General features: G+C 32.3%; 5 protein-coding genes and 2 long non-coding RNA genes across 8 annotated transcripts in view; 6 read left to right on the plus strand and 1 right to left on the minus strand.

Annotated features, from left to right (window-relative positions):
- LOC132740810 (uncharacterized) overlaps positions 1-954 on the plus strand; it is a 1,157-nt gene extending 203 nt beyond the window's left edge. Inside the window, exon 2 of the long non-coding RNA XR_009627209.1 lies at positions 433-954. This is a non-coding gene — a long non-coding RNA (uncharacterized LOC132740810). The remainder of the gene's footprint in view (positions 1-432) is intronic.
- A 12,748-nt stretch (positions 955-13,702) lies between these two features.
- Positions 13,703-66,104, plus strand: LOC132740811 (uncharacterized). Its single transcript, XM_060728813.1, has 21 exons — positions 13,703-14,971; positions 15,448-15,553; positions 16,173-16,270; positions 24,537-24,808; positions 26,155-26,301; positions 28,135-28,222; positions 28,581-28,645; positions 29,003-29,039; positions 29,362-29,465; positions 29,824-29,949; positions 30,562-30,710; positions 32,201-32,336; positions 32,896-33,024; positions 33,299-33,401; positions 42,370-42,446; positions 42,869-43,003; positions 44,388-44,516; positions 44,968-45,113; positions 51,467-51,602; positions 53,211-53,360; positions 66,070-66,104. Exons 1-20 carry the CDS (start codon positions 13,753-13,755, stop codon positions 53,280-53,282), a joined length of 3,474 nt encoding a protein of 1,157 aa, XP_060584796.1. The 5' UTR covers positions 13,703-13,752; the 3' UTR covers positions 53,283-53,360; positions 66,070-66,104.
- Positions 53,385-64,451, plus strand: LOC132740808 (uncharacterized). Its single transcript, XM_060728811.1, has 2 exons — positions 53,385-55,862; positions 56,266-64,451. Exon 2 carries the CDS (start codon positions 57,411-57,413, stop codon positions 64,449-64,451), a length of 7,041 nt encoding a protein of 2,346 aa, XP_060584794.1. The 5' UTR covers positions 53,385-55,862; positions 56,266-57,410.
- Positions 66,105-68,875: 2,771 nt separating the features above from the next.
- On the minus strand, positions 68,876-82,673 carry LOC132740812 (receptor-type tyrosine-protein phosphatase T-like). Of its 2 annotated transcripts, none has more exons than XM_060728815.1 (11): positions 82,502-82,673; positions 82,230-82,358; positions 80,390-80,477; positions 79,871-79,935; positions 78,708-78,744; positions 78,379-78,482; positions 72,602-72,727; positions 71,732-71,880; positions 71,337-71,472; positions 70,646-70,771; positions 68,876-70,164 (listed from the first exon to the last, which is right to left on the minus strand). In XM_060728815.1, the coding sequence occupies exons 1-10, from the start codon at positions 82,520-82,522 to the stop codon at positions 70,646-70,648; spliced, it is 981 nt and encodes a 326-aa protein (XP_060584798.1). In that variant the 5' UTR covers positions 82,523-82,673; the 3' UTR covers positions 68,876-70,164. The 2 variants fall into 2 exon arrangements, with proteins under 2 accessions (XP_060584798.1, XP_060584797.1); XM_060728814.1 differs by having other exon boundaries at positions 68,877-70,170; positions 82,502-82,671.
- Positions 82,674-85,623: 2,950 nt separating this feature from the next.
- LOC132740813 (uncharacterized) lies at positions 85,624-87,590 on the plus strand. Its single transcript, XR_009627210.1, has 3 exons — positions 85,624-85,841; positions 86,921-87,025; positions 87,403-87,590. It is a non-coding gene; the product is annotated as an uncharacterized LOC132740813 (long non-coding RNA).
- A 303-nt stretch (positions 87,591-87,893) lies between these two features.
- Positions 87,894-94,069, plus strand: LOC132740809 (tyrosine-protein phosphatase non-receptor type 20-like). The gene is made up of 8 exons (XM_060728812.1): positions 87,894-88,366; positions 89,029-89,137; positions 89,435-89,634; positions 91,563-91,801; positions 92,662-92,817; positions 93,340-93,427; positions 93,773-93,841; positions 94,062-94,069. Exons 1-8 carry the CDS (start codon positions 88,234-88,236, stop codon positions 94,067-94,069), a joined length of 1,002 nt encoding a protein of 333 aa, XP_060584795.1. The 5' UTR covers positions 87,894-88,233.
- On the plus strand, positions 93,973-108,044 carry LOC132740814 (tyrosine-protein phosphatase 69D-like). Its single transcript, XM_060728817.1, has 13 exons — positions 93,973-94,098; positions 94,589-94,692; positions 95,756-95,881; positions 97,889-98,037; positions 98,408-98,543; positions 99,011-99,139; positions 99,530-99,632; positions 99,779-99,855; positions 100,348-100,482; positions 100,838-100,966; positions 101,270-101,430; positions 101,870-102,005; positions 106,520-108,044. Exons 2-13 carry the CDS (start codon positions 94,606-94,608, stop codon positions 106,601-106,603), a joined length of 1,452 nt encoding a protein of 483 aa, XP_060584800.1. The 5' UTR covers positions 93,973-94,098; positions 94,589-94,605; the 3' UTR covers positions 106,604-108,044.
- The last annotated feature ends 36,135 nt before the right edge of the window (positions 108,045-144,179 follow it).

A 144,179-nucleotide genomic window follows, 5' to 3' on the forward strand; every position in this document is an offset into this window, starting at 1 on the left:
CTGAAACACTTTTTAAGTTTGTTTTTAAAGTTATAGAAAAACAGTTAGAAAGTTAGATTATGTCGGTTCAATTATGTTTTTAGGTTTTCCATCTATTTTTTTACTGTTTGTTACGTCACCCATGTTACTTTCCTTCTTCGCCATCAACAAAAGTATGACATCACTATTTTTTCATGTTAATATGAACATTGTAACAGCCTCATTCTGCTGTGGTATTTATTCATCTTTGTTACATACTAATCATTCCGTTTCTAATATTCTTTGACTAAAAGTGAAATTACATTACATAAATTTACTATGGAATTAAGAAAGTATAATTGTACTAGTTAGCTTTATACAGAAAAAACATGCAAATAATTACATATTTCCATCTTGCCAATTTTATCATTTTCTTAAAATATCATTTTATCTTTTTACTATTTCATGTACCAGGTAATACCGGCACTAGATAAACAAAATATGTCTACAGAAGAAGCAGGCAATCCGTACCCCCGTTATAACAACAATGAGGTCTAATAACAACATATAATAGTGTTTGCATTGAAACAACATCAGCAACAACAACAACAACATCAGCAGCGATACCACACGATGGAATGAATATAAAATCACAAGAATATACTTGTCTGGAGTGTTGTACTGGATTAGGTTATATCATCACGATATATCATAAGTTGAAGCTATATATTTACTTGTCTGTTTACTAAAATAATGTATTCACTGAATCAGATATTATTTGAAGTCACTGAAATTTGAGATACTTACGAGTCTTGTACAAAATGTTAGAAATAAATGACTTTGAAATAGACTCATCAAGGCGCGAAGTTGTTCACAAATTAAAAAACTATAGAGACAATTATAACAGGTTGTTAATCTGTTATTTCAGATGAAAATTTGTCTATTTAAAAGTTATCGCATTTCTGTATTATATAATATATCATGATTTTAATAATATTTTGTATAATGTTTGTTATAATATTTGTATGATATGATGTGCATTTGAGATACACTGTGTTTGTTGAAAGAGCATCGTCGGATACCCACGATTGATAAACATGTTACATAACATGCATGCAAGATGAGTACATTTTCTTAGTTCCATAGGATAGATTTGATATTCACAAAATATAAACATTTATATGGACTAAAAACAGTAGTATTTCTAGCAAAGAAATCAAATGCACGTAAAAAGCTGACATCAATTTTGCAAAGAGAGGCACCCGAGTTCTTTCTCCACCAGTAAAGATGGAGAGTCGCCATAATGACGTACACTGTTTTTGTGCGACGCCACCGCCCCACACCCACCCAAAAAAACGAAAATCAAATTAAATGAGACATGCTTTTAAATTTATCATTTCTTACAGGATGGAATGTCATTAACTGTATTTGATTTCTCATAGGAACATTATGTGTACAACAAGAAATTTAACAAACAAACCCATACTTTACTCTTAAATTTATGCAATGTTGGTATATTTTACTTTCGCACACCGTTGCTGCCGATACACACAAAAAAATGTTTGTTTCGTTTTTTAGCCATTCCGAGACTCATCACGTGACCGTTATTTATACACTTAACAAATCTTATAAGTGTGCATGCATAAATGGTCTCATAGGTGTATCAATATTTGCCCGATCATGCTGAAATTTTCAAAAAATACAGAAAAGAGACAGGCTATTATTTTTATTTGTTTTCTTTTTTCATTTAAGATAAGGTTTAAGATGCATTTCTAAAAAATGTGAGAGCGTGTCGAAAGTCGATGTTGCAAAATAATGTTCTTAAACCTTGTGTGCTACTCTGCCTTGGAGCGTCGTCGCATCAATGTAGCATACCGTTGGAGATAATTTTGTGGTCGGCGAGGAATGTTATAAACACTGCCAGTTACTCTGTTATGAAGATAAGCCTTCTTAAGGTAGTACACCCCTAATGGGCACTATAAGGAACTGTAAAATTGACAACATAGGACAGTTATATGCCTTAAATGTCACCTGTATGCAAAATTAAAAAAAAAATACCGTATGGTTTATGAGTTATGGACACATTTTTCTAAACTAAAACTTTGGCATTAGAAGGGCCTTTTTTTAGAAATGAGGAAACTTAATAATCTATAATATCACCATTATGAAAAATGTTTTCCTATTGCTCATTGTTAAGAAACAAATAATGACATTTAGGTAACAAATTAAACAAGCAAAATGATTGTTTTTAAACGAAATGTTTTTAATATGTATAAAAATGTAACCCTACCCCACCCACTTTTAACACTTATTTGACCATTTCCATGTGTAAAAAGCCTTTTTTAAAATATCCCTAAAATTTTCCACAATGAGGGGCTGTTTTCAAAGTTTGCCTAAATTTTCTTAAATGTATATTGGTTGGTCTTGCAAAATATAAAATACTTTTACCGTGTAGTTTTTATTTTATTAAACTTTGAAAATATCTGGTATCATATTTTCTATTAAATTTGGCATTATTTAGTAAATAAATACCTACAAAAATTATATAATTAAAATGAAACACTTTTTTCTTCCATTAGGGATCTGAGAGATTAATAAAAAATGTTAAAAAGAAAAAAAAGAAAGAAAAAAAAGTTGCCCCTTTGTGGGGTTTGAACCCACGCCCCTCAGTTTCAATACACTTTACAGTGATTCTAGCCTATTTAAATACTCTTCAAAGTGGAGATAGTGCATTAGGGGTGTACTACCTTAAGCCTTGGTATTACATTGCGGTGACCACCATGCGTTGCGCAACCTCCAAATGGTATAAACATGTAATAAGTAAAACAAATATGCAATTACGTTCGTCTTTGGAAGGAACTGAATTTAAATGATTTTCAGCTTTTACAGTGCAATGGAGTTTAAATAATTATATAAACAAATTATTTTTACCAGTCTGTGATTGGTGTACTCCAGCGTAGACCAATCCTAGGGCTATGCCACGCTGTTTAATTGATAATCTACCCATATGTTATGTTTTTCTGATATGTGGATCTCTGTTGTATTCGAGAATATCATGTGCAATTTTCTTTCACGCATTCACACAATTTTTTCGTGCATTGTGTGAATTTTGTACGTTCACGGTTGAACGCGCCGCATAATTAAATTTGACAAGTTTGAGCACGGGAAAAGTGTGGAAATGCAGCCAATAGTCAGAACCTAAAATTTTGTAAAGAAATTTTGATGAACAAAAACGTTATAAGGACATAAAAGGTGCACACTTATAAGATTTGTTTAGTGTAGACCGGACATTTAGATTTGCAAACTAAAGGGCGTTTAAACGCTTTTCCCACGACATTGGAGAAAATATATATTTCAACGAATTGCCAAGCCAAAGAACACATATCAATGTATCACTGATTCTGTTTAAAATGTCCCTTTCACGCGGGTAAAAAAAAGATCGGTTCGTGAAACTTTACTTTTTTTTTGTGACATTCGACCATACCTCAGTGGAGCATCTTTATTAAGGGTAGCATTTATTAAGTAGAGTGGTCTTTACTTGGGTTGTCTTTGACACGGTTTTCACTTTTTATACCGATTACTAGTAAATTATGCTGAACAATAAAAATACTTATTACATGTTATTACTTTATGGGACATAAAATGCTAATTACAAAAAAAAATTTAAATAGACAAAATTTACTAAAATTTTAATAAAAATATAAATATTTTGCGTGACTTATGCAGTGACGACCTTTTTTTTGCATATTGTGACTTTTATTTTGTTATTAACGTGAAAGTGTTGTTTGCATTATGTGAATAACTTTTCTTGTTCATTTTAAAATATTTAACCTTTAATTTACATTGCATTTTCAAAATTTGCATGAAAACTAACATGAGTCCGGAGGTATGCTGCTTTAACATATTTTTCTTTGACCTAATTTTCGCGAACAGAAATGTACTTAACTAGTGAAACTTGATTTAATATACTTGTCTAAAACCTTCATGTAACATTAACAACAAGTATTTTTTTCAACTAACTTATTGCCAATATTAGAACTACGGCCCTTTTGAACGGAACAAAGACTTTTCGGTATGTGTTTTTAAATTTCTTGTCAACAATCTTACTTATTTTCATTTTACTGCTCGTTTGTGTAAAGTCCTTTATCATAACCCCTCGGGCAAGAATACGAATGTCAGCCATTGTTAAACACTTTAGAGCTTTACGCTTTATTAACTATATATGTGCGAAAATTCAATAGCATAATTACTCAATTTCTTGGTAACTAATGTGATAATCTATATAGGGAATTCCAAAATAGTTATAAATCAGAGCGGGCGCTGTGGTGCAATGGTAACACTGTCTGACAACAAATCAAGGGGTTACGAGTTCGATCCCCCACTACTTCACTAAAATTACAAACACTCTTTCGTACTCTGACTCACATGACACTACTCACACACTGACATGACAAAAATAGGACACTACTCACACACTGACCTGACACACACAGGACACTACTCACAGACGGCCATGACGCACACAGGACACTACTCACAGACTGACCCGACAAACACAGGACACTACCCACAGACTGCCCTGACATACACAGGACACTACTCACACACCAACCTGACAAACACTGGACGCAGCTCACAGACTGACTTGACACACACACACACACACACAGGACACTACCCACAGACTGACCTGACACACACAGGACACTACTCACACATTAACAAACACTGGACACAACTCACAAGACTGACCTGACATACACAGGACACTACTCACAGACTGACCCGACATTTACACAGGACACTACTCACAGACTGACCTGACATACACAGGACACTACTCACAGACTGACCCGACACACACAAGACACTACTCACTGACATGACACGAACAGCACAATACTGTCACACTGACCTGACTTACATACTTACCTGAATTACAGGACACTATTCACTTACTGATCTGTTACACAACACACTACTGACACACACACACACACACACACACACACACACACACACACACACACACACAAGACACAACTCACGACTTAACTGACACACATAACACTACTCACCTGATTTTTATTATATTTACGAATACACGTCTCATATAATTCTGTTTAGAATGTCATATGTACTTATACCAGTATTATGCATTTTGAATATGTTGTATATATTGTTAAAAGCTTAGTATCTGACAGACATGCGGTCAAATGAAATAATTCAAAAGGAATTAATTTTTTCGTAGGCATTTGTTATTTAATGTAATTTCATATAAATTGCCGTATCTTATGTTCAAATTAATAATATAAACACTAATAACCTAAAATCGGTTACCGGGCGTCTATAGAGTGCTTAAATATAATGTGAAATGTATGTCGGTCAAAAGCTATACATAGCTTATGTTTTTGTGATATGTTTACATATAAATAAATTGATTTGATACTAATATACATGTAACTACAACTACATTGCATCTTCTTACTTCACCTCGAAGCGTGCTGGTCGCTGGCAAATGGATTCGGCAAAATATTTTAAGACTTGGATTGGCAAAAAAAAATATGCCAGCACTTGAACTTGAAGAGTCGTTTTCCATTCTTTTCCAAACTCTTACAACATTAAAATTTTAGGTTGCTAGGCCGCCAAGCCGCCAACTTCACAAAAAAGATGAAATAAAAAGTTTCTTCAAAGTGATTTTTTCTGTTTATATATCCTTTAAATGACAAGAATTGTCTTTTAAACTTCATTAATTGCCGTTTTATTGTTAAAAAAAACATTTCTAAAAGCTTCAAAAGTCCTCCAAAAATGATTTTTTTCCTTTTTATATACCTTTTAAATATCATAAAGACCCGTTTTTATCATATTTATAACATTTCTATACTGTTAAATTTCCGGCAGCGACCCGCGCTAGAGAAAAAAAAATTTAAATGTGATTTTGTTTCTTTTATATAACTGTTAAATGATAAGATATGTCTTTAAAAGTTAATTAAGAGTCGTTTATCAATTCTTTTCCAAACTTTCACAACTTTTACAACTTTACAACATTTTACAACATTAAAACTTTAGGCCACTTGGCTGCCAACTTCACAAATATCATAAAATAAAAAAGTTTTCTCAAAGAGTTTTTTCTTTTTATATGTCCTTTAAACAACAAGAATTGTCTTAAGAACTTCATTAAAATCCCTTTTCATTGTTTATATAACATTTCGGTAACATTAAAATGTTAGGCCGCTGGGCCGCCAGGCCGCCAACTTCACAAAGTGATTTTTTTCTTCTTATATACCTTTGAAATATCAAGAATAGTCTTAAGAGTTTCAATAAGTGCCGTTTTTATTGTTTGTATAAATTTCTCCCGGCTTTCAGGCCCATGGAAAACAAACATTTATGAATGTGATTTTTTACCCTCTTACATATAACTTTAAGATGATAAGATATGTCTTTAAAACTTAATTAAGAGTCGTTTTAATTTCTTTGACATTAAAAATATAAGGCTGTTAGACCGCCGGGTTGCAAGGGCGCCAACTTTACAAAAATGATTTAATAAAAAAAATTATCAAAATGATTTTTTCTGTTTATATATCCTTTAAATAACTTAAAGTAACAAGGATTGTCTTTAGAGCATCATTAATTGCCGTTTTTATTCTTTTTATAAGATAACTACAAATTAAAATTTTAGGCCGCCAGGCCGCCAAATTCACCAAGCCAGGCCGCCAACTTTACACCGCCAGGCACCTGGGCCGCCAACTTCACACCGCCAGGCCGCTGGGCCGCTAGGCCGCCAACTTCACACATCTTTTAAAATTCAGTTTTAAAGTCTGAAAAAGTCTTTGAGCAACTTAAAACTTTAAAAAGTAATTTCTGTCATAATTTAGCAAGCGCCGAGCATTCGTTTCTTTATGTTTTAAATGGTTTGTAACCTATTGTTAATTGTGTCAAGAAAATCGCCTTTCAGAGAAAAACAATATTTTCACACTCCAAATTGATATGCACGGCAATGTCAGTGATATACAGAGAGTGAGACAGTGAGTGATACGCTTTTTCTTGCATTGATAAAGCCGTTATTTTATTTGTGTAAATGAGACTTTATTTTCATTAAATACGAACATATTACAAATAAAACAAGTATATAGTGTCGCGGTGCGGTTTGTAATAATGATATTTTCAATAATGCACTGGTTGTACAAATAACGAGTAAAAATGTTGATTTTTATGATTACATTTGTTATTTCACTTGTCATCTAAAAATCAATATTTTCACTCGTGGCAGCAGTAGCAACGAGTGAAAATATTGATTTTTATGATCAAAAATGTAATCACAAGGTGGCGGCATCGCCGAGTGGTTAACGCGTCGGACTAGTTATCTAAGGATTGCTGACCGCGTGGGTTCAAACCCTGTCCGGGGCAAGCCGTTGTTTCCTTTAGCAAGCAACTTTACATTCATTGCTTAGTGCTGGTTGGTTCCAGGAACGGATTCGAGAGTGTTTCAATAAGCTAATAGCTTCCAACACAATCGAACTAAAATAAATTTGTATAAACCAAATCACAATCCATCTTCAACTGAGTTGAACAAATATCCTCTATATCTTAAGCTATGTTGTCCTTTCTTAATGTACAGCTTCACTTATAATTTACATACTTCTTAGTAGTTATCGCAAAATGGATATTTATAAACAATACACATATAATGTTATGGACAAAATATGTTATGAAAGTACATTGTAATTATAAGATAATACCACTCAATTGTTATTCAGTATGTATACAGTTATATTCATTTTCCTACTATTTTTCGACGTGGGCTTACTGGATTTAAACAAAATTTATAGGAACCATCAGAAGGTATTTTTGCTTGATCAATTTTGTTGGAGGTTTTTTTTTATCATAAGTAAGGAAAATAAATTATCTTCATCAATATATATGTTCATCCATCCATCATCCGTACAGTGTCCGGCCTACACTGTATTATAACATTTATCATTATCAATTTTTAGACTGCTCGAAAACAAACATGGTCACGTGAGAATTCAAATTAGTACAAATTAATTATACAGCTCATTACAACAAGGTATTTTTTCAAAATTAACTAAAATGTTACTTACTTTAAAAATCAATGACCGAGATAAGATGATAGTTATTGTCATTGTAACAAATCTGTAGCTTGATACATTTGGCAGACCTTTAAGTAAAACCATAAATTGCTGAGATTTATATTATAGAGATGGCTAAATGATGTATTTTCTTCCTTAGCAAAACATGTTTTACTAAATATGGATAATTCATTTAAATTAACATGTATACCGAAACGAACTAGACTTATATGAAGAGGTGTTTCAAGTTGTTATTGTATGACTGTTTTTACCAAGAACAGCTCAATCACATATGTATATAACACATTGTTCTGTAAATTCTGCCTCCTAATTCATTTCCCTTAAACACTTAAGACACTTTAGTCAACTTATATAAAAAAAGATGTTACAATGTCACGCCTTTCTCTAACAAAGAATGGCATATGTAATGTATAGAGCAGTCTTGTGTCAACAGTCTTATATGAACGCAGATGAAACAGAAAAAAATCAAATTTTACAGAAAAAAGTTCTTATCATGACAGATGAGAAGCTGACTTCATAAAAACATGAATTATGACAATATATTAAAAAGTAAAAGAAAGAAAAAAACACAACAAAACATAAGAAAAAAGACAAAAAAAATGATCGGTCTGACATTATAATACAATTGTGTGCACGTTATACATGTAATACACCCCTGATGAAGGCATACTACGCCAAAAGTACTAGGGTATTTATACTTTAACACTGTATAAACGTTTATTTTCTCCAAATTTATTGTTATTCTGTCTACGTTCTTGTATGCTTCTTGGGATCCAGTGTATGTAAATATTTTCACAAACCTATCAATTTCTTCTTTTCAATTATCTTTTTGATCTAAAATCCTTTCTTCCCGTAGTCTACTACGAATTTACCTGTTCATTCTATGATCTAATTAATTTACAGATAATAGTATCAATTATGGACTCGCAGTCGCTCGATAAAAGACTTAAAAATCAATGATCAATCTCACAAAATTGGAACATCATAGTACATTCATACAGCAATGCTTGGATATATAGGTCTCCTTATCCATTTAAAGTCCTATGTGCCGGGAACAACTTCTAAACGATTTTGTAACAGATGGAACTCTATATTAGATACTGTTTCCTTGCAATTATTGACTCTTCTTTATGGCAGTATAATACATCGTGGATTAGCATAAGCAGTATATCCAGTGAATTACGTAGTACCACCAATATTATCCAACATTTGAAACTTAAACAACAGATTTTTGGCACCAAACTCACTGCCAAGCGAAACAAGAAACTTAAGACTTCCACTGTCCGGAGCAGTAACACAAAGCCCAAGCATCATTTTGACATAAATTATCAGCCCAAGGCGCCCGCTTACGACGGAACAGGCAATCTAAATATGAACTGTCTACAAATACCGATTCTACAGTTACATCTGCAGTTGTCAACTTGTCAAGTACCCCTTTAACAGATACACAAGACTTTGAAGATGTCCTGTATCCTATGTTTCAACTGGAAAGTACATGGAAACCACCACGTTCCTTTAGAAACTTTGATTCAAAACGTTAACATTGTAACCGATATAAATTTATTTCAGCCCAAATCTTCATTATACAATAATCTATCAAGACCACAAAACCAGCTCGTAATAACCTAAAAAGAAAAGAACTGATATTGTTATTAAACCTGCCGAAAAAGGCTCAGCTGTAGTTATCTTGGACAGAAACCACTATATTTCAAAAGCCAAATGTCAGCTCAAAGACACCTAAGCCTAAAGCTGATAGATTTTACCTTCTTTCTAAAACACACAAAGAAGGAATCCCAGGCCGCCTCATTGTATCTGCCAACGGTCACCCAACTGGACGCATCTCAGAATTTGTCGACCAACATCTTCGGCCATTTGTACGCACTTTGCCTTTTCTTTTGCAGGACACCATTGATTATCTAAGAAAATTTGAATCTCAGAAAGATTTAACTGACCAAACTCTTTTGGTGTCTATGGATGCATAATACACTAACATCCCTCACGAAGATGGCATTGCCGTGTGCAAAGAAGCATGGGATTCTCGTATAATAAAGAACCCTCCTACAGAAACACTGATCGAACTTCCTGTGCTTATTCTGAAAAGCAACAACTTTGTTTTCTGTGACAAACATTTCCTACATATACACGACACGGCTATGGGGACCAAAATGGCGCCATCTTACGCCAACGTGTTTATGATCAAATTAGAAGGACAACTGCTAGCTGCAGTACCTCCAAAACCATTCAGTTGGTTACGCTTTATAGATGACATTGACATGCAATGATGTCACGTGGAAGAAGCTTTACAAGATTTCCTTCACAGGGCTAATGCTTTTCACAAACCTATAAATTACACCACTGAGGTATCAAACGAACAACAAGTTTTTCTCGACACAGTGTCTCATATTAAAGACAATCATATAATTAATGATTTGTATTCAAACCCCACCGATAAACACCAATACCTTCTTCAAAGCAGCTGCAACCCTCGACACTGTTGTAAGAACATACCCTATAGTTTGGCTTTGAGAATCAAACGAATCTGCTCAGATCCCAACACATTCTATATCAGAGCAAAAGACCTTCGGAAGCGAGGATACAAGGCAGATAACATTGCAAATGCGATCTCAAATGGAAGGAACTACTAGAGTACAAACATTACTTTTAAAATTTAGTGGTTCTTCACAAAATAAAATTCCATTTGTGCTCACATATCACCCGGATTTACCAAACAATAGAGCCATCATTGACAAACATTGGCCAATTATTGAGTCTTCACAGAAACTTAACAAGATGATCCCAACTAAACCAACCATTGCATAGGAGACCTAAATGCCTCAGAGACATACTTGTCTGAGCCCAACTGAGACCAATAATGACAGATAAAGAAGGTTAGTCTAGACCATGTGGTTCACCAAGATGCCAAACCTGTGCTGTCATGCACCTTACATTCTCCACAAAAATAGGGGCCAAAACAACTCTCAAAGACATAATGATTTGTAAAACGGCAAACTTTATTTACCATATTTCTTACAAAGTGTGCAACAACCAATATGTCGGTGAAACTTAACTTCCATTAAATAAACGAATGAACTTACACCGCTCTGATTGGAAAACACGAAAATTTAACAGATCCCAATTTTCACCTTGAGGGACACAGTTTTAAAGACGTGTCGCTCTGTTGTATTGAACATAGCACAAAATGGTCAGATGTAACACGGAAATCACGCGAGACATACTTGATTCGCCGGCTGAATACGCTAGAGCCATCAGGAATCAATAAAGGAGACTAATTTTAACACGAATTCTCGCCCATTTTTGACAAACTGTTTTAAACCTTCCTTTAGTAATCAGGCGATGTCGGGGAGGGCTCTTTTTCCCTGTGCCTGAGAGCATCCCTATTACTTTTACCCTGTCGAAAATTTACACTTCATATAATCATATAATATTCCACTGATTGTAAATTGCATTTTCTTATATTATACTTTTAGTATAAAAAAACACAAAACGCCCTTATATGTGTACTGTGCGTTTAGGATAATTATTTAGTGACGCGGTGGTCAAGTCCACTTTAACGGTGTAAAACAGTTATCATATTGTGTTTAATATCTTAAGTCAAGCAGGCTTGTCATATAAATTAAAATATCGACAAATTTACCAACTGTCGGCGTAACGCAGTAGGTAAAGTTGTGTGGTAAATCTTTAGTTACATATCAATGCAAGACAGCCAGGTTCGGTCCCAAATTTTTTGTGTAATTATCAATCGATTAAGAATTTCTTTTTTTCTTGTAAAGATTATTAGCGCTGTGTTATTCTTTTTTAATTTCTCATTTCAATTTTGTTTTTAAATGTTGCTATATCTAGCAAGTTGGTGCAACCTGATACGGAATGCATACATGTACATAAATTGTTTCAACTATAGTTAAGTTGGCACGAAAAACGTATGCACTGCAAAAGTACTACTAATATATATTACACACTACACAGAATAAAAATTATTATTTCCGGTATATATAAATTATTCGAAATGATAACAAAACTGCCTTTATATTCCAATTGATTTGCATCTCATGTCAAAATAAAAATAGAAAAAGGAAAAAAGGTTTGACAACTTGTGTGGCTCGAACTCATGATACAATTTAATTTGTATGGCATCCTAGTGACTTAACCAACTTTGCCATCGAGACTTTTCAAATTCTATTTCTGATTTTGAATCATATTCAATTCTAAATACCCTGTTTTACCTATTCAGACAAAGATTGTTAACTTTTGTGTACACAAAAAATGCAACGTCACTCTCACATTATCATAGCGGCACAGTAGTTTAATTTTTCATTTTTTTATGTTAATAAATATATAACCGAGTTTATGCCATATTGTCCGCAGGCTATATTTTCTTTTGTAAAGTATAACACAATGATCATTCAATAACGGTCTATTCATAATCGATGTAGTTTTATCACCTTTCTAGCGACTGTGTTTCAGTTTTGATACTATACAGTACACACACATAGAGATTTCGTGCTCTATTGTTTGCACATTATACATGTAATACACCCCTGATGAAGACATAATACGCCGAAAGTAAGTACTTGGGTATTTATACTTTAGCGCACTGTATGATTGTTTATTTTTCTCCAGTTTCTCTCTATATATATAGAAGAGAGAGAGAGAGAGAGAGAGTAATATATATATATATATATATATATATATATATATATATATATAATATATACGACACGAAAATGTAACTATTAACAAAGAAAGGTTTAAGAAACAAAGAATGAAAGTTGAAGATTTATCTGTTATTTTGCAATGTCACAAAAATACAATGGTTATTTTTAACTACATGTGGTAGCTACTTAAAGGTCACTTTCGTGGGAAAAGGAGGAACATAAAACAAGACCTTATTAAGAATTACATTGTGTTAGCTCTATGCAGGACATTAAAAACAATAGAGAAATTATCAACGGATAATATAAATGTACTAAATAACAAAGAACTTATCATTTTTTACATGTGCTAATAAATTGATTGCCATACTTTCAACTGAAATTAATGTTAGACGTGAAAGTTATTCTGTAATATACAATTTCTATTGCAGTAAATAACGTAGCTCTTCAAAGGTATAACAAAACATGAGGATAATTATTGTTTTGTCAGTTCTGTTTGGTAGTTGTAAGTATTTTTGTTTTCTAGTATTGAAACAATGCAATTATATAAAATTGTTACATGTAAGTTCCTCCGTAGTGCTTAAGGTAGTTGGCTCGTTAGGACGATGAAGACTTTTGACTATTTCATTTCAGGAATCTTACGGTACGTCGATGGTTTTACTCATGTATCCTCTTGAATGTGTCTAAAAAGTAAATCAGTTTTTCTTTCAATCAGTTAAACTAGAAACTCACAACATGACCATTACTGTGTTGATGTGACTAACAATCCAACCGAAAATAAATAAATAAATAGATAAATAAATAAATAAATAAATAAATAAATAAATAAATAAATAAATAAACAAATAAATAAATAAAATGTACTTTTGCATTATATTAAAATGTTATTACTGGTTTTACCATGAATTTGGTTACATATTCATATTATACGTTTAATCTAATCTGTATGAACTTTAGTCAGTCATCATTGGTCAAAAGAATGCTCGGCTGGAGAGAATTGTGAACAGAAGTGCATGGCAAACTGCCGCAATTGTTCAAGAGATAATGTTTGTGAACAATGTGAACCTGGATATTTTCTCCATAACCATAAATGTTACAAATGTCAATCAAGTTGCATAAGTTGTTCATCTATTTATAAATGCGATATCTGTAGAGATGGATTTTACAATGGCCATTGGTACGATGATAAACGATATCAATTACAGACCAATTGTAGTTTATCTTGTAAAACAACATGTTCATCATGTACATCATACAAAACTTGTATTACCTGTACAAATCGTGATAATCTATGTAATTGCAAAACTCAAAATGGATATAAGAGACAGTGTGCCTCTTGTCAGAGTGGCAATTATGGCAATTATTGCCAGTCGAGCTGTTCAGTTGGTTGTAAAAATCACACCTGTGATTTCAATACCGGCACGTGTGAATGTACCTTCAATTTTCAAGGTGATTATTGTGATCGCTGTATAGAGGGTAAATATGGATCAAAATGTGATACAACTTGTCCACATATATGTAAGGAAAACACTTGTGAACGCAATGGGAGTTGTAAAAAATGTAAGGATGGATTTAGGGGAGAGAACTGCCAAAAGAAGTGTGAAAGATGTAAGCCGAGAACAGCATGTGGTAGATACAATGGCAATTGCGATGAATGTATAGAGAGATATTATTCTACCAACTGTGATAGGCAATGTTCAAAGAATTGCAAGTCTTGTTTTAGGAATAACGCACACCATTGCATGTCCTGTCAATCTGGGAGATATGGGAAAATACTCGGTCATAATGGACAAGAGTACATTTCGTGTCATCAAGAATGCCCAGATCATTGCTTGAACAAAACTTGTACATTTGATTCCGGTGAATGTGACAGAGGCTGCGTGAAGGGACACTGGGGTGTAAAGTGTAACAATAAATGTTCTGATGACTGCACAGATGGCGAATGCTTCCAGAACAACGGAACGTGTTCTTCTAGAAATGAATGTGATACCAATCGTTTTGGTAAAAAATGCGAAAACGTTTGTCATCGTAATTGTATGGCAAATGAAAATGGTAACAGTTGTAATTTTTTAAACGGACAATGCATTAGTGATTGTTTACCAGGTTATTTTGGCGACTTTTGTGACCTAAACTGTAGCGACAATTGTCTTAATATGTCGTGTAACAAAGATGGTGGTTTTTGTTTGTATGGTTGTATAGCTGAATATAAAGGAGACAAGTGTGATTTACAAGGTCAGTTTTGAATAAATGCAATTACTGTAAGTAAATATGAATCGAGTTTTATTAACAAAACTATATTTCTTCTAATGAACGCAAAACTTATCAATAATTGTGAGTTATCATGTAGACACCAATGCTGGCGTTACTTAAATGTCAATACAGATGGCACCCAATCATTAGGAACACAATCAGTTTTTAACATTTTGAACAAGTTTACTATTTCAATACTTTTGGCAATATTCTTCCTAATTATTTAATGTAATGTAATGATTAGATGATTGATGACGATGATGATGGTGGTGGTGGTGTGTTTTAACACGACTATCAAGACATTTATATTAAAACGTGACACAAAATCCTTGTCCAAATCACGAGTCCTATAATGACGTTAAAGTTCTCCTCAAGCAAAATGAAAAAAGTATTTTATCATTTTAATATTTACTCATTAATTCTAATACGATATCACAAGTTTTATCATCAATTTGTAGAGTCGATACAACATGAAATTTGGAGTACCAATATCGTGATAATCATTGCTACAACCGCTGCTGCTGCATCCGCAGTTATAATAATTGTTACCGTTCTTGTAAGAAGGTAAGTAATAATGATGATATATATATCAATGAAAAAATACGAATAAATATAAATAAAAGTAAAATAAAGCTAAATACTAGAAATGATAAAATAATTAATTAGGAAACAAAACAATAATCTGCCAAAACATCATTCATTTTTTGGATTTACAGGTGAACATATGATGAAGGTAAAAATAAACATCAATTAATGTTAAAAACTATCGAATATGCTTGCAAAACATACTACATTAAGACTTGTATAAAGCAAATTTATCACACACCCGTGCCGATTTTGCGACTCCGTAAATATGGTATTGCACGGCCGTGCATATATTTTGACGTGACGTCATTAGCGTTATACAAAAATAGTGTAAAGAGCGCTAAATGTTAGCGTTATACTATAGGCGCGTCAATGAAAAATGACTCTTATTTCACTTTAAACGGTCTTTATTTTGGGTATGTGATAAATAGAATATTAAATTCGTGTAAGTTCATTACTAAATTTATTGCACTCGTTGAATAAAATAATATTATGCTCGCCAGAGGCTCGCATAATATAATTTTATTCAACTCGTGCAATAAATTCAGCATTGAACTTACACTCATCCAATATCCTCTATATATTTTTTCTAAAATAGATGTAAGATACAAAGAGATAAACGCAAGATGAAGAAGAACGCTGACGAGGAGACAGCTTCAGTATGCAATCAACAGACTACAAACCATCCTGATAATGGTAAACCTAGTAAAACCTTTGTCAAATTGTTATGTAATATGAGTAACTTTATGGTAGCATACGGAATATTATAGTAGCGTACGGAATATTATAGTAGCATACAAAATATTATAGTAGCATACGAAATATTGTAGAAGCAGACGAAATTTTATAGTAGCAGACGGAATATTATAGTAACATATGGAATATTATAGTAGCATACGGAATATTATAATAGCGTACGGAATATTATAGTAGCATACAAAATATTACAGTAACATACGGAATATTATAGTAGCATACGTAATATTATAATAGCGTACGGAATATTATAGTAGCATACAAAATATTATAGTAACATACGGAATATTATAGTAACATACGGAATATTATAGTAGCAGACGGAATATTACAGAAGCAGCCGAGATATTATAGTAGCAGCCGAGATATTATAGTAGCAGACGGAATATTGTAGTAGCATACGTAATATTATAGAAGCATACGGAATATTATAGTAGCAGCCGAGATATTATAGTAGCAGCCGAGATATTATAGTAGCAGACGGAATATTGTAGTAGCATACGTAATATTATAGTAGCAGACGGAATATTATAGTAGCATACGTAATATTATAGTAGCATACGGAATATTATAGTAGCAGACGAAATATTATAGTAGCAGACGGAATATTATAGTAGCAGATAGAATATTATAGTAGCATACGTAATATTATAGTAGCAGACGGAATATTATAGTAGCAGACAGAATATTATAGTAGCATACGTAATATTATAGTAGCAGACGGAATATTATAGTAGCGTACGTAATATTATATTAGCATACGTAATATCATAGTAGCATACGTAATATAATAGTAGCATACGGTATATAATAGTAGCAGACGGAATATTATAGTAGCATACGGAATATTATAGTAGCATACGTAATAATATAGTAGCAGACGGACTATTATAGTAGCATAAGTAATATAACAGTAGCATACGGAATATTATAGTAGCAGACGGAATATTATAGTAGCAGACGGAATATTATAATTGCAGACGAAATATTATAGTAGCAGACGGAATATAATAGTAGCAGACGGAATATTATAGTAGAATACGTAATATTATAGTAGCATACGGAATATTATAGTAGCAGGGGAAATGTTATAGTAGCAAACGGAATATTATAGTAGCAGACGAAATATTATAGTAGCAGACGGAACATTATAGTAGCATACGTAATATTATATAAGCATACGGAATATTATAGTAGCATAAGAAATATTATTGTAGCTTAAGGAATATTATAGTAGCATACGAAATATTATAGTAGCAGACGAAATATTATAGTAGCAGACGGAATATTATAGTAGCATACGTAATATTATATAAGCATACGGAATATTATAGTAGCATAAGAAATATTATTGTAGCTTAAGGAATATTATAGTAGCATACGAAATATTATAGTAGCAGACGGAATATTATAGTAGCATTCAGTACATTTTAGTGGGGCATACGGAATATTATAGTAGCATACAGTACATTATAGTAGCATACGGAAATATTATATTAGCGTAAGGAATATTATAGAAGCAGACGGAATATTACAGTAGCATACAGTACATTATAGTAGAAATACGGAATGTTATAGTAGCATTCAGTACATTTATAGAATCATACGGAAATATTATATTAGCATAAGGAATATTTATAGTAACAGAAGGAATATTATACTAGCATACGAAATATTATATTAGCATACGGAATGTTATAGTAGCAGACGAAATATTTTAGGAGCATACGGAATATTATAGTGCCACAATAACATTATAGTAGCATACGGAATATTAAATTAGTATACGGTATGTTATAGTAGCAGACGGAATATTTTATTAGCATAAGAAATATTATAGTAGCATACTTAATATTATTAGTAACATACAGAATATGATAGTAGAAGACAGAAATTTATAGTAGCAAACGGGATATTATAGTAGCAGACTGAATATTTCAGTACCAGATGGAATATTATAGAAAGATACAAAATATTATAGTAGCATACGTAATATTATAATCACATACGGAATATTATAGTAGCAAACGGAAATATTATAGTAGCCAGATGGAATGTCATAGAAAGATATAAAATATTATAGTCGCATACGGAATATTATAGTTGCAGATGGAATATTATAGTAGCATAAAGAATATCATAGTAGCAAACGGAATATTATAGTAGCATACGAAATATTATAGTAACATATGGAATATTATAGTAGCAGACGGAATATTATAGTAACATATGGAATATTATAGTAGCAGACGGAATATTATAGTAGCAGACGAGATATTATAGTAGCAGACGGAATATTATAGTAGCATACGGAATATTATAGTAGGAGACGGAATATCAAAGTAGCAAACGGAATATTATAGTAGCATACGGAATATTATAGTAGCAGACGAGATATTATAGTAGCAAACGGAATATTATAGTAGGAGACGGAATATCAAAGTAGCAAACGGAATATTATAGTAGCATACGGAATATTATAGTAGGAGACGGAATATCAAATTAGCAAACGGAATATTATAGTAGCATACGGAATATTATAGTAGCAGACGAGATATTATAGTAGCAGACGGAATATTATAGTAGCATACGGAATATTATAGTAGGAGACGGAATATCAAAGTAGCAAACGGAATATTATAGTAGCATACGGAATATTATAGTAGCAGACGAGATATTATAGTAGCAGACGAGATATTATAGTAGCAGACGGAATATTATAGTAACATATGGAATATTATAGTAACAGACGGAATATTATAGTAGCAGACGAGATATTATAGTAGCAGACGGAATATTATAGTAGCATACGGAATATTATAGTAGGAGACGGAATATCAAAGTAGCAAACGGAATATTATAGTAGCATACGGAATATTATAGTAGCAGACGAGATATTATAGTAGCAGACGGAATATTATAGTAGCATACGAAATATTATAGTAACAGATGGAATATTATAGGAGCAGACGGAATATTTTCGTAGCATACGGAATCCCAGAGTTGCATACATAATATAATAGTAACATACGGAATGTTATAATAGCATTAGTAATATTATAGTAGCATACGTAATATTATATAAGCATACGGAATATTATAGTAGCAGACAAAATATTATAGTAGCTGACGTAATATTATAGTAGCAGACAAAATATTATAGTAGCTGACGGAATATTATAGTAGTAGCAGACAAAATATTATAGTAGCAGACGAAATATTATAGTAACATACGGAATATTATAGTAGGAGTCGGAATATTATAGTAATTGACGGGAATATTTATAGTAGCAGACAAAAATATTATATTAGCATACGGAATATTATAGCTGCATACGGAAATTATATAGTAGCATGCGAAATATTATAGTAGTAGACGAAATATTATAGTAGAGGAAGTATCCTATAGTAGAATACGTAATATTATAGTAGCATACGTAATATTATAAAAATCAGAGGGAATATTATAGTTATATGACGAAATATATTACAGTAGCATGCGAAATATATTATATTAGCAGACGAATATTATAGTAGTAAAGAATCCTATAGAAGAATATAGAATATGATAGTAGCAGACGGAATCTTATATAGTAGCAGACGGAATATTTATATTAGCGGACGGAATATTATAGTAGCATACGTAATGTAATAATAAACATGCGAAATATTATAGTAGCAGACGAATATTCAAAGTAGAATGCGGAATCCTATAGTAGCTTACGGAATATGATAGTAGCAGACGAAATCTTATAGTACCGGAACATTTAATTATAGTAGCAGACGGAATTTTACAGTAGCAGAAAGGAATATTATTAGTAACATACGTTAATATTATAGTAGCAATACGGTAATACTATATAGTAGCAGAAGAAATATTATAGTAACACACGTAATATTATAGTAGCAGGCGGAATATTTTTGTAGCATATGAAATATTATAATAGTATACGGAATGTTATAGTAGCAGACGGAATATTATAGTAGCATACGTAATATTATAGTAGCAGACGGAATATTATAGTTGCAGACGAAATATTATAGTAGCAGACTGAATATAATAGTAGCAGACGGAATATTATAGTAGAATACGTAACATTATAGTAGCATACGGAATATTATAGTAGCAGACGAAATATTATAGTAGCAGGGGAAATGTTATAGTAGCAGACGAAATATTATATTAGCAGACGAAATATTATAGTAGCAGACGGAATATTATAGTAGCATACGTAATATTATATAAGCATACGGAATATTATAGTAGCATAAGAAATATTATTGTAGCTTAAGGAATATTATAGTAGCATACGAAATATTATAGTAGCAGACGGAATATTATAGTAGCATTCAGTACATTTTAGTGGCATACGGAATATTATAGTAGCATACAGTACATTATAGTAGCATACGGAATATTATATTAGCGTAAGGAATATTATAGAAGCAGACGGAATATTACAGTAGCATACAGTACATTATAGTAGAATACGGAATATTATAGTAGCACACAGTACATTATAGAATCATACGGAATATTATATTAGCATAAGGAATATTATAGTAACAGAAGGAATATTATACTAGCATACGAAATATTATATTAGCATACGGAATGTTATAGTAGCAGACGAAATATTTTAGGAGCATACGGAATATTATAGTGCACAATACATTATAGTAGCATACGGAATATTAAATTAGTATACGGAATGTTATAGTAGCAGACGGAATATTTTAGTAGCATAAGAAATATTATAGTAGCATACTTAATATTATAGTAACATACAGAATATGATAGTAGAAGACAGAATATTATAGTAGCAAACGGGATATTATAGTAGCAGACTGAATATTTCAGTACCAGATGGAATATTATAGAAAGATCCAAAATATTATAGTAGCATACGTAATATTATAGTACATACGGAATATTATAGTAGCAAACGGAATATTATAGTAGCAGATGGAATGTCATAGAAAGATATAAAATATTATAGTCGCATACGGAATATTATAGTTGCAGATGGAATATTATAGTAGCATAAAGAATATCATAGTAGCAAACGGAATATTATAGTAGCATACGGAATATTATAGTAACATATGGAATATTATAGTAGCAAACGGAATATTATAGTAGCAGACGATATATTATAGTAGCAGACCGAATATCATAGTAGCATACGGAAAATTATAGTAGGACACGGAATATCAAAGTAGCAAACGGAATATTATAGTAGCATACGAAATATTATAGTAACAGATGGAATATTATAGGAGCAGACGGAATATTTTCGTAGCATACGGAATCCTAGAGTTGCATACATAATATAATAGTAACATACGACCTGTTATAATAGCATTAGTAATATTATAGTAGCATACGTAATATTATATAAGCATACGGAATATTATAGTAGCAGACAAAATATTATAGTAGCTGACGTAATATAATAGTAGCAGACAAAATATTATAGTAGCTGACGGAATATTATAGTAGCAGACAAAATATTATAGTAGCAGACGAAATATTATAGTAACATACGGAATATTATAGTAGGAGTCGGAATATTATAGTAGTTGACGGAATATTATAGTAGCAGACGAAATATTATATTAGCATACGGAATATTATAGCTGCATACGGAAATTTATAGTAGCATGCGAAATATTATAGTAGCAGACGAAATATTATAGTAGAGGAAGTAATCCTATAGTAGAATACGTAATATTATAGTAGCATACGTAATATTATAAAATCAGAAGGAATATTATAGTTATAGACGAAATATTACAGTAGCATGCGAAATATTATATTAGCAGACGAATATTATAGTAGTAAACGGAATCCTATAGAAGCATACGGAATATGATAGTAGCAGACGGAATCTTATATAGTAGCAGACGGAATATTATATTAGCAGACGGAATATTATAGTAGCATACGTAATGTAATAATAACATGCGAAATATTATAGTAGCAGACGAATATTAAAGTAGAATGCGGAATCCTATAGTAGCTTACGGAATATGATAGTAGCAGACGAAATCTTATAGTACCGAACATTAATTATAGTAGCAGACGGAATTTTACAGTAGCAGAAGGAATATTATAGTAACATACGTAATATTATAGTAGCATACGGAATACTATAGTAGCAGAAGGAATATTATAGTAACACACGTAATATTATAGTAGCAGGCGGAATATTTTTGTAGCATATGAAATATTATAATAGTATACGGAATGTTATAGTAGCAGACGGAATATAATAGTAGGATACGGAATATTATAGTAGCATGCGAAACATTATAGTGGCAGACGGATATTATTGTAGTATATGGAATCCTATAATAGCATTCGGAATATTAAAGTAGCTGACAGAATATTATAGTAGGAGACGGAATTTTATAGTAGCAGACGGAATATTATAGTAGCATACGGAATATTATAGTAGCAGACGAAATATTATAGTAGCAGACGGAATATTATAGTAGCAGACGGAATATTATAGTAGCAGACGAGATATTATAGTAGCAGACGGAATATTATAGTAACAGATGGAATATTATAGTAGCAGACGAGATATTATAGTAGCAGACGAAATATTATAGTAGCAGACAAAATATTATAGTAGCATACGGAATATTATAGTAGCAGACGGAATATTATAGTAGCATACGGAATATTATAGTAGGAGACGGAATATTCTAGTTATAGACTAAAAATTATAGTAACATACGGAATATTATAGTAGCATACGGGATATTGTAGTAGCAGACGAAATATTATAGTAGCAGACGGAATATTATAGGAGCAGACGTAATATTATAGTAGCAGACGGAATTTTATAGTAGCATACGGAATATTATAGTAGCATACGGAATATTATAGTAGCAGACGATATATTATAGTAGCAGACGATATATTATAGTAACATACGGAATATTATAGTATCATACAGAATATTATAGTAGCAGACGGAATATTATAGTAGCAGACGTAATATTATAGTAGCAGACGGAATTTTATAGTAGCAGACGGAATATTATAGTAGCATACGGAATATTATAGTAGCAGACGATATATTATAGTAGCAGACGAAATATTATAGTAACATACGGAATATTATAGTAACATACAGAATATTATAGTAGCAGACGGAATATTATAGTAGCAGACGGAATATTATAGTAGCATACGGAATATTATAGTAGCAGACGGAATATTATAGTAGCATACGGAATATTATAGTAGGAGACGGAATATCAAAGTAGCAAACGGAATATTATAGTAGCATACGAAATATTATAGTAACAGATGGAATATTATAGGAGCAGACGGAATATTTTCGTAGCATACGGAATCCTATAGTTGCATACATAATATAATAGTAACATACGGAATGTTATAATAGCATTAGTAATATTATAGTAGCATACGTAATATTATGTAAGCATACGGAATATTATAGTAGCAGACGGAATATTATAGTAACATACGGAATATAATAGTAGCAGACGAAATATTATAGTAGCAGACGGAATATTATAGTAGCAGACTGAATATTATAGTAGCATACGGAATATTATAATCGCATACGGAATCCTTTATTAGCATACGGTATATTATAGTAGCATACGAAAAATTAAAGTAGCATACGGAATATCAAAGAAGCAGACGGAATATTGTAGTAGCAGACGGAATATTATAGTATCTTACGGAATCCATGGTAGCATACGTAATATTATACTAGCATACGGAATCTTTTTTAGCCGGCAGAATATTATAGTGGCATACGGAATCCTATAGTAGCATACGAAATATTGGTGATTCTGCCATTGTTCACCTCATTGATTGGAATAACACTTGATAGTTATGGTCATTCTGCACCAGCTGAACTGAAATTCCGCTGCTTGACTTAACAGTTTAAGTTGAAACAAAAATAAAAAAATTATTACAGTTTTATAAACCCTGAAAAAGTAACACATAATAACATGTAATTTAAATACTTATAACCTGAAAAGAATTTGAAAAGGTATATTTCAGATTATTTATGAATGAGCGTATAGAATAAGTATTATCAACATTATCAACATTGATAACTAGTCAATTAATATTTGTTCCGTTTGGCAACAGGATATTGCATTAAGCGTTTAAGAACTCCTTGACTTATCTTTATTTTTATATTCCAAAAAAAAGAAATTGTATACGCAATGCCAAACAAACAAAAAGAAACGCCTGCAGCAGACACACCGTCAGTAGGCGCGCCAACTAATGATAACCTGGATCTGATATGTGTTGAGGACATCTCTAACTCTACCAACCAGGAGTCTGCTAAGAGAAACATGTGTAGCAAGAATTACAATGACAGTAAGCAGTTGACGGAAGTTAAACTAGAGACAACAGAAGACTGTTTTACAGAACATGAATCTGTCACCATGGAGACTGTCTGCCATAAATCGGATCACGTGGTAATTATTGATGTAAACCGTTCAGGATTTTAAATGTGGGTTTGTCCATGTTGATCCCCAGTTATCAACAAATTTTTACCGTTACAGCTTCACGGTCCACTACCGATCACAATAGATAAGTCAACCTGTTGTGCTTATTTTCGAAGCTATAACTGTACTGGCATGCGAGCAGTTCCCGTACAAAAATCATAGTTACTTAAACATTATTTTTTATTACGATCACTCACCAAAATTTAAATGTTACACATCAATATTCGGCTCGTAACACAAATCATGGAAATTCCATCATGTTCTAAACATAGAGTAACCCTTACTTATGAGGCCTCAAATGGGGTACCGAAATTATCCATTATTTTGTATGAAGAGAAGTAGTTCCCGTACATTAAATCTAACCCATTGTAATTATATAATTTTATTATATCGGACCTATTTTTCATTTACAATTGTTGAACAGACCTTTATCTAAGAGATAAATAGATGTAATTCAGGAAATAGAGCGTAGACTTAACGCGGGTATCTATTACCCGGTACCGTTACCCCAACGCATTCACATGCAATAGCATGCTTGTATGCATGATATTTTACGCATCAAAGCCATAAAATTATTTTATATAGTAATATTGGTAAAAATTCTGATAATTAAACAAGTTTTCATCACATTGCCTACTTATCTGTAAACAGGTGGTATTAGTGGAAAACCCTTTAACAAGCCTCACGTGTAAGTATTTTTGCGCATGCGCGCAAGGACGGAATCCCCCAGAGAAAACAAGGTCACGTTTTGACGACGCACAGGTGAAAGTGATTTAAAATGAGACTTTTTATACGTTCTACCGAACTGACACTTACATTTTGTCTTGTTTATGTATCTGCTTAATTTGAAATGAATTTTTGAAGAATGCAAGTAAAACTCAAGCGTTTAAATGAAAAATACGGGTACTGCTTCTGTACGGGAACTGCTCGCATGCCAGTAAATGTTTGTTGATATCCCCTGATTAGCCGGAAAAATCCAAACATATTCTTTATTCCAGAGTTAGTCTATTTTGTGTGATGTCTCTTTTTTCAAATTGTAAACACTCTTTTAGTTTTGGTTGGCGGCAACTCGGTTCTTGTGAAAGTTTAAGAACATTCATAAAGTGAACAGACATTTGCCAATTAAGCATTTTAATTGGGCCTCCTCAAGGTATGCAGTCCAAAGCTGTGGTGTTTTACCATTCCTTCGCAGCCATTTTATGTTTGCTTGTTACGTTTTTGAAGCAATGAAATATATCGAAACAGTTAAATAGAATAACATAAGACTTTTGAATCATTAAAAAGAGAACATTTTAAATACCTGATTTTTCTAAAAGGTCTACCAATCTGGAATTGAAACTGCTACATGTACAGATGACACCTATGACAACGTTTTAGCGGTAAAACAGAGGAAGATAACCATAGACAAATTTCCAGAATTTGTTGCAAAGAAGACCGCACAGGACTTTGTTAACGAATTCCAGGTACATTGACGTTAACTCATTGACGTTAAACGTTGACTCAAGTACGACGGTATGCACTATATTAATTATGCCCCCATTTCGAAGAAAAGGGGGTATATTGCTTTGCACTTGTCGGTCCGTCGGTCCGTCGGTCCGTAGACCAAATGGTTTCCGAGTGATAACTAAAGAACCCTTAGGCCTAGGAACTTCAAACTTGGTATGGTGATTGGTCATGACCAGTAGATGACCCCTATTGATTTTGGGGTCAAGGGGTCAAAGGTCAAGGTCACATTGACCTTGTAAGCAAAAACGGTTTCCGATCAATAACTAAAGAACCTTAAGGCCTAGGAACTTCAAACTTGATATGGTGATTGGTCATGATCAGTAGATGATCCCTATTGATTTTGGGGTCAAGGGGTCAAAGGTCAAGGTCACATTGACCTTGTAAGCAAAAACGGTTTCCGATCAATAACTAAAGAACCTTAAGGCCTAGGAACTTAAAACTTGGTATGGTGATTGGTCATGATCAGTAGATGACCCCTATTGATTTTGGGGTCAAGGGGTCAAAGGTCAAGGTCACATTGACCTTGTAAGCAATAACGGTTTCCGATCAATAATTAAATAACTTTAAGGCCTAGGAACTTCAAACTTGGTATGGTGATTGGTCATGATCAGTAGATGACCCCTATTGATTTTGGGGTCAAGGGGTCAAAGGTCAAGGTCACATTGACCTCTTGGGTAAAAACGGTTTCTGATCAATAACAAAAGAACCCTTAGGCCTCGGAACTTTAAACTTGGTATGGTGATTGGTCATGACCAGCAGATGACCCCTATTGATTTTGGAGTCAAGGGGTCAAAGGTCAAGGTCAAATTGACTTTGTAGGTAAAAACGATTTCCAATCAATAACGAAAGAACCCTTAGGCCTAGGGACTTCAAACTTGATATGGTGATTGGTCATGATCAGTAGATGACCCCTATTGATTTTGGGGTCAAGGGGTCAAAGGTCAAGGTCACATTGACCTCTTAGGTAAAAACGGTTTCCGATCAATAACTAAAGAACCCTTAGGCCTAGGAACTTCAAACTTGGTATGATTATTGGTCATGACCAGTAGATGACCCCTATTGATATTGGGGTTAAGGGGTCAAAGGGCAAGGTCACTTTGACCTTGTAGGTAAAAATGCTTTGAAATCAATAACTTAAGAACCCTTTGGCCTAGGAACTTCAAACATGGTATGGTGATTGGTCATGACCAGCAGATGACCTATTGATTTTGGGGTCAAGGGGTCAAAGGTCTAGGTCACATTGACCTTGTATGTTAAAACGGTTTCCGATCAATTAACTAAAAACGCTTAGGCCTAGGAACTTCAAACTTTGTATGATGATTGCTCGTGACCAGCAGATGACCCCTATTGATTTTGGCGTCAAGGGGTCAAAGGTTAAGGTCATGACCAGTAGATACTTGATAACCCTTATTGATTGTTTGATCACTGGGTCAGAAGTCATAATAACCTTATCACATGACTAATTGGCTGCTGATAGGGGGCATACATGTTTTACAAACATATCTTGTTTTTTCGGACTCACGAATAGACGTGTTTATACTTCTAAGATGTCTTAGTCGATTTCTATTAATTAATTTTGTAGTGTATTTTTGCAGTATCTTTAATATATTGAAATTTATAGTTAGATTGTTTTTCGTTTTTTTACTTAACAGTTAATGTCTAGACCAGGTGAAGCATCACTGTGACTAGGCTATATACTATTCACGGTATATTTGATATTCCTCAAATTAACAAAAAGAGATAATATCTATTATTATAATTGTTCAATGCAATTGTCAATACATTTTCAGCAATTGCCAAATGCCTTGATTAAGCCGTACGATGACTCGCAGAAAAAAGAAAATATGTCTAAAAATAGATACCAGGGCCTCTTCCCATGTAAGTATCATATGAGATATAAAATCTCGACAAGAATATTGAAATTCGTAATGTGAGTAGAACTGCTTTGATCCAAACACATTTAATTTCGATATGGATTTCGAACAGACGATAATTTGTCTGCAATAGTAGTAAATGAATCAATGGTTTTGATACATTTTCAACTCCTGAAACAAGTTAAAGTAACGTAAGTTGCAATTTTTATTGTTACATATGGTTGTAGAAATAAAAAAATGTAATATAGTACAGATAAAGAAAAGCTGTTTAATCTAATAAATGTTCTCTTCTTATAATTGAAATCAAATTTCAATGAACCCAAAACTTGGACTTAATTCAATGTTAAATTAAATGATTTTAGATGATGACACGAGAGTTGTTTTAAAGGAAGGTGACACCAACTATATAAACGCAAGTTATATAGATGTAAGAAAATAATAACAATATTATAATGTATATACTCAGATAAGTAAAATGTCTGGTAAATAAATGATAAATACGACAATTTTTACTAATCAAATATCTTGGGCGGATTATTGAAAAATAACATATCACGATGAGTCTGATGTAAAAACCTAACATAAACAATACTGTATCCATAGTAACATGCAGAGTGAAAACAATACAACTACGTGTGCCTACCATCTACATTGCCATGGTTATTTAGTGTAGACTTTTCTGTAGAATATATGTTTTATGTGACTACTTTAATTTCGTTTTCATTTGTATTTAAAAGAAACGCAACAACATCTGAACAAAATAAAACATCTATATTTTTTTCAGGGATATAACAAGAGGAAGGCTTACATTGCTTCGACTGGTACTCAACCTCTTTTCTTAACATGATAATAGAATCATTGATTCTGATATACACAGAACAACATTTTATTACTACTTTACTACTAAAGGCTGTAGAAAAACAATTAACTTTGATCTGCTTAAAGCACTATGAAAAACGAAACCCTTAATAAATAAAAAAAAACGTTACTTCAAGACTGGTAAGAAATATTATTGAATAAGCTGCACATACATTTGTATCTAGAATAGTTTTCTTTGAGCTCTTAATTATATATATATTTACTGTATGAACAAAGTACTTATACGTGTAACTTTTAAAATCATATTGAATTTCGTGAATGTAGGGCCTACAATAAAATGCATGGGCGATATGTCAGCATTTTGGATAATGGTATGGCAAGAGAAAGTTGGAAAGATAGTCATGTTAACAAAGTTGATAGAAGCCGGAGTAAGTATGAGCATGTAAGATATTGTTTATATGTAATATATTGCATAAGTAAGACATAAGTTCAGATACACATTGTATGAAATGACTGATTTAATGACATTGATTGTTTTGTTGAGACTGTGATATAATGATCGTGCCATGGAAAGAAAACTCGGCATGGTATTTACCTTTGTTTAATGCCCCACCTGAAGTAGATATTAAATACTAGAGTAGATATAAATGTCATTAAGTATCACCTTAGTTCAGTTTCAGTTTTTATCAAGCAGATTAGCGTTATATAATTACTTTAGTAACTGTTACACAATGGTATGTTTTCTTGCATGAAGTAGCTAATAGATTATGTTATTCTAACATATAGGCATCGAAATGTGATCAGTACTGGCCAGAGAGAGGTTTCAGGCTGACGTTTGCTAATATACAAGTCACGTGTCGAAGCGAAGATATTTTCTCAAACTATACAAAGAGGTCATTTGTTGTTAAACAAGTAAGTTTTAGATTTTTTTGAACACGCTGTTGATCATTTTAATATCTATATACATGTATGTTATACTCGGTTGAACCAATTGTAATTATTCAATTATTCATCTATAAGTTAAGTGGTTTTGTACAGTCATACAATTTTACTTCCTTCATTATAAGAATGTGTTAAAGCAACACGCATACAGATTCATGACATTTTTAATCACTTGTGAAGTGTTAAGCATGGTAAAGCATGAAGTAATTAAAGTAGCATAAGGCACTTACCATCCATACAAACTAGCATAAAGGTGCATAAGTAAAGTAAAGTAGTTAAGTAAAGTACAGTTGATTAAGTAAAGTAAATCCATCAGTTAGGCAGACAGTAAGTACATGATTAATTATGTGGCAAATAAAACAAGTTAATCCGTTAAAAATTTAAATGGTATATGAATACGAATATGTATTGTGTGCATTTCTTAAACTCTTCATATGTATTTCTAAACTTGTAATAATTTGTTTTGTAAAGCTTGCAATATGTATGTTATTTAAAGATTTTCGTGATATGTTAATTTTCTTTGGAAAAAAACCAAATGATAAAGAATTGTACTGTTTATATAGATAGAATTATTCATTTTAGAACAAAGAGGAGAGAGTCGTACTTCATTTTCACTTTACTGCTTGGCCAGACAAAAGAACTCCCGATGACGTCACTAGTTTGGTTGAATTTCGTCAGAGGGTCATCAGAAGTATTACAAACCTTAATGGACCAATCGTCGTACACTGCAGGTATCGTGATATAGTTTGATATATTTCTACATAGTTTGACATACAGTCCTATAATCGGGTCACAAATAGCATAATGATACTAATTTGTTAAGCATGTATTATATTTAGTAAAATATAACTATCTAGCCGTGTAGGACAGAGGGCGATAAATGAAAAATGTAACTTTGACTTTGAAATATTGTCTCTATTGATATGATATAAACAACATTGACTGTTTTATGTAATTTACATATTGTAATTTATTGTCATATCCGATAACTTGACAACGTCACCGTAAAGTCGGTGCTACTGGGCGTGCTAATATTGCACCGTACGTTAATCATACATGAACAGACTCAGTCAAACTGAATATTCAATTTTTATCATTATTTCCATTGCTTTTGGTTCAATTTTCCCTTGTCCAGATTGTTTTAAAATACTTGGACAGTAAAATGTATTAATAAGTGACATCACACATTAAGTATAGGTTAATGTTTAATAATATGCATTAACAAAAATAATTGGTCAAGTCTGCCGCAGGCAGGCGACCAATTATTTTTGTTAATGCATATTATTAAACATTAACCTATTTAATGATCAACATTATTTTTTTCACAAAAACAAGGCATTTCTCTAAATCACTGATAGCTCCGCCCTTTCGCTCTACAAGATGTCTACACCTTGTCAAGTTTCTAACATTTCACATTTAGATAAGCTAAATAAATGGCCCTTTCAACATATAATCAGGCACATTTTTACTGAAATGTCACAGAATTTATACCTTTATCTACAGTAATTACATGTAGGTAAAAACAATGGAGTTAATGAAATGTGTACATCCTTTTAAAATAAATAAAAAATGTGAGAAAAATACATTAGAGATTATCAATTATTTGTAAAACAGTTTACAGGTGGAGGGGGTCAGTTTACAATGAGTTTTCCAGCCAAAAATGTAATCATTGTATTCTTAATATCATGGATTGTTAATGCAGTTCATTCCTATCAAGTGAAAGAAAATTGTTTTTTGGTTACTTTTTCTAGAAAATATAAAGTTTAAACAGTCAGCAATTTATAACAGACATTTTTCTTAGAGTTAAAATGATATAAAAAGTTACTATGTAATCATTTGTCTCTGCGTGCCCCACATGTATTATCTATGTAATAAATCCTCACATTTAGAAAGCCTAATTATTTTTACGTTGGCATTGTTTTGCTAACCTTTATATTTTCCAATTCAGAGTGCAATTTACACCTCTAACTCCTCCCTAATATAATGCATTACTGAAATTTGTTAGACTGGTTAGACGACAGATTAAGTAAATTTTATTTAGACACATTAACCAAAGTTAGACTTAGCAGAAATTTGAAAAATACTACAATGTGATTGGACAAAAAATAATGTTGATCATTAAAATAACCAACGAAGGGAATAATTAAAGTTAGGGATACATATAACACATATACCCCATGTATCTACTGAGAATATATTTTCACTTGATAATTCATTGTAGCGCCGGAATAGGACGAACTGGTACATATATAGCTGTTGACAGTATAACGGAGGAGGGAGAGGCAGAGGGAGGAGTTGATGTGTATGCCTTTGTTAGAAATATGAGACAACAGCGAGTTAACATGGTGCAAACTGTTGTAAGTGTTGTTGTCTTGATTGTTACATTTATGTATATTTATGTACCCTAGGCACAATTAATGGCATTTAATGTTAATAAAATTGAACGAACAACACTTGGATATTTCTTAGAGATATCCAAATTATTTGTTAACACGTTAACATTCAAAACGTCCTAGTTCAAAGTTGCACAAGACTCATTTAATCAAAGTCTTAGATAATTTATAAATGTAACGTCAAAGTTTTGTTCCCGTATTTTACAAACCAACGTTTTGCAACTTTGCACCATTCAAATGAAAATTGTTTGATCCAATGTTCCATGTAACTAAACAGTATAATTATGTAATGTTAGGAAAATATTGTTGTTTTTTGTGTAACTATTTGTACTGGTGTGTCGTTATCGTGACGATACAAGTTTGTTTATCAGATTCTGTAATTATACATGTGTGTCTTAAAATGCTATCAAAACTGACTGTGTTGATACAACCTTCTTCACCACAATCTGACAAACGCCAAAAAAAATATTTTTTGCATGAATCAATACATTAACTACTTAAATCACTTTATTTTACTCTTCAGGGACAATATCAATTTCTTCATCACGCTCTCGTTCACACTCTAACATTTGACAGTAAAGCGGTGCAGGCCTCTAAATTCACTGAATATATGAAGACACATAAAGAGGACTACCTTGGAAAAATGTTTGGGGTATGATTGTTTACTTTGTCGCAAATTCAATAGACTTTATTACAAACTATTTCTTTTACAAAAATTAAAATTTGAGAAACAAAAACAAAATAGAGCAGAGAACTATAAGCAAAGCGAAAGGAAGAAAAAATAAAGGACTCCAAATATAGTAAAATTGAACCAGTTGCGTGCATGTTTGAGTCTAAATAAAGTTTGTTGTAAACAATAATATAGGTATTATACATACATAGAGAATTAAGTTTGCAACAGTAATTTTGTTCTTTTCCAAATAAAGAAACTCCAAGCATCGTTAGAGTGTAGATCGGATGACGAGATTAAAGCTGTTGAGAGAAATAAAGCATTGCTACACAAGAATAGAGATGGCTCAGACATTCCAGGTATTCAAGAACATTAATTTATTTCTCAAATTGAATCTTAATGAAATTTATTAATTTTTGGTATCTTAATTTCATTGTCAAATCATTATTGTATAAAATTCCTATTTTTCAATAGTATGAATGAATGACAATTCGTTTAGTTTAGTTCGTGAGATTATAATGTATCTCGCATAATGCACCGACAAAGTTTTACGTAAAGATAACAACCCAAGAAAAAATTCTTAATTCAGAATCATTTGCTGTGTTTCTGATAACTATAGTCAAGGAGTAAGATGCTTGCCTAGTATGTTGAAAGGCATTGGGGTCGAAACATGGTCAGAGCAACTGAAAAATTTTCAGTGTCATATAAACAATAATTATCAAGAATAGTCAAGATATGAAAAAGAAAAGGTACGATTGTGCTTAAAGAATAGAGGAAACCACGTAAATTATAAGTGAAAGCAACACTGGCCAAGAAAATTCCTCATCAAAATTAAACTGTTGCCAATAATTAAGATGGCAAAAATATCTTTCACAACTTGTAGTGTTTGAAGATGTCTGAAAATGTTTTTATTTAATGCGCTATGGAGACCAGTTTTAATAATTGGAACAGATATCTTTGTGTGTGGGAGGGAGGCATTACTTGTAGTTCCAGCCATTGAACTCGAGAGTTATTAACAAAATCTTCAAGCTTCATCAGAAACGAGCTTTATTGAGCATCCTTAAATTAACACATTAAGTCTTCAGTAGCAACTGTTCAAAGATCTGTATAAACCTACGGCTTCAGAACAGTTTGATAAACCTTGGTATGATTTTGTAGAACAATATGTGAGTGATTCTTTTAATAAAATGAATCTCAGTGATAATGTGACTATATTCGAGGAAGATGTAAAGTCAGCCATTCAGACTTTATCGAGAGGAAAGGCAAGCGGACCGGATGGTATTGCCCACGAACACTTGTTATATGGCGCGGACATATTATCACCGGTATTAGCAAATTTCTATACATTGATATTAAGAGGTGGTGAAATACCCGATTCGTTAAAACGCGGTAAAATTATTACTCTTCATAAAGGTGGCAATAAGAAACACGACGACCCCAACAGTTATAGAGCAATTAGTCTGACTTCATCAATACTTAAAGTATATGAAATAATTTTGCTTAGGGAATGTAAAAAACACATATTATCCTCCATTAGTTCTCAACAAGGTGGGTTTCAGGAGCACCTCGGCTGTTTAATGACATCTTTTTCATTAAGGGAGTGCTTACATTTTGCACGTGAAAACTCTTCATCGGTGTACATGTGTTTTCTAGACTGCAGACAGGCTTTCGACCGCGTCTGGACAAATGGTTTATTTCTGACAACGGGGAACATATTAATACCAACATTTTAAAGTCGTTTTATGATATGTATAAAAATGTATATAGTTATGTACAGTACAAAGGCACAGCTTCTAACTATTTCCCAATACTGCAAGGTACTCGATAGGGAGGAATCAGTTCACCTTCAATGTATCTTGTCTTCATAAATGGATTGATACGCGAGTTGGAAGACAGCGCGAATGGCGTTTGCATTTACAATTTAAATATGTCGTGCCCCACCGTTGCCGATGACATGGTACTGGTATCATTCTCGAGCGCTGGTCTAGATAACATGCTGAAGATTTGTAACATTTACTCGAGAAAATGGCGCTTCCTATACAACCCTTCAAAAAGCGCTGTTATAACGTTTAACCCAGCTATTCTAGTGCATGACTCGGTGATGTTTTCTCTTGGAAATGACGTCATACCTATTAACTTCACATATAAGCATTTAGGTGTTGAATGTGATCAGCATTTGTCAACGATGAAGTCAATGAAAGACGCATGCGTTAAGTTACGTGGTACGTTACTAAGCATTTGTAACAGTGGATTGCATCCAGTTTCTATAAGTCCTGCTACACTCCGAAAAATATACATGACAGTTGTTGTACCTAAAGCGCTATATGGTTGTGAAAACTGGACCTGTTACTCAAATAAAGACATATCCAATTTAGAATTAGCACACAACTTCTGTGTTAAATTTATACAAAATTTTCATAAATCTATTTCCACAAAGTTTGCATTATGTATGTTGAATATACCAAACATACTTACTATGATAAATTACAGGAAATTACAGTTATTTGGTCAATTATGCCGATTGCCATCTAAATATCTTGCTAAACAGATATTTGTTAATAGATTGATTAGATATGTGAGTGTGGATAGACAGAAACGTGGATTTATTCCAGACATATATAGATTACTGCAGAAGTATGATCTGTTGTACGTCATTTATACTTTTATTGATACCGGTGTGTTTCCATCTAAATTAAAATGGAAGAAGATTTTACAGATGAAGGTAATCAACGAATCAACAAAAGAGTTATTCTTAGAAACGTTAACGCCACAAGTGCCAGCATTAACATTTCTACTTCACCCTTACAAGATTTCCCCTCTGTAGGTTATTATTCGACAAAATCCGGGTCTAAAATGGGTTGCCGAAATACTTGCCAAGGCAGTTAGACACGGGATGTGTTTTTCATATGTGCGTCGTTGTAGCATTTGCAATCTGCTTACAAATGACATTACAGAACACCTTATGTGTTTTTGTCACAGGAAAGAGACTGAAAGACGTGCCTTCTGGAACGCTATTATATCAAATTTAGGTTTTGCCCAATACAGCACATTTATTTGCCATAACTACAGATATCAATGTGAAATGTTTTTACATATCGCATGTAAAATTATTGATAATGTACTTGTCAACTTTCATATTGCTATCGCGCTTGCAAAACTTTTATCTTGACGTTAAAAAAAAGAAGAAGCAGGCAATTTAATCGCTTTATAGTATATGTAGTATTTTGCTCAGACATAAACTGTATAGTTATTTTTTATTTACCTGCATCGTTTTTTTTTTCTATGTTTTTTCTTGTTTCAATAATTAAGATCATTGATTTGTTGAGGAATAATGCTTATGACATCCGTCTATTGATAGTCATTTAGAAAGCATGTACACAAAGACGGTACCTTCACTTTCTCTTAAATTTTCGTTTTTCGATTAAGATTCAGTTATTGGCACGGAACTTAGTAACTTTGTTTATTTTTGTCACTGAGGATGAATATAGCAATGTTCATTTTTAAAACGAATGATATAAATCATAGTCTTAACTTTCGCTTTCGTTTAAGACAACAATTTACACCCATAAGTCATACGTTTACAATTGTAAAAGAATTTCATGTTATTGTATCTTTTATATTACAATGTTATGCATTTGTATATAATTCTCTTCTGTTGTATGTACATATATATACTTTGTAAATATGTTACGCTCTCCAATTTTAGGGGATAATAAAATATAAAAAAAAAAATATAAAAAAAAAATACATGACCACGCCCACTTATTTTTATTAAATGAAATATTTTTTCGCTAAAATAAAATATTTTTTCACTAAAAATGTTTTTAAAATATCTTATGTTCAATAAAATAACAAAGGAAAGATTTTTTTTTTTAAATTTCATTCATATATACTATAAATATAGTAAAGGTAGAAAGGTTCGCCAGCGGACCTACCACTAGGCATTATTTTACCTCCCAGAGCTTTATTAATTGTCTACAAATTTTCACCAACTAAAGTGCAATCTGCTCAGAGATGATTTCTCTTATGAATATTCTCAATATTAGACCAGTTGGAACGACAAAAGATAGAATCTTAAAGCGAAAATGCACTTTTTGCCTAGGTCGGACATCGCTTGACCAAGCCGCAAGAAGGCGATTTTGAAAATAATTCGATCTTTTTCTTAATAACAAACTAATGTCAGTGCATGCAAACAGTTGAAACAGAAACCCCGTTTCGCATAGTAAAGATTGAGCGAAGCTGGGTAACAGCGCGAAAGCGGGCATGCGTACTTTGAATATCCGAACCAGGATTTGTATACATGTAATGTCGGGAAATTTAAGAAGTTAGTGCTAATATCTATTGAAAGTGCCTAACTACAGACATTTTGGATTAAATTTGGACCGATAGATGATAGTATTAGAGCTGTCATTTCTGTTTCAACTGATTGCATGCACTGACATTAGTTTGTTATTAAGTAAAAGATCGAATCATGTTCAAAATCGTCTTTCCACGGCTGGTCAAACGATGTCCGGCCTAGGCAAAAAGTGCATTTTCGTCTTAAAATTCCATCTTTTGTCGTACCAACTGGTCTAATATTGTACATTTTTCGACAGAGAAATCATTTCTGAGCAGATTGCACTTTATTTGGTGAAAATTTGTTGACAATTTACAAAGATCTGGGAGGTAAAATAAGGCCTAGTGGTAGGTCCGCTGGCGAACCTTTCTACGTACATTTGGATGACATTTTTAAAAACAACTTTCCTTTGTTGTTTTATTGAAAACAAGATGCATTAAAACATTTTGAGTGAAAAATATTTTATGTAAAAACATATTTTATTTATAAAAATAAGTGGGCGTGGTTATGTACAAGCCACGCACCGACTGCCTGTGTACTGAACATCTCTTCTTTAGTTTTATTAATCGGGGAATAGCCTCCGTCTGTCAATCCCGTCCGTCTTTTCGTAACACTTTCGTGTCCGCGCCAAAACTTTTAAACCGCTGAAAAAATGTTTGAAATAATTGGAACAAGTGATCACAATTATAAGACGATATTGATAGCGCAATAATTGGGTTGTTTACCCTAAGGTCAAGGTCACACTTAAAGGTCAAGTGTTAAAAAGTCTACATTTCGTGCCCGGTCCATAACTTTTAAACCGCTAAAACATTTTATAAATAATTTGGCACAAGTGATAACCATTATGTGACAATTTTCAGAGCGCAATAATTGGGTCGCTAAAGGTCAATGAAAGGTCAATTTTAAAATGTCTACATTTCGTGTCCGCTCCTTAATTTTTAAATCGCTGAATTATTTTTGAAATAACTTGGCACAAGTGATCACACTAATGAGACAATGGGCAGAGCGCAATAATTGGGTTGCCACCCCCAAGGTCAAGGTCACACTTAAAGGTCAAAAGTCTTCTTTTCATATCAAAATATCTACATGTCGTGACCGCCCAATAACGTTTTAACCGCTGACATTTTTTTTTTAAAACTTGTCACAACTGATCACCATTATAAGACGACGTGCAGAGTGCAATAATTGGCTTGCTCCCAAAAGGTCAAGGTCACACTTTAAGGAATAATGTATAAAAGTCTACATTTCGAGTCCCCTCCATAACTTTTAAACCTCTTTTTGTGCCCCCATGTTAGTGGCGGGCATTTAGATTTACCATTGTCCGTCCGTCCGTCCGTCCTTCCGTCCGTCCGTCCGCCCGTCCGTTCACTTTTGTGTCGCACGTAACTCAAAAAGTATTTGACCTAGAGTCATGAAACTTTACAGGAATGTTGGTCAGCATGTGAAGTTGTGCACCTGGGTATTTTCGTCTGGATATTTTTAGTGTTTTCAGAGTTATTGCCCTTGACTTAGTAAAATTTTGCAATTTTCAACTTGTGTCGCATGTAACTCAAAAAGTATTTGACCTAGAGTCATGAAACTTTACAGGAATGTTGATCAGCATGTGTTGTTGTGCACCTGGGTATTTTCGTCTGGATATTTTTAGTATTTTCAGAGTAATTGCCCTTGACTTAGTAAAATTTTGCAATTTTCAACTTGTGTCGCATGAAACTCAAAAAGTATTTGACCTAGAGTCATGAAACTTAACAGGAATGTTGATCAGCATGTGTAGTTGTGCACTTGGGTATTTTCGTCTGGATATTTTTAGTATTTTCAGAGTTATTGCCCTTGACTTAGTAAAATTTTGCAATTTTCAACTTGTGTCCCACTTAACTCAAAAAGTATTTGACCTAGAGTCATAAAACTTTTCAGGAATGTTGATCAGCATGTGTAGTTGTGCACCTGGGTATTTTCGTCTGGATATTTTAAGTGTTTTCAGAGTTATTGCCCTTGACTTAGTAAAATTTTGCAATTTTCAACATGTGTCGCATGAAACTCAAAAAGTATTTGACCTAGAGTCATGTAACTTTACAGGAATATTGATCAGCATGTGCAGTTGTGCACCAGGTATTTTTGTGTGGATCTATTTAGTATTTTTAGAGTTATTGCCCTTCACTTAGAAAATTTTTGCAATTTTCAACTTGTGTCGCAAGTTACTCAAAAAGGATTTGACATAGTCATTAAACCTTATGGGCAGGTTGCTCAGCATATTTAGATTTGCACTTGGGGTTTCGCTTGTGGATCTATCTAGTATTTGTAGAGTTATTTCCCTTGACTTAGTAAAAAGATTGACAGAACAGTGGCGCGGTAGGGGCACCCGTGTCCTATGGACACATTTCTAGTTTTAAATAGCTTGGCACAAGTGATCACCATTATGAGACAATGTGAAGAGCGCAATAATTGGGTTGCTATCCCCAAGGTCAATGTCACACTTTAAGGTCATATGTTAAAAGGTGTACAATTCGTGTCCGCTCCATAACTTTAAAACCACTGAAAAGTTTTTTTTAAATAACTTGGCACGAGTGATCACCATTATAAGACGATGTGCAGAGCGCAATAATTGAATTGCTACACCCAAGGTCAAGGTCACACTTACAGGTCAAATGTTAAAAAGTCTACATTTTGTGTCTGTCCTTAACATTTAAACCGCTGCAATGTTTTTTAAGATTACTTGGCAGAAATGTTCACCATTATGACACCATTGGCAGAGCATAATAACCAAGTCACAACCCTTATGGTCAGGGTCACACTCAAAGGTCCGTTGTAAAAAACATCTATTTTTCATGTCTGCTCTATAACTTATTGACAATTTAAAGGTTTTAAAATTATTTGGCACAAATGATCGCCACCATGACACAATCAGAAGAGCTCAACATCCAGATTGCTACCCCAAGGTCAAGGTTATATGTTCTCCATAACTTTTTTTAATTAATGGAAGATTTTAAATAACATGGCACATATTATCACCATCATGGGACGATGTGCTTATGATATGCATGGCATAACATCAAGGTCGTGGCTGATAAAAAGTCAAGAAGTAAACATTCATGTTCACTGCGGAAGGGGATTTAGCTGTCCTTCAGACTGCCTTGTTAAAATCAGAATTCATCTACATAAATGAGTCATGTGACAAGTGTTTATTTATGTGTACACTATTTGTTAAAAACGCCATTTTGTGTATTACTCTAATTATAGAATATTATCTATACAGTATGAATAAATCGTTTGAAAGGTGCGTTGTTCAATTCAAGTGCCCGTTCGTACTTGAAATAATGCACGATGGATCATTTAAGGTCCTCATCTACGAATAAAGCTGGAAAGTCGACATATGGCCTTTGCAGTGTCGCTGTGTCATGACATTACAAAATAGATTTAAATAAATAATAATAATAATAATAGCAATAATAATAATAATAAATACTTCACATACGCGTTTGAAGTAATGCACATTGATACATCATATGTACGTCATGTTGTCCGAAGGAATATCAGATAGTCGTTGTCTTGTCCGTTTAACACATAATCGGAGAGTTATAGGACAGACAAGATATTTATACTGCTGACGTTTGACCTTGGTGCCAGGGGTCTTGGTCTTATGCATGACATGTCGTCTCTACATGCTACCTTTTGTGCCAAATTGTTTCAAAACCCCTTGGTGCATAACAGAGTAATTGACCAAACAAGAGTTTCGCTCTATTGAACTTTGAACTCTAGTGTGACCTTGACCTTGAAGCAAGGGCAAGTCTTGCGCATGACACAATGTCTTATCATGCCACACATTTGTGCCAACTTATTTTAAATTCCCTTGATGCATTAGTTATGAACCGGACAAGATTTCCTAACTGCTAAACTTTGACATCTAAACATGACATTGACCTTGTTTTAAGGGGTCTTACATTTGCATAAGACACACAATCTTATCATGCTACAAAATAGTGCTATGTTACTTCAAAATCCCTTGATGCATGACCGAGGTATGAGCAAGACAAGATTTTCGAATCGCTGACTTTTGACCTCTAAGCTAGGAGTATTGGTCTCATGCATGACACAATTGATACTAATTTGTTGCAAAATCCCTTGATGCAATATAGGGTTATGGGTCGGACAAGATTTTCGATCTGCTGAACTTTTACCAATAATGTGACCCTGATCTTGGGATTTAACGCATTACTGTCTCAGCACGCTACAAATTCGCACCGAGTAATTCTTAACCCTTTGATGTATGACAGATTTATGGACCGGAAGATTTCTAAATGCTGACCTTTGACCTCCTTATATGACATTGACCCTGTAGCAATTTAGGCGTCTAGATCTTGCGTCTGACACACCGTTTCTTCATGCTATATGTGTGTAAAGTTACATGTATATAAAATTCCTTGATGCAGGAGTAATTGGGTGGATAAGGTTATGAGCCGAACACACGAATGCACGCACGAACGGACAGGGTTAACACTATATGTTCCCTTGCCATTATGATTGCAGGGGTCATAATAACGTTTGTAAGACGATGTATGAATAATATGCCCTTGAAATGACTAAAACTTTTAACAAAAAATCAAAAACGAAGACGGTGACGCATTATTTATTGTTGGTTAAAAGGTTTCTGTTATGGTATGGTAAGATCATGCAAAGTAACCTGGTGTTCTTATTACTTTTTGGTATAGAAAGTTGTTATTTGGCTCAAGTTAAATATCAATGTTGCTTTGAATGGACTGTTAAACTTTGCCTCATCAGCTTGGCTGATGTCTTCATATTTGGTAGGTAAACAGCTTGATTTATTCTATAATTTTGGGTTGATGAAGTGGTTGCTTGCTTCAAAGTTACTGGTTCTAAAATTCATTTTATAACTTTCTGAAATTGAAATTCATTGACAAATGTGTAGGTTCGGGAAGCATACATCGCCTTTAGCGATATTTTTGGTAAAATGTATTTCACCCATTATATATTTTCAGGAGATATCAACAGACCGAGATTGTTTATGGGAAAAACAACAGATTCTCTAGACTATATCAATGCTGTTTATGTTGATGTAAGATAATATGAACATCATATAACATAGCTTAGAAGAAAGTCAAAACAGTTTGAACAATAATGTTCTCATATATAACACATAATCTTGGTTTAACTAAACAAATGCAAACAGTATAATCAAAAGTACTTTATTATCATTTCAAAATAATCAGTTGAACGATTACATATCATTTATGTTGTGCCCAAATTTATATGATAATATATACTAGAAGAAAGTTTAGCTTCCTTATTCATTAAATATAGCAGAGCAAGTTTACAAATTGAATAATAATGAGGGCTATTGGGGTATTGAAGTTGCAACTTTAAACAAATAAAAATTCTCTACCTTTATTAAGAATTAGGAATTCAAATCTTTCCTGTGGAACAAGAGTCTTTCTTAAGTATGAGAAATAAGAAAATGACAAGAATTTACTTTTTCAGAGTTACAGAAGTGTGAATCGTTTCCTGATAGCACAAACACCATTACCGGATACTGTTGAGGACTTTCTTACATTAATTGTTCAAGAGAATGTATCATTAGTCATCAGTATGGAAAGTAACCGGTTACACGATAAAGTAAAATGTTTACTTTTCATAAAATGTTCCACTTATTCCTTCATTTCTATTTAATCATACTCCGCCATATAATCTGGAAGGATCTATTATTATATACTGGAATCGCCTCGTCGCGTCGTTTAGTTCGACGGTCGGTCAGTCGTTCGATAGGTGCGTCTGTATTCACCTGATCCACTCTTTAAATTCACTTGACTTAAAGTGTTCAAGGCAATGTGCAGCATGTAGAAAATAAGACATTGGCTTGAATGTTTAAGTCACAAAATCGAGAACAAATGTTAAAATTGACAAAAACTTTACTTATATTGGCGTTTATAGATGTACATTATATGTAATCTTGATGGTAATATCACAGGTAATTATACTGTTAATGTATAGTTTCCTTTTATTTGGCAACAACATAGATACCGTTGTCTTCAACCAAACAGGACGTTAAAGGAACTCCACTGAGGTCCAAAAACCTTTAAACTAAAATTGTGATTTCCTTACATAGATAAAATAGACTGAAACAGAAAGATAACACAAGATGATTAAAAATATTTTCAGAAACATCGTATTTTTTGTGCTATTCTTAGCCCGATTTGAGTTAAATTTTCAATTTTGGGTTATTTTAAATATTCTAGAAGAACGAAGTGAGCAAATGATCTGAAATTTTGCACACAAATTATTTGTTTAGACATATATCAAATAGAACTGTTACCTCGAAAAAATTATTTCCAGCCCCGTCATATCAAAAGCCGCAGTGGAGTCCCTTTAAGATGTGTCACTAGTTCCATCATACTCTTTCTTAAGAAAATTGATAAGAAATGCAATCGTTGTGTTTAACATTTATATTTAGTAATTACCAAATATGATAAGCAATGTGCTTATGCATTACGTGATTTTATTGGGCGGACAATCTTTTTTTAGTCAAACCTCTTCTGACCTTTTTTACCTTTGACCTAGTCACCACAAAATCATAAGGGGTCATCTACTAATCATGACCAATCTCAAAACCAAATATAAAGACTGCGCCAAAGGATTATCAAGTTATTGGGCGGACAAGGAAAAACCGACGGACGGCCGGATGATTTTATTTGATAAAATTTTGACACACAAAATTTAGTAATTTGCTAGTTAATAGGTTTTTGATATTTAATGTTATTTACTCTTAATAGACGAAAGATGCCCGGCGGTCAAAAATACATATATATTGCTTGTTTCAATACCTATTAGGATATTTGTTTATGTCTGACAAAGCAATAGAAGACGAATTTACCTCGAGATCACTTTAGAGTGTATTCCAGCAGACATAATAAAGAATATAATGTAACATTATTATTTTGTATGTCCAACAAAGGTTTTAGATTTTAACAGAAAATAAAGATCTAAATTCATAATTTTGCAGACTGTTGGAGCTTTTTATCCTGCGGATAAACAGACACAGAAGATAGGAGCTTTTAAAATCCAAACTGAAAATGGAAGTGAGACGGATCAGTACAAATTAAAGAAACTTATCATTTCTTATCAAGGAACGGTATATATTATTATTATTATTATTATTATTATTATTATTATTATTATTATTATTATTACTTTTATCAAAATCGATCTCTTTGACTGATTCATATTTTGGCCCGAAAATCATTTAATTGTGTACCTAATGAATTCACATAAGAAAACTATTTGTAAGAGTATTAAGTTTTCAAGTATTTAATTCCTTATTTAATGAACTCAATGTATAGATGGAATTCCTAGGATTTGTTTGTTCTAGTTCTATTAGTCACAACGCGAACAGTTAGGTTAGCATGTTTTGAAATACCAATGCATTCCATTCATGGAAAAACCTACGTATTAATTCATGCATTCAAATTACAAACGTTCACACTGGTGTATTTAGTGTTGCCACAGGGCGTCATAGATGCTGCACGTCATTCAGCTTCGATTTTCAGCTTCTTTTTTTTAAATGAAATTTAATTTATTTATAGTCTAGATCAGAAAAGGTCACTAATGTACAATTTAAACATTGGAACGACAATCAGGTCGCCCCGGAACAACCGAAAGCTTTTGTACAGTTTGTGAAAGATGTAGAGCTGAAATTTGGTGGAAATGGACCGACACTAGTACATTGCAGGTATGTGGTTTTGGAACCATACGATAATTTTAGTGACATGTGTGACTTTTATATAACAGAGCAATGCCCAGTTTAGTACATAGATAATTTAAGTTCTGTAAGAGTATTGTATTATTATTATATAGTAGATGAAATACAACATGAATAAGTAATAATGATTAAAAGATATGTTGTAAGACAATGGAGACGTAATGAAATGTAGAACAAATCAACAGGGCAGAAAAGCCTGGATAGTAAAGGATGAAGAACAGCGTAACAGATACAAACACAAGATCCATATATCAGAACTAGTCATTCAAATCAGCAAATATACTGGATTTATTTTTATTTATATACCAATTTACTTGATAAAGTCATGTAAGAATCATTTCCTCGGACACCGTTTACTCATGGAGTGTGTGTCCAGATTCTTTATTATCATACCGATAATGGGGTTTAAAGGACTATTTTATACCCTCGCACAACAAGAATGTAAGGGGGTATACTGAAATCAGCTTGTCCGTCCGGCCGTCTGTCGGTTTTTCCTTGTCCGCCCAATAACTTAATAATCCTTTGGCCCACAGTCTTCATATTTGGTTTTGAGATTGGTCATGATGAGTACATGACCCCTATTTATTTTGTGGTGACTAGGTCAAGGGTAAAGGTCAGAAGGACGTTGACTAAAAAAGAATTGTCCGCCCAATAATTTAAGAATCCTTTGACACACAGTCTTCATATTTGGCATGGAGGTTAGTCATGACCATAAGATGAGCTCTATTGATTTTGAGGTCACTGAATCAAAGGTCAAGGTAACATGGGCCTTGACTTCAAAAAGCTTGTCCTTGACTAGAAAAATGACCCCTTTTGATTTCTAGGTGACTGCGTCAAAGGTCAATGTCACAAGGGCTTTTACTACTATAAGATTGTCTGCTCAAATGCTTAAGAATGCCTGTCCACAGTGTATTGATTTGACATTTTCACATTTGAAGCATATAATTATGTTCTCATTTATTCATCATAAAGTACCCCCAGGCAAAGCTGCATGAATGGGGGGTGGGGTATTCAAGTCAAGCAATGGCAGTTTCAGTTTTGAGGTCAGTAGGTCAAAGGTAAAGGTCACTTTGATCTTTGCCACTAAAAAAACATGTAGCCTTAGTGCAGTAGTCTTCGTACGTGCAGTAGTCCTCCGATTACACAATAAACACCGTTTGTTATGTCATACATTAAAATTTGAGAAATAAACTATACATGGATGTTGACAACTGCCATTTCCGTTTGTTATTTGTTATTTTCACAAACATCCGGTTTTTCACGTTAGCGTAAAAAAGTAAATAAAGAACATCGCTGGCTTAGTCTCCGTACATCACATGAAAATAAACAACTGGTAAAATCTTATTCTACGTAAAATATTTATACAATTTATATCAAAAGGTGAAAATTATTCTTAATTATTATTTATTATTCTGAATTTGCATTTGTTTGTAAACAATTATTTTAGACTGGGGTTCCATGCAGTGTTGCAAACGAGGTAAACTAAGATGCAATGAATAACTTCTCCTGTTTCTTTTTTTAAATGGGGTATCAATCCACTAAATTTTATCATGATGCTAATTTCATATTTTCTCTAGTAAAAAAGTCTGCATAAGTGACTAAATAAAAGAGTAAAGATCACTTAAATAAAACTATTGATCACTTAAATAAAACTATCATTTATAATAAAAGTATTTACAAAACCAAATTATTTTTTTTTACCAAAAGATAAAGATTATTCATTTGTAAACATTGCAATTAAAGTACAAACATTTTGTTTATCATTTAACAGATGATTACTGTTCACTGAAGACATGGGGCCTGAAAAATATACTAAAGATGAATTTACTAAAGCCTTAAGACAAATTAGAAATGAATGCTCAATTTCAAGTGTTTCAAAATCAACTGGTATCCCAAAGCAAACTTTATATGACCATTCCAAAGGCAAATACAACAACAAAATCACACAAATGTGTCTAGATAAAGCATTGACTGAAATTGAAGAGAAAGCTTTAGTAAACTATTTTTTGTATATGTCTGACAGGGGCTATCCCTTGACTAGAAGTATGATAAGGGCTTTTACAAGGGCAATTATAAAAAAAAGTCTGGTAGAGGTACTAAAATTAACATGCTTAATGGTCCCTCCCATGAATGGATAAGAAAATTTCTAAGAAGACATCCAGAATTGTCAGAAAGGCACCCGATGTTATAGACAGAGATAGGGCACATGTCACAAAGAAATAAGTGAATGCTTTAATAATCTTTAGATAAAGTTCTTACATCAAAAAATCTTCATGATAAGCATCAATGCATATTCAATTGTGATGAAAGTGGCTTCAGTGCTAGAGAAAAATTTAGAGGCAAAAAGGCAAGCATTCATACCAGTAAGTAGTCAAATTTACAGGTCATACAACGGTTCATCTGGCAATATATGTTGCAGGTAAAGTCATTCCACCTTGCATTATATATGAGAAAATGCGAATTTGCTCCTAAAGAATACGGACTATCTGCAACTCAGAATGGTTATATCATCATGAAATTGTTCATCGAGTGGTTCCGGGACATATTTGTACCCAACTGTGGGTCACAACCTCCAGTTCTTCTAACAATGGACAATCATGCATCACACTTTTGTCCTGATTTGGTAGATCGTGCTATAGAGGAAGGTAATGAACTTTTGTATTTGCCTCCTCATGCTACTCACTTGCTACAACCTCTGGGTAAAGGATTCTTTCATCTTCTAAAACAATAGATGACAGAATCAGCTATGTCAGTTGGCTATGCTGGACCCCGTGTAGTTCCTAGAAATAAATTTGCAAGTCTTCTTTACCATGGGATTAACCGCATTTCACCTCGTGATATCACGTCAGCATTTCACAAGACTGGCATGTTCCCTTTAAATCCAAATTAGGTGTCAAACCCTATTGAACTTGCATTAAACATTTCTAGCAGTGGTGAAAATTTCATTGCAAGAAGATGAATCTTGTCAAGAATGTGGAGGACATTCTGTTACAAATCGTCTTGATAAATTAGGTATTGTACCTGCAGATTTGGCACATATCCTTGTTGAACCTCCACTTGTCAACCCTAAACAAAAAAGAAAAAGAATTGAAGGAGCAAGGTGGATCACAGATGCAGACCTGAACCTCAACAACAGCTGAAATACATATGGAGACAAACTGCGACTGTGACTACGCTGATGCTGGTATTGACTGTTCAATATGCAAATTAAGTGACAGGGGCTTTTGGGTAGTATGTGACAACATCATATGTGAAAGGTGGTTCCACTATGAATGTTTGCCTTGTAGTCAACAAACTTTTGTTGACTTGAGTCTGCTTACAAAGGATGGATGGCTTTGTGAAAGGAAGAATAACTGCAGGTATTAAAACTTTAAAGGAAACACAACAAAAACATAAAAACAAACACAGTGACTTGTTTGATTGTTTTATTCAGTGACAGAAATATAAAATGTAAACTCTAGTACATGTAGTATTCACAATATTCATTTTGTTTAACAATTGTATACATGCAGTTACAAAATTTACTAACCCTTTGTGTTGTTAAGCACTTCCACAGGAAAAAATAGTGTTCTGTACTGTAAGAATTTGAGTGAAACTATTCACTACCTGTTGTTGTTGTCTTAATACCCCAAAATAGAAGAAACTGATGCGCACACTATTTGAATTTGTGATATTTTAGTTCTGGCTTCCAAAACTTTATAAGCCGCTTTTAAATGTTTTGTTTTTCATCTGATGCGGCATTAAAGTTTTGGATTACACCCGTTACGAAACCTAACAAGAATAACATAAGTTGATTGAATCTTATTTTCACTTGCAAATACCTTTGCCCCAATCAATTCCTTTGCATTGCTACAACCTTTGGATAAAGGATGTCGTTCTATACCATTTAAAGTATCAAAATATTAATACCGTCATGTAACTGTAAAACATCAATAACGCCGACTACAGTCGGCCATGACATTTAGGAGCTACGCGAGACATCGTATGACGTCATTCGCGGGAACCGATTTAAGTAGAGTTGTGTACTATATTTAGAACATCTTTGTTAACATGATTTCAATATTTATAATATTCAAGATAATGTTGTTATTTATTATTTAATTTTTTAGTATTAAATATGATTATATTGAATACAAAAGTCAGTGGTCACCTTTTTCAATATCTTGAAAAAAATAATTCATAAAAAAAGTTAGAAGCACATGGGTTCGTAAAGGTCAATCTCGTAATCACGTGGTCAAACATTTTGGCAATATGGCGGTCAAGTGCTGAAGTTTTTACCTGGTAGTTTACGTTCGTAATAAGATTTTTATTTGTCCACCCTTGGCTTATCAACAGGTTATATAAAGTTTTATCAAGGTATGCTTCACTTTACTTCATGGCATGTTCGAAGAATGAATACGAGCGTGTCAGATTCCTGGCACGATTATTGGTGGTCTGTCTTCAGCGTTCACTTCATGTCATAGTATATAAACGGGTACGCTGAAGACCTTAAGCTAGTGATATTTAATCAGTTTAGATATTTAGTGATTTCGGTTTAGTTTAAGAAAATTATGCAGTCCAATGAGATCAAAATCGGTGTCACATAGCCATGGACATACGTGTGGAGGGCCCGTGTCATCTTCGGGTGTGTCCTCAAATAAGAAGCTACAAAGTATAAAACATGGTAAGTTCCATGATAATCAAACATAAGGGTATAATAAAGTCCCTTGGAAAAGACTCGACCTTTGTCGGTTTTCAATAAAATAACGTGCTTCTTTGAATAAACAAAATGTCCACTATAGTACACCATACATTCCGTGGAACAAAAATTAAATCACATCCGCATAATACTGCGTTGCAAATATATTCAAATATACGCCACATAATAACCACCAATAAATAAACGTCTTCCAAAATCATGCCACTGAAGATCCTTCTCTAGAGATACGTTAGTTTTGATACGTTGTATTTACTTATAACAAAAAACTGATGATAAATGAAATGAAGTAAGATGATAACGTAAATTAAATTGATTGAAACAAATCATTACGATACTGCAGCATTTTGCATAAAGTTGCACAAATACGGTAGAACCATAATAAATTATTTATGAATAATATATATATATCTATAAAATATTCACGGCTCCTATACAATTACAATATAATTAAAACTTCAATTAACATACATCAATTAACATGTCTCGGTATAAATTTGCAATAGCGAAACACTAGAATAAAAAGAGCTTTTAAAATTTAATCTGCAAAAATTCAAAAAATTTAGAAAACAATTAATTACTGCCAAATAACTAAACCTGAATCAAATAAACTATAATTCTAAATAGAAAATAGTATTTTACGAAATAGCAAAAATTTATGAAACAAAATCACTAGAAAATTAAATTTACCTTGTACAAGCTGTAATTTTATGACAAATATAATTTGTCTGTCACCGTCATAGTGACCTGTATAACGTCCAGTGCATTGCAATATGTCACTTAAAATTTAGTCATTATATAGCAAACTACTGAGTACTGAGCGGGAAAACGGATCGTGCAAAACATGAAAAATCGATTTGCACGAAATAAAGCTGGGACGGCGGGAAAAATAGTTATGTGAAATAAAGGCCCGTCCTTCAAATACAGACATAATACATATATCTGGTTCATAAAACAAAAATGTAACTTTCTTATTACTGAAAGGATTTTTGTGAAATAAACGGCAAAATGTTTAAATTGATACATTGTGAAATAAACGGCAAAATGTTTAAATTGATACATGGAAATTTATGCAAACCATAAAAATACTCTGAATAATAATTTCACCCGAAAACTCTAAATTGAACAAAAGATGATGCAATCTCACATCAATGAATATAGAGTAAAAATGAGGTTCGGCGTGAAAATATAATGCAAGATTTTACAAACGTACTTTCACTTTGTGACAATCGGGTGTACGAGGACTACTTCACTTAGGTCTAAAATTGTGTATAGTGAGTGCACTTGTATTAAAGTGTTCTATAAAACGGATACATCTATGGAATCGGTTATTTCTTGTTTCAAAAATTAAGGGGTACCCCTATGTTGATTTTAAAAAAGGTACGTTCCCTTACATGCGTTCCTGTATATTTTTCACCGTGCCATGTCTAATAAATTTGTCCGAGGACTACTGCACTGGGGCTAGAATACATAAATTTGCAATGCACTGGCTAACTACCCTCAGATTTGGCAGGGAGGTTGTCCTTAACCTCTAAATGACCACTGTTGATTTTGACAAAGCACTATGCGTGGGTATTCACGCCATGACAGTGGCAGTTCTAGTTAAATTTTATCATTATTATGACAGGACAGGGGCTGAGAAAAGTGGGCTATTTTGTGTTGTATCAACTTTGTTGGAGAAAACACAAATTGACCAGGAAGTGAGTGTCGCAAACACCGTACGACAAATAAAATATAGACGAAGCATGGCCATACCGAACAAAGTAGGTGAAATTTCTGTAACATCTTTGAATTTAGCAGATAAAATATTTCGCTTTTATAGTATAATTTACCGGGTATGTTTGTGAAGGATTACAGACCCTAATGGTCACTGATAAGAATAAGTTTTTCATAACTTTTTTCTTACGTAGATAGTAAGGGGCGTCCGTGGCCGAGTGGTTAAGGTCGTTGACCTCAAACCACTTGCCCCTCACCGCTCTGGGTTCGAATCCCGACAGGGACTTTGGATTCTCTCATGTGAGGAAGCTATCCAGCTAGCTTACGGAACGTCGGTGGTTCTACTCAGGTGCCGGTTCGTGCCTGATATAATGCACGGAAGGGCACCTGAGGTCTTCCTCCACCAGTAAAGCTGGAACGTCGCCAAATGACCTATACTGTGTCGGTGTGACGTAAAACCCAATCAAACAAACAAACAAAACCTTAAAAGTATAGGACATTTATTTTACAAGTATTAGAAAAATTCACCATCCGATTTTTTATCATTAATTTTTTTATTGCCACACCCCATCTTTGATTTTTTGCTCAAATTTCAATCACCCTGGCATATTTAGAGAAAATATTTTTGCATATGAAACATGTTTCTTTGTAGAAAATATATATGTCTTTGTTTTCATTTTTGACCTATACACTATACAAAGTGACTGCAAGTAACATTTACATTTTCCTCATCTTTAAGATCCTGTAACACAATTTTTTATGGTTTTATATCATAAATATGATGCTCAAATTAAGATTTATTAATTTTGTAAGTTCCAAAAGCATTATTTCTAAGATATTACCGAATTTAACATTTCATGTAAATAAAGGGAGGTAATAATAAAAAAGTTATTTTCTATAAAGACTAGGTCAAATTTTTCAATAAGAAATGAATGTATATATTTTAATTATTGCATATAATATTTACAAATATTTAAAGTGCATATTTTACATATTCTTCGATGTTTGAAAATGGTTTTATCAGCATAATTATATACATATATTTAATTTCATTTAAGTGTGGTATACAACCTCAATTACAACATACAGGATCTTTAAAACAAATGCGGTCAAATGAACTCCCCCTTTTCACAGGCTAAAAAAAAAGACATATCTTTTCCAACAACTAGAACCAGTTTTTGTATGTAGGAAATCTAATAAAACTTAAATCAAAAATATCTTCAGATAGTTTGTTTGTTTGTTTTTGTTGGGTGGTAATATGGTGACTTCCCAACTTAGCTGGTAGAAAGAGACCTCTGGTGCCCCTTTTGTGCAATATTTCAGGAACGAACGGGCACCTGTGTAGAACAACCGACTAGCTAGCTGGATAGCTTCCTAATATGAAAGAATCCAAAGTCCCTGGCATGACTCGAATCCACAGCGGTGAGGGGCTCTGTGAAATTATGTGTGTTATGACTCAATATAAAATATGTAATAAAGGAATGCTTTCAAATGTTTCATCTAGTAAGACTATATACAATTTAAGTATAATAAGAGGAAAATAACAAGTCATGGTCAATTCTGGTATAATCATTCAGAGATTGTTCTGATTTATTAGTTTAAAACATATTTTGTCACATATTACGAATTGTTTAAAACGTATTGATATATTTCAGGAGCAGTATATTTTCTGTCATCAATGTGTGAATGAATATCTTCAATCATTTGATACATACTCCGGAACATAGTGATTCGACATCTCGAACATTTTATGAATGCTCGAACTTGAACTAGATAGCATGCCTTTTAAACGCGGCTTGCTGTTTTTAGCTCGACTATTCGCAGAATAATCGAGCTAATGCAGTCACCCATTTGTCGGCGTCGGCGTCGGCGTCGGCGTCGGCGTCGGCGTCCCTTTGGTTAAGTTTTTGTATGTAAGCTGGTATCTCCATAACTACTGAAGGGAATGGATTGAAACTTCACACACTTGTTCTCTGTGATTATCTAAGATGATTGGCACAAGTCCCATAACTCTGATTTGCTTTTTTTCATAATTATGCCCCTTTTTCGACTTAGAAATTCTTGGTTAAGTTTTTGTATGTAAGCTGGTATCTCCATAACTACTGAAGGGATTGGATTGAAACTTCACATACTTGTTCTCTGTGATTATCTAAGATGATTGGCACAAGTCCCATAACTCTGATTTGCTTCTTTTCATAATTATGCCCCTTTTTCGACTTAGAAATTCTTGGTTAAGTTTTTGTATGTAAGCTGGTATCTCCATAACTACTGAAGGGAATGGATTGAAACTTCACACACTTGTTCTCTGTGATTATCTAAGATGATTGGCACAAGTCCCATAACTCTGATTTGCTTTTTTTCATAATTATGCCCCTTTTTCGACTTAGAAATTCTTGGTTAAGTTTTTGTATGTAAGCTGGTATCTCCATAACTACTGAAGGATTGGATTGAAACTTCACATACTTGTTCTCTGTGATTATCTAAGATGATTGGCACAAGTCCCATAACTCTGATTTGCTTCTTTTCATAATTATGCCCCTTTTTCGACTTAGAAATTCTTGGTTAAGTTTTTGTATGTAAGCTGGTATCTCCATAACTACTGAAGGGAATGGATTGAAACTTCACACACTTGTTCTCTGTGTTTATCTAAGATGATTGGCACAAGTCCCATAACTCTGATTTGCTTTTTTTTCATAATTATGCCCCTTTTTCGACTTAGAAATTCTTGGTTAAGTTTTTGTATGTAAGCTGGTATCTCCATAACTACTGAAGGGAATGGATTGAAACTTCACACACTTGTTCTCTGTGATTATCTAAGATGATTGGCGCAAGTCCCATAACTCTGGATTGCTTTATTTCATAATTATACCCCTTTTTCGACTTAGAAATTCTTGGTTAAGTTTTTGTATGTAAGCTGGTATCTCCATAACTACTGAAGGGAATGGATTGAAACTTCACACACTTGTTCTCTATGATTATCTAAGATGATTGGCACAAGTCCCATAACTATAATTTGCTTTTTTTCATAATTATGCCCTTTTTTCGACTTAGAAATTCTTGGTTAAGTTTTTGTATGTAAGCTGGTATCTCCATAACTACTGAAGGGAATTGATTGAAAGTTCACACACTTGTTCTCTGTGATTATCTAAGATGATTGGCACAAGTCCCATGTCTCTGATTTGCTTTTTTACATAATTATGCCCCTTTTTTGACTTAGAAATTCTTGGTAAAGTTTTTGCGTGTAAGCTGGTATCTCCATAACTACTGAAGGGAATGAATTGAAACTTCACACACTTGTTCTCTGTGATTATCTAAGATGATTGGCACAAGTCGCATTACTCTGATTTGCTTTTTTGCATAATTATGTCCCTTTTGATAACAAGTGAATTACACTTTGACCTAGTTACCTACTTTTTTGTGTTTAAAGATACTGCTTGAATTTTGGAACATATGCTTCGTTTTAGATAGTTGTAGTAGAACTTAACGTTTACTAATACTCAGAGCCGGAATTAACCATATGTCCCTGACTATCGGTATCTTAGTTGGTCAGCAGTAGAAGCCACATCGGGATTTTCTTTTATGCTGTACAACAATGTGCAGTAGTTGCTGCACTTGACTTGATCTTTACCTGCCGTGTGCCTTCTCTGTGACTTACGGTTGTTTTTAATATGAAAATGATACATTGTTCAGGTGAGTGTTTACAATTATTTACATACTGCAATGAAATCAGTTTAATTAAATAGATTTGTTTTCCCTTTTTTTCCTTCTTTACCTTTTTTATATCAGTTCAGGCTATGGCAATATGCAACAAATTTCCACTGTAGGCATAACTAAATTATCAGTGGCAGTATGTTTCTTGTTGAAAGAGACTTGTCACACCTCTTGCCTCCATAGTGACATAATAAAGAAGTATTATTATTATACTTCTAATTTATTTCCATTTTCTTAAAGTGATCTTTTTCTATTTTAGATTTAATTAAAAATGGAAGACAAAAAAATTATAAATAGCATTGCTGACATGGAACTCCAAATGTTAGGCATAGCCTATAAATTGAAACAAAATGAAAATATAAGTGAAGCTACGTCAGCAATCGAAGTATTGGCTAGGAAATGCAAGGGAGCTGCTATGACCATGACTATTCGAAATGATGCTGCTCTACAAGAATTGGACAGGCTTAGAAATGACAATAAAATTTTGAAAGGCAAACTTGATCATGCTGTTAAAGATAAAGCCAAAGCATTAGGTGAATCTGGGTCACTCCAGTTTAAAGTTGTGCGTTTAGAAAGTGAAATTTTAAAACTGAAAGGTAAAATCAATTATTTGTTCAAGAAAAATATTAATATTTTATCTGTACAACTATTTAATCCAAAAAAACAGAATGAGGATGATTTATCGCATAATTTCTGGCTATGATAGTAATTATATTTGAATATACGAATCAGCGCAAATGTTTTGCAACTTGAACAATCAATAATTAATAATAAGAAACAAAAACATATATAATTCATGATAAAAACAAGACACATAGCATATTTTAAATTCTATATGTTTTATCCAATTCCATGTACGTTATAACCTCAACTAAGAATTTTTGTCACCTAAAAAGGAAGTATTTCATCTTTTTGTACAAAGCAAGAAACAGCCATTCTACGAATATTTTAAACTTTTTATTTACTCACCCACTAATTAACTTGTATCTCTGTTTAAAGAGAGTGAAAAGAATCTTCAGCAGGAAATGGAAATGAAGGTGTCACAAGATATTATATGGGGAGACACAGATGAAGATGAGGAGGGACTGGCCACTTCAGGCAAAGACCAGCCAAACACTATAATTAAGGACTGTAATGAAAATGAGATTACAGAAGAACCATCCTTCAAGAAACAAAAAAAATAGAACATTGAAATACATTAGACACTAATTATTTCACAAGGATATCAATTCAAAAATTTACCTTTTTTACATCTCTGTGTAGACTGATGTTTGTTATTACACACATATGAATATATATATATATACTATTGATAGATGTTAAGATTCCATTTCTCCATTGTCTATTCAATCATCTTGTTTCATATAAATTGACAATGATATTCATGAAAATAAATAAATTTCAGATGTTTTTTTGTGGGCAAGTACGTAAGTAAGTTGAATTATTAAAGGTGCTGGACTATAAAAACCAAAATACATTCCCCCCAAAACAGTGCAGCTTATTTAAAGCTTTCAAACTTACGCCATCCACATTTAGATACTTATAAAAAGTAATGTATACATGTATATACAAAATTGTCAAAATTGCTTTCCATATGACTGTATTTTGGTTCATTGTTTCTGTTTTTTTTCACAAATTTATGAAGGTAATTCTCACAAAATAATGATTTGATATGATACCTGTTCGGGAGATGAACTTACATAACCAGTATCTTCATGCAAGCAGTATTTAATTGCAGTTTATTGTATTTTTTAATCCTGTTCAAATACTACTGCCACTGTTCAGAATTATTCACATATAATAGATTTTGTTTCAGATAGCCAATTAGCTCAGTCCATTGAGCAGCCGCACCTCTACACTAACAACTCATTTTTCTTTCCATGTTACATACTCGTATGCTACCAGACATAAAATCTTGATCCTTTATCCAGTAAACATTGTAAAGTTTGGTTTAAGTGCAGTAAAATAATGGTCTTATTCTATTTCAGTAAAGTATTTCAAAGTTTGTAAATTTTTGTAAAATAGATAAAGTTCAAATCATTTTAACAATACTATATCTTCTGTTAGTGAGTGCCTTAAAATTATTTTCAGGTGCTGGTCATTACCTTCTTTCAAATAAAGGAGCGCATGCATATTATGGCAACATGACACAATTCTGTGAACGATGTGGGAAAACATTCAAGACAGTTAAAAACCTTGAAAAACATGTCTGTAATATGTGTTCAATATGTGGGATGGTTTTCACAAGACGAGAAAATCTCAACAAACATGTGTGTGAAAGAAAAACCTTTCAGTGTAATCTATGTAAAAAGTCGTACAAAACTCAGCATACGTTTAAACACCACAAGTGCTGTTACTGTGATTTATGTAAGCATTCTTTCTCTTCATATCAGAAGAAGACTGCACATTGTTGCAAAAATGTGTCTGATACAATAGATGTGCCAGCTTCATCTAAAATCAATGAACAGAACAGTTCAAAATGTTTCCAACCACATGCTTCATTCCAGCAGACAGAAAGTACATCAACTACACGCATAAAATACAATGATTTGAAACCAGTAACATCTTTGAATCTTCATGCTAAAAAGTCATGCTGTCAAACTTTAACTGAAACATCTGTAGAAAGACAGAAACAATATTATCAACCTGTGCGGTCTTTGTGGCAAAAAAAACAATGTGATGATTTAAACATTCATGGTAAAATAGTGTTTGGAGCAGATGTAATTGTGAAAGAACTACAAAAACCATGTTCATTCAAAAACATAAAGGGGGATGGAAACTGTTTCTTTCGCTGCATTTCATATGTTGTCACAGGCAGTGAAGAGAACTATCATTATTTTAGGATGGCTATCGTTTCACATATTAAAAAACACCCGCACATGTTCAAAATGTTAATGAGTAATAACATATCGGTGTTCTACTACATACAGAAGTCAAAAATGGACCAAGATAAAGTGTGGGCAACTCAGGTAGAAATATTTGCTGCTGCTCATTTCCTCAAAACATCTATTTATATTTATACACAAACTGATGTGTCAGGCAGATTTCAGTGGTTGCAACATTCACCAAATTTTATTGATAGAAATTGTCTTCAAACTACTCAACACATTTATATAAACCACAGAAATAGAAACCACTATGAAGTAATATTGGATGTACAGAATATTCAGTCTGACATTCCAGAATCTTTTAATTGTAACAAACAAGTATTGCATGAAATTCAAAATCAGATAAATTTGACTTTTGAAAAAACAAAATATGAAAAAACTACTGTTAATAGAAAAACAGAGAAACCTGTTTCTACTATACAATTAGAACAAAATGAAGAAGAGGAAGAAGGTTCCTATAACAGAAAAAAAGCATATGAAAGGATAAAGAAAAGAGAGTGGAGAAAAAATGAAGAAAATAGGACTCTTGAAAATGAAAAAAAACGTTTGAATACAAAAAATAGAGAGAAGGAAAAAAATATCAAGAAACAAAAAAGATTGGATCAAGATGTTAAAGATAAAGAAAATGAGAATAAACGTTTGAATGTGCAGAGCAGAGAAGTTGAAAAAAATATCAAGAAACAAAAAAGACTGGATCAAGGTGTTAAAGATAAAGAAAATGAGAGCAAACGTTTGAATTTGCAGAGCAGAGAAGTTGAAAAAAATATCAAGAAACGAAAAAGACTGGATCATGATGTTAAAGATAAAGAAAATGAGAATAAACGTTCGAATGTGCAGAGCAGAGAAGTTGAAAAAAATATCAAGAAACGAAAAAGACTGGATCATGATGTTAAAGATAAAGAAAATGAGACTAAACGTTTGAATGTGCAGAGCAGAGAAGTTGAAAAAAATATCAAGAAACTTAAAAGACTAGATCAAGATGTTAAAGATAAAGAAAATGAAAGAAAAAGACAAAACATTGATAACAGGTACAGGGAAAAAGAGCATAAACAGATTAGAAGAAGTGACATGAATTGCAGAAATGAAGATAGAGAAAGGGTGCAAAAAAAAACAACATCACTATCTCTAGAAAATCTTATTGAATCATTTCATTCATCTGTAGAGACAGGCCCATTATATGTATGTACTTGCTGTGATCAGCTTTGGTACCGTGAAAGTGTACGACTCAAATACAATATAAATATTCAAGATGAAGAGCTAAACAAAAAGATTTTTACAGGGTTTAAAAGTGCTGAAGGAAAAGAATGGATTTGTTTTACCTGTTTTTCGTATGCAAAAAGGCAAAAATTACCTCCACTGTCAAAATGTAATAATCAATTCCCATCGAAGCCATCAGTTTTAGATCTTACAAACCTAGAGGAGCGCCTCATCTCTCCTAGAATTCCTTTCATGCAGTTACATGAATTACCAAGAGGCGGCCAGATTAGTTTATATGGAAACGTTGTCAATGTTCCGGCAAATGTAAACACTACAGTTACCCATCTTCCTAGGAATTGTGCTGAAAATGATACTATTGCTTTGAAATTGAAGAGAAGGTTGTCAAATGAACATTATGTTCTCTTCCAAAACATTCGCCCTGAAAAAGTGAGACAAGCTCTTTCTTATCTTGTTGACCACAGTCTTTTGTATAAGGAAGAAGGTATTACAGTAGACGATAACTGGGATGTACCTACTTTGGACAAACATGATCTTGCAATTGAAAAAGAGGAAGTTAAAGATGATTGGGATGAAACAGCTACATTTGAACAACCACCTGGATCTTTAGACACATTGATGCAACCAATAGATCCTTTTTTGGAACAATCTTCTGAAGTTTTCTCATTTGCCCCTGCAGAAGGAAATCATCCTTTAAGTATTTTTATTGACAAACACTCAGAAGAGTTGTCTTTCCCAACTATATTTTGTGGTGAGAAAAGATTAGAAAATAACATCAGCTATGCAGAAATTTGTAAATCAGAACTGAGACGATTAGATCGAAGAGTGGCAGGACATGTACCAAACTTATTCTTCAAACATAAAAAGCTTCAAGCAAAACACATAAATGATAAATCAAATTTAATATTAAGGAAAGTAAAGGGTGGCCATAAAAAAACTGCAGCAGAACTTAAATCTCCAGAAAATGTTATGAAGTTATGCAGATTAGATGAGGGTTACAAGATTTTCAAAGATTTAAGAGGATCACCTCCATACTGGGAAAAAACAAAAAAAGACTTGTTTGCCATGCTCAGAGTCTTAGGAATACCTACCTGGTTTATGTCATTTTCATCAGCAGAAACAAGATGGATACATTTACTCAAAATACTTTCCCAGACAGTCAATGGAAAAGTATTATCTTCAGAAGAAATTTCAAATCTTACATTCTTTCAAAAATCTGAAATGATAAGAAAAGATCCTGTAACATGTGCAAGACATTTCCAGCATCAGGTCAAAAGACTTCTCAACACTGTTCTTCTCAGCTCATTAAACCCAATAGGACAGGTAACAGATTATTTCTATAAGGTTGAATTTCAAATGAGAGGATCTCCCCACATTCATATGCTGGTATGGATTGATAATGCTCCAAAATTAGAGGAAGGTGGAGAAAATACAAAAGCTGTGGAAGAATTTGTTGATGAATATGTGTCCTGTAAAAGAGATTCAACATTGGACTTATTACTTCCAGTTCAAGAGCACAATCACAGTAGAACATGCAAGAAAAAGGGACAATGTATTTGCCGGTTTAACTTTCCTATACCCCCAATGCGAGAAACATGTATTCTAGAGCCATTGGATGATGCTGTAGGCACAGAAGAAAGACAAGTTTGCAAACTAAATTGGCAGAAAATTGAGAAGAAATTAGATGATTTCAGAAAAGAAACAGTTCAGACCATGTCATTTGATGAATTCTTACAAGCCTTAGAATTGACTGATGACAGCTATATTAATGCAGTCCGTTCAACTTTGAATGCAAAAAGGATATTCTTGAAGAGAGATGTTCATGAAACCAGACTCAATGCCTATAATAGAACTTTACTACAATGCTGGAGAGCAAATATAGATATTCAATTCGTTTTAGATGCATATGCTTGTGCAGTATATATTGTTACATACATCTCCAAGTCACAACGTGGTATGTCAAACCTGTTATACCATGCAGTTCAAGAGGCTAGAGATGGAAATAACAGTCTCAGTAAACAGGTACGCTCAGTTGGCCACAAGTTTCTCAATCATGTTGAAGTATCTGCACAAGAAGCAGTATATTTCATTTTACAGATGCCACTGAAACAATCATCCAGAGATGTAGTATTTGTAAACACATCTCCACCTGAAGAAAGAGTGATTATGTTAAAAAGTCTTCATATAATAAAGAACATGCCTAGTGATTCCACTGACATTGAAACCAAAAGTATCCTTACGAGGTATTCGGAAAGACCAAAAGACCTGGAAAATGTGTGCTTAGCAGACTTCTGTTCACAGTACAAAATTGTATACAAGAGAAAGGGAAATCCTAAAGTACAGTTTGATGTTAATGTTGATGATGACAACCATGAAGAAGATGATGATGATGCTGATGATGACATCTTTGGGGATCATTCCAATGGTTCTACTTATAAGCTAGCAGACGGAAATATTCTGAAAAAAAGAAAGAGATCTGTGATCATACGTTATGTCAGATATCAACAGTCACTTGATCAAGAAAACTACTTTCGGGAAATTTTACTTCTATTTCATCCTTGGAGACAGGAAAGTTTGATGATGGGAGACAGCGATTCTTACACAAATCGCTACTTTTCCATACAGAAAAACTGTGAGATTGAAACAAAGATGAAAGAGTATAACCATAACTCTGTAGAAATAGATAAAGCTATGGAAGATGCAATCAGTTTGGTGAGAGAACAACTGGCAGCAGGTTGGAACAAAATTGCACCACAGACACAGTCACTTGAGGAAGAAGATGAACTTGAAGGTGAAAAAGACAGTCATGAGTATGCATCTATAGCACCAACTGAGGAGGACATACAACAATATTCTGAATTCACCAGTAATACTTCTGTTTCTAAACTTGAAATCATCAGAAACATGGTTCCAGATGAAGAATACCACAAACAGTGCCAGTGTTTGAATACAGACCAAAGGAAATTTTTCCTGTATATTTTGAATCAGGTCAAGACATGTGAAAATCCTTTTTACATTTTCCTAAGTGGAGGGGCAGGAGTTGGAAAAACTGTTGTAGTAAGAACAATCTACCAAGCTCTCATAAGATGGTACAATTCAAAACCTGGATCAAATCCAGATGACACAAAGGTCTTGCTTTCGGCACCTACTGGTAAGGCGGCATACCTTATTAAAGGTAATACTCTACATTCCATTTTTGCAATACCAGCAAATCAGGGCTTTTCATACACACCTTTGGCAAGTGACAAACTGAATACATTAAGGTCTAAATTCTGCCAGTTGAAATTTTTAATTATTGATGAAGTGTCAATGGTTGGCAATCATATGTTTTCCTTTATAAATCAACGTCTGCAACAAATCATGGGAAGTTCACAGGTCTTTGGTGGTGTTTCCATATTAACAGTTGGGGATCTGTATCAGTTGAAACCAGTTTTTGATGGTTGGATTTTTGCAAACCTTCATGATGATTATGGACCATTAGCAACAAATCTGTGGAGAGAAAACTTTACAATGTATGAACTGACTAAAATTATGCGCCAAAGAGACTCAAAAGAATTTGCTGAACTACTCAATCGATTGAGGGAAAATAAACAAACAAAAGCAGATATAGAGCTATTGGAAAAAAGAACAATTGAAACTGATATTATTGATCCATCATATCCTATACAAGTACCACACATCTACCTGACACGTAAAATGGTTGAAACGCACAACATGCTTGTATGTGATAATCAAGGTGCAAAAAAGATTTCAAATCAATCTTTTGATGTTGTACTTGGAGATGTAACTCCTGAAGTTAAACAAAGGATTTTGTTAAAGATTCCCAATGACACGTCAAAAACAATGAATTTAAGTTCCAAAGTTGAGACTGCATTGGGTTTAAGAAATGAACTTTCATGTAATGTTGACATTGAAGATGGCATGGCCAATGGTGCTCCATGTATACTTACCGCAGTTGGTCCAATAGACAAGACTGGAAGATACAAACACATGTGGGTCCAATTTGAAAATGAAAATATGGGCAGTAAATGTAGACTTGAAAATAAGACATTGTACACTAAATTTATAAATCCGAAGTGGACACCTCTATTTAGAGTGAAGAGACTTTTTTCTGCAGGAAAGTACAAATCTGCAAAAGTTATGAGAGACCAATTTCCCATACGCTGTGCTGCTGCAAAGACATGTCATAGGTGTCAAGGTGACACAATGGAATGTTTAGTGGTAGATTTTTCTGGTAAAAAGTTTCCACATGCCCATTATGTTGGATTGTCAAGGGTGACACAACTTGAAAACCTTAGTATAAGGCATTTGAATATAAAAAACATAGCAGTTGACAAGTCTGTAGGGACAGAAATGAAAAGACTAAGAAGTTCACCCTTACTGATATCAGATCCACTCAACAGCAGCAACAACACTTTCAATATCTTGTACCAGAATGTAAGATCACTTAGAAAACACTTTCCAGACATTCTTTCCTGTGAGCACTACAACAATACAAATATCAACATTTTCTCAGAAACAAAACTTACAGATAAAGATGTTACAAACCAGTACAATATGACGGATTTCTACATGTACAGGTGTGACAGTCCAAAGAATAGAGCATATGGGTTAATGGTATATTCTAAAAATAAATTCAACAACAATACCATACATAAATATACACTACACAACTTCAGTTACATAGAAACAGTTTTGATGGATACACAGACAGGACTGCCAGACATTCCAGTTATATCTGTTGCTGGCTTGTATGTTTCCCCCAAGACAACTAAAGAAGATTTAAAACTTCATTTACATGAAATAATTGATGTCCTTAAAGAAAAAAGACAGCCATATGTTGTAATTGGTGACATGAATATTAATCTGCTCAACATTCAAGATCATTTTATTATGGACATTCTTCAATGCACTCAAATTATAAAAGAAGTGACAACAGATTACATATCACTTTTAGACCATATTTATATCAGTCAAGACCTTCAGTCATTAAAGTACAAATCAGGTGTGGTAGAGTCTTATTTCTCAGATCATAAAGCTGTCTATATATCACTGGAAAAATCTTCAGTAACTAAGTGTTAAATTTATTTGTTCATCATTGTAATTATTTGTGAACATAATTCTCCACCACAATACAGTGCTAAACAAACCAGTTTACCTAGTGCATCATATATCATATGTGTTATATAAAAATCTGGAAACAAAGTACTCCATTTTCAACACTTAATAGTGCTGGCATCAATGATCCTGAAGGACCAGAAAAACATAACAACACTGAAGTGAAGTACGGGGCAACTTTTTACACCTGCTACACAGCACTTGACACCTGCTGTTGTGAAGTATAAAAATCTGGAAACAAAGTGATCCCTCGAAAGCATTTATCCCTTCAAAATTACATGAAAATTGCAGAATTCAATATCATCTGAAAAAGGATTTCTTTTGAAAGCACGAAATGCAACTTGTGTTCTATATAGAGTGGAAAGTGAAAACTGCAACACCACCCATTTTTGGATCTATTGGAAAAAAAGTAGCACTTATGAATATTTCAGGTAAAATTCATATATTAATTTATAAGTTAATTAAAATGATATTGTTTCTTTTTCATACTTTTTGGTACAATTTTATCTATTCTTTATTAAACATTGCTTTACCCAATAAAACACCTTTGTGACAAGGTTTTGTGACTTTTTGCGACAATTTCATGTATATATGTCATATAGTCCAGCACTTTTATACTCAATAAAACAGTTTTAGACTCATTAAAACACCTTTGTGAGAAGCTTTTGTGACTGTTTATGACAATTTCATGTATTCATATAGTCCAGCATTTTTATACTTAATAAAACACCTTTGTTACAAAGATTTGTGACATTTTATGACAATTTCATGTATTCATATAGTCCAGCATTTTTATACTTAATAAATTACCTTTGTTACAAAGATTTGTGACATTTTGTGACAATTTCATGTATTCATATAGTCCAGCATTTTTATACTTAATAAAACACCTTTGTTACAAAGATTTGTGACATTTTGTGACAATTTCATGTATTCATATAGTCCAGCATTTTTATACTTAATAAATTACCTTTGTTACAAAGATTTGTGACATTTTGTGACAATTTCATGTATTCATATATTCCAGCATTTTTATACTTAATAAAACACCTTTGTTACAAAGATTTGTGACATTTTGTGACAATAAAACAACTTTGTGACACAAGTTTGTGACTTTTTGTGACAATTTTATTTGCTCATATAGTCCAACATTTCTATACTCAATGAAAGATTTGTGGCCAGGTTTTGATTCTTTTTATACATGTATAAATTTTATGTAATCATATAGTCCAGCATGTTATTTGGGGGTCATTAGGTCGGACAAAGGTTATTGTCACAGTGACCTTCAGTACATAATAGGTCACGGCTATCATAGTTGGCATATGTGTTTTACAAACAACCCTTGTTTGACATTTTTATGTATAATAATCTGCTTCCCTCAATAAAACATCTTTTTGACAAGGTTTTGAGCCTTTTTTTTGTGACAGTGATTTACTTGATAAAACATCTTAATAACAAACCTAATTGTACCTTTCTGGGATAATTTTATTTATTCATATAGGTAAGCATTATTATACTCAAGGAAACACCCTTGTGACAACTTTTCGAATAGTCGAGCGTTACTGTCCTCCGACAGTTCTTGTTGATAAATGATCCCGCACTTTTAATGATTTCCCGTTTAAAAAATTTTAAATATCCCAAATTTAAACCCCATTTTCAAAAAATGTTTTTTTAAAAACGGCACTTGAGAAAAACCCCTTTTTTTTCAATTTTTTTTGAAAACCAAGGAAAGCTTTTAGTTAGTTTTAAAACGAATTCTTATAATAAAACCCAAATTTTTATTACAACTGTTAATTGCAAAAAGGTACCAAAATTTTGAGATGTATTCATCTTCTCTTATAAAGTACTTAGTTATATTTGGATTGTTAAATTTTAATATGCTGGTTTGTAATTCTTTTTTGTTTGTTTGTTTTTTTGTGGGTTTTTTTGTGGGTTTTTTTGTGTTTGTGTTTTTTTGTTGTTTTTTTTGTTTTTTTTTTTTTTTTGGGGGGGGGGGGTTGAATAACATCAGAGTGTTGAAATTTGAAGTTCAATATAAGTATCTGTAAAGACTGACAATAATTTATTTATCAGAGTTTGAATTGGCGCCAGAAATAATTTCATGTTATTGTTATCCATATATCAAAGGTTTTTTTTTCCTTGTCGTTAAATGTCGCATCACTACCGTTTAATGTCGCATCACTACCGTTTAATGCCGCTGTATGTCCGGGATAGGTTTTAAAGTTGCTGCTACCACAGACGCTTGGGGGTCAGATCCTTATGATAGGAAGCATAATTGTTCACCGAATGGGTTAATGGGTATGCTTCAGCGGCAAATAATTTTTAATCATTTCGTCGGCTTAATTCTACAACCCCGTAACTCGATTTTTGGCAAAATTGAGATTTTTATATCATTTTTTTTCGTCTCCGTGAGCTCTTTACATTGAACATACTTATGTAGTTGTAGAACTAACATAAATATGTTTATTTCCAATTCCACAAACCCGTAACTCGCTTATTTACATCAAACTTTAATTCTACACTCCAATAACTTCTTGTCCAATCAAACATTCTGATTTTGTACCACGTGATACATGACACATCTGTTATGGCTGCCTACTTTATCACAACCAAATATTTCAAAAACCTTTAGTGATTTATTGAAAGATAATTACAGTATATTACCTGACTGTAATATACATAATTATATTGATTATTAAGTTTTTATAGCTCTAGCATCATTTTGAATTATAAAGTAAATGTCTTGAATAGATAAATATGTAAATACTACATTTATTAGGATGATTACCATTTCAAACGGCCTCGATTGGTACTAAAATATTTTTGTTTCCCTAAAGCTTCTTATTTTCAAGTTTTTACACTTTGAAAGGGTATTCATTGGCTATATAGCTGAACCCTTTTTTCCATTTGCATTTTGATCATCCATGAAGTTACAATTATATTTATTAGATATTCTTGAATCCACTTTGTTTACCCATGCTATCAGCGCAAATTTTTTCAGATTCAGCGCTGTTTTCTGTTTTCTAAAGCACGAAAAGCATTTACTTGATGTACACTCTAAATAAAAAAATGAAACATTATAGCAACATAGGTATGTGACAGAAACGCATCGTCGGATACCCACGGTTGATAATCATGTAACATAACAAGTGCATACTTCTTAAAAAATTGATGTAAATATCATTTGATAGTAGCATTGATTTAGGTGATATAGACAGACGTGTAATATTTTACATAGTAGAAGAAGTTAATGATATTTTTCACTTGAATTGTTGCTATGTTTCTAGTCGAATATTATTACACTTAGTCAAGTTTGCTTCATATGTTTCACTTAGAACCCCGTATGTCGCTTTAATTTTGTAGAAATGACCTGAATGTTTTGCTAACAACCCAGTATCTCCTGAATGGGGTTTTAAAATTCAGAATATGTATGTGTTTTCTTATTTATTATGAAAAATTGAAATAAATTATTTGAGATTTTAGCTTTAAAATTGTATGCACAGTAATAACATTTGGTATAAATGTATATCATACAGATTCCTAAATTCACAATTTTAAATTTATACGGTTTATCATTAAAAAGTTAATGCAGTTCAAACTTTCAATTGCGATTTTCTAAAAATGACAAGAACTTTATTGGAACCATAAATACCAAGAGGAGATGCGCATATTGTCGCCTTGTTCCGGTCAGACCCTTCAACACAGTTATGACCCTTGATTAGTTATGCAGTATGCACATAGACCAACAATAGTTTCCGTGCTATTTCTCTGCAACTGCTGGCTGAATTTCAATTTCAAGAAAAGTTTGTGGAAACAATCAATACAAAGAGGAGATGCGCAGTTAGACCCTTCAAGACAGAGTTATTGCCCGTGATTAGTTATGCAGTATACATATAGACCAATAATCGTTTCCTCGCTATTTCTGGCTAGAATTTAGCAAGAATTTATGGGAACTATCAATAAGAAAAGGAAAGATGCATCCATGGCATGTCCCGATAATATTTTTTAACATGGAGTTATGGCCCCTGTTATGGCCTTGACTTTTTATTATGAACAAAGAAAAAAAATGCATTTTTTTACTACAACTGACTAGATTACAGCAAATTATGTTCAATCGTGAATTTTTGGAAAAACTGACTGGATTTCAGCATATATATGTCAATCGTGAATTTTTGGAAAAACTGACTGGATTTCAGCATATATATGTCAATCGTGAATTTTTGGAAAAACTGACTGGATTTCAGCATATATATGTCAATCGTGAATTTTCGGAACAACTGACTGGATTTCAGCATATATATGTCAATCGTGAATTTTTGGAAAAACTGACTGGATTTCAGCATATATATGTCAATCGTGAATTTTCGGAACAACTGACTGGATTTCAGCATATCTATGTCAATCGTGATTTTTTTCATAAAATATAGAGAAACAAAGAACCCCTAAAGACACGATGATATTGAAAATGTTACAGACTCGGTTTGATTGACGGTATTGGAAAGTGCAAGTTACCGTCCACGCCCCCTAGCATCGGCTTAAGCAGTATTCAACATTCAACATGAGCTGGTAAAATTTGGAATTTTGAAACATCTGCAGATGTATCTACTGATGTATCTACTGTATATGCCATGATAAAATATATAAATAAAGCTTTATATCTCCGGTTGTTGTGTTAGTATTAACCAGTACTCGGCAACAGATTTGCTTGTTTTAAGTAGTGGGTGGCCACTATCAAAAACATTTTACATTATAGACTCAACGAAATACACAATCAAGGAACAGCAAACTGTGTAAACAGTCACAGGTAGTGTACAAAATCAGCCTTGACAACTTCCATTATGATACTATCTTCAATATATAGAATAAATTTTAGTTTGATAATTTTTATTTATAAAACATTTATTGTGCTCTTTATACTAAAATAACAAAATTGTCTCCGTTATGCTGAGAGCCCGTATAAGTCCATTTAACCTTCATATGTAACCTTCCAAACAAACAAATTTCATATTGAAATTTACAACAAACATGTTTATACTTCATTTAATAAATATAATTTATCTCAGTTTGATAATTTGTTGTTTTTTTCTATAACCATATATTGTTCCCTTTACAGAAAATTATCTCCTTTGCGCCAAGAATATGTCAATATCGCGGCCATTGTGCCAGCATAGAATCCTTCAAAACAACCTATTGAAATATTTGTGATACATTTTAAAACAAACGTACTTTTTTCACTCAGTTAATTTCTTTTATTGATTAAATGTTAATTATTTTCAGGAATACGTTGTGCCTGTTTTGAAAAAAAAGTCTGTTGCGCCGTTGCGCCTAAATAATATCCTTTGTGTTTTTAAGTCATACCCCTGGTTGCCTGTCCAAATTTGGTTCCCGTCATTAGACTATGATGTCCCCATTGCTGTATACTTATCTACTAGCACCCGGCGTCTAATAAAGACAGGGTGAATGTTTACATTTAATACAAGAATATATAATGTAATATAACACGTTTTTCATATATTTTGTCTTTTACATTTATCTACTTAGAAGAAGATAAATCAGTTTGTTAAATTATTATAAATACCCAGAATGGTTTGGAAGGTCAGTGATTTTTTTGTCAGAACCTTATTTTCTAATTCTTCTGATTCTTTATTGGTTCTCCTTTCAAGGAACCATGCAGTCTCTGCACCTAAATAAAAGAGAAGCAAAATGAGACGTAAAAATATTAAAACTAGTCTAACTTATATGACGACGAACTATTCAATGTAGTATTCAAAACATAGAGGCAGAGATACAGTTCGGCAGCCAAAATAATAACTGTTCTTTGGTTTAAATAGATATATTAAATACCTTTTTAGAATTTTAAACATAACATATATACTTTGTGTGAAATGTTTATTTTGCTTTTACAAAGTGGCTGTGTAGCAATTGCCAATACTTTCTAATATCAAATTTGAACACAGTGTATCTTCAAGTGGAGCGCTTCTTTTGATTTATGTAGCACTTCTTTTGATTTAATGGAAAGCCTCTTATGATTAGGTTGTTGTTTATCTCATTGTTAGTGTTTCTAAATACTAATATTATTATATAATAACCAAAGTCTATTCAATTTATACGCCAAACAAGGAGTTTATGTAGATGACAATAACGTATTCTATATCTACCTATACATATTTCTCCAAATGATCTGTACTTCGTGTGTTCATATATTCACGAAACCTGGACGAGGCATCATTGCTGTCATAAGTCAGTGACTGAACAACTGCGTTATGAAGGTACTCATATTGTTCCTATATAAGTTCATTATGAATATCAGTGTTATCACCAACAATATTAACCTGTTCATTTTGCATATATTATCCGGCTATTGATCACATGTATATCCCTGCTTTTTCATCTGTTACTTTTTCATCTCTCTTACAATAAAACAACTTTACAAAAATATCAGTTGTGTATCTTTTACAAATATTTTATTAACTTCAGCGGTAGGGACAAAACTATAAATAACCATTAATAATTGCAAAACTTTGAATTTAACCATAATTTAATTAACTGAAAGAAATGTAAAGAAGAACCTCTGTAAGAGAAAATACTTTAAATGTGGCTGAGAAATGTTGTTCTACAAAGGTCGAATATGTTGTTAAGTCTCACTCTGGGAAAAATTGCCTGTTGTTGTCGTCGTTGTTGTTAATAACAGATTATTGCTCTACAGCGGGTAACTCTGCATAGCAACTTTAGATTGCATTGAAATATAATGTTATGTTAAAACAAATCCAGATACAATGATAGAGAGCAAATTTGAGTAACTTACAATTGTTTTTATCATGTTAACCCTTTGTTCCCTGAGTAACTTACAATTGTTTCTATCATGTTAACCCTTTGTTCCCTTATATTCCTTACACATGAGTATATATCTACTGCTCCCTCAGTCTCGCCCTCATTTATGATGCTATCTAAAGCTATATATGTACCAGTCCTACCTATTCCGGCGCTGAAATAAAGTCAAAACATCATTTTTTAAACTACTTTTAAACACTCCATTTAGTAAATTAATCGAGGAAAACATGCAACGCTTGTAAGTTTTTTATTCCTTTTTGAAAAAAAAAGATAAATACATGTAAAGTATATTATATGACTTTGTATAGGTATGTAATATATGTACATGTAATATATGAATTTCAACCATGGACTCTTATTTCTTTTTCATTTCTAACCTTAACGACAAAAGGGAAAAAGATTTTCGTATTCACCTGCAGTGTACAATTATTGGACCATCTAGCTGAGTTTTTATTTGGTTAATTCTCTGACGAAATTCTATCAAACTCGTGACGTCAATTGGCGTTCCTTCATCCGGCCAAGCAGTATAGTGCATTTGAAATACTTTTCTTGTTACCATGTCCTAACAGATAAGATTTTTAGCACCGCTATTTTTAGTAACATTGACGGATGTTTATCCAGTTAGTTAGAAATGTTCTTTGTAATAGAAAGAGCATCAAAACACGAGGCTATCTAATTTGCACGAGGGGAGCATAAAGAAAGAGCATCGAAACACGAGGCTATCTGATTTGTAAAAGGGACAGTGCCCCCGAGTATCAATCAGATTGCCGGGTGATTTGATGTTCTTTCTCTTTTGTATCATAGGCAAAAATAAAAACATATTCCCAGTTGTCACAATATGAAACCCCAGAAAACAACGAATGAACGAGCATCTGAATATGATATTTCTATCGCTATTCCCTTTTCTGTCGTAACAGTAAGTAAACCCCAGCCAAAATGAACCAATCAATGGGCATGCTCTGGAGTGCGGGTAACTTATACATGTACTACAATTTACACACTGTGCATGTATATGTATACGATTTGACTCTAACACATTTTCAACAGAAAAGTCCCCAAACTATGATTCAACTGTTTATTACCATCTTTATTATGTCTTGTCAGTTTGAATAAAAAAAAGATTTAATAAAGCTATTATGCTGAATACAATATAAGAGAAGTAATTGTTTATAAAAACAAACTATCATCTTCTAAAATGTAAAATATATATTCTTTTTTGTTTTGAAAAAAGAGATTTAAATCTTTGTCAATAATCCTCTTACATCTTCTATGGAATAACTTACTTTTCGAATACTAAATGACCTGAATATATAGTTGGTGTATATCTCTTCAGTATGACACGTGACTTGTATGTTAGCAAACGTAAGACTGAAATCTTCCTTCGGCCAATACTGATCACATTTTGGTACCTGATACAATTACAAGGCAGACAAATTACTGATTTTTAAACCAAATTACACTAGACATAATGCGAACATGATAAATCTTTAACGACCTTAGTAAAGCTGTAGTTTTCTTTTTAAATCCTTAAGCCTGATTGAACCGGAAGTGACAGGCCTTTGACTCTAGCATAGTGCCAAGCAAACATATTCTTCCATGCAATCTGACCCGGCTTTACATTGTTAGCAGCCCAAATTGTCATAGTATTTCATAGTGAAATACTTTAAATTTTGGATCGACTTCTCCAAATTCGACAAATCCATTACAAAAATTAAGTTTAATGTTGAATTGGAATAGGAATAAATAAAATATCTCACTATTTTGTCTATATTTACTACAGTTTTATTATAATAACTATGGATTTATAATAATAACTATTGTTTTATTATAATTACTATGGTTTTATTTTAATTACTATGGATTTATTATATTTTACTATGGTTTTATTATAATTACTATGGTTTTTATTTTAATTACTCTGGTTTTTATTATAATAACTAAGCTTTTTATTATAATAACTATGGTTTTTATTTTAATTACTCTGGTTTTTATTATAATTACTTTGGTTTTATTATAATAACTATGGTTTTTATTTTAATTCCTATGGTTTTTATTATAATTACTATGGTTTTTATTTTAATTACTATGGTTTTATTATAATTACTATGGTTTTATTATAATTACTATGGTTTTATTATAATTACTCTGGTTTTTATTTTAATTACTATGGTTTTTATTATAATTACTATGGTTTTTATTTTAATTACTATGGTTTTTATTATAATTACTATGGTTTTTTATTTTAATTACTATGGTTTTTATTATAATTACTATGCTTTTTATTATAATAACTAAGCTTTTTATTATAATAACTATGGTTTTTATTTTAATTACTATGGTTTTATTATAATTACTATGGTTTTTATTATAATAACTATGGTTTTTATTTTAATTACTATGGTTTTTATTTTAATTACTATGGTTTTTATTTTAATTACTATGGTTTTATTATAATTACTATGGTTTTTATTATAATAACTAAGCTTTTTATTATAATAACTATGGTTTTTATTTTAATTACTATGGTTTTAATATAATTACTATGGTTTTTATTATAATAAGATATGTTTGTAAAACATGTATGCCCCCTGTCGGCAGCCAATTAGTCATGTGATCAGGTTATTATGCATGACTTCTGACCCAGTGAACAAACAATTAACAAGGGTTATATAGTATCTACTGGTCATGACTAGTCACAAGGTAATAATTATATGGTTTTTATTATAATTACTATGGTTTTATTATAATTACTATGGTTTTATTATAATTACTATGGTTTTTATTATAATTACTATGGTTTTTATTATAATAACTATGGTTTTATTATAATTACTATGGTTTTTAATTTTAATGACTATTGTTTTATAATAATAACTATGGTTTTTATTTTAATTACTTTGGTTTTATTATAATTACTATGGTTTTTATTATAATTACTATGTTTATTATTATAATTACTATGGTTTTTATTATAATTACTATGGTTTTATTATAATTATTCTGGTTTTTTTTTATTACTATGGTTTTTATTATAATTACTATGGTTTATTAATTATTCTGTTTTTATTATTATAATACTATTTATACTTTTTATTATAATTACTATGGTTCTATTATTATTACAGTGGTTTTCATTATAATTACTATGGTTTTTATTTAAAAAAAACTATGGTTTTATTATAATTACTATGGTTTTTATTATAACTACTATGGTTTTTATTATAATTACTATGGATTTATTATATTTTACTATGGTTTTATTTTAATTACTATGGTTTTTATTTTAATTACTATGGTTTTATTATAATTACTCTGGTTTTATAATAATTACTATGGTTTTATTATGATTACTATGGTTTTATTTTAATTACTATGGTTTTATTATAATTGCTCTGGTTTTTATAATAATGACTATGGTTTTTATTACAATTACTATGGTTTTATTATAATTATTCTATTATGGTTTTTATTTTTTAAAAAACTCTTGTTTTATTATAATTACTATGGTTTTTATTATAATTACTATGTTTTTTATTATAATTACTATGGTTTTTATTTTTAAAAAACTATTGTTTTATTATAATTACTATGGTTTTTATTATAATTACTATGGTTTTTATTATAATTACTATGGTTTTAATTGTAATTACTATGGTTTTTATTTTTTAAAAACTATTGTTTTTATTATAATAACTATGGGTTTATTATAATTACTCTGGTTTTTATTACAATTACTATGGTTTTTTATAATAATAACTATGGTTTTATTATAATTACTATGGTTTTTATTATAATTATTATGGTTTTTATTATAATTACGATGGTTTTATTATAATAACTATGGTTTTATTATAATTACTCTGGTTTTTATTAAAATTTCTATGGTTTTTATTTTAATTACTCTGGTTTTATTATAATTACTCTGGTTTTGATGATAATTCCTATGGTTTATTATAAATTACTATGGTTTTTATTTTTAAAAAACTATTGTTTTTATTATAATAACTATGGGTTTATTATAATTACTCTGGTTTTTATTACAATTACTATGGTTTTTTATTATAATAACTATGGTTTTAATATAATTACTATGGTTTTTATTATAATTACTATGGTTTTTATTATAATTACTATGGTTTTATTATAATAACTATGGTTTTATTATAATTACTCTGGTTTTTATTTTAATGACTATGGTTTTATTTTAATTACTCTGGTTTTATTATAATTACTCTGGTTTTGATTATAATTCCTATGGTTTATTATAATTACTATGGTTTTTATTTTTAAAAAACTATTGTTTTTATTATAATAACTATGGGTTTATTATAATTACTCTGGTTTTTATTACAATTACTATGGTTTTTATTATAATAACTATGGTTTTATTATAATTACTATGTTTTTTTATTATAATTACTATGGTTTTATTATAATTACAGTGGTTTTCATTATAATTACTATGGTTTTTATTTAAAAAAAAACTATGGTATGGTTTTATTATAATAACTATGGTTTTTATTATAATTACTATGGTTTTTATTATAATTACTATGGTTTTTATTATAATTACTATGTTTTTATTATAATTACTATGGTTTTTATTATAATTACTATGGTTTTATTATAATTACTATGGTTTTATTATAATTACAGTGGTTTTCAATAAAATTACTATGGTTTTTATTAAAAAAAACTATGGTTTTATTATAATAACTATGGTTTTTATTATAATTACTATGGTTTTTATCATAATTTCTATTGATTTATTATATTTTACTATGGTTTTATTATAATTACTATGGTTTTTATTTTAATTACTATGGTTTTATTATAATTACTCTGGTTTTATAATAATTACTATGGTTTTATTATAATGACTATGGTTTTATTTTAATTACTCTGGTTTTTATTATAATAACTAAGCTTTTTATGATAATTACTATTGTTTTATTATAACAACTTTGGTTTTCTAATAACTACTATGGTTTTTATTTTAATTACTATGGTTTTATTATAATTGCTCTGGATTTTATAATAATGACTATGGTTTTTATTATAATTACTATGGTTTTATTATAATTATTCTATTATGGTTTTTATTTTTAAAAAAACTATTGTTTTATTATAATTACTATGGTTTTTATTATAATTACTATGGTTTTATTATAATTACTATGGTTTTTATTAAAAAAACTATCGTTTTATTATAATTACTATGGTTTTCATTATAATTACTATGGTTTTTATTTTTAAAAAACTATGGTTTTATTATAATTACTATGTTTTTTTATTATAATTACTATGGTTTTATTATAATTACAGTGGTTTTCATTATAATTACTATGGTTTTTATTTAAAAAACTATGGTATGGTTTTATTATAATAACTATGGTTTTTATTAAAATTACTATGGTTTTTATTATAATTACTATGTTTTTATTATAATTACTTTGGTTTTTATTATAATTACTATGGTTTTATTTTAATAACTATGGTTTTATTATAATTACAGTGGTTTTCATTATAATTACTATGGTTTTTATTTTAAAAAACTATGGTATGGTTTTATTATAATAACTATGGTTTTTTATTAAAATTACTATGGTTTTTATTATAATTACTATGTTTTTATTATAATTACTATGGTTTTTATTATAATTACTATGGTTTTATTATAATAACTATGGTTTTATTATAATTACAGTGGTTTTCATTATAATTACTATGGTTTTTATTTTAAAAAAACTATGGTTTTATTATAATAACTATGGTTTTTATTATAATTACTATGGTTTTATTATAATTACTATGTTTTTATTATAATAACTATGGTTTTATTATAATTACTCTGGTTTTCATTATAATTACTATGGTTTTTATTATAATTACTATGGTTTTATTATAATTACTATGGTTTTTATTATAATTACTATGGTTTTATTATAATTACTATGGTTTTTATTATAATTACTATGGTTTTTATTATAATTACTATGGTTTTATTATAATAACTATGGTTTTATTATAATTACTATGGTTTTTATTATAATTACTATGGTTTTTATTAAAAAAACTATGGTTTTATATATAATTACTATGGTTTTTATTATAATTACTATGGTTTTATTATAATTATTCTATTATGGTTTATGGTTTTATTTTTTTTTTAAACTATTGTTTTATTATAATTACTATGGTTTTTATTATAATTACTATGGTTTTTATTATAATTACTATGGTTTTATTATAATTACTATAGGTTTTTATTATAATTTCTATGGTTTTATTATAATTACAGTGGTTTTCATTATAATTACTATGGTTTTTATTATAATTACTATGGTTTTATTATAATTACTATGGTTTTATTATAATTACAGTGGTTTTCATTATAATTGCTATGGTTTTTATTAAAAAACTATCGTTTTTTTATAATTACTATGGTTTTTATTATAATTACTATGGGTTTTTTATAATTACTATGGTTTTCATTAAATAAGTTTGGTTTTATTATAATTACTATGGTTTTTTTATAATTACTATGGTTTTTATTATAATTACTATGGGTTTTTTATAATTACTATGGTTTTTATTAAATAAGTTTGGTTTTATTATAATTACTATGGTTTTTTTTATAATTACTATGGTTTTTATTATAATTACTATGATTTTTAGTATAATTACTATGGTTTTTATCATAATTACTATGTTTTTTATTATAATTACTATGGTTTATATTTTTAAAAAACTATGGTTTTATTATAATTTCTATGTTTTTTATTATAATTACTATGTTTTTTTATTATAATTACTATGTTTTTTTTATTAAATAACTATGGTTTTTATTATAATTTCTATGGTTTTTATTATAATTACTATGGTTTTATTATATTTTACTATGGTTTTATTATAATTACTATGGTTTTATTATATTTTACTATGGTTTTAACATTGTACTGTCGTAATTTGTTGAAATACAAATGTATAACAATTGATACTGGAATTTGATACAGAACTTTACAAGTTAAAAATGTAATGTGTTAATATTTATACTCACCCCAGCGTCTGAAATGTTTGTCAACATAACAATTTTTCCGACATTTTCCTGCCAAACCATTATCCAAAACGCTGACATATCGCCCATGTATTTATAGGTCGGACCTAAATTTGATCAGTTCCTTTAAAATCTATTTCTTTAGATCGTGTACATGGATAATAACGTACATTTTACTGTCGTCTGCTAACACAAATGAATCGACGATAAATCCTTATTTATAAGCTATTACATGTGTTGGTACTAAAATTTAGAATAGTTGGATGATCTATAAAGAATAAAATAAATTAGTTGTTTAATTCTGGAAAAAAGCGTAGAAAAAGTTAGATTACCGGACGAGGCAATGTAGGCTTTGATCTTATTATATCCCTGTAAAGAAAGAGAAACTCACTTAAATTTGTTTGTTTCATTTACTTCAGAACAACAAATTCTATTACGTGATATAACAGTGAATATCAGTAGAGACACTTAAATAAGCATTGTCTACATTTTATATTTATACTACAATTATTCATTACTCTGTATAAAATTGTGTCGCTCTACAGATTAGCGGCGACATGAACGGATAACTTCTCCGTCGTCTGTCAGTCCTTCTGTCCGTCCGTCAAAAAACCGGACTATTGGCGCTTTTTCATCCAAACTTTACATGAATGATCAGTACCGAGTATAGTCTAGGCATTTTCCGGTTCAATGATTTTGTCAGAGTTATGGCTCTTTAATGGTTTTTACTTGGACTACTCCTCTTACACTACTGACGCTATTTCAATGAAACTTCACAAGATTGATCATTGGCTCAAATACTTACGCCTCATACATGCGTTTTCCGGTTAAGTGATTGTTGACTGTGTAATGGCCCTTAAAAAAGTGGGATATTTTGCGTTGCCAGCTTCACAGAAGCTTGTCCGAACTTCTTCGAAACTTCTGGCGCAATTTCATCCAAATTTTACAGGCAATTATCAGAACTAAGTCTCTGTGTGCATATTATGGGTACTAGTATTTTAAGGTTCAATTATTTTTGTAGAGTTATGGCCTTTTAATATTTTTTTTATTTTTTATGTTTGTCCAGACTATTTCTTTTATATTACTAATGCAGTTTCAATGCAAATACTTGCGCATATTACACAGGTTTCCCGCTTGAATGATTTTATGTCCCGTGAATAAAAAGGGTTGCGTGTGTGTGTGCGTGCGTGCGTGCGTGCGTGTGTGTGTGTTGCCAGCTAAACAGACGTTTGTACGAACTTCTTCTCAGAAACTACTGGTGCAATTTCATCCAAATTATTTTTGGCTGAGTTATAGCCCTTGAATAAAAATGTGTTTTGCCATGTTAATGATTTTTGTGTCTCCTGCTAATACAGTAGCTTCAATTGGCTATAATGAGGCGACACATGTAATCACTGATTGCTCTTGTTAATAAATTAAAGTTTATAAGCCGGTTCATAAGAAATAATAAATAATAAGATGCTGTAATGTTACAATATCTAATTATATTACTTACATTAATGTAGCTTGCGTTTATGTAATCTGAGTCACCATCATCCAGAACAACTCGATTGTAGTCATCTAAAATCAAATTATAACAGTTGTATAATAAAAAAAATCATGTCTATATTTTTGACAATTTTTCCCAATCAGGTATATATTGATATATGTTTTATGTATGTTAAAAACACTTCAGCAAACATTGTAAATAATTGTCATTTTTGCGGGGCGGTTATCATTATTTTCATTATTATCATCTTATTATTACTACTATTTTGTGGTACGGTCCTGATTTAACATTACAATGTGAAAATGACGGACACTGATATACAATGTATATTAATTAGTGCAATCAGTTAAACTATTCTCTTATAATATTAATCAATACAATCGATTTTTGCGTAGAGTTTGCATGATTAATAACGATGATAGCATTACCTCTTTATCACCTTGTACGTTGTCATAACAAATGCGAGAGAACATTTCTGTTGATAAAATAGCACTTTTAATTTAGAAATAGATTTTAATTACTTACACGGATATATTCCTTTGTATCTATTTTTAGAAATGTTTTCGCTTTTTTGTGAATCATCATACGACTTTATTAAGGTGTTTGGTAGTGACTGAAAACATACAATAGGTAGTGACTGAAAACATACAATAGGTAGTGACTTAAAACAGACAGTAGGTTTGGTAGTGACTGAAAACAGACAAAAGGTAGTGACTGAAAATAGACAATAGGTAGTGACTGAAAACATACAATAGGTAGTGACTGAAAACATACAATAGGTAGTGACTGAAAACATACAATAGGTTGTGACTGGAAAACAGACAGTAGGTTTGGTTGTGACTGAAAACAGAAAAAATGTAGTGACTGAAAACAGACAATAGGTAGTGACTGAAAACAGACAATAGGTAGTGACTGAAAACAGACGATAGGTAGTGACTGAAAACATACAATAGGTAGTGACTGAAAACAGACAGTAGGTTTGGTAGTGACTGAAAACAGACAAAAGGTAGTGACTGAAAACAGACAGTACGTTTGGTAGTGACTGAAAACAGACAGTAGGTTTGATAGTGACTGTAAACAGACAGTAGGCTTGGTAGTGACTGAAAAGAGACAGTACGTTTGGTAGTGACTAAAAACAGACAATAGATTTGGTAGTGACTGAAAATAGACAATAGGTTTGATAGTGACTGAAACAGACAATAGATTTGATAGTGACTGAAAACAGACAAAAGGTTCGGTAGTGACTGAAAACAGACAGTACGTTTGGTAGTGACTGAAAACAGACAGTAGGTTTGGTAGTGACTGTAAACAGACAAAAGGTTTGGTAGTGACTGAAAATAGACAATAGGTAGTGACTGAAAACATACAATAGGTAGTGACTGAAAACATACAATAGGTAGTGACTGAAAACATACAATAGGTTGTGACTGAAAACAGACAGTAGGTTTGGTAGTGACTGAAAACAGACAGTAGGTTTGGTAATGCCTGTAAACAGACAATAGGTTTGGTAGTGACTGTTAACAGACAATAGATTTGGTAGTGACTGAAAACAGACAATCGATTTGGTAGTGACTGAAAACAGACAGTAGGTTTGGTAGTGACTGTAAACAGACAATAGGTTTGGTAGTGACTGAAAACAGACAGTAGGCTTGGTAGTGACTGAAAACAGACAGCACGTTTGGTAGTGACTGAAAACAGACAATAGGTTTGGTAGTGACTAAAAACAGACAGTACGTTTGGTAGTGACTGACAACAGACAGTAGGTTTGGTAGTGACTGTAAACAGACAGTAGATTTGGTAGTGACTGAAAACAGACAGTACGTTTGGTAGTGACTGAAAACAGACAATAGGTTTTGGTAGTGACTGAAAATAGACAATAGGTTTGGTAGTGACTGAAAACAAACAATAGGTTTGATAGTGACTGAAAACAGACAATAGGTTTGATAGTGACTGAAAACAGACAATAGTTTTGATAGTGACTGAAAACAGACAATAGGTTTGATAGTGACTGAAAACAGACAGTCGGTTTGGTAGTGACTGAAAACAGACAATAGGTTTGATAGTGACTGAAAACAGACAATCGTTTTGATAGTGACTGAAAACAGACAATAGGTTTGATAGTGACTGAAAACAGACTATAGGTTTGATAGTGACTGAAAACAGACAATAGGTTTAGTAGTGACTGAAAACAGACAAGTATTTATTAAGTACTTATTCAATTTAATTTTCAATATTCATTGAAGTGAATTAAGTTGAGTTGTAAAATTCCTAATGATGTCATTCAATGAGCAAGACATGCACTAATTACCTCTAGAAATGTTTTTTGTGTCTGGGAACATAAATGCATTATAAGAAAGGTATTTACCTTAAACTCGTCAGCGAAATCTTTCATTGTCTTCTTAGAAACATAGTCAGCAAGTTGTTCAAGTATAATCTTTCCCTCTTTATTATCCTGTACCTTGTCACGTGAGTCTTCATTATCAACCGTTGCTGTCTTTAATAGCAGGTCCAAAAATACATTAAATTGATTTTAAGAACATAACTCAAAAACATTCAATAACTCTCAATGTAAAATGTCAGACAAATAACGAAATTGATATTCATTTTATAAAGCATAAAAAATAAAAGTATTAGTACCTGTCGCAGAAATACGTCCATATCAAGGGGAAAGTAATTTCAAAATACCTTGTGAATTGAAATAACAACATATAGAAGTAGATAAAATCATCACTTTTTTATGCTTAATAAATATAATAAATTACTCATATTTGTAATAAAAGTAACAAGAAATGGTCCAATAAATCTTTGATTTACTACACAGATAGTAAATATGGTTATATGGTTATATAATATTTAACAATTCTTCATGCTAGAATAATCAAAGCGTAAATGTTCATATTAGTAAAATACTTCACGGTTAAATGAGTCCTTAATAACCCAGTTTTCGTTTGATTTTCCTACCTGCTAATATCGGTTTATTGGTGACAAAACAAACTGGTGTGTTATTTTTTTAATTGTACTCAACATGTTGTATGAATGATGTCATAGTATGGCAAAACAGAACATTTACTTTTAACCAGGAGGAATGTTAAAATTAAATAAATCATTTTTATGACAGCAGTTGAAACGATAAAGCATAAAGAAAAATATCTTCCCTTGGAAGCATTAATCACAACAAAATTACAAGAGAACTGCAGACTCGGTTTGATTGAGTCTGTACATGAGGGATAATGAATAAGTGCAACATCTCTAACGCCCCCTAGCACCGGCTTGAGCGGTACTCAATAAATAGTGCTGGCATCAGTGATCCCGAAGGACCAGAAAAATATAACAAAACTGAAGTGAAGTATGGGGCAACATTTTACAGTTGCCACATCGCACTTGACACCTGCCTTTGTGAAATTCATCGTTGTAACCATAAGGCGCTCTTATCACAATATTTATCAACATACATTTTTTTTATTTATTTATTTATTTATTTATTTATTTATTTATTTATTTATTTATCTATTTATTTATTGATTTTTTGGTGAATAGTGTTCAAGGGGTAGGAATGCTATACATAGTGATAGCTCTACCGTTCATATCTTTTAATAATCTTTTTTAAGTCCAAACGTATGAATAGCTATGTATTGTTTCTATATAATCCTTTTTTACTACTTGTTCTACTGTCCGGCGTTTTTTCCTGAAAATGTTATGGATTTATCATTTAGGCTGATTCGATTAAAGGATGATAATTAATATAAATGTCCCATGGAACCGTCTTAAAATGTCTTACTTTTTGGGTAACATCAGCGAAAGAGAAAGTGGGCAAATCGGTATGCCATTTTTATGACAGTATAATAGACGCTGTATCATTCAGATTCAATATAATTCTTCTCAGACTAACAGTTGTACGTATTATAACATGTTTTTAAATAAAGCATTTAGCCTCAAGAAAGTGACTGACTTAATTTAATGTAGGATAATTTGTCAATTCCAATATGACTAGCATTCATTTGATGGCAACATTAATCATATATAAGTTAAAAGCATAATCATCAACAGCTTTACCTTCAATGTTTGGATGAGAGGATGGCTGAATATCAAAATAAGGTCCCGTTGTAAATTATTATTATTATAACATAGATAATATCTGCTTATGATGCTGAACAGATCTGTTTGAGCCCGGGACGAGGCAAGATGAAGTACATTATAGATAGGTTGATATTATCAGCGGTTAGCTAGAATCTGAACTACGTTTTGTATATCTGACCTGTAATGTGGCATAGATGTGACAGTTGCAGTATTATTTTATATTGTGACCTCAGAATATCATCTCGTGGCCACGACTTATTATATATTGTGGTCACGACTTTTTATATTGTGGTCTCAAGATATTGTCTCGTGGCCACGACTTATCATCGACAAAAAATTATTATCTTGAGGCCACGACTTATTTTAGACAATGAAAATGGTCTTTTCATCTTCAAAAAAAGTTAAAATCACACTGTCTATAGCTCCGCAGAAGCGGCGGGTCAAACGCTGCATGAACATAGGGAATTTTTTATAATTATTATTGTACGCTGCCTTTGCTATTTATAGCTTGATTTTAATTATTGCGATGTATGAAATTCATGTATCATGTATTTATTTACTCACCTTGTGCATTTTGAAGTAAATCTGTATGATATGGTCATATCTAATTGTTTCAGTGAGATATAAAATTTTCGATACACACATTTCAAAATACAGTGAACAACTTCTGTATAAACCATTTTTGCAATTCGATTTTTCCATAGTAACGCAATAACGGAAGACTTCAAGTTTTCAAACTAAAGGCTTTCATAGACGTGATCCTAGAAAACGGTAATTTTGGGATGACTTAAAGCGTGAAGTGATATTTATAACAGATATACGAAAATATACAGGACTAATAATTCAATAGTCGAAAAGCGCATACAAAACTCTTACAATATTTTAGGTTCCAGGTTTAAGGTATCATTATACTTCTTTTTCATCAGTCAAATTGAAACAGCAGGGTGTTAAAGATAAATATTTATTACCATATCACACAATTTGTATTGTATACAGTTCTCTTTTGCAAGGCGGCATGTGTCAAGCAGATTGACAGTATCAAGACATAATTATAGTTAATCACGTAAAATTAAGAAAATCGTAATTAACCTCAATTTCATATATTGTAAAATGTCTTTAGTTTTTATATGAACTATTTCAAAAACAATTAGGTTGACCTCTTTATTTGCTAACAGATATATTTCCGTAATTTTACAACAATTATCTCAGGTCAGGTCCGTGATCGTAAGGGGGAATTCTTAAAAATAATTATTTCGCAATCTTGGTCATAAAGCTATAAAGGCATCTTTTGTGGGGTTTTTAAAGCTATTTCATACAATTATCTACTTTTTACTTTAAACTTACCCGGAGCTGTCTATGAACTTCCACTACATTTCTATGTATGGCAATGCTCTTTTTGGCCTACGCATATTGTGCATGCGCGAGAAAATACCACTTCCGGTCGATTTTTCATAGCAACGGGACGCGTCGTAAAAACGTCTCTACTAACGATCAATTTCTAGTATTATGCAAATAATGTAATAAAACTTAAGTCAAACTCGTCCGACATTTCAGTGAGGTTATATACTACATTTTCAGTTTCAGCTTGATTAAACTATAATATTTGAAAGAATTTTGACGATGTATTGCTGCAATGAAAATTAACTTGGTTAGAGTCGGTTTCGTAAATCTAACATTTACTGAACCGTAAAAGCTACTTCCTTATTAAACGAAAGTTTATTCAAAATCGTAGTTTAACATTAGTTTTCATATATTGTGACAAATAAAGTCTTAAGTTATTTTCTCAAATTGAAAAACTTTATGTGATATCTTAATATGAGGATAAGTTGTTATAATATATTTATATAAAACTATATTATATATATTCTTACACGTGATAAACGTGCTACTTCTTTAACAGGTAATGAACATTTGTTTAAATATTATCTATCTGTTTCCATTTTATTTTTAAAGATTATTGAATAGCTCTGCTTTGTTCGTATCGAAACTTCCGATTATTTCCTGTTTATTATTTTACTTGTTCTTGATAATTAAGTTACAATATAACTGTGGTGTCTGTTTTGAAAAAGTGCTTTTGCAATAATGACTTTTTATGAGTATCTCTATAAAAGATGAACACGGATACAGATAATTCAACGAAAATTGGTTAAATACTTTATTCTTCATATACAAGCGAACTGACAATTCTATCTGTAGCTATATCAAATTAGAAAGTTTTGAGTTCGAATAAAAAAAACTATTGTATTCCTTCTTAAAACTTAGTTAAAGCATAGTTACATTATTTAACCACCCATTGAACAGAACTATTAGCAAATTATCCCCTTGAATATTGACCGATACAAAATTTCGGTGATTCCAAAGCTCTTGTCCCCTCACCGCTGTTGTTTTGAATCCAGCCAGGGACTCCGGATAATATTATGAAATTATCAAGCTAGTTTATGGAACGTCGGTTGTTTTACATTTGTCTGAAATAATGTTGAGACAAATGAGGTCTTCCTTCATCAGTAAAATTTGAAAGTTGCCGTTTGACGTCCACAGTGTCGTTGTGACGAAACATAACACAACTAATCAATGGATAATTCTAACACGACCCGCATTTTTCACGAAACGAAAGTGTGTGTTGTGTGTTATTATGCAATAAAGTCACAGTTGACGTTCTATATTTAGATATGTGACGTAATCATTTTACATGTGACGTAACCACTAAAAAAATCCGACGCAACGGAAACAAATCAGGCACAATTTTGCTTAATATCAGATACGGCAGCATTTATTTGTTGATTTCGTGTTAGAATCGAAATAAGATATCCAAATCGGTGATTTATTACTTGATAACATCACTGTTTGTCGTTCGGATGCGCATCATTATATCACTCGGGCTACGCCCTCGTGATATACTTCGCATCCGAACTCCAAACAGTGATGTTATTGAGCGATAGAATCACTGTTTGGGATATATTATTTCTTAAACATTTTTAGGTCCTTGCTAACATTATAATTGTGGACAAATGAATATCAGGGATACAGATATGAAAAACACTCTACTGGGACAACTGGGTCTAATTTTACTTTTGTGTAACATAGGTTTGTTTCAAAAGCATCATTTATTATCAATAGATGGCTTCTTTCATATTGAATACATAACAACATACTCGTCATTGTGTTTGAATTACGTTTTATATTGTTTTATAACTTTTTAAATTGTTAGTAAAATCTGATTATGTATTTTTATCATGTAAACACTAAAATGCATGTTCAATGATACACATTTGATTTAATATGTTCTAAAGCTTTACATTTACACTTTTATTTTTGTTATCAATATAAATACACTTAGACAGTTCCTCCAACTGTTAATATACCGCGCAGTTTTTTCAACTGTCAGTCGATATATAAAATAATTAATCATTATAATATAATAATAATAATTATGTTAATCAGTTTCTTTATATATGTTGAAGTTCTAGCATTGAATGAATGTGGCTGGTAAATGGAACATCAAGATGTGAATACAACAACAATGGAGACGCTGTTTGCTTGGATGGTTGTAATTGTCAGTTGTGTACATGCTTGTAGTAACAATTGTGTGATATGTTCTGGTGTAAGCAGTTGTAACACATGCAAAAATGGCTTCTATATTGGTTATAATCCGGATAATAATGTATATACAGAAGATTGTAGTTTATCGTGCCCGGACAACTGCATTTCATGCACTTCATATTATAACTGTAGCATATGCAATGATGGATATTACAATGGTAGACAATACCCATCCAGCAATGTTGTAACCTACAATTGTCAACATAAATGTAGAGATAATTGTATATCATGTACATCATACGATGTTTGTACAGAATGTAAAAATGGGTTTACAGGTGATCTATGTGATAAATGTGAGGTAGGGAAGAAGTGTCGATTGCGTTGATACTTGTTCTGTAGGTTGTGAAAATAAAAACTGTACTTATACTGGGGAATGTCCAAGCTGTAAGGAGGGTTTTACCGGGGTTAAATGTGATAGATGCATCGATGGTAAGTTCGGGAATCTCTGTGACCAAAACTGTCCACAAACCTGTTTAACATGTTCTTCATTGACAAATTGTTCTAACTGTATTGGGAATCACTGGGGAAATACCTGTCAACAATGTCCCACAAACTGCTTAAATTGTTCCTCGAATGGCACTTGCTTTTCGTGTGATAAAGGATTTCATGGACAAATATGTAATAAACAATGCAATGTTACCTGTTATGATGGCCGCTGTGACCAACTGACTGGAAATTGCAATGACGGATGTATGGCTGGCTTTTACGGAAACTTTTGTGACATTAAATGCAGCAATGATTGTTTGAATTCTTCTTGTGACAGAGTACATGGGAACTGCTTACAGGGTTGTAAGGCAGGAAACAACAGTACAAAATGTGAAAAATGTAAGTTTCTTTATAATTATAATTTACAGTTAAATGCATATATAGCATAGCACTTTTTATAAATTAATCAGCGATTTGAATATTTTCATGATATTTTTTATGATGCGATGCAGTGGCTGAACTGTGATCTGGCTTACTGTCATGATCCGGAGTGAAAACTACCAACATCACCATTATAATTGTCTGTCTGAAAAACAATTTAAACTCCTATACGATGATGACTAATATTCCAAAAATGAACAAAATTACAGAAGACTAGTATATCAAAAGATAAAGTTAAGTAGTTTAATGAAATATATTCTATAAAAAACAGAACTCATAGCGGCATTGACACTTTCCTTATTTCATCATTTGCTTATTTTCAACTGATTTGTTGTTTTTTTCAGTCAACAACTAAAATGTCAGAATCTTATTAAAATGAATAACTGACTGACATGAAGACACCCAAGCATCTTTTCTATTTATTTTTTTCCAGTTATTACGTATGCAAAGCGTTTATGTTTAAATGAGCTCTCTTAGGATGCCATGTCCTGGTTTATTGCGTTTATTTACCATTTGTTCACCATTATGTTCGTCTCCAGTAAAAATAATCATCAATAAACGAGTCAGTTACAACAATTGTTCTACAAGAACGAGAAAAAATGCATTCTTTCTTTTTCAAGCTCTAGAATTGCTGAATGAAGACGATAACAGCATGAGTATTGTAATTGGAGCATCAATTGGTGGTGGTGTACTTGTTATGTTTGTTATTCTACTGTTACTGATACGAAAGTAAGATTAAATTCTGTAAAGATACTAACTTTGAAAATGTAGACGTCATATAAAATAACAACACTCTTGATATATAGCTTTATCACACTCCTGCACCGTGGTTTATGTGATAAACAAATTTTATAATAGATTTGTAAGTTTTTAAAACTGTATTCGTCACTTATATTTCAAATAATGCAATTTGTTGAAGTGAATGATCAAAATTTCATTTTCAAAATTCTTTGAAAAAATTTATAGAACTGAATATGATTTAGATAAGCTATTAATCTACAGCTTTGCTGTTTCTTGTAAATACAGACGTCGAAGCGGAAAAGATCAAAACGATAATGATAAAAGAGGGGTGACAACAGAAAATGAAACTATGACATATAGTGAAATAAATGACGTGAATACGACCGGCGATAACAATCATACTGACGTCAACGAAATTGATGTAGAGAACATTACACGCAGTGCAATTAGTGATTCTGATATGTCGGTGAATGGTCGAGGAACAGGTGAGTTCCTTTACAATTATAATGCATTTAATCAATCTGTCCAATAATGATATAATGTTATATAATTATCTTTCAATATAAATACATGTACTTAAAATGTATATATTTTGTGTATAAAAACTTCTTGCAGGCTTTTGTATTGATACCAATCGTCACGAAATAATGTAACGTATTTTACATGTCCACATGTATGACATAATCTACTTTTCTTTCCTTGTAATCACTTGGCCTTGAAAAAGACGAACAAAATAACCTCCAGGCGGGTTTAATAATGTCTGAAGTCGTCCGGTTAGCTAAATAGGTAGAGCATTGGACTGTGAATCGGGGCCACCCGGATTCGGTATGTACAAAAGTTTCAGTACCTTGCGAAAGTGAAGGCAACTAGTACTAGTAAACTGCTTGACAAGCCTGCCCAGGAACGATGCGGTGGTTGAACTGTGCTCTAGTGAATTCAATGTGGCTTACTGCCGTGATCCGGAGTGAAAACTACCAACGCCACCCATAATGACTGATATCAAAAAAGATTTTATCCGTAACGCGTCAAATGTGGCTTTTTCCCAGCTAACCTGTAAGAATAAACAAACTTTTACCGTTTAAGCTTCACGGTGCACTACTAGTGAACCTGCTTATTTTCGAAACTGTAATTGTAAAAGTTTGTTTGTATCTAAGGATTAGCTGGGAAAACCCAATATTCTTAATTTCAGAGTTAGTCTATTGCAACTCTGTATCGACATGACAAGACTGTTCAAAAGAAAACAACAATAAATAAAAGCCACGGTGCATATCCATATCGGTACCCTCTTTGCGAAATCTGCTGAAACGGTACCCTCTCTGAACATGCACAGGTCATTCCCTGCTAAAAACAAACCAGCGATGGATACCAATCCAGTAAAATTTCATTGTAATAAGGAAAGGAGGTATGTCACGTAGAAAAGATGTATACCACGGAACACTAGGATGTTTTATTTATGTGCTGATTTGTCATGTGCCCGATTTTCATGTACTGCAACTTAACAATAAGCTACAAAAAATCGACATGTCTTGCTTCGCCCATCACCTCGACTTATTTTTCGGGCTGAAATGAACCTATGGCTTGATTATATATGCATCATACATATTTGATATGTTCATATACATATCATCTTCGGACAAATGGCAGTATATTGTCAAAAATAAATGTAAAATTAATAAAAACACCCTACTTTCTGTTTTGCAGCGGCACGGGCTACCTCTCTTCATTTGAATTTTTATATCACAGGTACCCTCTCATTTTTTAACACATGGGTACCCTCAAAGCACGACATATGCTTTAATTTGCGTTAATCATTAAGTATGTAATATTTACATAAAAGTAAAAAGTATTACATACACACTTAACGAATAACGTTAGCAGAGAATGACCTGTGCATGTTCAGAGAGGGTACCGTTTCAGCAGATTTCGCAAAGAGGGTACCGATATGGATATGCACCGTGAAAGCGCTATAATTTAAATATGTTATAAGCTTCGGAATACTAAAAACAGTCGACTTAAAATTACAGAACATTATCTCTAACCTTAAAAACTAATCTTTTCATCGGATTACGCTTCGGTAAACATTACATTTATATGGTTAATATATATATGTTTCACTATAACCACCAGAGGATGAACATATTTGCGTTCAATGATGTATACAAAGTGATTATTATAACATATATCATTAGGCACTAGATGTAGTTTGACAGATCGTAATTCATCTCAGTGGTATTACAGTTTATATGTCGTTTTCAATAATGGACTTTTATATTACTCTCCAGAGCCGAGTCTACATTCATCTATCATTGATATTTTAGTAATCTCTTTACATGAACATTTAACATGAGACATTATATCACATTCTCTTGATTCTGATATTAATATATTTTCAAAATATTATGCAACATTTTAGATGCAGTTTATGCAAAACCCATCAAACCAAAGGAGAAAAGTGAAGATGTAAAATCTTTGAACAGGAATTCAACTAAATTAACAGTCGATAATACTACCTACGAGAAACAAGAAACGAGTAAAACGGTCAACAAAGTTCCAATTGCGTCTCAACCCATCCATACGTTTGACATCAATGTAACTCCAAATTCCACCGCTCTGCAACCGACATCACATACAGTATGCGCCACTTTAGCATCAGTAAGTAGTTTCTTTATTTGTTTTGTTTTTGTTGTTTTGTTTTGTTGATTTTTTTATTGTCGTTTTTTTTTTTGGCTGGGGAGGAAGGGGTTGGGAGGGGAGGTTCAGCTGTAGGTATTTCACATTAAGCTATTAAGTAATAGAATGAGAACCGAAACGCGAGGCTATCTGATTTGTGCGAGGGACGTAGCCCCCGTATATAAATCAGATTGCCGAGTGTTTTAATGTCCTTTCTCTTTTGTATCATAGACAAAAATTAAAAGTAACCAGTAAACGAGCATCTGAATATCCTTTTCGCCTTGTCGCTGGCAAACACGCCAAATTGCACGTTTTTGTACGGAGCGTTGCCCCCATGACGTCCTGTCACTTGGCTTTTATGGAAGGGTTAGATTCTTATCCTGCTGTCGTATGGCTCGTTGTCGCTAGCATCATGCTAATAAGCCAATTTATCATTTGAGTCAAGCGCAATGTGCACCGCGACAACACGCCGCGATAAATTGCGCTGTTTGGTGTGTTTCGCTAGCGACAGGAAGAAAAGATCACAAAGCGATAATGCGCCGTTTGGCGATTTGTCGTGTTGTTGCCGGCAACGCAACAGGCAAAAGAGTAACAAATCAGCCACCATAGAATATGATATTTCTATCTTTCTATCGCTATCCCTTTCTCTGCCGTCACAATAAGTAAATCCCAGAAAAAAATGAGCTAATCAATGGGCATGCTCTAGAGTGCGGGGTAACTGATACTTAAAGCACTGTGCAAGTATATGTATACGATTTAACTCTAACACATTTTCAACAGAAAGGTCCCCAAACTATGATACAAATTGAGAATGATGGATACTTATATTTGTTTGATGATAGGTCTCCCTAAATGAAAATAAACAAAAGGAAGCCACACTTGATGGTGAAGACACTTATTACAATGAAGCAGCTGTTAAAAAAAGAAAGACAAACCTTGATCAACTTCCTGAATTTGTTTCCAAAAAAACGGAGAAGGATTTTGTTGAAGAGTTTCAGGTATATTCCTTAGTCATTATAGATATAAATATAAATCTTTGATACTCTTTGATTAATAAATTATTGATATAGAGATATAAGATTCACTGATAGGAACCCATCAAGACTTAAGGAATAGCATTTAACGTGGCATTGCCTCCAGATGAACCAAAATGTTTCAAGAAAATCAACCTTGAGATAAATGTACTAAGATTTTAAGAAAAACAAAAATATTCACAATTCAAGGAACAATGTACAAATGTACATGTTAAATGCAATTACAGACTGATTTTGCAGTATTTATCACCATGTTTCTACAACGTGACTAAAAGTTAAAGCTTCTTTTGCATATTCTGGCCTAATTTTCATTAATTTTTCTGGTTGTAACTTCCGTTTGTAGTGTGTAAATTACTTTCTTTTTTCACTTGCCAATATTTTACTTTTTAACATATTTAAAGCAAAAACAAACAAAAAACATGAAAATTGAAATAATATATGATCGTTGTAAACAATATAAAATGTGTTCCGTATTTTGTTTATCAGTCGTTACCAGTCAAGCTGATTAAGCCATATGTTGACTCGCAGAAAAGAGCAAACCTTTCTAAAAACCGCTACAAAGGAATTTACCCATGTGAGTTATTATAAAATATCTCTTTAAAAAAGACAGCATCAATTATCTCTTCATCTATATAATCTTTATGTTCGATTACGGCTTTCCAATTCATAAGTTGATGTTAGAACCTGTACTATGTCTACCTCATAAACTTAAAACAGCATGCGCAAATAATAACATTTTTTGCATGAAAAATATTAACCAATAATATTACTTTGCTCATGTTTACGAGTGATAGGCTAGTCGTTGCTTTTAACCTATGATGTTGTTGTTGTGTTGTTTTTGTTGTTGTTTTTTCTAGGTTGTTGTTTTTTTGTTGTTTGTGTTAGAGTTTGTGAAGTATTATAATTGATTTTTTTTAAGATGACGACACGCGTGTTGTTCTTCATGATGGTGAATCAGACTATATAAACGCCAGCTATATACATGCAAGTATTATTACGATGATTCTTACTATTACATGTGCCAGTGTGAATAAGATTTGTAAAATTATATATATTAAAACTTGAAATCTACGAATATAGATACAAATGTATATCAAACTCCGCTGATTGAATAGAATAACTTCTAACTTAAACAAAATGTTATCTTAGTATACCTTATATTAAATGAAGTAAGATTTTTATTATATTTGAGTGTTTATGTTTTACAGGGATATAACAAGTATAAAGCGTACATTGCTTCAATAGGTACGTTTTTTTACAAACTACAATAAGTTATTAACTTTTTTCGCACAATATACATTGAAAGATGTTTTGATTTTAGTCAATTTATTCACACACTCATCCTGGTTAAATTTGTATCGTGTAATAGTTTGTTAACATTTAGGAAATGACATTTCAATGATGCATAGGTTTCATCTTTTTTTTCTTTTGTTCGGTTTAACACAACACAACACAGTAGATGTCATATGGGGACTTTCCAGCTTAACTGGTGGAGGAAGACCTCATGTGTCACCCGGTGCATGTGCCCCTCTTTACATTATCTCAGTCACAAACGGGTACCTGAGTAGAACCGCCTACGTTCCCAGCTGTGACAGGCAAGTGGTTTGAAGTAAACGACCATAACCACTTGGCAACTGACAGTTTCATCCTAATTTTGGGGAAAGAATGAATATCGAAATAAGGTTGTGCTTTAAAACTGCGTTTCATGTAATAACTATAAACTATATACATTTAGGTCCTACATATAAATACATGGGCGATATGTCAGCGTTTTGGATAATGGTTTGGCAGGAAAATGTCGGAAAAATTGTTATGTTAACAAACCTTGAGGAAGGCGGGGTGAGTTTTCTCTGTGATTTATTTTCATCAATAAATATATAGAGAGATATAGAGGATATTCAAGTTTTCCTATAAATACGGGATTTATTTTCATCAAGTGGTATGAAATGAAACATTTCACGACTGGCGGTAGCCACAAGTGAAATATAATAGTTTCATACCACAAGGAAAAACTTGAATTTTCTGTTTATTATATATTCAAGTTTTTATGTAAATAAAGGATTTATTTTCATCGATATTCTTTTCATCCGCATTCAAATATTGTCCGGCTACAGTGAATTTATATATTATATTTCACTTGTGGTTTATCAGAAAAACACTGGAAAGCATGAAATATAAACTGATAATTTCACTGTTTGAAACAGTGAAAATATAAATTTGATATTTTTCACTGTTTTGAATTTAAGTCAGTGAAATACCTGCGTGCACAGTACTGAAAACCAACTTAATGACGTCACTTTTGTATAATTTTTTGGGGCGCTTTTCATGTAGTACTAGGTTTGAATGTCTCTTTAAACGTTCTTTGCATATAATGAAAAAAAATTGTTAAGTTTATTGTAAGATCGAGATATATTTCACCCTGTGAACACCAAAAGTTTGGTGCTCACTCGGTGAAATATATTCCGATCTTACACTGAACTAAACAAATATCCTCTATTTCTCTTTTCTACCTTATGATTTGAAAGACTTCTTTTTAATTTGTACTGGCATAATTTAGAAAAGAAGTAGTTCGGTAATATGGAAAATACGTTTCACTGCAGTGAAAAATAAAATGAACGGTGAAAATACGGATCATGAAAATATGCATTTTATTTCGACAATATTTCTCTTTATTTTATTTTTAAGTAATAAATTCCTTTATTTAATCTTATAGACATTATAGAGTTTAAAATGAAAAAGATCTTAACAAAATGTCAATGAAATTTACGTCGAAAGTACGATAGAAAATTAGAAAATATTTCAGATATAACTTCAGATCGGATCATATATCAAGCTATTGAGTGCTTGGTGGTAATGAATCATTATATTTTGATATCATCATCGCAACTTTCTCTCATGTTAGGTACCAAAATGTGACCAGTATTGGCCGGAGAAAGATTTTAGTCTCATGTTTGCTAACATACAAGTCACGTGTCATACTGAAGAGAGCTACGCCGACTATATATTCAGATCATTTAGTGTTCAAAAGGTAAATCTCGATTACACAATACACTGATAATGAATTGACTCTCAATAAGTCAAAATCGCTTTACTCAAAATTCCGCGTAAGTCGAAGTATTTCTAAAGTCCCGTCAAATTTCTTTCTTTATCTTTGTATTTTAACTCCGCTTAGGTCAAATTTTGACTTACCGAGACTCCTGTTTAGTCGAAAAGAAAATTTGGTCCCGTCAATTAAAGTCCAACATATTTTCATCTCAATTAGTCGAATTATGAAAACAACCGACTGATCAAAGGTCGGCAACATCAAGGTGAGATGTTCTCCTTGTGATTCACACGTTCCATAGAAATTTTTATTGCCGGTCATCATGTATTATTAGCACGTCGTAAAAGTGGCTTTAATCGGTTTCAAGACTGAATTGGTTTTCACAGTTAGATAACAAAATTAAGACGCGTGCCAGTCTGACAGGACTGGTGTTAGTAAAAAAATAGCCTAGGTATTGATGTGTGTTATCAACGTAAATGGAATTTGTATAATTAATGTTCCGTCATATTGCATACATTAATTTGATAAATTCACTTCAAATATAAGATAAATTGTTGTTAATATAAAAGTGTTATTGTGCTTTTATTTTAATGATTTGTCATGAGTGTTTATTGTAAACATGTGCTTTACTTACGAATACTGACAAACTTGCATTTATGTCATTGCTACGAATGTTTGTGTTTATGTTTCACTATTAATATACATGCATTAAATTATATATTTTTGTTCATAATTTGTACTTGAAAGTGATTTACCGTCATTTCAACGGTTAAATATTGTAGCATTGCCGCTATCAACAACAATAAACCTACTTCTTTGTACATTCAATCAGGCACATGTATATACATGTACGAATGTCAACGTAATGGCGGCAGATCCATCTTACTCGAATTCCGTTTCTCTCGAAGTAAAATGCCCAGTCCCTTGGATTTCGAGTTACCGAGAGTCAACTGTATATAAATATATCCCTTCTGTAATTCGATTTAAGGTATTAGCACCCTAATGCATTACCTCTGCTTTGAAGAGTATTCAAATAGGATAGAACTACTGTTAACTACATTGAAAATGAGGGCCATGGGTTCAATCCCCAGAAGGGTCAACTTTTTTTTTCTTTCCTTTTTTCTTTTAACATTATTTATGTATCTCTCATGTCCCATTTGGAAAGAAAAAAGTGTTTAATTTTGATTTTTTAATTTATATAGGTATTTATTGGCTAAATTATGCTAAATCTAGTAATAAATATGGTACCTGATATTTTCAAAGTGTAATATAATCAAAACTAGACGGTAAAAGTATTTCATATTTTACAAGATCAACCAATGTACTTTTTTAAAAATTGAGGGAAACTTTGAAAACAGGCACTCATTTGGGTAAATTTTAAGAATTTTTTAAATTAGGCTCCCTAAGTAGAAAAATGGTCGGACACGTGGTAAAAATGGGTGGGGTAGGGTAACATTTTTATACAGATTTCATAAATTTTAAGTAGAAACCATAATTTTGCTTATTTGGATTGTTAGCTGAATGGTACTTTTTGTTTCTCACCAAAAATTAATGGGAAAACATTTATCATTAGAATGTTATTGCAGATTATTTAAAGGTTCCTACTTTCTAAAAAAGGGCCCTCATAACATCCTAGCTTGAGTTCAGAAAAGTGGCCATTATAACTTGATTTCCGTACGGTAAACTTTGTTTAAATTTTGCATACAGGTGTACTTTAAGGTATACATCTGACTTATGATGTCAATTTTTTAGTTCCTGATAGTGCCCATTAGGGTCCTAATACCTTAAGTAAAAGCTTTATGTATCAAGAATCATTTAACTTTTTTTTCTTTACATTGATTACATCAAGTAATGCTGAAATTGCTCAAGGGAAATTCGTAAAATAGCTTGATATACTTGTAATACTCACAATGTTACTTAGTAATTTTTAAAATGTATCCAGATACATAATAATGAATGAACAAGTACTATAATTATTTCATCCTCCCCCAGGATTCTATCAAAAGAGAAATATTTCAAGTTCATTTTACTGCTTGGCCAGATAAAGGAACACCTGATGACGTCACGAGTTTGATAGAATTTCGTCAGAAGGTCAACAGTACTAAGACTAAACTGGATGGCCCAATCATTGTACACTGCAGGTAGCTATATATAGCTATAAATATTGTTTATATGTTTGTAGGTCTACAATCACCAAATATCCATATTATCTAAATGTTGTCATACTTGTGTACATTTGTTCTATCTGTAAAAGAAAGGAGAGCAAAAGCTGTTGCTGTAACTTGTTTTATTTTTTTTTAAAAAAGAACACGTTGGAATATACAAAAGACCGGTGGTGACACAATTTCAACTTCTTCCTGAATTCACAATTTCAACATAAAATCGTGAATTCCGTATGTTGATAATGTAAATTTACGAAGTTAAATTGTTAATTCACGAAGAAGATAAAATCGGGGATTCTTGAAGTTGAAATGACCACCTGTCTTTCGTAGAAATATTATGATGTTTCAGCGCCGGAATAGGTAGAACTGGTACGTACATTGCATTAGATAGTATAACAAATGAGGGCGAGGCCGAGGGAGCAGTAGATATATACGCATTTGTAAGGAATATGAGAGAACAGAGGGTTAACATGATACAAACTGTTGTAAGTTGTCACTAGGTTCATAAATCCTAAACTGTTTAAAAGAACCCTTTTAAGTATTGACTTATTTCCATTTTACATAAAAGTTTTTCATTCTAAATATAAATTCTCAATACATTCAGTGGTGAACCTACACGAATATAATATTCTATCTATCACATACGCAAAAAAGGCAGTGTAACGCTTACATTTAGCGCGTCTTTACAGTATATGTTTGTATAACGCGAATGACGACACGTCAAAATAAATGCACGACCGTGCATATACCATTTTTACGAAGTCGCAAAATCGACACGGGTGTGTGATAAAACATAATGATAACTGTTATGATGTTGTCTCTAGTCGACTTTTAAAGGAAGTTGCTCATAAAGTAATATATTCGAAACGTTATTAACCTTGTATTAAAATCACAGTACATGATTGAAATGTCTAGTTATGTAATGAAGTCAATCATATATTTACCTGTACAGGAACAATACCAATACCTTCATAACGCGATAGTTCACACTCTGACCTTTGACAGTAAAGCTGTTGATGCCTCCATGTTTAATGAATATATGAAGACACACACCGAAGATCATCTGGGGAATATGTTTGAGGTTTGTTTGTTTCGTTTTTCTGGCAACAATTGTTCGGTTTTTACACTTTTTTTTAAATCATGTCTTAATATGTTTTTAATAGTTTCGTATATCAACCATGTAAATACGAATAAATATTAGATTAGAGTAATGAATTAACATATCTATTGAAAAGTTGTGAATGTTGTTCTTTTAAGCATTCACTTTTTTTGAAAATATTTTCTTTTACATGCTTTAAAATATTAAATAGGTAATGAATTATTCCTACATGACATTGACTTTTTGTGTATATCGCGATGATTTCTTTTTTATGTAAAACTCATAAAATTTAATTAATGATACATTCAATGTATTTCTATGGCAGATTTTTTATTTTATTTTTACAATTTCTACGTTTCTTCACCGATAAAGAAGCTTCAAGCGTCTATCGAAAAAAGATGTGATACGGAAAGGGAAGCTGTTGAACGAAACAAAACTTTAGTTAAAATGAACAGAAATTGTTCCGACATTCCAGGTAAATGATGTTACATTTATCTAGTTGTTTTTTATACAATATTACAGTGCATGTATAACCAGTAATCAATTATGATTTTGTTAAGGTCGATAAAGGTTACATGAAAAGAGAGTTTATGATTGATTGAGTATAATGACTTGTTGTAGGAGATCGTAACAGACCTCGGCTATCCATTGCTAGATCTCCAGGAAGTTCAGATTACATCAATGCCATTTATGTTAATGTAAGTAACTTTGATTGTTAGTATTTAAATTATGACTAAACATCATTCAATAATAAAGTAATCTCACCAACAAATGAAAGTTTTCTGAGAAAATCCATTTTGTTTTGAGATGTTTATAAATTTGGTTATCATTAATACAAATAATGTCTACCAATAATCGCAATCAACAGCTACTACTTTATGATTATTGCATTAAGGCTGATTTGAGGGGAAATCGGGTTCTTTTGCTGTTATATCTTTTTTGATCTGTTTTGTATTTAATATATGGTAATTATTAGATGTGAGCAGTGCACACAGCATAATTAGGTTAAATATTGTTTTTATTTTTTTTATTAAATGTTTAGAAACGAATTCGGAAAACACACGTCAGGAAATTAATTCATAAAAACGTTGTTGTATCTTAACTACTTTACTGCTTTACATATATTTGAAATTAAGTATGTAATGTTTTTTTATCGTCTACAAGTCTATCTTACTCGATTGCCTCTACAGAGTTTCAAAAACGTGAATCGTTTCCTGATAGCACAAACACCTTTACCAGACACGGTTGATGACTTTCTTACGTTAATTGTCCAAGAGAATGTCTCGTGCGTTATCAGTATGGAAACAACGTCGTCAAAAAATAAAGTAAACTTTATATTCATTATCTTAGAACACTTGCGATGATGAAAAATTGTTTTTGAAATATATGAAGTTATATTAAAATTTCAATAAGACTTAGTAGTTAAACCAAAGTACTTAAATTAAAAATATGATGATACAGTTTCGGTAAAGCAATTGATACATGCGCTAAATCATCGCTAAAATAACTGAAAATAGGATCTGAACGTTTTGTAGGAGAACTACATATTTTGTATTCCTCCTGATTCATAGCAGATAAACCTCTCCTAAAATATGAAAGCAACTTGAATATACAATAAAACATGTCGTAATTATGCCCTTATTTGATTAAACATTTTCCTTTTTTATTCATTTTGTACAGAACGTTGGAATCTACTGTCCTGACAATAACCAAACGTTAGTTAATGGGGCCTTCATGATAAAAACTGAACGAGGAAATAGTACAGACCAATATGTGTTAAGGAAGATGAAAATATCCAATAAAATTATAGTATGGTGTATCATAATTGAAGTTTGTAAAAAAATCTCAACATTTTAGTAGTTTATTTCTTTTTAAGCTTTGTAAATACTTTATTATGACATTACGTTCTTGAATGCTTCATATCAGTAGGATTATTCTACCTTTTTAGCTAATTAATAATAATAATTGATATTATTCAATAATGTTATACTACTTATCATTTTAGTGCATTTCATGTCCACATCATACCATGCTTGCACTAAACTTCACTAAACATTTATAATATATTTTTTGATATCATGAAAATATATTTGTATTATAACAATATTTCAGTCTGGGCCTGAGGAGGTTGAAATAATGCATGTTCAGTACACACGATGGGGTGACAGCAAAAGCACCCCGGAAGAGCCCGTCAAGTTTGTACAGTTTGTTAAAGATATGGAACTAAAATTTAGCGGGACTGACATAAAGCGACCAATACTGGTACATTGCTTGTAAGTTGATACTTACTGGTTTAATTCATATCCAAATCAATGTGCCCGATATGTTTAACATATTCGAAAATTTATAGTATTTTGTTTCAATTAATCTTTCAAAATGAAAGCTGTTGTTATACTGAATAGGCCATGAAAAAGTATAATCGAATACATCTATATGCGAACATACTTTTGTCATTGTTTTACTATAATATACGTATATTTAATATTATATTATCAAAATTTACTAAAGCATTGTCCGTTTTCCAGATAAAAAAACGAACCGTTCCTTTGAAAAAAAAAATCGAAAAATATATGCGAAAAATGCTAGCTGTTTTTCCACATGTCTGGTATGGATAAAGTGAAGAATTTTTTCTTTACATTTAGAAGATTCTGCTACTATCGTTTGTTCTTGATATATTGTAATCGACTTTTCATTTTACTCGTAATTATAAAGGACAGGGGCTAAGAAAAGTGGACTATTTTGTGCAGTATCAGTGTTGTTGGAGAAAATACAAATTGACCAGGAAGTGAGTGTTGCCAATACCGTACGACAACTGAAACACAGAAGACATTTAGCTGTACCGGATAAGGTAAATTATATACAAAATGATCATTGTAACAAAATAATGCATTTGCAAATATTTCTCATCAAAAGCTTAAACAATCACTCCTAAACTAAAATTGATTAAGCTTCAATTAGGATCACACAAGTTTAACCTACCTAATTTTCTTCTAGGGCGACCCTAGATTTATTACATGTTATAAACAGAAGTACACGTAGAGGAGTCGGAAGCAATTTTATCTTTAAAATTATTTATAAACAATAGCTTAGTAGAGTATATTTTGTAGGCAAAATTGTTGTTGATCAATGTCAAATCAGCATAATATTTCTTTTTTAGGACAGGGCATGAAAACCATTCTATTTTAGGACCAGTACATTCATCATTGTTAACCAATATACATGTATTATCAGAATCAATTTATTTTCTGTCATCACTATAAACCATTCTTTTTTCAGTACAAGTACATTAACCTCCATCATTATAAAACATTCTATTTTTTGGACCAGTACATTTTCTGTCATAGCTATTAACCATTCTGTTTTCAGGACCAGTACATATTCTGTCATCATTGTCAAACATTCTATTTTCAGGACCAGTACATTTTCTGTCATAGCTATTAACCATTCTGTTTTCAGGACCAGTACATATTCTGTCATCATTGTCAAACATTCTATTTTCAGGACAAGTACAGTTTCTGTCATCATTGTCAAACATTCTATTTTCAAAACCGGTAAACTTTCTGTCATCATTATCAAAAATTACATTTTTAAGACCACTTCATTTTCTGTTATCATTGTCAACCATTCTATTTTCAGGACCGGCAAACTTTCTGTTATCATTGTCAATACATTCTATTTTCAGGATCAGTACATTTTCTGTCATCAATGCTAACCATTCTATTTTCAGGACCAGTACATTTTTGTCATAACTGCAAACATTCTATTTTCAGAACCAGTAAACTTTCTGTCATCATTGTCAAACATTCTATTTTCAGGACCAGTACAAGTTATATCATCATTGTCAAACATTCTAATTTCAGGACCAGTAAACTTTCTGTCATCATTGTCAAACATTCTATTTTCGGAACCAGTAAACTTTCTGTCATCATTTTCAAACATTCTATTTTCAGGACCAGTAAACTTTCTGTCATCAGTGTCAAACATTTTATTTCAAGGACCAGTACATTTTCTGTCATCATTGTCAAACATTCTATTTTCAGGACCAGTAAATATCTGTTATCATTGTCAAACATTCTATTTTCAGGACCAGTACAGTTTTTGTCATCATTGTCAAACATTCTATTTTTAGGACCAGTACATTTTCTGTCATCATTGTCAAACATTCTATTTTCAGGACCGGTAAACTTTCTGTCATCATTGTCAAACATTCTCATTTCAGGACCGGTAAACTTTCTGTCATCATTGTCAAACATTCTATTTTTAGGACCAGTACATTTTCTGTCATCATTGTCAAACATTCTATTTTCAGAACCAGTACATTTTCTGTCATCATTGTCAAACATTCTATTTTCAGGACCGGTAAACTTTCTGTCATCATTGTCAAACATTCTATTTTCAGGACCAGTACATTTTCTGTTATCATTGTCAAACATTCTATTTTCAGGACCGGTAAACGTTCTGTCATCATTGTCAAACATTCTATTTTCAGGACCAGTAAACGTTCTGTCATCATTGTCAAACATTCTATTTTCAGGACCAGTGCAGTTTCTGTCATCATTATCATTCTATTTTCAGGACAAGTACAATTTTTGTCATCATTGTCTAACATTATATTTTCAGGACCAGTACAGTTTCTGTCATCATTGTCAAACATTCTATTTTCAGGACCAGTACAGTTTTTGTCATTATTGTCAAACATTCTCATTTCAGGACCAGTACAGTTTTTGTCATCATTGTCAAACATTCTATTTTCAGGACCAGTACAGTTTCTGTCATCATTGTCAATCATTCTATTTTCAAAACCAGTAAACTTTCTGTCATCATTATCAAACATTCTATTTTCAGGAACAGTACAGTTTCTGTCATCATTGTCAAACATTCTATTTTCAGGACCAGTACAAGTTATATCATCATTGTCAAACATTCTCATTTCAGGACCAGTAAACTTTCTGTCATCATTGTCAAACATTCTATTTTCAGGACCAGTACATTTTCTGTCATCATTGTCAAACATTCTATTTTCAGAACCAGTACAGTTTCTGTCATCATTGTCAAACATTCTATTTTCAGGACCAGTAAATGTTCTGTCATCATTGTCAACCATTCTATTTTCAGGACCAGTACAGTTTCTGTCATCATTGTCAAACATTCTATTTTCAGGACCAGTACATTTTCTGTCATCATTGTAAACATTTTATATTTTCAGGACCAGCATATTTTCTGTCATCAATGTCAACCATTCTATTTTCAGGACCAGTAAATTTTCTGTCATCATTGTCAAACATTCTATTTTCAGGACCAGTAAACTTTCTGTCATCATTGTCAAACATTCTATTTTTCAGGACCAGTAAACTTTCTGTCATCATTGTCAAACATTCTATTTTCAGGACCAGTAAACTTTCTGTCATCATTGTCAAACATTTATTTTCAGGACCAGTAAATGTTCTGGCATCATTGTCAAACATTCTATTTTCAGGACCAGTAAACTTTCTGTCATCATTGTCAAACATTCTATTTCAGGACCAGTAAACTTTCTGTCATCATTGTCAAACATTCTATTTTCAGGACCAGTAAACTTTCTGTCATCATTGTCAAACATTTTATTTTCAGGACCAGTAAATGTTCTGTCATCATTGTCAAACATTCTATTTTCAGGACCAGTACAGTTTTTGTCATCATTGTCAAACATTCTATTTTCAGGACCAGTACATTTTCTGTCATCATTGTCAAACATTCTATTTTCAGGACCAGTGCAGTTTCTGTCATCATTATCTAACATTCTATTTTCAGGACCAGTACAATTTTTGTCATCATTGTCAAACATTCTCATTTCAGGACCTGTACAGTTTTTGTTATCATTGTCAAACATTCTATTTTCGGGACCAGTACAGTTTCTGTCATCATTGTCAAACATTTTTTTTCAGAACCAGTACAGTTTCTGTCATCATTGTCAAACATTCTATTTTCAGGACCAGTAAAGGTTCTGTCATCGTCAAACATTCTATTTTCAGAACCAGTACATTTTCTGTCATCATTGTCAAACATTCTATTTTCAGAACCAGTACAGTTTAAATCATCATTGTCAAACATTCTATTTTCAGGACCAGTGAATGTTCTGTCATCATTGTCAAACATTCTATTTTCAGGACCAGTACAATTTTTGTCATCATTGTCAAACATTCTATTTTCAGGACCAGTACATTTTCTGTCATCATTGTCAAGCATTCTATTTTCAGGACCAGTAAATTTTCTGTCATCATTGTCAAACATTCTATTTTCAGGAACAGTACATTTTCTGTCATCAATGTCAAACATTCTATTTTCAGGAACAGTACATTTTCTGTCATCATTGTCAAACATTCTATTTTCAGGACCAGTACATTTTCTGTCATCATTGTCAAACGTTCTATTTTCAGGAACAGTACATTTTCTGTCATCATTGTCAAACATTCTATTTTCAGGAACAGTACATTTTCTGTCATCAATGTCAAACGTTCTATTTTCAGGAACAGTACAGTTTTTGTCATCATTGTCAAACATTCTATTTTCAGGACCAGTACATTTTCTGTCATCATTGTCAATTATTCTAATTTTCAGGACAAGTACATTTTCTGTCATCCTTGTCAAACATTCTATTTTCAGGACCAGTGCAGTTTCTGTCATCATTATCTAACATTCTATTTTCAGGACCAGTACAATTTTTGTCATCATTGTCAAACATTCTATTTTCAGGACCAGTACAGTTTTTGTCATCATTGTCTAACATTCTATTTTCAGGACCAGTACATTTTCTGTCATCATTGTCAAACATTCTATTTTCAGGACCAGTACAGTTTTTGTCATCATTGTCAAACATTCTATTTTCAGGACCAGTACATTTTCTGTCATCATTGTCAAACATTCTATTTTCAGGACCAGTACATTTTCTGTCATCATTGTCAAACATTCTATTTTCAGGACCAGTGCAGTTTCTGTCATCATTATCTAACATTCTATTTTCAGGACCAGTACAATTTTTGTCATCATTGTCAAACATTCTATTTTCAGGACCAGTACAGTTTTTGTCATCATTGTTAAACATTCTATTTTCAGGACCAGTACATTTTCTGTCATCATTGTCAAACATTCTATTTTCAGGAACAGTACATTTTCTGTCATCATTGTCAAACATTCTATTTTCAGGACCAGTACATTTTCTGTCATCATTGTCAAACATTCTATTTTCAGGAACAGTACATTTTCTGTCATCATTGTCAAACATTCTATTTTCAGGACCAGTACATTTTCTGTCATCATTGTCAAACATTCTATTTTCAGGACCAGTACAGTTTTTGTCATCATTGTCTAACGTTCTATTTTCAGGACCAGTACATTTTCTGCCATCATTGTGTCAACGAGTATCTACGAACTTTCGATATCTACTCAAACTTTGAACTGAAGACATAGACCTGCCAGTACTGAAAAAAAATCATGATTATATTCTGAAGGATAAAAACAAAAACATGTTCATTGTAAATACGAATATATGTTGTAGTTCAATTTTATTATTATCTTTTTCTTTTTATGTGTAACCTTATGTATTGTGAGTCCTTGAATAAGTGGTTAGAAATGTTCTAACTGAGATCTGTAAGAAAATTAGTAACAGATGTGCTTGAAAATCTTATATAGTATGTATGTCCCTCACTCAACGTACAAAAGCGTTCTTCCATTCTTCCAATTTCCAATTTAATTAATTCATATTTACTTATCATTTTGTAGCTTCCTCTCCGGCCAAGATATGTTAAAAGAATGCCAAATTTTAACATACAATGATATTGTATAGTAGACTTCTATCAAGGTTGTTCGAAGTATGTCTCTAGTACCAAAATTGCCTCTGCCCCGGGGGTCAGAGGTTTTGCTTATATGTAAAAGTTAAAAAATATTCTCCTCTTAAATGACAAAGCTTGAGATTAGATATTTGGCATGAAACATTGTGTTGGTGACCCCTACCAAGTGTGTTCAAATTATAGCCAAGGGTCAAAATCTGCCCTGTCCCGGGCATATGTGAACATATAGTAAACTCTTAAAGGAAAATTAACTCTGAAGTTTCTTAGGCTAGAGCTAAGATATTTGGCATAAACCATTGTGAAACTCTAATACACTTGCTCAAATTATGGCCCAAGGGTCAAAGTAATCCCAATCCTGGGGGTCACGAGTATTCTTTACATACATTAAACAAAAACTTAAGAAAATGTATTGTTTTTTAAAAAACGGAGAAAGCTAGAGCTTAGATATTTGATTTGAACATTGTCTGGTAGACCTGTATCATGGTTGTTTAAATTAAAGCCTTGGGGGATGAAATTTGCCCTGCCCAAGGGAACACACTGACCTACTTTTTTATTATTTGATATGCATCTATGAAATTTGGACCATGTGCACTGTTTCAGATGTAGAATTGAACTTTGATATCCGCTGACCTAGATTTTGACCAAGTGATCTACTTTTTTGTACTTTAATTTAGAGACCATGTGCACCGTTTTAAATTGAAACAGCTGATCTAGATTTTGACCTAGTTACCTACTTTCTTGTTTCTTTCACTTACAGATTTGACAATTTGACCATGTTCACAGTTTCGCGTGTAAAAATATAATCTAATTTCAGATAACCTAAATATTGACTTTGTGATTTACTTTCTTGTTTTTGATGTACAGCTATGAAATTAGGACCATGTACTAGTATATGGTAAAAAATTTGGAAACACATTTTGCAATAAGTATGGTCAAGTGACCAACATCGTTCAAATTCTTGTAATAAACACTAGATGTCACTGCTTGTCTGTCCTTAGGGTCAGAGGTCCCTTTGTTTATATTCGAATTCTTTACTGCTTCTATAAATGATATATTCAGAATCAATTTCAGTTACTGTTTTATTCCCATCCAAAACTGTGTTCCATCTATTGTCTGTCATGATATGTGGTATATAAAGTCGTTCTCCTTTATGTTAATTCTTGTATAATCGAAATATTAAATCAGTTGCTTTGTTAATTATATACCATTATTCCTGTAATAATAATAATACAGTTGTATGTACCCGTTTTATTTTTCTTATTCTTGTTCGCATTCATTTAAGTCGTGCGTGCATCTTTGTTGTAACGTTTACCGGTATATATAAAAATAATTTTAGAAGTTAGATGGATCGAAATTGTAGACCCGTTACTGATTTTTGTATTGAAGATCACTAGATTTGCGTGACTTTAAAATGTCCGTTAACATTATTTAGAAATCTGCATGAAGAACATAAATAAATACACGTATCTGAATAATTTCCATTTACTTCTTATAGTTTTTACAATGTTTTCGTTTGTTTGGAAAATTGCTCACAATTTTGCATTTCCAAAACCATGGTTGTGTTAATAGAAATAATAACATTAATGTTACGTTTTCTATCATTTCCTTCGACGGCTGTATACATGTCAGCATAGTTACATTGTCTAACATGATATCTTCCCTCTCAAACATTCGTTATTTTTTGCGAATTGTGCACAACACAGAATGTCTTATGTAGCAACCATGTTTCTTTTTTAAAACCTATAATGGATAGTTACAATGCGGTGTGTTTAAAATCACCCTACTCTTTCATTGTAATGCATTCTCATGTAGTTGGAAATTGATATTATCATAAACAAAAACCGTTTCCACTACAATAACGACAAACACTAAACAACAATACATCAAGAGCAAAAATCAAAGTATCTATTGTGTGGCTAGATATGAGGTTAAAGAATTTGAGATGTGTAAAGTCGGCGACTTAGCGGTGTGAAGTTGGCGCCCTAGCGGCCTAAACTTTAAGTGTTGTGGAACTTTGACAAAGAAATTAAAATGACTCTTACTTAAGTTTGAAATAGATGTCTGAAGTTAGCGGTCTAGCAACCAGGCGGCCTAGCGACGTGAAGTTGGCGACTACCTAGCGGCGTGAAATTGGCGACCAAGCGACATGACGACGTGAAGTTGGCGGGCTAGCGGTCCAGCGACCTAGCGACGTGAAGTTGGCGGTCTAACGGCCCAGTAGTCTGGATTACCTGCCCCTTCTTACTACATTTAATGATTCATATATTATATGACATATAATGATATATCCGATCTAGTTGAAAATCCGATCATAAGATATATCCGAAATATGATTTCTTCCGGCATTAGAAATCTCTGGAAATTTCCATTTCATGCGATGGCAAAATGTAAAATAAATTCTAAGTTTGTTTAGATATATTATGAGCAATCCAGATCTGTTGTGCCATGAGGGTGCCCAATCTGAAAAAAATGACTTAAGTCTGTTTCAACAATTCCATGTTTTCAAATTTCCTAGCCGCTTTTTGAATATTTACACTTCTGACAACACTTATTTATTGTCTGTTACAATCCATAAATAAGTTCTCTTTCTTTTAAAAAGGTTTATGACTAACAAATCCAAATGATATCCCTCTGAATCAAACACAATTATTTTCCTCAACTTTTAAAAAAGGCGGCCGCTTATATTTAACAAAGCCAGGTCTAATATAAATTCGCAGTAAGTAACAGAAATATGGATGAATGGTTGGACTTTTTCTCCTATTAAAAACAAGCGATCATTCATATAATTAATAAAATGAATAATATCACCGCCATTGAACGTTGATTGTCGAACTTATTTTCAGCCCAAGACTTCTTGTATTTAATGAGAAATTCGAATAAATGAGGCTCTCAATCGGGAAAACAGATTTTAATATTAACGTTAATGTTAAGGAAATTTCGTTTTAACTTGTTTTTAAGCATAAAATAAAACGAAAATGTGTTTGTTTGTTGTGTAAGGTGTAATTTTATTTCATTTCGTGAACTTTAAAAACAGTATTCTCACTCGTGGCTACGCCACTCGTGAGAATACTGTTTTTAAAGCCCACTCGATGAAATAAAATTTCATCGTACATTGTACTTGCAAACAAACAAATATCCTCTATGTGTAGTTAATTGCTATTGCTGTAATATATACTATATCAGCATGATGCCGATTGTTTTTTATTCTTTTTTTTTTGACAAGATGGAAAAAAAACCAAAACATTTTTATATACTGACATAATCAGCGATTATACAGACAATTAATTGTTGTTGTAGCCTTTTTCTCTCTTTTTCTGACTGATTAATATTAACACAATGATATGAGACTGGTGATATCTTGAAAACATGTTAAAGGAATAGTTAAGTTAAAATATATTTCAAATGATGGTGTGTTAGTCAAGATGATTTAATGAAAATTCTCAATGATGCGGAATCAATTATCCAGTACGAATCTTTTAAACATTTACTTTTAAATTAGTTTTGTTTGGTTTCGTAAATCTAAGATTTACTGAACCATGACAAGCTACTTCCTTATTAAACGAATCTTATTTGAAATCATAGCAAAACGTTTGTCCCTGTGGTGATGATATTCTCTTATATTGATAAATCTGATTGGTGACTGTAACCATACAATTATCAAAGACTAATTAATTGATTTCACAGTTTAAATGAAATTTCTACCTTCAAAGGTAATTCATACTTTTTCTCTCTTTTTATCTAAATAATTACTTAAAATATGTATTGATTAAATTTTATGTTTCTTCCTTTTATATTAAATATTTGCTCTACCTTGAACATTTGTAAGACCATTTCGAAATCACCGAGTACCTGAAATCTCTGTTTAAATTGTCCTAATGTTAAAATATTTCTACGAGTATATAGGCCTAACCATGTTGTCAAATTGAAAACAAAATGTTATATAATCACGTTGTCGAATTGAAAACAAAGTGTTATATAATCACGTTGTCTATCTGAAAACAAAGTGTTTTGTAATCACGTTGTCTAATTGAAAACAAAGTGTTATATGATCACTTTGTCCAATTTAAAAACAAAGTGTTATATAATCACGTTGTCTAATTTAAATCAAAGTGTTATTTAATCACGTTGTCTAATTCTAACACGATCCGCATTTTTCCCTATTGAACATAGAAAAACCGAAAGTGTGTGTTATTATGCTATAAAATCACTGTTTGAGGTTCAACAAATCAGGCGCAATTTTGCTTAATATCAGGTACGGCAGCATTTATTTGTTGATGTCGTGTTAGAATCGAAACAATATATCCAAATCGGTAATTTAATTGCTTGATAAAATCACTGTTTGTCGTTCGGAAATTGCTTACATAGATTCAAGACAGGAAACAAGGGTAAACTGTTTCTATTCAATAAACGATATATGATCTTAAAGTAACTAACACAGTAAGCAAGTATGTCAATGAGTCAGTTAGGATAAATATAACAACAGTAATTGTAACAATTTTACCGATTAAAATACAAAAACAATAGAAATAGTAATGATTTTTTTTTTCAAATAGAAGTATTCTTTTAAAACTAAAGCGGGAATATATATAATAAGAAAAGCTCGCATTTTACCTGTTGGTATGATCAGTGCACGATGTAGTAAATACTAAAATACATAAAATCATAACACATTATCAATGTACGATGTAGTAAATACTGAAATACATAAGGTCATTTCACAAGCAGCTGTATTAATGTACGATGTAGAAGATACTGAAATACATAAAGTCATTTCACAAGGAGTGAGACTAAAAAAATGATTGGAGCACCACACTATAAACCGTATTCCGGTATATACCGGACAAGGCGCTTGAATGATAAAATGCTAAAATCTTGTCTTTTTACCCAACGGAATGAACTTTAACAGGTCAAATTCATATTTTCACATCGAATTAATACATTCGCAGCTGTATCAGTTTACGATGTAGTTTACACTAAAAAACATTAAAGACATAGCACAAGCAGCTGTATCAGTGTACGATGTAGTAAAAACTTAAATACATAAAGACATAGCACAAGCAGCTGTATCAGTGTACGATATAGTAAATACTTAAATACATAAAGTAATAAAACAAGCAGCTGTATTAATGTACGATGTAGTAAACACTTAGATACACAAAGACATAGCACAAGCAGCAGCATCAGTGTACGATGTAGTAAACACTTAAATATATAAAGTAAAGCAATAAGATAGACTTATCAACTTTCTACTATTTTGTTTAATTGTTTTAATTCACTTTTCAATGATTTCAAATAAGTCATGAATTGTAAAGGTTTTTATTTACAAATAAGGACTTTATTTCTAAAATTTCGGAAAATGATATTTGTATTCTTACTGTATCCTGGACGGATGAAATTTTCCAATATTGAGGATAATGGATTTACTTCCTTAGATTTTTATAGAATAATTAAACATTGAAGGGATAAAAGAGGCAGTTTAACACCAGCAAATATTTCTGATCTAATTCCGTTATCTCAGAATCAAACGTGATCACAACCCAAAACTAATTATTTGAAACCCGTGTGTTATTTATTTTATTACCCCAAACAAATAATTTGAAAATTTTCAACTAAATCTAACTGTAACAAAATTGAACCAAGAGTAACGATTACTGAACTATCCTTGCCTTGCAAGTTGAAAAAACAAGTGATGAGATTTTTATACTGTTAAAAAGTACTGATACCATGTAACAGCACATTTTTCTTAGTCACATGGTACATTTGCTTTAACAGTAAGAATAACTCCCATCGGCCTATGGGAAATTAACAAGTGAGGGGTAATAAAAATCTTTATAATTTCTTGGAGTACTAGAATGTCTATTTTAGAATTGAAGACATTGAACATTTTTATATGTTATGTATTTATCGTTTTATTTAAAACAACAGATATAAACAGGGCGACTGGAAATAAAGACACTAAAGGAATAATAATAGGTGCTGCGATCGGTGGTAGCATTCTCTTGATAATAATAAGGGTATTTGTTGCTGCTGTGTTCCTCCTGACAAGAAGGTAAAATACCAGAACAATAATACATATAATAAAATAAAAATATATATTAAGTTATGACTTCAGTTTTTATCCTTAATTCAATTGATCAAAAATAATATTATTCTCAACAACAGACGACTATAAAGCATGCCATAGAATGTTACAACACGCACTGTTCATGACAGATAGTATTAAAGTTCAATATCTCTAAGCTCCCTGTCAAAAACTGAACGGGCACTGTTCATGACAGATAGTGCGTGCGCGTGTGTGTGTGTCTTTTAACCAGGTTTTCTAACGAAAAAAAACTGGTAATTAGTTTGAGCGGACGGGCGGGCGGCAAACTCCTCACAGTGGTTACGTCACGCTTTGCTACACTGAAATCACGTGACGATAGTTGTATCATGTGCCAAAATCATGGACGCCAGGGATCCCATATCCAACTGGCAGATTTATAATTACATCCTTACCAGATAAAATATGTTCAAAACACTCAATTTGTTTACACTTTAAAACAAGTGCCGGATCAAAATCTTTTGCGCAATCGTTCAATAACTGGCTCACTTAATTCATTGTTTACTATACATACGGTGTCACAGTGAAAATATCTTTCGTTATGTTTACAAAATAATTTTTATACGTATATTTTTTTACATTCTTGTACATTAAGCATAACAATTTAATGAAAGAAAACTAAAATGATATAAAGTATTCTATTTTAAAATTAAAAGTGAAAAAAATATATACTTGTGGTGGCAGAGGTAACTGTACTGATCAGGGGAAGTAACCCCTGCGGGGAGTTTGGGCGGGAGGGCGTAAACAATTTTTTTCTCTGCGCAACTCCTACATTACTCAAGGGATTTTAACCAAATTTTCACTGAAGCTTTGTCATCAAGTGCCCTGGCGCATATTGTCGGGGTTTTGTGATTGCATAATTTTTTACCTTATTATGGCCCTTTGTATTTTTCCATCATACAAAATATATAGTGAATATTTTTTATGTTCAAATATTCCTTTAATCACAACTACTATACTACATGTAACAAAACTTTATATACATGTAGTTATTGAACAGAAACCATCTAGTTTAGTGCACACCTGCCAGCTCATCTGCCTGCTTTTTGGTCCTGTAAGGTGAAGGTCACTGTTACTAAAAATAAAAAATCTGTTTCCAGTCAATAACTAGAATAAGAAATAAAATATTTCAATTAAACTTGGTGTATAGCAAACTTATGTATATATCTTGTTTTTGATTGCTTTTTGGCCCACTAGGGACAAGTTCAAGGTCACTGTTATTGAAAATAGAAAATTGCTTTATTGTCAATAAATATAGTTTGGAATTAATATATTAAACAAAACTTTGTGTAAAGCAAGCTTTTGTAAAGTCCTCGCTTGGGATGGCTTTTAGGACAGCTAAGGTCAAAGTCACTGTTACTAAAATAAACAATTGGTGTCTGGTCAATAACTAGAGTTTAAAATGGAATATTTCATTGAAACTTGGTATATAGTAAGCTTTTTTGAGACCTCGTATGGTGGCCCATAGGATCATGGCCATTGTCACTATAAATAGAAAGTCAGTTTCCGGTCAGTAACTAGAGTTTTGAATAAGATATTTCAATGTAATGTGGTGTATAGTAAGCTTAATAAAGATCTCACTGGCCTCCTAAGGTCAAGGTCACTTTCTAAAAATAGGTCAATCACTAGAGTTTGGAAAGTGATATTTCAGTGCGTATAGTAACATTCTGTGAAGATGTCCTTGGGATTGCCTTTGGGTCTCAAAGGATTGAGGTCAAGGTTATTGTTACTAGAAATAGAAAATGGATTTCTGGTCAATAAATAGTGTTTTAATGAAAACTTGCTTAAAATTAAGCTTATGTGAAGACCTAACTTAAGATAGCATAGGGCCCCCTAAAGGTCAACCTTACTGTTAATATCGGTTTCCAGTAAGGAATAAGATACTTGTTTTATCCTCCTAAGACCAAAGTCAATATAATTTTCATTTTTCCATCAGCTGTTATTACAAAATACATATTTATTCTTTGATAATTGAATACCTGATTTCGTGGCATTGCCATGTTTATTTAAAAAAACAACAACAACAACAACAAAACGTCGTTTGTGTATGAAAACCATAGTCCAGTATTTATATGGTCCGATTTGTTTTGAACGATGATCTGTGTGCTATGTTTCCTTTTTATGTGTGACATATATTATACGTCACTAGTACTCGTATTCCAAAGCGTAGGTAAATGCAACTGACATTTATCAAATAACTTTGAAAGTGTGTTTCTTTGACGCCTACATTTAAATGTTGTCACAATGTCACAATGACAGTGAGTTATTTTGTCAAAAATAATTAATTAATCGATTGGTTTATGTCTTTTCAAGGTACACACCGTAACAGTGACATATACATGTATATATAAACAATGAAATGATGCACTTCTAATCAAAATTGATAATTTGGTTACATATAAAATCTGACTGCATAAATACTTCATTTATCTACTGCCAACATAATAATATGAGATACTTTCTTCAACATTGAAATTCAATATTACGAAAGAAGATTCGAATAAATGAAAACAACAAGTTATCAACATGATTTAATAAGAATGTATATGCAGCAAAACTGAATAAATGAATATTTTAAAAGCATTTTGGACATACAATGTAGTAAGAAAATGTGAATATTATATAATACTTGAAATAATTAACGCCAAATCAAGAACATCAACATTCTTGATATTGTCCTGGTAGTAGACCCTACAATCTCTGCTTATTGGTTTTATATATATAACTTAAAACTGTTTTGTACTGATACAAAGGAAAAATCATTCAACATCGTTTTCCCATCTTTTCCGATAACTTATGAGGAAAAATTATTATTACGATTTGGACATGTACATTTTGTACAGTTTCTATGTAATATATGCATATTATTATGACACAAGTTTTCCAAATATATAACTATTTCAAATGATCTTCAAGTGATATTGATAATATATTTAAAAGAGGACACTATTTATTTTATTCAATAATAATAATGATAATAATAATAATAATAATCGTCTTTCAAATAAGTCGTCTAGTGATCAGAAATGCGAACAAGATGTCAAGCAACCGTACAGTGACCTCGCAAGCAACCGCTACAGTGACCTCGCCAGCAACCGTACAGTGACCTCGCCAGCAACCGAACAGTGACCTCGCAAGCAACCGTACAGTGACCTCGCCAGCAACCGTACAGTGACCTCGCCAGCAACCGTACAGTGACCTCGCCAGCAACCGTACAGTGACCTCGCCAGCAACCGTACAGTGACCTCGCCAGCAACCGTACAGTGACCTCGCCAGCAACCGTACAGTGACCTCGCCAGCAACCGTACAGTGACCTCGCCAGCAACCGTACAGTGACCTCGCAAGCAACCGTACAGTGACCTCGCAAGCAACCGTACAGTGACCTCGCAAGCAACCGTACAGTGACCTCGCCAGCAAACCGTACAGTGACCTCGCCAGCAACCGTACAGTGACCTCGCAAGCAACCGTACAGTGACCTCGCAAGCCAACCGTACAGTGACCTCGCAAGCAACCGTACAGTGACCTCGCAAGCAACCGTACAGTGACCTCGCCAGCAACCGTACAGTGAGTGACCTCGCCAGCAAATGTACAGTGACCTCGCCAGCAACCGTACAGTGACCTCGCCAGCAACCGTACAGTGACCTCGCAAGCAACCGTACAGTGAGTGACCTCGCAAGCTTTTCATATTCAGTTACCTAGACTGTTACTCTTTCAAGAGTCAAAATGGTTCGAAATTGTTGCTTGAAGTCGACAAAAAAGAAATGTTTGAGAAATCTAAGTGAGAAATCGCTTTGTTTTAAAAAATATAGGTTTCGCCACAAAAAACATACCGGGAAATATCTGTTTCATGTAAGACCCACTCATAAAAATTTCTTCAATGATCGATCTTAACCCAACTATTTAACCTATATTTTGGTCTAAATCCGCGTTTTGTCGTGTATAACTAGCTCGCAAGCGGAAGTTATAGCGGACACTGGAGTGTACGCTGTTATTAAGCCATTTCATGTCTGATTGAAATCAAATTGCGACATCATGTCACTTAAATATAATAAAATAAGTGTAAAAACAGTCGATAAATTATGTATAAACTATAGGTATAACTTAGCTTAGACAACTTTTTTTGATATGCTGCGCCGGGTGCGAGTTACCATGGTTATTCAATATCACAGGGAACATGCAACTTGTTTAGAAATGATTAAGTAATATTTTATAATTTATTGTACAGTACAATAAAAACTATTGACAATGGAGTTATTAAGTGACTTTTAAGTTTTGCCAAGTATATAATATGCAGAAAACTATTGTTATTCTTAATTGTTATTCTTTATGAAACGTGTAGACTTAAAACATTAGAGAATAGCAGAACTCCTTTGGAATCAAATAAAGACTTGAGCTACTACAATGTAAATAAAACCTTTGTTGGAGGTCAGTTGTTTATATAGCTATCTATTTAACTTTTTTTCTGAATTACAAAATAAAACTTCCTCTTTTGATTATTGTATCATAATCAGAGCTGCATCAGTACTAAGTGTGTGGTAATTAAGTACCAATTCCAGCAGATGCCAAGTTATGCAGTGCCATTACCAGTACCAGTACGAGATTTTAGCTTGGTTCTTAAGTACCAGTACTTTTTAAGGAAGTACCAATACTTTTTAAGAAAGTAATTAAGTATGAGTACCAGTACCTTTTAAAGGAAGTAATTAAATATCAGTACCAGTACTTTTTTAAGGAAGTAATTAAGTATCAGTACCAGTACTTTTTTAAGCAAGTAATTAAGAATCAGTACCAGTACTTTTTCAAGCAAGTAATTAAGTATCAGTACCAGTACTTTTTAAGGAAAGGATTAAATATCATTACCAGTACTTTTTTAAAGGCAGTAATTAAGCAATTAATTAATGTTTATCTTGCTCTTTTTACTTGTAAACACGAAGTGAAAAGCTTATAACATATTAATCAAAACTAAAGTACTGCCTGACAAACCAGTAGCAGTACCACTTTTTAAGACAGTATTGCAGTACCAGCACCAGTAGTAGAAACATTTTGTCAGAGTAAAAATCTCTTAAAATGACCAAGCCACGCGGAAATCTCCTGGACATGTTCCTTTGGTTAGGGCTTTAAAACTTTAAACATGTAAAGAAAGCCCTTTATAGTGTACAAAATTGAATTTGCAACGGAATTGGTCAAAGGGTTTTCGAACAATAGACTCGTAAAAATAATGTTTTTTTTTCTGAAATTTATATAGAGAAAGAACAAATCGCAGTGCAAAAAAATGACCAAGCCACGCGGAAATCTCCTGGAAATACAACTTGGGTTAGGGCTTTAAAACTTTAAACATGTAAAGAAGACCCTCCGTAGTTGTACAAAATTAAATTTGCAACGGAATTGGTCAAATGGTTTTTGAACGGTAAGCTCGTGAAAATGATGTTTTTTTCCGAAATTAATATAGAGAAAGAACAAATCGCAGTGCAAATAAATGACCAAGCCACGCGGAAATCTCCTGGACATATTTCTTGGATAAGGGCTTAAAAACTTTTAACATGTAAAAAAGACCCTCCGTAATTGTACAAAATTAAATTTGCATTGGAAATAGTCAAACTGTTTTTAAACGGTAAGCTCGTGAAAATGATGTTTTTCCGAAATTAATATAGAGAAAGAACAAATCGCAATGCAAAAAATGACCAAGCCACGCGAAAATCTCCTGAACAGGGCTTTAAAACTTTAAACATGTAAAGAAGACCCTCCGTAGTTGCCCAAAATTGAAATTGCAATGGAATTGGTTGAATGGTTTTTGAACGGTAAGCTCGCGAAAATAATGTTGTTTTTTTTTTCCGAAATTAATATAGAGAAAGAACAAATCGCAGTGCAAATAATAACCAAGCCACGCGCAAATTTCCTGGACATAAGTCCTACTCATAAGCCCTACTTGGGTTAGGGCTTTAAAACTTTTAACATGTAAAAAAGAATCTCCGTAGTTGTACAAGATTAAATTTGCAAAGGTTGGTCAAATGGTTTTGAACGGTAAGCTCGTGAAAATAATGTTGTTTTTTTTTCCGAAATTAATATAAAGAAAGAACAAATCGCGGTGCAAAAAATGACCAAGCCACGCGGAAATCTCCTGGACATATTACTTTGGTTAGGGCTTTAAAACTTTAAACATGTAAAAAAAGACATCCGTAGTTGTACAAAATTGAATTTGCAACGGAATTGGTCAAATGGTTTTTGAACGATAGGCTCGTAAAAATAATGTTTTTTTCCGAAATTTATATAGAGAAACAACAAGTAGCAATATAAAAAAATGACCAAGCCAAGGGTAAAATTTCCTGGACATATTACTTCGGTTAGGGCTTTAAAACTTTTAACATGTAAAGAAGACCCTCCGTAATTGTACAAAATTAAATTTGCAACGGAAATAGTCAAATGGTTTTTGAACGGTAAGCTCGTGAAAATGTGTTTTTTCCGAAATTAATATAGAGGAAGAACAATTCGCGATGCAAAAAATGACCAAGCCACGCGGAAATCTCCTGGACATATTACTTGGGTTAGGGCTTAAAAACTTTAAACATGTAAAGAAGACACTCCGTAGTGGTACAAAATTAAATTTGCAACGGAATTGGTTGAATGGTTTTTGAGCGGTATTTCGTGAAAATAATGTTTTTTTTTTTCCTTTAAAAAGAAAAAAAATTTAAAATTTGAGGAAAAAAAACCGGGGGCAAAAATGACCCAAGGGCCACGCGGAAATCCCTGACAATATGGGTTTGGGGTTTTTGGCTTTTAATGTTCAAAAAAAGACCTACCAAAGGGAAGAATCGAATTTGCAACATATTGGTCGAATGTTTTTTTTTAACAGTTGACACAGAAATGATGCGTTTTTTTTCGAATTTCTTAAGATTTTAATAAATAAAAAAACAAATCGAGGTCCGAATAGCGAATTTGAACCCGGAGTAGTTGCTCTTGTTTCATCGAGTTAAAACTCTGGCCTTAAGCCTTATAGCAGTGAAGAAGACCCTTTTAAAACAATACAATCTATACTAGTTTTTTTTTTGGGTTTTTTTTCCAAACCGTTTTTTGTACACACACCAAAAACTGATTTACTTTATATGAATTGGAAGACCCACACAAATAAAAGGGTTGGCTAAAAATAATGATTTTTTTTTTTCCCGAAAATTTATGCATTGATATACAATTTTTATAGAGAAAGAAAAAATCGGGGAGCAAAAAATGACCAAAAAAACCACGCGGAAATTTTGGGACATAATTTGGGGTTAGGGTTTTTAAACTTTAAAAAGTAAAGAAACACCCCGTATGGTAAAAATTTAAAATTTTGCAAGGGAAATTTGGTTGAAGGGTTTTTTAAGGTAAGCTCGGCATATAATTTTTTTTTCCGAAAAAAATATAGAAAAAGAACAAATCGTGGTAAACAAAATACAAGCACGCGGAAAATTTTTCCCTGGAATTATTTCTTAGTTTGGGTTTTTAGGGCCCTTATAATTTTCAAAGAAGCCCCTCCAAGTTTTACAAAAATCAAATTTTTGCAACGTATTGGTTGAAGGGATTTCAACATTTAAACCCCGAAAAAATAAATGCCTTTTTTATGAAATTTTTTAAAAAGACTTGTTATAAAATAAAGAAAAAAATCACAGGTCAAAATAGCGCTATTGAAACTGGGGTAGTTCCCTTTTTTTCATTGAGTAAATCTCTGTGCTCAAACCCTTATAAGCGTGAAAAGATCCTTTTAACAATAAAAATCTTTTAAATTTTTTTTGTTAAGTACGTAGCGTTGATTTTGTAATGGTGAACTGTACGTACATACAGTATTGAAAAATCACTGAGTACTACGGGGCATCCATACCATCCATTTGCACTCTGTGCAAATTTAAAAAATTTAAATTTTTTTAAAAATTTTGTTGACATGTCAAACATTTAAGACTACATTTTTTTTTATTTTTTTTATTTTTTATTTTTTTTTTTTTTTTTGGGGGGGGGGGGTAATATAAACATAAGCGATTGTAATTTTGAAACCCAAAATCTCATTATATATTTTATATCTTGGTTAACAGTTAGAAATATGTTAACTTAGTTTCCATTCTTAAATGAATTTAAAAGTGTGCAGAATGTGAAACATTGTATTATTCATAAAAGTTACAATTGCAGGCAAAACCTACACAGACACGAGACGCTGACGTTAACCAAACCCAACTTGTATGATGCCCAAAACAGGACCACTGACGTTTAAACCAACCTACAAATGTGTAGAAACCTACACGACACGAGACCAGCTGACGTTTAAACCCAACCCACAAGTGATGACCGACAAGACACAGACCACGACGTTAAAAAACCCAAAAACTGTGTATGATACCCCCACACAGACACGAGAAAGGGCGTTATCCAACCTACAACTGTGTTGAACCGACACAGACACGAGACCCGCTGACGTTAAATAACCTAAACTTGTATGATACCGACACAGACACGAGACCAGCTGACGTTAAAAAACCCACAAAATTTTATGATACCGAACAACACTAAAAGCGACTTAATAACCCAAAATGTGTTGATGCCCCAGACACAAAAACCGTAGTTAACTAACCTACAACTTTTATGATACCGACACAGACACGAGACACTGACGTTAACAACTACAACTGGAGAACCGACACAGACACAACCAGCGACTTAAAATAACCTCAACTGTGTAATACCGACACAGACACGATACCACTACGTTATTAACCTACAAAGTGTATGATACCGAACAGACACGAGACAAAACTGACGTTAAAACCAAACTACAACTGTGTTGATACCCACACAGACACGAGACCAGCTGACGTTAACAAACCCACAATGTGTATGATGCCGAAAGACACGATACCAGCTGAAGTTAACCAAACCCCAATGTGTATGATGCCGACACAGACACGATACAGCTGACGTTAACAAAAATTTCAACTGTGAATATGATACCGACACAGACACGAGACCCGTGACGTTAACCAACCTACAACTGTGTATGATGCCGACACAGACACGAGACCAGCTGACATTAACCAACCTACAACTGTGTATGATACCGTCACAGACACGACACCAGCTGACGTTAACCAACCTACAACTGTGTATGATGCCGACACAGACACGAGACCAGCTGACATTAACCAACCTACAACTGTGTATGATACCGACACAGACACGAGACCAGCTGACATTAACCAACCTACAACTGTGTATGATACCGACACAGACACGAGACCAGCTGACGTTAACCAACCTACAACTGTGTATGATACCGACACAGACAATGATACCGACGAACAGACACGAGACAAGCTGACGTTAACCAACCTACAACTGTGTATGATACCGTCACAGACACGAGACCAGCTGACGTTAACCAACCTACAACTGTGTATGATACCGACACAGACACGAGACAAGCTGACGTTAACCAACCTACAACTGTGTATGATACCGACACAGACACGAGACCAGCTGACATTAACCAACCTACAACTGTATATGATACCGACACAGACACGAGACAAGCTGACATTAACCAACCTACAACTGTGTATGATACCGACACAGACACGAGACCAGCTGACGTAACCAACCTACAACTGTGTATGATACCGACACAGACACGAGACAAGCTGACGTTAACCAACCTACAACTGTGTATGATACCGACACAGACACGAGACAAGCTGACGTTAACCAACCTACAACTGTGTATGATACCGACACAGACACGAGACCAGCTGACGTTAACCAACCTACAACTGTGTATGATACCGACACAGACACGAGACAAGCTGACGTTAACCAACCTACAACTGTGTATGATACCGACACAGACACGAGACAAGCTGACGTTAACTAACCTACAACTGTGTATGATACCGACACAGACACGAGACAAGCTGACGTTAACCAACCTACAACTGTGAATGATACCGACACAGACACGAGACCAGCTGACGTTAATCAACCTACAACTGTGTATGATGCCGACACAGACACGAGACAAGCTGACGTTAACCAACCTACAACTGTGTATGATACCGACACAGACACGAGACCAGCTGACGTTAACCAACCTACAACTGTGTATGATACCGACACAGACACGAGACAAGCTGACATTAACCAACCTACAACTGTGTATGATACCGACACAGACACGAGACCAGCTGACGTAACCAACCTACAACTGTGTATGATACCGACACAGACACGAGACCAGCTGACGTTATCCAACCTACAACTGTGTATGATACCGACACAGACACGAGACCAGCTGACGTTAACCAACCTACAACTGTGTATGATGCCGACACAGACACGAGACAAGCTGACGTTAACCAACCTACAACTGTGTATGATGCCGACACAGACACGAGACAAGCTGACGTTAACCAACCTACAACTGTGTATGATACCGACACAGACACGAGACCAGCTGACGTTATCCAACCTACAACTGTGTATGATACCGACACAGACACGAGACCAGCTGACGTTAACCAACCTACAACTGTGTATGATACCGACACAGACACGAGACCAGCTGACGTTATCCAACCTACAACTGTGTATGATACCGACACAGACACGAGACCCGCTGACGTTAACCAACCTACAACTGTGTATGATGCCGACACAGACACGAGACCAGCTGACATTAACCAACCTACAACTGTGTATGATACCGTCACAGACACGACACCAGCTGACGTTAACCAACCTACAACTGTGTATGATACCGACACAGACACGAGACCAGCTGACGTTAACCAACCTACAACTGTGTATGATGCCGACACAGACACGAGACAAGCTGACGCTATCCAACCTACAACTGTGTATGATGCCGACACAGACACGAGACCAGCTGACGTTAACTAACCTACAACTGTGTATGATACCGACACAGACAATGATACCGACACAGACACGAGACAAGCTGACGTTAACCAACCTACAACTTTGTATGAAAGTCTAACTACTACTGGTGTAAACCGGTTCGCTGATTATAGTTCTATAGAGCTACAGGTAATATTTCTAAAAGTTAACGATTCTGTTAGCTAATGTTACAGCTATGTTTTGATGACAAGGAATTGTTCATGTAAATAACATTCAATAAATCATTTAGTCTTTTCAAATTCTACATGCGATCATAATGCTAATTGAAACTATTACGAAACTTAAGAACTCTCTTCTTTTCTAAAATTATTATATTTTATATATATTATAATATATTATATTTATTTAATTTTATAAAATAATATTTTCCATTAAGAATTCGAAACATTTTTTTATATATATATATAAGGTGTGCCACATAGAATTACCAAATTAGATCCTGCATGGAGCCCAAAACTGCAATGAATCGGCAAAAATAAAGTAAAATAAAATAAAAACAAACAAACAACATTAAAGATGGTCACAAGGATTACTTTGCGGATTGTTTTTGAATTTGTATATATTGTTTAAAACATCGTATTTTGTATTGTTTAAAACATGCTATTTTGTATCATAAAAACGAGGTTGACTCATAAACAAACCACTTTTGTAAACTAAAAAAAGTCAACCTTGAGATTTTTCAGGATTTTTCTCTAAAGTATCTTCTTTTTCTTGTAGCAGAAAAGTTTGATTTTCTAAGGCAAGTCTCTGATAATCAGTTTTCGTAGCCATTGCCGAGTTATTTTTTTTTTAAGATGAACGGGAGAAAGGGCGTGTCATATTTCTAAAATGTATATGAGGTTATCGGGGTCGTTTCATAATTATATTACAAAACTTAATCTACAAAATGTAACATTTTAGTTGTCATGCATGATGCAAAACTTCAAATAACATGAATAATAAGAAACATTGAGAAGAAATTGCACTTAATTTTCAGGATAGAATTCAAAAAAACAGATCTTTAAAAACGTCACGACAAATTCACATTCGAAAAATTCCGTTATTGCCTCCTGATTTCACGGCATTATGACATGATATAAATGGTGACCCCTCGTTACCGTATGATCCGGATTTTCTTTAATCTATTAATCTGAGATATTTGAATATTCAATCACCTTTCCTCGGTAATTATCGTATTCCGATGTAAATCTTACTGATTTTAAAGTATGGCATAACTGTATACATGGTTTATGTCAGTTAGTAACACAAGACTTGCCTCAATTTGAATTCCAATGTCTCCAATCATTATTTTTCTGTTTTTACTTTATTCTGCGAAACTTTATTATTACGTTTTTGCATGCCATTCACCCATTGTACGACATTACCTATTGAAATTATGAACAATTACATCAGTAATGAAATAAAGAAAAAACATTGGGAAATAATCAAATGAGTATCCACCAATGCTGCCTATACATATGCAAAAATTATATGAACAAGAAAAGCATTGATGCAAAGCATCAAAGGGCGTCCAATCAAGAAATGCAGCAAGTGAAGATGAACTAGTAGAGATATTCTTATAAACTTTTCAATGGTTAATTGGTTTTAACCAGTATTGTATATCATTTATGAATGGGCGGACGAAAGACATTGTTCATCATGAACTTTGGTAGGCATGCTAGAGATTTGAATATTTAATGTTTTTTCCACAAGAACTTTAATTCTATTAACTATTATATCCAAAATATACAGGTCCACAGGTCTATAATATCCAAAATATACCCCCTGGGGGATATGGTATAAGTTTATTTATACTATATGGGGGTATTTTTGGATATTATCATTAATATTGGTTATTTGATATAATTTTAAGTTCATGTGGTATTTTCTTTGGAACATACAACATAATAATCAAAATGAACAAAGTCTGTTAATTGATTTATTCGGGAGGTCAATCTACTATTTTAATGACCTAGTCTGACCCATCAGTGTGTTTACATGCCTATCAATAAACCCATAACAACTCATGTCAAAATTGCAGACGAAGAATGATAAAACTTTGATAAAACAATTTGTAAAAATTGCCTACTTAAAGATTGCAATTAATTGTTTTAATATGTTTGCATTGCATTTCCTGCAAAATTCTCCAGTTCGTTGCGACACGCTAATGACCGTTTCGGTACACTAAAACTACTTCTATAAATAGATTTTCGGACTTTCACAATGTTCAGGTCATCATTCTATTTATAGGTAAAGCAATAACACACATAATAACTCACTGTGTACTACAAAATGATTAATAAAAATACTAAAGAGTGCGATTAATTGACGGATAAGATAATTTCATTTGAATATGTTTACATTGCGAAATTATCCAGTTCGCTATTTATTTTACATATCGCGACATTTCATTTTTGCTAATCAAACACTCATACCAATTGGAATGTTCGGCTATTATGGCCGACGAAAAGGCTCGAGAAGTTGCAATTGCCCTTTCTCATTCCATAAGGGGCGTCGCGCTTCGGTGCGGACGCCAAAAATTGACAACAAAATGTCAGATATATGTCTTAAAAGACACATGCATGCAAAATTCATCATACGGTAAACCACAGCATCAAATGTCTTATGTCATATAAACTATGTTCGAGATTATCTTATGATAGTTTGACCATTATTGGCGAGACAAATATGCCGAATGCCAGTACTGTAAACGAGTTATGGCCACTTTTCTGACATAAGCTGGGATATTAGAAGGGCTTTTCAGGAAATGCGGTCCTTTAAATAGTAATACGCTCCCCAAAGAAAATCTATTTCCTTTATTTCTTATATAAGGAAACAATAACCCAAACATTTCAGCTAACAAATCCGAACAAGAAAAATGACTGTTTCTACTTATAATTTATAAAATATCTACAAAATTATTATGTATACCCCACCCACGTTTAACACTTGTTTGACCAATTTCCTTCTTAGAGTACAGAGGCTTCTGTCATATTTTTTTTCTTTTCTCACTATATTGTTATTTGAAAAAGTAAATAGAACACAGTATACGACAGTTTATTTTTCTTTTGACGTTAAAAGTGCAAAAGAAAACCCCAAATTTTTGCAATTTAGTGGTTTAAAACGACCCGCCGCGAAAAAGAAAATGGACCAATATCTTTTTTTCCTATAAAATTTTGGAAAGCAATTGGTTGCGCATACGTACCCTTGGAAAAATTACATGTTAATACTTATAACCTCATCAAAATTTTCCCATAAAAAATGTTTTTTTTGGAAGATCATTCGTAAAAATTTGACGACCTATCACTTTTTTTTTGGAGGGGGGGGGGGTTTTTTGGGGGAGGCATCCCGGACCCCAATGTTAATAACCCTTGTCTGTCAAATTTTACGGCCGCGGTAATCAGGTCAAAAAAATCCCCTTGATTTTTTAAAAAGCGGGATTTCACACTCAGCACAGAATTACAAAGGGAAAATATTTATTCTTTTTTTTTCATACTGCAATTTGTAAAGAAAAAATTCTCTGAAAAAAATTCTTGATTTTTGTTTAAAATCACTACTCCGTGACGTCATACTGCCACGGTAATCAGGTCAAAAAATAGTACCTTGATTTTTTCTAAGCTGACTCATCACTCATCACAGACATTTACAATATGAAAATATTTTCATTCTTTAATTTCATATCTGCAATTTGTAAAGATAATAATTCTCTGAAAAATTCTTGATTTTTGTTTAAATCACTACTCCGTGACGTCATACTGCCGCGGTAATCAGGTTTAGGCATATTACGTACGTCTGTATTAAATAGTTCTGGTATGAAAACCCTTCAAAATAATAACTTTATCCATATTTTTTTAACAAAAAAGCATAAATGAAAATTTATAAGTAAATGCTTTAATTCAGTGGCAAATATTCTTTATTATTTTTGATAACAATTTTCCAATTACTACGCAGCGACCAACTGTTTATGACGGGTCATTAACTAGAACGTTGCAACTACGTATTCTCAATATCATGCATGTGCTTTTGTTGTTATAAACTATTAATAGTCCTTAATATTTTTTAAAGACAAATAATTGTAAAACTGTCGCTTACATCAGAGACATGCTTATAGTATATAGATAACTAAGGTAAATAGTATATGTTATAGTATATAGATAACTAAGGAAAACTAACTTATTTGTACACCCCAGGAGGCTGTACGCGGAAAACGCTCATAAACCGCTAAATCATATAGCTGTTTAGTAAATATTTTGCATACATTTAACTAAAAATTCACTGATGGTGATGAACATATAGTTTAAAACATTTTATTCTTTAACCATTATCGCCGAAAAAAAACTATTTAACTTAACTACAAAACCCCTAAGGACCTCCGACAAAAATCCCAGAACAATATTACAGTTTACATTAGCAAAAAAAAAAAAGCAATACTTATATTTTCATCTTACATAATTCATTAATCAAACTTTTAACATAAAAGTATCTTTGGTAATTGACAGATCCCTACTCTGATCTTTTATTTGTATAGGAATAAATTTAAACATGTGTGCTTTTTTTTAGGAAATTTTTGTAGTGAAAGTCTTATATATTCACTAATCTCATAATTAGAATTAGACAGGTCAGGAATTTATACAAACAGTTGTTTAGTTAACTATGCTCATTTTAATCCCAATAGAAAACATTCAAATATTTGTGGTAAAAAACATGACCAAAGTACCTAGTAGTCGTTTACCCGGTGGTGATCCCATTTAAAAACTGATTATAGATTCGAATTTGATTAGAAAACACAAATAGAAACATGTGTTTCCGTACAACAAAATCGGAAGTAAAGTGAACAGTTAATTGACAGAAATATGTGGTCAAATATGTTTTAACAAGGAAATAAGTATTTCAGAGAAAGACGCAAAGATCAGTATGACCCCGTATTGTGTAATTAGAAAGTTTATTCAATTCTAGAGGCATATATCATAATTTGATAGTCCATTTGTAATAAAATTCAAATTTTCAATACAGATTATGAGATACATAAAAATATTAAAGAATAAGAAGCTTTAATTAAAAAAACAAAAACAAAAAAAACAAAAACAAAACAACAAAAAAACGCATACATATACAAATTACTTACAGTCGAGCATCGGGAAGTCATTAACATATCTTACGAAACTTTAATTTGAAACCGATATTTGCTCGCGCTGAAGTGATAAATGTTTATTTGAAAAATAAAAAAAAGAACTTTTATGGTTGTGTTCTAAAAATAATGGGCGGCATAAGAGGAATTTCTTATTCATTTTACAACACTTGAAAAATTACTACAGAAAATGTGATGTTTGTTTTGTTTTCAACAAAAGTGTGTGTGTTTTAAGTTTATTTATACTCGGCGCCGGAATAACCATATGTCCGAGATTATAGCATCTGGGACGTCTTTTTCAAGCAGATTCTTCCTGGAAGCCCATTCTTCGTTCTTTGGTGGTAAAGGAGACGACAATACCGTCAAGCATCAACTTTCTGACTGACGACAACAAAAAACGGCATCTATTAGCGCCAAACCTCCAGAGTAAGTCACCACAGGTCAAACAATCACCTCTGGTACTTATGATGACTTGACTATGACCTTCCGTGTGCCTTCTCCGCGACGTGCACGCCTCTGGAGGTATTTGGAGTAGTTTCAACAAAAACTTCCAAAACACGCCATTTATAACACATCATTCATAGCACTGACGGCTTCGATGTTCTCATCTATTTGCGGGGAAATGGTCGACAGGGAAAACCCTACGTAATAACCGCACACCCTGTTAACAACAGATTTTCCGCAGTATATATTTCAAGCTAGTGAGGTTTAAAAATACACGTAGAATCTATCGATTAACTACCATAAGTTGGTTGAGTGTTGAGTGTTGGCGGTAAAAAAGAAGATATAACTTCCTGATCAATTTTCACTTAGGTTGATTCAGTTTTGAATAAGCTTTGCAGAGATGTATTTTTTCAAGAAATATTTAGCTTTAATATTATCCGACGCCGTCAGTAATGAAATGGAATTAATTTTCTGAAACGTGATTTTATTCGAGATTTGCTTCTGAAGAAGACAACCTTCTGTCCGTAGAGCATGAATGTTAATACTCATCACAAGACAGTTACTTATTGATCTCAATTATGGTACATCTAAACGTGTATAATTTTTATGTTCAATAAAAATGTTGCATCACGTGCAGTTGTTATTATCATTCAATAATATTAAAATGACATAAAATATTTATGATGAAACAGTCCTAGAATATTTTGATAAGGAACCGTCAGTTGTAAAATGTTATTGTTATCTGATAATGAACAGTCGTCATACTGCTGGTATGTCATTTATTATTGACAGTTTAGGTTTTTCAAAATTTGCATGATTAACAGTCCGAATGTAGACCTTAATTAAATGTTCGGAATATTAACAAAATGAATAGTCAACCTCATTAACCATATATATGAATGGTTGAACACAACAGTAAGGAAAATAGCGCAATGTGCATATCTTTTTATTTTGGTAGCATATTTTAAGCAAAAAGAAAAGAAACTATAAGTCTGAAACATTCTCTCATAGCCTCCCCATCAGTACATTCAGTGCTTTGATTAGTTTCGTTGATATCTTGAAATACAATAACGTAAATATTACTTTATGATCTTTTCTGTACGAAAACTGCTGTGGTCATAGTATTATTTTTACAATAGGTTTGCTCTTAAATTTGGTTTGCTGATCATGATCTTGCAACTACATAATTAGCTAAAGAAGCAGACGCTTGTTTTGGTTGAGTCTATAATGTTTTGTTTAGGGGTGAGATGTCATACGCAAATTTACAAGTTATATGCATTTATTATTTTCCAATGATTTGTATTATTTTAAATACTTCTAACATTGTTATATAAATTTATGTGTACATACAATTGTTATATGTCCGATAAACGGCATAATTTTAATGAAAGTTAAATTAGTTCACACCTTAATGTGTGTTGTCATCACGTGATGGTTTCAGCCAATGACAAAATATTAACATAGTCGGGCAGAGAAAAAGTTTGCAGTTAGTAAATGATAATCTTTGTGTAGCAAACAAACTTTGAATCGCAAGTATTAATTTCATATTATATTTTCGGCAGAAGAAACTGTCCAAGGAGGGCCAGGCATTTTCGTATCGTAAGATGGCTGCCGTTACAGTATCACGTGATTTTCCCAAGCACTATCGCGACTTAACGCGGGAATTATAAATATAGCTTACCTGGGCATAGGTAGGAAATACCTTTTTTATGTATTTTTGCAATAAATATTTACTAACTGTATCTTTTGGGTTTTATTGGATCAATCGATAACAAATAATGATGTTTTTTTGTAAATAAATAATAATTTCTCAAGTCTGTGACTATGATTTTCAATGAAATTCTATACCTTTAATATAATTGAATGGTTTTGAATGCTCTGTCAGATAAAAAAAAAGAAGGAAAAAGATCGTGTCCGTGTTAGGTATGTTTTTAATAAACCGGAGACCAGATTTAAGAGTTCAGAAAAACGGGTTTTTATTGTTTATATTTCTATTTCTGTGGGTTTAGAAAAAGTATAATGTCGTTGCAGCCGTATGCGCTTAAATTTATTCCCCTTTAAAATTTTGAAAAAAATTTTGGTGTGTTTTTTCGTTTTGGGAATAACGTTTCACAGATTCGGGGGTTACTTTTTTCTTAATTGCCAAAATTCCCGTTTCTGGAATGACGGTGAAATGCCTGCCCCTTATTGAAGTTTTTTTGGATCCCTTTCCTATTATATTTTGGGGCAAAGGCCCCGGGAATTTAGACCAAACACAATTGTTTACAAAAGCGCGCCGGGAAACAGGTTTTTTTCCTGTTTTCCGAATGGGTGGGGGGGCAATACACAGTTCCCATGGCTTCTCGGCAAACATCTGACTGCGTCACAATCAAAACCTAACACACAAGTCTGTAAATGAATGCATTTCATAATTAACATAAACATATGTGTCTCGATGCAAACAATTAAAAATACATGTCCACATTCTAATCTTCTTGCACATAGCCCTGTGTTTTTCATTGTTTTTGTCGCGAAAATCAACGACAAAAAGAGTGGATTACCCCTATTCGCAACATAACAAAAATATATTAATTCACAAGCCATAGTGTTTCTTCCTCCTTAAAACAATGCACAATCTGAAAATAACGTCCTTGGAAACGAGGAGACTGAAACTTGAAATATAGTAAAAATAAATATTTAGAACCTCAAATATCCACTTCAACTTCAAAACTGTAAAATTCGAAACTATAGACCGAAACTGTGTACTGCCTCCTTGAAATTCGGAACCCATTAATCCAAATGAGAATTTTCGCGAACTTGAATTTTCCCGAAATGGGACTCTTAGCGCGTATACGATAGTTTGATGAATTAAAAGTACGTACAATTTTGACTGATTCAAGTATGTAGAACATTTTTAATAAAGTCAAACTAATTACCTTTATTCGCAACTTATTCATAAAATAAAGAAAAAAATGGAAAAAAACGCTGAATCAATATCAACTTCCAACGATATTTAAGTATAGGTTATAGGTTATATACAGAGTTTTAAGAAATTAATTTTCGAGCGAACAAAGTGAAACTCTGTATATAACCTATAATCGACTTACAGTTAGCCCCGCATATTCAAACCGAGTGTACTATGTAAATAGGCGGAGTCCATTAAATCGGCTCATTTAACATACATACAGTTGAGTTACAGCACTGTATGGAAAATACTTCGGCAAAATTTAAACAAATAGAGCGATTTCATTGGTAGACAAACTTTGGCGAACTGTAATTTAAGAAAAGGAATTATTAATCCCGAAATGAATTTACTTTCTCTTTGGGGCGGATTCAATTATTATATCATATAAAACATTCACCGGTGGTAGTGTTGCGTGAATTATACAGTATTAATTGTGCAGTTCTAAGTGTAGTAAAAAGTGTACAGTCGCAGATGGGTTATAACTATGGTCATTAAGTGAAATGTATTAGATCTATAATTTCTCTCAAACAACATCTTTGAGGCTGTGTCTAACTCATTTAAATATTAACTTGAGTCATTAATTTACATGTTCAGTTACACAGTCGATATGACGTCACGTGTACTACCTATTGCCAAATATGGAATGGCCAATTCAGGGTGTAAACCCGGGTGTCTATATATAAAAGTACATGTATCTTGATGACATGTTTATATCTGAATGTTACTTATCCATGTATGTTGATTGAATTATCTTATTCATTGATTACTGTTATGTGTGTGTGTGTATAATCCTGCTTAATTGCACATTGCTGTTTAACAGAATTTACATTCAAATACATATTACTTCACTTTATTGAACAAATGTGTTATCTATGATTGCACAACAGTTGTTTCTTTTATATCAAAATGCATATTTATTACAAGCTTTTCGATGGTTTATAGAAATATATCAGTGAATTATCAATTTGATAATTTAATTGTTTTGAATTTAAGCCCCTTACGTTGTTTCAGTGAAATACCAGCGTACACAGAACTGGAAACCAACTTAATAACGTGACGTCGTAAATGACGTCACGTTGTATAATAATTTGGCTCGCTACTGTATTCATTTATTATTAGGTAAAAATGTCCTTTTTTAACGTTTGATTGCATGTAATAAAAAGAAAATTTGTTTAGTTTAGTGTAAAGATCGAAATATATTTCACCTCGTGAACACCAAAAGTTCACATTTCACTCGTGGCTGCGCCACTCGTGAAATATACCTTTTGGTGCTCACTCGGTGGAATATATTCCGATCTTACACTGAACTTAACAAATATCCTCTATATAATATACGCTATTACTTCATAACACATTTCTATATATTCAACAGTATCAACATTATTCAATTGCACGTGTGATAATCGCTTTATAGCACATTGTTTCTCACTTAACAGAGTTCATGCAAATGACATACATGTATATAATTATATATAATATGACTTATTATATATATGACTACCTATTTGCTTTTTTTCTGCAAATTGAATATTTTTGTTAAATAAGCGATAAAATTGTAGCGTATTTGTTGACATTTTCGAACGATGTTGATATTTGCCACTAAATCAATCAAGCCCAAAACGCATTTTCTGTATCAAAATCCGTCTTTAATACAAAAAATAGACTTCCCTCTACTTGTATTTGAGTGGTCACCCATCAACTCGAGCTGCTTGCGTTTTTTGCAAAAAAAAAGCGTTTTTTTTCTCTAAAAACCAAATATATTCAGCTTCACAAAATTGTTAAGTTCGGAAAAATCGATGAAGTTCTGATAAAGAAATAAGTTGACCTCGGGTGAAATCGACGAACACCTTTTTACTTTCGTTTTCGATGTTTTGATCGGCAATTTCCGGTGAACAATGTGCAACAGTGAAGTTAAAGTTCAAAATAAGTGAATTCATAGATACAAAAGCAAACAATACATTATTTATATATTTATTATTATTGGTTTGTAGAAACCGAAAAGTACAAAAACCAACCTTTGTTGATAAAAGTCCGGATTTGTTTTAAAAAATGTTTCACAGTGGGCATATTTAAATTAAAAATTTGATTGTCGGGCAATATTTTTCAATCATAATTTACCAAAAACAGACTTAATTTTTCCTTTTGAATGTCAAACAATATACATTAAAGTGCCAACGGAAATCAGACAAATGGGTGTCTTAAACTGTGGTTCTAGAATATGGTTGGGTTTTTTTTATGCAGTATTATAAACAGCAAGAACAAAATCGCCGGTAAATTTATTTAGCACCATATTTTTCCGAAAAAGCCAGGTCACTGGTGTATTGACACAGTTGGGTATCTTACTGGTAAAAATTGATTTAAGCAAGCCGCGGGGTTGGATGAATGAAGATCATTGATGATAATGATGTTGTTGTTGTTGTTGATGATGATAATGATGATGATGATGATGTATTATTTAATGTTGATGAAGGTAGGTAGAAATGACGATGATAATGTTAACTGTGTAAATAAAATGTGTGACATATACGGTCAGACATTAACTACCAAATTGCAGAAACGTATATGGCACATACAGACAGCTGTGATAAATTCTGCCGAATACACTTAACAAATCTTATAACTGTGCACGTATAAAAATCAAAATTTTCTCAGATACTAATAAAGATAGGTCTCTAAAATTTCAACCAAATATAGTACAGATATGTGTAATGATGGGTATCGATTTTTATGTCAGGGCGATTCGTATTTACTGAGAAATAGAGAATAACAGGTTACTGTCTTTTGAGAAAGGGTTTCTCAGACGAGGTTAGATATGGTCCTGGAAGGGGCGAGGCTTGCCGAGCCCCTTTCGGACCATATCTAGCCGAGTCTGAGAAATCCCTTTCTCAAAAGACAGTAACCTGTTATTCTTTTTATCATGCCTCTATACTGATTTTATTTTTATCTTATTTTTTTTAATTCGGGCGCTAATTTCTGAAAGTACGGTAACCACAAGAGGGTTATACGCCAAAAAAAGTAGTCCGAGGGTTTTTACCAATACTTTTATATAACACAACACAATTTTTGGTACAATTTGCTTTAACAATTTATTTACTGTGTATTATCATAAATATTCAGCAAAGTCAATTAAACAATACCAACAATAAACATCATCAGTGCTGATCTGGCGTAGGAACATAGTGTTCTCAAGTCACTGACTGAGAAAGGTTGCCTGTTCTCAGACAGGCTTTTATCAGGCAGTTGTCATAGTAATGGCATGATAAATCAAAGCACTGCAAGCACTGAGGTATACATTGCTTGACATCAAAGACCATGTGATTTTAATCTACTGAACTCAATAGAAGTCATCTTCTGGTTACAATCAATTTCGAACACAAATCTTGGCTTATTTCTTCTCAAGTTATTAATAGGACAAGAAAGAGGTGTTGTTCCTACATACTAGTGCTGTGTTTTTCCAGGCAAGACTATATGGTTTGCGAAATTTTAAGAGCAATACAGAAATCAGTTTGCAAAGACCGTTTTTTTAACTGCAGTATACAATGCTGAAATAGTAAAATAGAGTATTCAGTGTTTTTATACTATTACTTTAAAAACAAGACCAACATGTGGGTTTGTAGTCTACAAAAATGTGGTATTGAATCATTCAGCAAGACTTAAAAAGTTAGGTGAACATTTTTGTTTACATGCAAAACGCATTCACTGGAAAAGAATGCACTCCATAGTGCAATTATTGATTCAAAATAAAAGCATTTGTACTTGACAAAAATTTAGGCATCAAAGCCCTAAGCTCTAGCCTTGTACATTCTTAAAATTTTTACTACAAGTACATTACGAAAATTAATGACCCCCCCCCCCAACCCTCCCACAAGGAAAATTTTATCCCAGGGCTAAAATTAAAACAATCTTGGTAGAGGTCGACTACACAATGCTTCATGCCAAATATCTTACCTCTAGTCTTTGTCAATTCAGAGGGAATACTGTTTAAAGTTTTTTTTTCTATACATGTATATACATTTAAGGAAATCCTAAGACACCATGGTGCCTGGTAAACCTTGTACCTTCAGACAAGATTTTTTTTTAAAGTTTTTTACTATATACATACCATATAGTGAAAACCCAAAAAAGACTCCTTGGCAGAGCCATTTTGACCCCAGGGCTATAATTTGAACAATAGTGATAGAGGTTTATTACACACATAAAGGTTTTCATGCCAAATATCAAACATCTAGCCATTGTCAATCCAGAGGAAAATTTTTTTTTTTTTTTCTATACATGTTTATACATTTAAGGAAAACCTATGACACCCTGGTGCTATTTCACTAGGGGCAACATTTTGAACAACTTTGGTAAAGGACGTACTTATGATATTATTTACCAAGTATCTAAGCTCTCAGCCTTAAACCTTCTGATAAAAAGATTTTTTTTTAAAAAGTTTTTGCTATATATACATATAAGGAAAACCTTAATATATGACCCCAGGGGTGAGGCTAATTTTGACGCCTTGGGCTGTAACGTGAATAATCTTGGTAGAGGTTAACTACCAAATGTTTCATGACAAATATCTAACCTCTAGTCTTTGTCAATTCAGAGGAGAAGATTTTAAGTTTTAACTACATACATATCAGAAAAATCTATGAACCCTAGTGCAAGGCTAATTTGACACCCAGGGTATAATGTGAAAATCTTGTGAATGTCTACCAGACAATGCCTTTTGCAAAATATCTATGCTCTACGCCTCATTTAAGTCTTTGAACAACTTTGGAAGCCCTTTACTCATGGAACAACCCTGTCAAGTTTGGTTGAAATTGGACAAGATGTTTTCAAAAGATGTTAACAATATAATGTATAAAACACACACACATGCACGCATACATGCACACACACACACAAAAGAGGGGAATCGCTATATGCCAACACAGCATCTACATGCATCAGACCAGCAGTCCAACACAGTTTCAAAAAATAAAATGACAATTACATTGTTGATGTGTTGAAAGCCTTGTGAAATTTAATAAAATTAAGCTTTATAATATCTAGAATAAACTTTCATTTTTCATTCCAAACTGTAAACAAACAATATGAGGTATGGTACATGTTATGGTCAACCAAGTGGATCTCATTGGAGCTAGGTGGAGAGGAGTGTGGGAATCCAAAGATTAGTAAATCATGTTTGCTTACTGAGTTCATCAGAAAGTATTTAAGCACTAAGTTGAAATTTATATGGCATAATGCACTTAATGTGTGTTAATATGGTATATATCAAAATTAAATACTCAGTATCTTTTTTTGTTAACTATAAAGTTAAAGAATTAATAAATTTCTTTTATATAATCTATGCATTCAGTTTATAGTATCTTTTTTGGTTTGACTTTTATCACAGTCTGTGCTTTTTTGTGATACCATACTATTGTTTTCCGGCACCTTTACTCCAAGTAAGCAAATGAAGTAATTGAAGACCAGGACCTTGAGTGTAGTAACTTTCCTTTCTGAGTGGGGGAATCTGAACATCACTGTCTATCCTGTCCACCATGTCTCGATATCGGTTTTGTCTTGTTACAGACCACCCTGTCTCGTGGTCTGCAAGGTCCTGCATGTATGGCCAGCTGGGACTGTTTTAATGTCACCGAGGAGAACTCCATATAGTTTTTTGACAATCAATAAATACTTTACAATCCAATAGGAAAAAAAAGATTCATGTAGTATCTTTTTTAGCTAAATCCTTTCAAGCTATCATCATCGTGTACAATAAAACTTACTGGTAAGGGAGTTAATTAAGGGCTTCTCCCCCAATACAAAAAAGGTCAAATTAAGAAGTAGTTACTGTTACAATGCCTTATCAAAAATAAAGTCACATGCATATATAGACAATAACTAAATATTTAACAATATTGATTTAATACAAATAAATCATTAATATAATTATGCAGTCCAGCCAATAATGAGCTGAAAATATTTATCAATATCAAAGAGTGAGAAAATGAAATGCAGCCTGACTAAAACTCAAACCAGAGACACTCAGAATACCATACCTCAGCACTCCAAAAAACGCAGAACCCTTGGAATACCATACAGTAGCTCTACAGCTTAAATATTTTCAGTCTCATAGTTCTATGCATTGACATAATCCACAGCATATTGAAATTTTTCCTTTTTCATTGGCACACGTAAGTAACAAAGTGAATTGACTTATGACTCAGTTATGTACCATCATAAACATATATTGGCCTTAAAAGTAACAGGATGAAAATATCACAGGGTGAGAAAAATGTGCAGTTTGACCTGAATCAAACCTGAATCAGAATATTATACATGTATGTGGGCTGTACTGACTCACTCAGCTGAGCTATCTAGCTGGCAATGTCAATAATCTATTACACATGGGTATAGAAGTCAAAGAAACATTCATTGATAATGAGCCATTATTTAAAGTAAATCATATCAGAAACATCCCTTGAAAATGATACCATTTCATTTTTGACCCACAGTTATTACCACTACCTCCTAATGGGCCTAAGTAAACTAAGCCTGCAGAATTTTATAACTTTGCTGTCTGTCAGACATGGCAATTTCTTATGGGTTTCATCTTTATCTCCATTTGAAGGGATGTGACTCATGTTTACTAAATAGTTTGTTCTTATCTGTCTATCTAAGCCATTACAGACTATTCTAGCTGTATATAAACATAAAAAATCTTTTATATTAACAAACAAAACATAATAAGTTATCATTGTGGCAAGGAATTTTATAATTATTCAGTTAAACCTGGTTTTTCAGTTAAGATTTCATCATAAAAAGATCTTCAGGACTCTAAATAAATTCATATTTGTGGTATCAGGGGAAATTAAATTACTATTTGTGCTAAATCTGATCATAAACATCAATTCTAAATATTTAGAATGTACCTGTGTTGAGTGTCATATTTTCACTCTTCACTTTGGTTATCCCAGGTCAACCCTTTTTTTACTAATGGCTTTAATTTAACTGCCCATGCAATCATAAGCTCATATATGGCTTATAATTTTACCTTATATATATATATATAAATAGTCTAAGGAGTTATGTAAAAAAATGTTAAGGGTGGCTCAGCCTGACTGAGTGATTTGATTGTAAATAACATATTTCAAAATATATTTCTGGACTCAACATGCTTTCAAAACTCTGTAAGAAAACTGTCAAATGATGAATAATTATCTGGATTTGTTACCCAAAATATGTGTGATTCTAGCACTTCATTTTTTCTAGGATTGCAATAGCTTTCTATTTTGTCAAATAATTTTTCACTTTCAGTTAATGTTCTGCATTTGCCCATGTAAATTGATAACTTTAGGTCCAGCACAGTGCAATAGGATATTTGCTTGTATCTTTTCATCTTTCTCAGCATTTCCACTGGCAGTCAACACTGGTAAAGTAAATTTCCATTGGCGCTTCCATTTGATAAAGTTATGTGATATCTTACCATTTTCAACATCTAAATGTCCAGGGGGTCTAAACATATCTGCCATGATTGTCAGTTCGAATAATACCGATTACGAGACTAAATTCGAATAATATTGAGTACAAATCCTTAGTTCGAATAATATTGAGTACGAATCTTCCCTCTTCCCGAAAATGGCTTTTGGACGATATATTTCACTAAAGTGGCAGAAATACTTCACACTGCAGGTGTGAAACAAATAATTGCATACTCCTCCGATGCCACCACGTTGATAGGGTTCTATTATATGCAATTATATGACAATCCGTCAGAACGTAAAACTTTAATCCATTCATACAGACGCTTACAATGTTACATAACACTAAATAAGACATATATATCTGTATATGCTCGTTTTCTAAAACAGCTTGAAATAGAAAAAGTATGCAAGTCTATATTTAAAAAGTAAATAAGGTTTATTTGTTTGATTTAATATCAATTTTGGGTGTTGGACATATTTTTATACAGAGTCTGTCGTACATGTAATTCATTCATTCTTGCACGCGCATGCGTGGATACGAAGTTTGAAGCGTAGGTTTACACAATGCTTTTATGAATGACATAGAAATTTTCATATTTTTTGCTTTCATGTTTAGAAAATGTTTATTTGAACTGAAAGTGCATAGTTTTGAACTTTCAAAGCTTATTGAACACTATGCAAACAGTATATTAATAAAAGTGATCTTAATGTGACAATCCTGCAAAATGAGGATCTACTTTTATCGAGGTTTCATCCAAAGGTGGATGTTGTTCAGCAAAACACGTTATGTGTACTAAATCTGAAATACAGCTTTAACTCTGTATACATTGCAAGCAATGTATACAAAAATGGACAACCTCATTGTGGCGAAATCGGAAGTACAATATCTCTTTACATGAGAAACTCCGCCTTCAGATCATCCGTACATCAATATTAAATCAACAAACAATGACTATAAGTATAGAGGCTATTCGTTGCCAAAAATCCAGCTTTTGAAACTTGACAATGCATACTTCGGTTCTACTAAACAGATTAGTAAAAATCTAATTGTCGATCCGAGAGTTACATACTGCACTGGTATTAAGCATTTTGATTATCTCGATTTGATAAAATGAAAGCTGTTAACATGCAACTTAGATAAATTGCAAACTGTATTTATAAATGTAAAACTTCAAATTTGCGACATGTAGAAATGTAAACGATAGAACGTACACAATACGTTTAATGCTGTGCATCATGACGTTGACAATGTAACTGCATCAACTTGACACACTCAGGTTTACAACACCACACTTTCCTTTTACATTCTAACGCGATTAACATTTGTAAACGATTTTGCAACTTCCATATATGGAATTATTACGGAAATAGACGAAAATTAATAGGTGGAGCCAATTTCACGAAAGCAGAATATAAAGAGAGGTAACTCTTGCTGGTACAAAAATATTTCAAATTATATAGAAACTGTTACAACAATTTTGACTTTGAACATCCTCTGATTTTGTTAAAACGTAAACTAGTACAGGATATTCAGGTAATGCAGAATTGGTTAAGATATAATGTAAAAATGTAACAACATATATACTGATAATGAGCATAATAATATGCAAAAACTAAAGTTGGTGAAATAACATAAGGAAATGTTTCCCATATATAATGACACACACCACTATTCATTGATATCAATGATAGGGTTTTGTGAGCCACGGCAATACTCTTAAGCATATCTTTTTTTTACCTTCAGCAAATAGTACTAGAATGCGATACATTGAAGGCACTTTTGGCAACATGAATAAAGAGAACTGAACAATAAGCCTGTGCCTTCTTTCTTTAAAGGACTATGTTGGGTTGTAGAAAAACTCATATTTTTGACCAAGTGTATAACCACGAAACAATGCAAAGTTTACTATCGATAATTCCGTTGTATAACCAAACCTTGTGAATTTGTCCCATTTTGATGTTGAAATAAATATTCAGTGTATCCTGGCAACTCTGTATACCTCCCAATACCTCCATTGGGAGGTATTTTGAGTCATAGGATGTGATTTAGCCTTTTATTGTTAAATATATGTAAGCTGGCGAAGGTTAAGGTCTGTTTATGCATTGTGCTAAATCAATAGCACCTCTAAAATCTGTGTATACATGCTGTCATTAGCTGTAACCTAGATTTGCTGTCTAGATTTGCTGTCTATATGATCAAAAACAGAAACTACTTTTATGTACATGAAATACTACACAGAATATGTATTAGGTTTTGTAAGTGATGGCTTTCTACGAGATAAAATAAACAAGGTATACATAAATTGATAATCAACATACATACATTTGGACTCATTTAAATTTTACTTATTGAAAACAAAATGGGAAAAATGGGAAAATATATGGTAAAAATAAAACGTTATGTACGAAAGGGTACATACAACTTTGGTTATAATTTTACTATTGTTAAAAGTTTTTTTTTCTTGTCAAGTCATACGCTAGAATTAAGGTTACTAATATAATAGTACTACTAGGAAAGACAACAGCCAGAATTTGGTCTGTATTAGTAATTAGTCGTATCAAAATCTCTATCAGATGTTGACTTGAAAATTTGAAAGTGGTAAGGTAGCAGCTTAACTGTAAATGTTACTCATTCCTATGCAAATTGGAATACCATCAGTAAAATTTATTTGTCGTTGAATATAGTCTTTTCAATAGTTTTCACTTCCTTGAAAAATATTTAACCTCAGACAGTATGTAACCAGGTGTTTTTTGGGAGTTTTTTAAGTTTCTTTTTCCAGGAAATGTGGTGCCTACAACGTTTTAAAACTTATATGCCTATATTCCTCTAAAGTCCGCTGATGTTGATTGTAGGCAATCATGCAAGTGAATTATGTTTAGTAACTAAATACCTAAAAGGTATGATAAACGGAAACTACGCCGCCTCTTGTCGCCGACGGTAAATACCGAAAATGAGCGGAAAATACGTTTATTTACGATGATTTAGTGGGCGGGAAAATGGGCGGAGCTTATTTTATCTCCTATTGAAAAACGTGTAAAGCTGAATTATGCTGATCTGAATCATGATGGTTCGACAATGTAAAGCTAAGAATGTAACTTCTGTTTTGAGTATTCGAACACTTGGTATTGCTACTATCAGTTAATGTTTTGTCGTTTAACAAAATGTATTTTGTTGAAATGCATGTTTACAATATTAAATCGGCAAACTCAATCCAAGTTTGCAACATTGGAGTTTACATACAAAGAAATACAATTGTATTTTTTCCATTAACAAACTGTTCAACTCAGATCAACAAGGCTGGATTTTTGGCAACGAATAGCCTCCATATATAAGTAGCAGTCCTAATTTAACGGTATATTTCCGCATTGTAAGGGATGTTTTCATACAAATTTAATCTTTTTTATGAGATGATTAGTTTTTACTGAACCTCAGGCCTCGTGCACCGTGAAGTTTAACGGTTAACATGTGTTTGCACAAGAAAATCTCATATTTGTTGTGTTCCTGATAGCAGCTACATGTATAACACTGTGACGTAGCGCATACACAAGCTGATTATAATCTTCATTTGCATGTTAAAATTCGTATACGAACTTTAGTGTTACCGTGGGGTTTTCCGTTTAAAATCCTAATTTATGAACAATATTTGATGAGATTTATAACAAGACTATTAAAAAGGTTAATGAATCTGTAGAATGCTTGGTTTTTAGGCCGACGGAAAAATATTTTTACATTTTTATTTAATGTAGCTTTAAAGCGGTAAGTACTTAAAACGTCAATTGATATTTATAACAGATATAATAAATATGCAGGACTAATAATCCAATGGTCAAAAGGCGCATACAAAAGACGTCTGTTTAAGGTATCATTAGACGACTTTTTCATCCTTAATTAAAATTTAAACAGAACAGAACATATCTTTTATTTTCACCCAAGCATTTTTCAATACAATATCACAATTTTTATATAACAGAGAATGCATAGTTCCGGTACGAACAAAAAAAGTATATAATCATTTAACACAGTACATTGTCAATGAGGAAAAAAAACACAAAAAAACTACTAAATTAGAAAAAAAAAATCTTTTCTAAACTATTGAATGATATATCGAACAGGGGTTTGTTTACTTTAAATCGATATACACTATTAATTTATTATTCTACGTGTAACTACATTTGAAAAAAATAAAAATAAGGAGGTTGTCTATTGTAATAATTTGAACA

This window comes from Ruditapes philippinarum, unplaced genomic scaffold (genome assembly GCF_026571515.1).
Source record: "Ruditapes philippinarum isolate M1 unplaced genomic scaffold, ASM2657151v2 ctg2944_1_1_1_1, whole genome shotgun sequence".
Classification (NCBI taxonomy): Eukaryota; Metazoa; Mollusca; class Bivalvia; order Venerida; family Veneridae; genus Ruditapes; species Ruditapes philippinarum.

Excerpts from the sequence above, each read along its gene's own strand:
- LOC132740811 (XM_060728813.1), top strand. The coding sequence starts at position 13,753 with ATGGCAAACTGCCGCAATTGTTCAAGAGATAATGTTTGTGAACAATGT. Across the intron at positions 43,004-44,387 it reads GTAACCGGTTACACGATAAA|ACTGTTGGAGCTTTTTATCC; the intron begins GTAAAATGTTTA and ends ATAATTTTGCAG. Across the intron at positions 51,603-53,210 it reads GCATGGCCATACCGAACAAA|GAGCAGTATATTTTCTGTCA; the intron begins GTAGGTGAAATT and ends GATATATTTCAG.
- LOC132740808 (XM_060728811.1), top strand. The coding sequence starts at position 57,411 with ATGACACAATTCTGTGAACGATGTGGGAAAACATTCAAGACAGTTAAA.
- LOC132740812 (XM_060728815.1), bottom strand. The coding sequence starts at position 82,522 with ATGGACGTATTTCTGCGACAG. Across the intron at positions 72,728-78,378 it reads CAAACATTTCAGACGCTGGG|GTACCAAAATGTGATCAGTA; the intron begins GTGAGTATAAAT and ends TAATTGTATCAG. Across the intron at positions 71,473-71,731 it reads CCAATAATTGTACACTGCAG|CGCCGGAATAGGTAGGACTG; the intron begins GTGAATACGAAA and ends ACTTTATTTCAG.
- LOC132740809 (XM_060728812.1), top strand. The coding sequence starts at position 88,234 with ATGGCTGGCTTTTACGGAAACTTTTGTGACATTAAATGCAGCAATGAT. Across the intron at positions 89,635-91,562 it reads GGTGAATGGTCGAGGAACAG|ATGCAGTTTATGCAAAACCC; the intron begins GTGAGTTCCTTT and ends GCAACATTTTAG. Across the intron at positions 91,802-92,661 it reads TATGCGCCACTTTAGCATCA|GTCTCCCTAAATGAAAATAA; the intron begins GTAAGTAGTTTC and ends GTTTGATGATAG.
- LOC132740814 (XM_060728817.1), top strand. The coding sequence starts at position 94,606 with ATGGGCGATATGTCAGCGTTTTGGATAATGGTTTGGCAGGAAAATGTC. Across the intron at positions 100,483-100,837 it reads CAACGTCGTCAAAAAATAAA|AACGTTGGAATCTACTGTCC; the intron begins GTAAACTTTATA and ends CATTTTGTACAG. Across the intron at positions 100,967-101,269 it reads AAATATCCAATAAAATTATA|TCTGGGCCTGAGGAGGTTGA; the intron begins GTATGGTGTATC and ends ACAATATTTCAG.